Raw genomic sequence first — 144,179 nt, 5'->3', positions numbered from 1 at the left:
TAGTATTGTAGTACTGTAGTACAGAAGTACTGTAGTATTGTAGTACAGTAGTACTGTAGTATTGTAGTACTGTAGTATTGTAGTACTGTAGTACTGTAGTATTGTAGTACAGAAGTACTGTAGTATTGTAGTACTGTAGTACTGTAGTATTGTAGTACAGTAGTGCTGTAGTATTGTAGTACAGAAGTACTGTAGTATTGTAGTATTGTAGTACGGAAGTACTGTAGTATTGTAGTACTGTAGTACTGAAGTATTGTAGTACAATAGTACTGTAGTACAGAATTACTGTACTATTGTAGTACAGAATTACTGTAGTATTGTAGTACTGTAGTACAGTAGTGCTGTAGTATTGTAGTACAGAAGTACTGTAGTATTGTAGTATTGTATTACGGTAGTACTGTAGTATTGTAGTACAGAAGTACTGTAGTATTGTAGTACTGTAGTACAGTAGTACTGTAGTATTGTAGTACAGAGTACTGTAGTATTGTAGTACAGAAGTACTGTAGTATTGTAGTACTATAGTACTGCAGTACTGTAGTACAGTAGTACTGTAGTATTGTAGTACAGAGTACTGTAGTATTGTAGTACAGAAGTACTGTAGTATTGTAGTACTGTAGTACTGAAGTATTGTAGTACAATAGTACTGTAGTACAGAAGTACTGTACTATTGTAGTACAGAATTACTGTAGTATTTTAGTACTGTAGTACAGTAGTACTGTAGTATTGTAGTACAGAAGTACTGTAGTATTGTAGTATTGTAGTACTGTAGTACTGTAGTACAGTAGTACTGTAGTACAGTAGTACTGTAGTATTGTAGTACAGAAGTACTGTAGTAGTGTAGTACTGTAGTATTGTAGTATTGTAGTACTGTAGTACTGTAGTACTGTAGTACAGTAGTACTGTAGTATTGTAGTACTGTAGTACTGTAGTATTGTAGTACAGAAGTACTGTAGTATTGTAGTACTGTAGTACTGTAGTACTGTAGTACTGTAGTACAGTAGTACAGTAGTATTGTAGTACAGAAGTACTGTAGTAGTGTAGTACAGTAGTACTGTAGTATTGTAGTACAGAAGTACTGTAGTATTGTAGTACAGAAGTACTGTAGTATTGTAGTACTGTAGTACTGTAGTGCAGAAGTACTGTAGTATAGTAGTACTGTAGTATTGTAGTACAGAAGTACTGTAGTATTGTAGTACTGTAGTACAGTAGTACTGTAGTATTGTAGTACAGAAGTAGTAGTATTGTAGTACTGTAGTACTGTAGTATTGTAGTACTGTAGTACTGTAGTACTGTAGTACTGTAGTACTGTAGTACTGTAGTACAGTAGAACTGTAGTATTGTAGTACTCTAGTACTGTAGTACAGTAGTACTGTAGTGCAGAGGTCCTTAAGTATTGTAGTACAGTAGTACTGTAGTATTGTAGTACAGAAGTACTGTAGTATTGTAGTACAGAAGTACTGAAGTATTGTAGTACTGTAGTACTGTAGTACAGTAGTATTGTAGTATTGTAGTACTGTAGTACTGTAGTATTGTAGTACTGTAGTACTTTAGTACAGTAGTATTGTAGTACAGAAGTACTGTAGTATTGTAGTATTGTAGTATTGTAGTACTGTAGTACAGTAGTACTGTAGTATTGTAGTACAGAAGTACTGTAGTATTGTAGTACTGTAGTACAGTAGTACTGTAGTATTGTAGTACAGAAGTACTGTAGTATTGTAGTACTGTAGTACTGTAGTACTGTAGTACTGTAGTACTGTAGTATTGTAGTACAGAAGTACTGTAGTATTGTAGTACTGTAGTACAGTAGTACTGTAGTATTGTAGTACAGAAGTACTGTAGTATTGTAGTACTGTAGTACTGTAGTATTGTAGTACAGTAGTACTGTAGTATTATAGTACAGAAGTACTGTAGTATTGTAGTATTGTAGTACTGTAGTACTGTAGTACAGTAGTACTGTAGTATTGTAGTACAGAAGTACTGTAGTATTGTAGTATTGTAGTACTGTAGTACTGTAGTACTGTAGTAATGTAGTATTGTAGTACAGAAGTACTGTAGTATTGTAGTACAGAAGTACTGTAGTATTGTAGTACTGTAGTACAGAAGTACTGTAGTATTGTAGTATTGTAGTATTGTAGTACAGTAGTATTGTAGTATTGTAGTACTGTAGTATTGTATTACTGTAGTACAGTAGAACTGTAGTATTGTAGTACAGAAGTACTGTAGTATTGTAGTACAGTAGTACTGTAGTATTGTAGTACAGTAGTACAGTAGTACAGTAGTACTGTAGTACAGAAGTACTGTAGTATTGTAGTACATTAGTACTGTAGTATTGTAGTACTGTAGTACTGTAGTACTGTAGTACTGTAGTATTGTAGTACAGAAGTACTGTAGTATTGTAGTACAGAAGAACTGTAGTATTGTAGTACAGAAGTACTGTAGTATTGTAGTATTGTAGTATTGTAGTACTGTAGTACAGTAGTACTGTAGTATTGTAGTACAGAAGTACTGTAGTATTGTAGTACTGTAGTACAGTAGTACTGTAGTATTGTAGTACAGAAGTACTGTAGTATTGTAGTACTGTAGTACTGTAGTACTGTAGTACTGTAGTACTGTAGTATTGTAGTACAGAAGTACTGTAGTATTGTAGTACTGTAGTACAGTAGTACTGTAGTATTGTAGTACAGAAGTACTGTAGTATTGTAGTACTGTAGTACTGTAGTATTGTAGTACAGTAGTACTGTAGTATTATAGTACAGAAGTACTGTAGTATTGTAGTATTGTAGTACTGTAGTACTGTAGTACAGTAGTACTGTAGTATTGTAGTACAGAAGTACTGTAGTATTGTAGTATTTTAGTACTGTAGTACTGTAGTACTGTAGTACTGTAGTATTGTAGTACAGAAATACTGTAGTATTGTAGTACTGTAGTACAGAAGTACTGTAGTATTGTAGTATTGTAGTACAGTAGTATTGCAGTATTGTAGTACTGTAGTATTGTATTACTGTAGTACAGTAGAACTGTAGTATTGTAGTACAGAAGTACTGTAGTATTGTAGTATAGTAGTACTGTAGTATTGTAGTACAGTAGTACAGTAGTACAGTAGTACAGTAGTACTGTAGTACAGAAGTACTGTAGTATTGTAGTACATTAGTACTGTAGTATTGTAGTACTGTAGTACTGTAGTACTGTAGTACTGTAGTACTGTAGTATTGAAGTACAGAAGTACTGTAGTATTGTAGTACAGAAGAACTGTAGTATTGTAGTACAGAAGTACTGTAGTATTGTAGTACTGTAGTACTGTAGTACTGTAGTATTGTAGTACAGAAGTACTGTAGTATTGTAGTATTGTAGTACAGTAGTACTGCAGTATTGTAGTACAGAAGTACTGTAGTATTGTAGTACTGTAGTACTGTAGTACTGTAGTATTGTAGTACAGAGTACTGTAGTATTGTAGTACAGAAGTACTGTAGTATTGTAGTACTATAGTACTGCAGTACTCTAGTACAGTAGTACTGTAGTATGGTAGTACAGAGTACTGTAGTATTGTAGTACAGAAGTACTGTAGTATTGTAGTACTGTAGTACTGAAGTATTGTAGTACAATAGTACTGAAGTACAGAAGTACTGTACTATTGTAGTACAGAATTACTGTAGTATTGTAGTACTGTAGTACAGTAGTACTGTAGTATTGTAGTACAGAAGTACTGTAGTATTGTAGTATTGTAGTACTGTAGTACTGTAGTACAGTAGTACTGTAGTATTGTAGTACAGAAGTACTGTAGTATTGTAGTACAGAAGTACTGTAGTATTGTAGTACTGTAGTACAGAAGTATTGTAGTACTGTAGTATTGTAGTACTGTAGTATTGTAGTACTGTAGTATTGTAGTACAGAAGTACTGTAGTATTGTAGTACTGTAGTACTGTAGTACAGTAGTACTGTAGTATTGTAGTACAGAAGTACTGTAGTACTGTAGTACTGTAGTACAGTAGTACTGTAGTATTGTAGTACAGAAGTACTGTAGTATTGTAGTACTGTAGTACAGTAGTACTGTAGTATTGTAGTACTGTAGTACTGTAGTACAGTAGTACTGTAGTATTGTAGTATTGTAGTATTGTAGTACTGTAGTACAGTAGTACTGTAGTATTGTAGTACAGACGTACTGTAGTATTGTAGTACTGTAGTATTGTAGTACAGAAGTACTGTAGTATTGTAGTACTGTAGTACAGTAGTACTGTAGTATTGTAGTACTGTAGTACAGTAGTATTGTAGTACTGTAGTACTGTAGTACTGTAGTACAGTAGTACTGTAGTATTGTAGTACAGAAGTACTGTAGTATTGTAGTACAATAGTACTGTAGTATTGTAGTACAGAAGTACTGTAGTATTGTAGTACTGTAGTACAGTAGTACTGTAGTATTGTAGTACTGTAGTACTGCAGTACAGTAGTGCTGTAGTATTGTAGTACAGAAGTACTGTAGTATTGTAGTACAGAAGTACTGTAGTATTGTAGTACTGTAGTACTGTAGTACTGTAGTACAGTAGTACTGTAGTATTGTGATACAGTAGTACTGTAGTACAGTAGTACTGTAGTATTGTAGTACAGAAGTACTGTAGTATTGTAGTACTGTAGTACAGTAGTACTGTAGTATTGTAGTATAGAAGTACTGTAGTATTGTAGTACAGTAGTACTGTAGTATTGTAGTACTGTAGTACTGTAGTACTGTAGTATTGTAGTACTGTAGTACAGTAGTACTGTAGTATTGTAGTACAGAAGTACTGTAGTATTGTAGTACAGTAGTACTGTAGTATTGTAGTACAGAAGTACTGTAGTATTGTAGTACTGTAGTACTGTAGTACAGTAGTACTGTAGTATTGTAGTACAGAAGTACTGTAGTATTGTAGTACTGTAGTACTGTAGTACTGTAGTACTGTAGTACAGTAGTACTGTAGTATTGTAGTACAGAAGTACTGTAGTATTGTAGTACTGTAGTACAGTAGTACTGCAGTATTGTAGTACAGAAGTACTGTAGTATTGTAGTACTGTAGTACTGTAGTACTGTAGTATTGTAGTACAGAGTACTGTAGTATTGTAGTACAGAAGTACTGTAGTATTGTAGTACTATAGTACTGCAGTACTGTAGTACAGTAGTACTGTAGTATGGTAGTACAGAGTACTGTAGTATTGTAGTACAGAAGTACTGTAGTATTGTAGTACTGTAGTACTGAAGTATTGTAGTACAATAGTACTGTAGTACAGAAGTACTGTACTATTGTAGTACAGAATTACTGTAGTATTGTAGTACTGTAGTACAGTAGTACTGTAGTATTGTAGTACAGAAGTACTGTAGTATTGTAGTATTGTAGTACTGTAGTACTGTAGTACAGTAGTACTGTAGTATTGTAGTACAGAAGTACTGTAGTATTGTAGTACAGAAGTACTGTAGTATTGTAGTACTGTAGTACAGAAGTACTGTAGTATTGTAGTACAGTAGTACTGTAGTATTGTAGTACTGTAGTATTGTAGTACTGTAGTACTGTAGTATTGTAGTACAGAAGTACTGTAGTATTGTAGTACTGTAGTACTGTAGTATTGTAGTACAGTAGTGCTGTAGTATTGTAGTACAGAAGTACTGTAGTATTGTAGTATTGTAGTACGGAAGTACTGTAGTATTGTAGTACTGTAGTACTGAAGTATTGTAGTACAATAGTACTGTAGTACAGAATTACTGTACTATTGTAGTACAGAATTACTGTAGTATTGTAGTACTGTAGTACAGTAGTGCTGTAGTATTGTAGTACAGAAGTACTGTAGTATTGTAGTATTGTAGTACGGTAGTACTGTAGTATTGTAGTACAGAAGTACTGTAGTATTGTAGTACTGTAGTACAGTAGTACTGTAGTATTGTAGTACAGAGTACTGTAGTATTGTAGTACAGAAGTACTGTAGTATTGTAGTACTATAGTACTGCAGTACTGTAGTACAGTAGTACTGTAGTATTGTAGTACAGAGTACTGTAGTATTGTAGTACAGAAGTACTGTAGTATTGTAGTACTGTAGTACTGAAGTATTGTAGTACAATAGTACTGTAGTACAGAAGTACTGTACTATTGTAGTACAGAATTACTGTAGTATTTTAGTACTGTAGTACAGTAGTACTGTAGTATTGTAGTACAGAAGTACTGTAGTATTGTAGTATTGTAGTACTGTAGTACTGTAGTACAGTAGTACTGTAGTACAGTAGTACTGTAGTATTGTAGTACAGAAGTACTGTAGTAGTGTAGTACTGTAGTATTGTAGTATTGTAGTACTGTAGTACTGTAGTATTGTAGTACTGTAGTACTGTAGTATTGTAGTACAGAAGTACTGTAGTATTGTAGTACTGTAGTACTGTAGTACTGTAGTACTGTAGTACAGTAGTACAGTAGTATTGTAGTACAGAAGTACTGTAGTATTGTAGTACAGTAGTACTGTAGTATTGTAGTACAGAAGTACTGTAGTATTGTAGTACAGAAGTACTGTAGTATTGTAGTACTGTAGTACTGTAGTGCAGAAGTACTGTAGTATAGTAGTACTGTAGTATTGTAGTACAGAAGTACTGTAGTATTGTAGTACTGTAGTACAGTAGTACTGTAGTATTGTAGTACAGAAGTAGTAGTATTGTAGTACTGTAGTACTGTAGTATTGTAGTACTGTAGTACTGTAGTACTGTAGTACTGTAGTACAGTAGAACTGTAGTATTGTAGTACTCTAGTACTGTAGTACAGTAGTACTGTAGTGCAGAGGTCCTTAAGTATTGTAGTACAGTAGTACTGTAGTATTGTAGTACAGAAGTACTGTAGTATTGTAGTACAGAAGTACTGTAGTATTGTAGTACTGTAGTACTGTAGTACAGTAGTATTGTAGTATTGTAGTACTGTAGTACTGTAGTATTGTAGTACTGTAGTACTTTAGTACAGTAGTATTGTAGTACAGAAGTACTGTAGTATTGTAGTATTGTAGTATTGTAGTACTGTAGTACAGTAGTACTGTAGTATTGTAGTACAGAAGTACTGTAGTATTGTAGTACTGTAGTACAGTAGTACTGTAGTATTGTAGTACAGAAGTACTGTAGTATTGTAGTACTGTAGTACTGTAGTACTGTAGTACTGTAGTACTGTAGTATTGTAGTACAGAAGTACTGTAGTATTGTAGTACTGTAGTACAGTAGTACTGTAGTATTGTAGTACAGAAGTACTGTAGTATTGTAGTACTGTAGTACTGTAGTATTGTAGTACAGTAGTACTGTAGTATTATAGTACAGAAGTACTGTAGTATTGTAGTATTGTAGTACTGTAGTACTGTAGTACAGTAGTACTGTAGTATTGTAGTACAGAAGTACTGTAGTATTGTAGTATTGTAGTACTGTAGTACTGTAGTACTGTAGTAATGTAGTATTGTAGTACAGAAGTACTGTAGTATTGTAGTACAGAAGTACTGTAGTATTGTAGTACTGTAGTACAGAAGTACTGTAGTATTGTAGTATTGTAGTATTGTAGTACAGTAGTATTGTAGTATTGTAGTACTGTAGTATTGTATTACTGTAGTACAGTAGAACTGTAGTATTGTAGTACAGAAGTACTGTAGTATTGTAGTACAGTAGTACTGTAGTATTGTAGTACAGTAGTACAGTAGTACAGTAGTACTGTAGTACAGAAGTACTGTAGTATTGTAGTACATTAGTACTGTAGTATTGTAGTACTGTAGTACTGTAGTACTGTAGTACTGTAGTATTGTAGTACAGAAGTACTGTAGTATTGTAGTACAGAAGAACTGTAGTATTGTAGTACAGAAGTACTGTAGTATTGTAGTATTGTAGTATTGTAGTACTGTAGTACAGTAGTACTGTAGTATTGTAGTACAGAAGTACTGTAGTATTGTAGTACTGTAGTACAGTAGTACTGTAGTATTGTAGTACAGAAGTACTGTAGTATTGTAGTACTGTAGTACTGTAGTACTGTAGTACTGTAGTATTGTAGTACAGAAGTACTGTAGTATTGTAGTACTGTAGTACAGTAGTACTGTAGTATTGTAGTACAGAAGTACTGTAGTATTGTAGTACTGTAGTACTGTAGTATTGTAGTACAGTAGTACTGTAGTATTATAGTACAGAAGTACTGTAGTATTGTAGTATTGTAGTACTGTAGTACTGTAGTACAGTAGTACTGTAGTATTGTAGTACAGAAGTACTGTAGTATTGTAGTATTTTAGTACTGTAGTACTGTAGTACTGTAGTACTGTAGTATTGTAGTACAGAAGTACTGTAGTATTGTAGTACTGTAGTACAGAAGTACTGTAGTATTGTAGTATTGTAGTACAGTAGTATTGTAGTATTGTAGTACTGTAGTATTGTATTACTGTAGTACAGTAGAACTGTAGTATTGTAGTACAGAAGTACTGTAGTATTGTAGTACAGTAGTACTGTAGTATTGTAGTACAGTAGTACAGTAGTACAGTAGTACTGTAGTACAGAAGTACTGTAGTATTGTAGTACATTAGTACTGTAGTATTGTAGTACTGTAGTACTGTAGTACTGTAGTACTGTAGTACTGTAGTATTGTAGTACAGAAGTACTGTAGTATTGTAGTACAGAAGAACTGTAGTATTGTAGTACAGAAGTACTGTAGTATTGTAGTACTGTAGTACTGTAGTACTGTAGTATTGTAGTACAGAAGTACTGTAGTATTGTAGTATTGTAGTACAGTAGTACTGCAGTATTGTAGTACAGAAGTACTGTAGTATTGTAGTACTGTAGTACTGTAGTACTGTAGTATTGTAGTACAGAGTACTGTAGTATTGTAGTACAGAAGTACTGTAGTATTGTAGTACTATAGTACTGCAGTACTCTAGTACAGTAGTACTGTAGTATGGTAGTACAGAGTACTGTAGTATTGTAGTACAGAAGTACTGTAGTATTGTAGTACTGTAGTACTGAAGTATTGTAGTACAATAGTACTGAAGTACAGAAGTACTGTACTATTGTAGTACAGAATTACTGTAGTATTGTAGTACTGTAGTACAGTAGTACTGTAGTATTGTAGTACAGAAGTACTGTAGTATTGTAGTATTGTAGTACTGTAGTACTGTAGTACAGTAGTACTGTAGTATTGTAGTACAGAAGTACTGTAGTATTGTAGTACAGAAGTACTGTAGTATTGTAGTACTGTAGTACAGAAGTATTGTAGTACTGTAGTATTGTAGTACTGTAGTATTGTAGTACTGTAGTATTGTAGTACAGAAGTACTGTAGTATTGTAGTACTGTAGTACTGTAGTACAGTAGTACTGTAGTATTGTAGTACAGAAGTACTGTAGTACTGTAGTACTGTAGTACAGTAGTACTGTAGTATTGTAGTACAGAAGTACTGTAGTATTGTAGTACTGTAGTACAGTAGTACTGTAGTATTGTAGAACTGTAGTACTGTAGTACAGTAGTACTGTAGTATTGTAGTATTGTAGTATTGTAGTACTGTAGTACAGTAGTACTGTAGTATTGTAGTACAGACGTACTGTAGTATTGTAGTACTGTAGTATTGTAGTACAGAAGTACTGTAGTATTGTAGTACTGTAGTACAGTAGTACTGTAGTATTGTAGTACTGTAGTACAGTAGTATTGTAGTACTGTAGTACTGTAGTACTGTAGTACAGTAGTACTGTAGTATTGTAGTACAGAAGTACTGTAGTATTGTAGTACAATAGTACTGTAGTATTGTAGTACAGAAGTACTGTAGTATTGTAGTACTGTAGTACAGTAGTACTGTAGTATTGTAGTACTGTAGTACTGCAGTACAGTAGTGCTGTAGTATTGTAGTACAGAAGTACTGTAGTATTGTAGTACAGAAGTACTGTAGTATTGTAGTACTGTAGTACTGTAGTACTGTAGTACAGTAGTACTGTAGTATTGTGATACAGTAGTACTGTAGTACAGTAGTACTGTAGTATTGTAGTACAGAAGTACTGTAGTATTGTAGTACTGTAGTACAGTAGTACTGTAGTATTGTAGTATAGAAGTACTGTAGTATTGTAGTACAGTAGTACTGTAGTATTGTAGTACTGTAGTACTGTAGTACTGTAGTATTGTAGTACTGTAGTACAGTAGTACTGTAGTATTGTAGTACAGAAGTACTGTAGTATTGTAGTACAGTAGTACTGTAGTATTGTAGTACAGAAGTACTGTAGTATTGTAGTACTGTAGTACTGTAGTACAGTAGTACTGTAGTATTGTAGTACAGAAGTACTGTAGTATTGTAGTACTGTAGTACTGTAGTACTGTAGTACTGTAGTACAGTAGTACTGTAGTATTGTAGTACAGAAGTACTGTAGTATTGTAGTACTGTAGTACAGTAGTACTGTAGTATTGTAGTACAGAAGTACTATAGTATTGTAGTACTGTGGTACTGTAGTACTGTAGTACTGTAGTACAGAAGTACTGTAGTATTGTAGTACTGTAGTATTGTAGTATTGTAGTACTGTAGTATTGTAGTACTGTAGAACAGTAGTACTGTAGTATTGTAGTATTGTAGTACTGTAGTATTGTAGTACTGTAGTACTGTAGTATTGTAGTACAGAATTACTGTAGTAAGGCAAGGCAAGGCAAGGCAAGTTTATTTGTAGAGCACATTTCATACACAAGGCAATTCAAAGTGCTTCACAGCAGGAAAAATGCATTCAAATCACAAAGAAATTACAGAAATACAATAAAATTAACTAAATTAAAAATTATCAATCCAACTGATTTTCTAAACTAATAAAATCACAAACAAAAGAGAAGAGTGCAAAGAAAAAATCCTTTTAGTCATATGCGCAGCTAAACAAAACAGTTTTTAGCTTAGATTTGAACATTGTCAGAGTAGAAGCCTGTCTCACATCTTCAGGAAGACTGTTCCAGATTTTAGCTGCATAAAACTGAAACGCAGACTAGTACTGTAGTACAGTAGTACTGTAGTACAGAAGTACTGTAGTATTGTAGTACAGTAGTACTGTAGTATTGTAGTACAGAAGTACTGTAGTATTGTAGTACTGTAGTACTGTAGTACTGCAGTACTGTAGTACAGACGTACTGTAGTATTGTAGTATTGTAGTACTGTAGTACAGTAGTACTGTAGTATTGCAGTACAGACGTACTGTAGTATTGTAGTACAGTAGTACTGTAGTATTGTAGTACTGTAGTACTGTAGTACTGTAGTATTGTAGTACTGTAGTACAGTAGTACTGTAGTATTGTAGTACAGAAGTACTGTAGTATTGTAGTACTGTAGTACAGTAGTACTGTAGTATTGTAGTACAGTAGTACTGTAGTATTGTAGTACAGAAGTACTGTAGTATTGTAGTACTGTAGTACTGTAGTATTGTAGTACAGAAGTACTGTAGTATTGTAGTACTGTAGTACTGTAGTACAGTAGTACTGTAGTATTGTAGTACTGTAGTACTGTGGTACTGTAGTACAGAAGTACTGTAGTATTGTAGTACTGTAGTACAGTAGTACTGTAGTATTGTAGTACAGTAGTGCTGTAGTATTGTAGTACAGAAGTACTGTAGTATTGTAGTACAGTAGTACTGTAGTATTGTAGTACAGAAGTACTGTAGTATTGTAGTACTGTAGTACAGTAGTACTGTAGTATTGTAGTACAGAAGTACTGTAGTATTGTAGTACTGTAGTACTGTAGTACTGTAGTACAGTAGTACAGTAGTATTGTAGTACAGAAGTACTGTAGTATTGTAGTACAGTAGTACTGTAGTATTGTAGTACAGAAGTACTGTAGTATTGTAGTACAGAAGTACTGTAGTATTGTAGTACTGTAGTACTGTAGTGCAGAAGTACTGTAGTATAGTAGTACTGTAGTATTGTAGTACAGAAGTACTGTAGTATTGTAGTACTGTAGTACAGTAGTACTGTAGTATTGTAGTACAGAAGTAGTAGTATTGTAGTACTGTAGTACTGTAGTATTGTAGTACTGTAGTACTGTAGTACTGTAGTACAGTAGAACTGTAGTATTGTAGTACTCTAGTACTGTAGTACAGTAGTACTGTAGTGCAGAGGTCCTTAAGTATTGTAGTACAGTAGTACTGTAGTATTGTAGTACAGAAGTACTGTAGTATTGTAGTACAGAAGTACTGTAGTATTGTAGTACTGTAGTACTGTAGTACAGTAGTATTGTAGTATTGTAGTACTGTAGTACTGTAGTATTGTAGTACTGTAGTACTTTAGTACAGTAGTATTGTAGTACAGAAGTACTGTAGTATTGTAGTATTGTAGTATTGTAGTACTGTAGTACAGTAGTACTGTAGTATTGTAGTACAGAAGTACTGTAGTATTGTAGTACTGTAGTACAGTAGTACTGTAGTATTGTAGTACAGAAGTACTGTAGTATTGTAGTACTGTAGTACTGTAGTACTGTAGTACTGTAGTATTGTAGTACAGAAGTACTGTAGTATTGTAGTACTGTAGTACAGTAGTACTGTAGTATTGTAGTACAGAAGTACTGTAGTATTGTAGTACTGTAGTACTGTAGTATTGTAGTACAGTAGTACTGTAGTATTATAGTACAGAAGTACTGTAGTATTGTAGTATTGTAGTACTGTAGTACTGTAGTACAGTAGTACTGTAGTATTGTAGTACAGAAGTACTGTAGTATTGTAGTATTGTAGTACTGTAGTACTGTAGTACTGTAGTATTGTAGTACAGAAGTACTGTAGTATTGTAGTACAGAAGTACTGTAGTATTGTAGTACTGTAGTACAGAAGTACTGTAGTATTGTAGTATTGTAGTACAGTAGTATTGTAGTATTGTAGTACTGTAGTATTGTATTACTGTAGTACAGTAGAACTGTAGTATTGTAGTACAGAAGTACTGTAGTATTGTAGTACAGTAGTACTGTAGTATTGTAGTACAGAAGTACTGTAGTATTGTAGTACTGTAGTACTGTAGTACTGTAGTATTGTAGTACAGAAGTACTGTAGTATTGTAGTACTGTAGTACAGTAGTACAGTAGTACTGTAGTATTGTAGTACAGAAGTACTGTAGTATTGTAGTACATTAGTACTGTAGTATTGTAGTACTGTAGTACTGTAGTACTGTAGTATTGTAGTACAGAAGTACTGTAGTATTGTAGTACAGAAGAACTGTAGTATTGTAGTACTGTAGTACTGTAGTACTGTAGTACTGTAGTACTGTAGTACTGTAGTATTGTAGTACAGAAGTACTGTAGTATTGTAGTATTGTAGTACAGTAGTACTGCAGTATTGTAGTACAGAAGTACTGTAATATTGTAGTACTGTAGTACTGTAGTACTGTAGTATTGTAGTACAGAGTACTGTAGTATTGTAGTACAGAAGTACTGTAGTATTGTAGTACTATAGTACTGCAGTACTGTAGTACAGTAGTACTGTAGTATGGTAGTACAGAGTACTGTAGTATTGTAGTACAGAAGTACTGTAGTATTGTAGTACTGTAGTACTGAAGTATTGTAGTACAATAGTACTGTAGTACAGAAGTACTGTACTATTGTAGTACAGAATTACTGTAGTATTGTAGTACTGTAGTACAGTAGTACTGTAGTATTGTAGTACAGAAGTACTGTAGTATTGTAGTATTGTAGTACTGTAGTACTGTAGTACAGTAGTACTGTAGTATTGTAGTACAGAAGTACTGTAGTATTGTAGTACAGAAGTACTGTAGTATTGTAGTACTGTAGTACAGAAGTACTGTAGTATTGTAGTACAGTAGTACTGTAGTATTGTAGTACTGTAGTATTGTAGTACTGTAGTACTGTAGTATTGTAGTACAGAAGTACTGTAGTATTGTAGTACTGTAGTACTGTAGTATTGTAGTACAGTAGTGCTGTAGTATTGTAGTACAGAAGTACTGTAGTATTGTAGTATTGTAGTACGGAAGTACTGTAGTATTGTAGTACTGTAGTACTGAAGTATTGTAGTACAATAGTACTGTAGTACAGAAGTACTGTACTATTGTAGTACAGAATTACTGTAGTATTGTAGTACTGTAGTACAGTAGTACTGTAGTATTGTAGTACAGAAGTACTGTAGTATTGTAGTATTGTAGTACTGTAGTACTGTAGTACAGTAGTACTGTAGTATTGTAGTACAGTAGTGCTGTAGTATTGTAGTACAGAAGTACTGTAGTATTGTAGTATTGTAGTACGGTAGTACTGTAGTATTGTAGTACAGAAGTACTGTAGTATTGTAGTACTGTAGTACAGTAGTACTGTAGTATTGTAGTACAGAGTACTGTAGTATTGTAGTACAGAAGTACTGTAGTATTGTAGTACTATAGTACTGCAGTACTGTAGTACAGTAGTACTGTAGTATTGTAGTACAGAGTACTGTAGTATTGTAGTACAGAAGTACTGTAGTATTGTAGTACTGTAGTACTGAAGTATTGTAGTACAATAGTACTGTAGTACAGAAGTACTGTACTATTGTAGTACAGAATTACTGTAGTATTTTAGTACTGTAGTACAGTAGTACTGTAGTATTGTAGTACAGAAGTACTGTAGTATTGTAGTATTGTAGTACTGTAGTACTGTAGTACAGTAGTACTGTAGTACAGTAGTACTGTAGTATTGTAGTACAGAAGTACTGTAGTAGTGTAGTACTGTAGTATTGTAGTATTGTAGTACTGTAGTACTGTAGTACTGTAGTACAGTAGTACTGTAGTATTGTAGTACTGTAGTACTGTAGTATTGTAGTACAGAAGTACTGTAGTATTGTAGTACTGTAGTACTGTAGTATAGTAGTACTGTAGTATTGTAGTACAGTAGTGCTGTAGTATTGTAGTACAGAAGTACTGTAGTATTGTAGTATTGTAGTACAGTAGTACTGTAGTATTGCAGTACAGACGTACTGTAGTATTGTAGTACAGTAGTACTGTAGTATTGTAGTACTGTAGTACTGTAGTACTGTAGTATTGTAGTACTGTAGTACAGTAGTACTGTAGTATTGTAGTACAGAAGTACTGTAGTATTGTAGTACTGTAGTACAGTAGTACTGTAGTATTGTAGTACAGTAGTACTGTAGTATTGTAGTACAGAAGTACTGTAGTATTGTAGTACTGTAGTACTGTAGTACTGTAGTATTGTAGTACAGAAGTACTGTAGTATTGTAGTACTGTAGTACTGTAGTACAGTAGTACTGTAGTATTGTAGTACTGTAGTACTGTGGTACTGTAGTACAGAAGTACTGTAGTATTGTAGTACTGTAGTACAGTAGTACTGTAGTATTGTAGTACAGTAGTGCTGTAGTATTGTAGTACAGAAGTACTGTAGTATTGTAGTACAGTAGTACTGTAGTATTGTAGTACAGAAGTACTGTAGTATTGTAGTACTGTAGTACAGTAGTACTGTAGTATTGTAGTACAGAAGTACTGTAGTATTGTAGTACTGTAGTACTGTAGTACTGTAGTACAGTAGTACAGTAGTATTGTAGTACAGAAGTACTGTAGTATTGTAGTACAGTAGTACTGTAGTATTGTAGTACAGAAGTACTGTAGTATTGTAGTACAGAAGTACTGTAGTATTGTAGTACTGTAGTACTGTAGTGCAGAAGTACTGTAGTATAGTAGTACTGTAGTATTGTAGTACAGAAGTACTGTAGTATTGTAGTACTGTAGTACAGTAGTACTGTAGTATTGTAGTACAGAAGTAGTAGTATTGTAGTACTGTAGTACTGTAGTATTGTAGTACTGTAGTACTGTAGTACTGTAGTACAGTAGAACTGTAGTATTGTAGTACTCTAGTACTGTAGTACAGTAGTACTGTAGTGCAGAGGTCCTTAAGTATTGTAGTACAGTAGTACTGTAGTATTGTAGTACAGAAGTACTGTAGTATTGTAGTACAGAAGTACTGTAGTATTGTAGTACTGTAGTACTGTAGTACAGTAGTATTGTAGTATTGTAGTACTGTAGTACTGTAGTATTGTAGTACTGTAGTACTTTAGTACAGTAGTATTGTAGTACAGAAGTACTGTAGTATTGTAGTATTGTAGTATTGTAGTACTGTAGTACAGTAGTACTGTAGTATTGTAGTACAGAAGTACTGTAGTATTGTAGTACTGTAGTACAGTAGTACTGTAGTATTGTAGTACAGAAGTACTGTAGTATTGTAGTACTGTAGTACTGTAGTACTGTAGTACTGTAGTATTGTAGTACAGAAGTACTGTAGTATTGTAGTACTGTAGTACAGTAGTACTGTAGTATTGTAGTACAGAAGTACTGTAGTATTGTAGTACAGTAGTACTGTAGTATTATAGTACAGAAGTACTGTAGTATTGTAGTATTGTAGTACTGTAGTACTGTAGTACAGTAGTACTGTAGTATTGTAGTACAGAAGTACTGTAGTATTGTAGTATTGTAGTACTGTAGTACTGTAGTACTGTAGTACTGTAGTATTGTAGTACAGAAGTACTGTAGTATTGTAGTACAGAAGTACTGTAGTATTGTAGTACTGTAGTACAGAAGTACTGTAGTATTGTAGTATTGTAGTACAGTAGTATTGTAGTACTGTAGTATTGTATTACTGTAGTACAGTAGAACTGTAGTATTGTAGTACAGAAGTACTGTAGTATTGTAGTACAGTAGTACTGTAGTATTGTAGTACAGAAGTACTGTAGTATTGTAGTACTGTAGTACTGTAGTATTGTAGTACAGAAGTACTGTAGTATTGTAGTACTGTAGTACAGTAGTACAGTAGTACTGTAGTATTGTAGTACAGAAGTACTGTAGTATTGTAGTACATTAGTACTGTAGTATTGTAGTACTGTAGTACTGTAGTATTGTAGTACAGAAGTACTGTAGTATTGTAGTACAGAAGAACTGTAGTATTGTAGTACTGTAGTACTGTAGTACTGTAGTACTGTAGTATTGTAGTACAGAAGTACTGTAGTATTGTAGTATTGTAGTACAGTAGTACTGCAGTATTGTAGTACAGAAGTACTGTAGTATTGTAGTACTGTAGTACTGTAGTACTGTAGTATTGTAGTACAGAGTACTGTAGTATTGTAGTACAGAAGTACTGTAGTATTGTAGTACTATAGTACTGCAGTACTGTAGTACAGTAGTACTGTAGTATGGTAGTACAGAGTACTGTAGTATTGTAGTACAGAAGTACTGTAGTATTGTAGTACTGTAGTACTGAAGTATTGTAGTACAATAGTACTGTAGTACAGAAGTACTGTACTATTGTAGTACAGAATTACTGTAGTATTGTAGTACTGTAGTACAGTAGTACTGTAGTATTGTAGTACAGAAGTACTGTAGTATTGTAGTATTGTAGTACTGTAGTACTGTAGTACAGTAGTACTGTAGTATTGTAGTACAGAAGTACTGTAGTATTGTAGTACAGAAGTACTGTAGTATTGTAGTACTGTAGTACAGAAGTACTGTAGTATTGTAGTACAGTAGTACTGTAGTATTGTAGTACTGTAGTATTGTAGTACTGTAGTACTGTAGTATTGTAGTACAGAAGTACTGTAGTATTGTAGTACTGTAGTACTGTAGTATTGTAGTACAGTAGTGCTGTAGTATTGTAGTACAGAAGTACTGTAGTATTGTAGTATTGTAGTACGGAAGTACTGTAGTATTGTAGTACTGTAGTACTGAAGTATTGTAGTACAATAGTACTGTAGTACAGAATTACTGTACTATTGTAGTACAGAATTACTGTAGTATTGTAGTACTGTAGTACAGTAGTGCTGTAGTATTGTAGTACAGAAGTACTGTAGTATTGTAGTATTGTAGTACGGTAGTACTGTAGTATTGTAGTACAGAAGTACTGTAGTATTGTAGTACTGTAGTACAGTAGTACTGTAGTATTGTAGTACAGAGTACTGTAGTATTGTAGTACAGAAGTACTGTAGTATTGTAGTACTATAGTACTGCAGTACTGTAGTGCAGTAGTACTGTAGTATTGTAGTACAGAGTACTGTAGTATTGTAGTACAGAAGTACTGTAGTATTGTAGTACTGTAGTACTGAAGTATTGTAGTACAATAGTACTGTAGTACAGAAGTACTGTACTATTGTAGTACAGAATTACTGTAGTATTTTAGTACTGTAGTACAGTAGTACTGTAGTATTGTAGTACAGAAGTACTGTAGTATTGTAGTATTGTAGTACTGTAGTACTGTAGTACAGTAGTACTGTAGTACAGTAGTACTGTAGTATTGTAGTACAGAAGTACTGTAGTAGTGTAGTACTGTAGTATTGTAGTATTGTAGTACTGTAGTACTGTAGTACTGTAGTACAGTAGTACTGTAGTATTGTAGTACTGTAGTACTGTAGTATTGTAGTACAGAAGTACTGTAGTATTGTAGTACTGTAGTACTGTAGTACTGTAGTACTGTAGTACAGTAGTACAGTAGTATTGTAGTACAGAAGTACTGTAGTATTGTAGTACAGTAGTACTGTAGTATTGTAGTACAGAAGTACTGTAGTATTGTAGTACAGAAGTACTGTAGTATTGTAGTACTGTAGTACTGTAGTGCAGAAGTACTGTAGTATAGTAGTACTGTAGTATTGTAGTACAGAAGTACTGTAGTATTGTAGTACTGTAGTACAGTAGTACTGTAGTATTGTAGTACAGAAGTAGTAGTATTGTAGTACTGTAGTACTGTAGTATTGTAGTACTGTAGTACTGTAGTACTGTAGTACTGTAGTACTGTAGTACAGTAGAACTGTAGTATTGTAGTACTCTAGTACTGTAGTACAGTAGTACTGTAGTGCAGAGGTCCTTAAGTATTGTAGTACAGTAGTACTGTAGTATTGTAGTACAGAAGTACTGTAGTATTGTAGTACAGAAGTACTGTAGTATTGTAGTACTGTAGTACTGTAGTACAGTAGTATTGTAGTATTGTAGTACTGTAGTACTGTAGTATTGTAGTACTGTAGTACTTTAGTACAGTAGTATTGTAGTACAGAAGTACTGTAGTATTGTAGTATTGTAGTATTGTAGTACTGTAGTACAGTAGTACTGTAGTATTGTAGTACAGAAGTACTGTAGTATTGTAGTACTGTAGTACAGTAGTACTGTAGTATTGTAGTACAGAAGTACTGTAGTATTGTAGTACTGTAGTACTGTAGTACTGTAGTACTGTAGTACTGTAGTATTGTAGTACAGAAGTACTGTAGTATTGTAGTACTGTAGTACAGTAGTACTGTAGTATTGTAGTACAGAAGTACTGTAGTATTGTAGTACTGTAGTACTGTAGTATTGTAGTACAGTAGTACTGTAGTATTATAGTACAGAAGTACTGTAGTATTGTAGTATTGTAGTACTGTAGTACTGTAGTACAGTAGTACTGTAGTATTGTAGTACAGAAGTACTGTAGTATTGTAGTATTGTAGTACTGTAGTACTGTAGTACTGTAGTACTGTAGTATTGTAGTACAGAAGTACTGTAGTATTGTAGTACAGAAGTACTGTAGTATTGTAGTACTGTAGTACAGAAGTACTGTAGTATTGTAGTATTGTAGTATTGTAGTACAGTAGTATTGTAGTATTGTAGTACTGTAGTATTGTATTACTGTAGTACAGTAGAACTGTAGTATTGTAGTACAGAAGTACTGTAGTATTGTAGTACAGTAGTACTGTAGTATTGTAGTACAGTAGTACAGTAGTACAGTAGTACTGTAGTACAGAAGTACTGTAGTATTGTAGTACATTAGTACTGTAGTATTGTAGTACTGTAGTACTGTAGTACTGTAGTACTGTAGTATTGTAGTACAGAAGTACTGTAGTATTGTAGTACAGAAGAACTGTAGTATTGTAGTACAGAAGTACTGTAGTATTGTAGTATTGTAGTATTGTAGTACTGTAGTACAGTAGTACTGTAGTATTGTAGTACAGAAGTACTGTAGTATTGTAGTACTGTAGTACAGTAGTACTGTAGTATTGTAGTACAGAAGTACTGTAGTATTGTAGTACTGTAGTACTGTAGTACTGTAGTACTGTAGTACTGTAGTATTGTAGTACAGAAGTACTGTAGTATTGTAGTACTGTAGTACAGTAGTACTGTAGTATTGTAGTACAGAAGTACTGTAGTATTGTAGTACTGTAGTACTGTAGTATTGTAGTACAGTAGTACTGTAGTATTATAGTACAGAAGTACTGTAGTATTGTAGTATTGTAGTACTGTAGTACTGTAGTACAGTAGTACTGTAGTATTGTAGTACAGAAGTACTGTAGTATTGTAGTATTTTAGTACTGTAGTACTGTAGTACTGTAGTACTGTAGTATTGTAGTACAGAAGTACTGTAGTATTGTAGTACTGTAGTACAGAAGTACTGTAGTATTGTAGCATTGTAGTACAGTAGTATTGTAGTATTGTAGTACTGTAGTATTGTATTACTGTAGTACAGTAGAACTGTAGTATTGTAGTACAGAAGTACTGTAGTATTGTAGTACAGTAGTACTGTAGTATTGTAGTACAGTAGTACAGTAGTACAGTAGTACTGTAGTACAGAAGTACTGTAGTATTGTAGTACATTAGTACTGTAGTATTGTAGTACTGTAGTACTGTAGTACTGTAGTACTGTAGTATTGTAGTACAGAAGTACTGTAGTATTGTAGTACAGAAGAACTGTAGTATTGTAGTACAGAAGTACTGTAGTATTGTAGTACTGTAGTACTGTAGTACTGTAGTATTGTAGTACAGAAGTACTGTAGTATTGTAGTATTGTAGTACAGTAGTACTGCAGTATTGTAGTACAGAAGTACTGTAGTATTGTAGTACTGTAGTACTGTAGTACTGTAGTACTGTAGTACTGTAGTATTGTAGTACAGAGTACTGTAGTATTGTAGTACAGAAGTACTGTAGTATTGTAGTACTATAGTACTGCAGTACTCTAGTACAGTAGTACTGTAGTATGGTAGTACAGAGTACTGTAGTATTGTAGTACAGAAGTACTGTAGTATTGTAGTACTGTAGTACTGAAGTATTGTAGTACAATAGTACTGAAGTACAGAAGTACTGTACTATTGTAGTACAGAATTACTGTAGTATTGTAGTACTGTAGTACAGTAGTACTGTAGTATTGTAGTACAGAAGTACTGTAGTATTGTAGTATTGTAGTACTGTAGTACTGTAGTACAGTAGTACTGTAGTATTGTAGTACAGAAGTACTGTAGTATTGTAGTACAGAAGTACTGTAGTATTGTAGTACTGTAGTACAGAAGTATTGTAGTACTGTAGTATTGTAGTACTGTAGTATTGTAGTACTGTAGTATTGTAGTACAGAAGTACTGTAGTATTGTAGTACTGTAGTACTGTAGTACAGTAGTACTGTAGTATTGTAGTACAGAAGTACTGTAGTACTGTAGTACTGTAGTACAGTAGTACTGTAGTATTGTAGTACAGAAGTACTGTAGTATTGTAGTACTGTAGTACAGTAGTACTGTAGTATTGTAGTACTGTAGTACTGTAGTACAGTAGTACTGTAGTATTGTAGTATTGTAGTATTGTAGTACTGTAGTACAGTAGTACTGTAGTATTGTAGTACAGACGTACTGTAGTATTGTAGTACTGTAGTATTGTAGTACAGAAGTACTGTAGTATTGTAGTACTGTAGTACAGTAGTACTGTAGTATTGTAGTACTGTAGTACAGTAGTATTGTAGTACTGTAGTACTGTAGTACTGTAGTACAGTAGTACTGTAGTATTGTAGTACAGAAGTACTGTAGTATTGTAGTACAATAGTACTGTAGTATTGTAGTACAGAAGTACTGTAGTATTGTAGTACTGTAGTACAGTAGTACTGTAGTATTGTAGTACTGTAGTACTGCAGTACAGTAGTGCTGTAGTATTGTAGTACAGAAGTACTGTAGTATTGTAGTACAGAAGTACTGTAGTATTGTAGTACTGTAGTACTGTAGTACTGTAGTACAGTAGTACTGTAGTATTGTGATACAGTAGTACTGTAGTACAGTAGTACTGTAGTATTGTAGTACAGAAGTACTGTAGTATTGTAGTACTGTAGTACAGTAGTACTGTAGTATTGTAGTATAGAAGTACTGTAGTATTGTAGTACAGTAGTACTGTAGTATTGTAGTACTGTAGTACTGTAGTACTGTAGTATTGTAGTACTGTAGTACAGTAGTACTGTAGTATTGTAGTACAGAAGTACTGTAGTATTGTAGTACAGTAGTACTGTAGTATTGTAGTACAGAAGTACTGTAGTATTGTAGTACTGTAGTACTGTAGTACAGTAGTACTGTAGTATTGTAGTACAGAAGTACTGTAGTATTGTAGTACTGTAGTACTGTAGTACTGTAGTACTGTAGTACAGTAGTACTGTAGTATTGTAGTACAGAAGTACTGTAGTATTGTAGTACTGTAGTACAGTAGTACTGTAGTATTGTAGTACAGAAGTACTATAGTATTGTAGTACTGTGGTACTGTAGTACTGTAGTACTGTAGTACAGAAGTACTGTAGTATTGTAGTACTGTAGTATTGTAGTATTGTAGTACTGTAGTACTGTAGTATTGTAGTACTGTAGAACAGTAGTACTGTAGTATTGTAGTATTGTAGTACTGTAGTATTGTAGTACTGTAGTACTGTAGTATTGTAGTACAGAATTACTGTAGTAAGGCAAGGCAAGGCAAGGCAAGTTTATTTGTAGAGCACATTTCATACACAAGGCAATTCAAAGTGCTTCACAGCAGGAAAAATGCATTCAAATCACAAAGAAATTACAGAAATACAATAAAATTAACTAAATTAAAAATTATCAATCCAACTGATTTTCTAAACTAATAAAATCACAAACAAAAGAGAAGAGTGCAAAGAAAAAATCCTTTTAGTCATATGCGCAGCTAAACAAAACAGTTTTTAGCTTAGATTTGAACATTGTCAGAGTAGAAGCCTGTCTCACATCTTCAGGAAGACTGTTCCAGATTTTAGCTGCATAAAACTGAAACGCAGACTAGTACTGTAGTACAGTAGTACTGTAGTACAGAAGTACTGTAGTATTGTAGTACAGTAGTACTGTAGTATTGTAGTACAGAAGTACTGTAGTATTGTAGTACTGTAGTACTGTAGTACTGCAGTACTGTAGTACAGACGTACTGTAGTATTGTAGTATTGTAGTACTGTAGTACAGTAGTACTGTAGTATTGCAGTACAGACGTACTGTAGTATTGTAGTACAGTAGTACTGTAGTATTGTAGTACTGTAGTACTGTAGTACTGTAGTATTGTAGTACTGTAGTACAGTAGTACTGTAGTATTGTAGTACAGAAGTACTGTAGTATTGTAGTACTGTAGTACAGTAGTACTGTAGTATTGTAGTACAGTAGTACTGTAGTATTGTAGTACAGAAGTACTGTAGTATTGTAGTACTGTAGTACTGTAGTATTGTAGTACAGAAGTACTGTAGTATTGTAGTACTGTAGTACTGTAGTACAGTAGTACTGTAGTATTGTAGTACTGTAGTACTGTGGTACTGTAGTACAGAAGTACTGTAGTATTGTAGTACTGTAGTACAGTAGTACTGTAGTATTGTAGTACAGTAGTGCTGTAGTATTGTAGTACAGAAGTACTGTAGTATTGTAGTACAGTAGTACTGTAGTATTGTAGTACAGAAGTACTGTAGTATTGTAGTACTGTAGTACAGTAGTACTGTAGTATTGTAGTACAGAAGTACTGTAGTATTGTAGTACAGAAGTACTGTAGTATTGTAGTACTGTAGTACTGTAGTACTGTAGTACAGTAGTACAGTAGTATTGTAGTACAGAAGTACTGTAGTATTGTAGTACAGTAGTACTGTAGTATTGTAGTACAGAAGTACTGTAGTATTGTAGTACAGAAGTACTGTAGTATTGTAGTACTGTAGTACTGTAGTGCAGAAGTACTGTAGTATAGTAGTACTGTAGTATTGTAGTACAGAAGTACTGTAGTATTGTAGTACTGTAGTACAGTAGTACTGTAGTATTGTAGTACAGAAGTAGTAGTATTGTAGTACTGTAGTACTGTAGTATTGTAGTACTGTAGTACTGTAGTACTGTAGTACAGTAGAACTGTAGTATTGTAGTACTCTAGTACTGTAGTACAGTAGTACTGTAGTGCAGAGGTCCTTAAGTATTGTAGTACAGTAGTACTGTAGTATTGTAGTACAGAAGTACTGTAGTATTGTAGTACAGAAGTACTGTAGTATTGTAGTACTGTAGTACTGTAGTACAGTAGTATTGTAGTATTGTAGTACTGTAGTACTGTAGTATTGTAGTACTGTAGTACTTTAGTACAGTAGTATTGTAGTACAGAAGTACTGTAGTATTGTAGTATTGTAGTATTGTAGTACTGTAGTACAGTAGTACTGTAGTATTGTAGTACAGAAGTACTGTAGTATTGTAGTACTGTAGTACAGTAGTACTGTAGTATTGTAGTACAGAAGTACTGTAGTATTGTAGTACTGTAGTACTGTAGTACTGTAGTACTGTAGTACTGTAGTATTGTAGTACAGAAGTACTGTAGTATTGTAGTACTGTAGTACAGTAGTACTGTAGTATTGTAGTACAGAAGTACTGTAGTATTGTAGTACTGTAGTACTGTAGTATTGTAGTACAGTAGTACTGTAGTATTATAGTACAGAAGTACTGTAGTATTGTAGTAATGTAGTACTGTAGTACTGTAGTACAGTAGTACTGTAGTATTGTAGTACAGAAGTACTGTAGTATTGTAGTATTGTAGTACTGTAGTACTGTAGTACTGTAGTACTGTAGTATTGTAGTACAGAAGTACTGTAGTATTGTAGTACAGAAGTACTGTAGTATTGTAGTACTGTAGTACAGAAGTACTGTAGTATTGTAGTATTGTAGTACAGTAGTATTGTAGTATTGTAGTACTGTAGTATTGTATTACTGTAGTACAGTAGAACTGTAGTATTGTAGTACAGAAGTACTGTAGTATTGTAGTACAGTAGTACTGTAGTATTGTAGTACAGAAGTACTGTAGTATTGTAGTACTGTAGTACTGTAGTACTGTAGTATTGTAGTACAGAAGTACTGTAGTATTGTAGTACTGTAGTACAGTAGTACAGTAGTACTGTAGTATTGTAGTACAGAAGTACTGTAGTATTGTAGTACATTAGTACTGTAGTATTGTAGTACTGTAGTACTGTAGTACTGTAGTATTGTAGTACAGAAGTACTGTAGTATTGTAGTACAGAAGAACTGTAGTATTGTAGTACTGTAGTACTGTAGTACTGTAGTACTGTAGTACTGTAGTACTGTAGTATTGTAGTACAGAAGTACTGTAGTATTGTAGTATTGTAGTACAGTAGTACTGCAGTATTGTAGTACAGAAGTACTGTAGTATTGTAGTACTGTAGTACTGTAGTACTGTAGTATTGTAGTACAGAGTACTGTAGTATTGTAGTACAGAAGTACTGTAGTATTGTAGTACTATAGTACTGCAGTACTGTAGTACAGTAGTACTGTAGTATGGTAGTACAGAGTACTGTAGTATTGTAGTACAGAAGTACTGTAGTATTGTAGTACTGTAGTACTGAAGTATTGTAGTACAATAGTACTGTAGTACAGAAGTACTGTACTATTGTAGTACAGAATTACTGTAGTATTGTAGTACTGTAGTACAGTAGTACTGTAGTATTGTAGTACAGAAGTACTGTAGTATTGTAGTATTGTAGTACTGTAGTACTGTAGTACAGTAGTACTGTAGTATTGTAGTACAGAAGTACTGTAGTATTGTAGTACAGAAGTACTGTAGTATTGTAGTACTGTAGTACAGAAGTACTGTAGTATTGTAGTACAGTAGTACTGTAGTATTGTAGTACTGTAGTATTGTAGTACTGTAGTACTGTAGTATTGTAGTACAGAAGTACTGTAGTATTGTAGTACTGTAGTACTGTAGTATTGTAGTACAGTAGTGCTGTAGTATTGTAGTACAGAAGTACTGTAGTATTGTAGTATTGTAGTACGGAAGTACTGTAGTATTGTAGTACAGAAGTACTGTAGTATTGTAGTACTGTAGTACAGTAGTACTGTAGTATTGTAGTACTGTAGTACTGTAGTACAGTAGTACTGTAGTATTGTAGTATTGTAGTATTGTAGTACTGTAGTACAGTAGTACTGTAGTATTGTAGTACAGACGTACTGTAGTATTGTAGTACTGTAGTATTGTAGTACAGAAGTACTGTAGTATTGTAGTACTGTAGTACAGTAGTACTGTAGTATTGTAGTACTGTAGTACAGTAGTATTGTAGTACTGTAGTACTGTAGTACTGTAGTACAGTAGTACTGTAGTATTGTAGTACAGAAGTACTGTAGTATTGTAGTACAATAGTACTGTAGTATTGTAGTACAGAAGTACTGTAGTATTGTAGTACTGTAGTACAGTAGTACTGTAGTATTGTAGTACTGTAGTACTGCAGTACAGTAGTGCTGTAGTATTGTAGTACAGAAGTACTGTAGTATTGTAGTACAGAAGTACTGTAGTATTGTAGTACTGTAGTACTGTAGTACTGTAGTACAGTAGTACTGTAGTATTGTGATACAGTAGTACTGTAGTACAGTAGTACTGTAGTATTGTAGTACAGAAGTACTGTAGTATTGTAGTACTGTAGTACAGTAGTACTGTAGTATTGTAGTATAGAAGTACTGTAGTATTGTAGTACAGTAGTACTGTAGTATTGTAGTACTGTAGTACTGTAGTACTGTAGTATTGTAGTACTGTAGTACAGTAGTACTGTAGTATTGTAGTACAGAAGTACTGTAGTATTGTAGTACAGTAGTACTGTAGTATTGTAGTACAGAAGTACTGTAGTATTGTAGTACTGTAGTACTGTAGTACAGTAGTACTGTAGTATTGTAGTACAGAAGTACTGTAGTATTGTAGTACTGTAGTACTGTAGTACTGTAGTACTGTAGTACAGTAGTACTGTAGTATTGTAGTACAGAAGTACTGTAGTATTGTAGTACTGTAGTACAGTAGTACTGTAGTATTGTAGTACAGAAGTACTATAGTATTGTAGTACTGTGGTACTGTAGTACTGTAGTACTGTAGTACAGAAGTACTGTAGTATTGTAGTACTGTAGTATTGTAGTATTGTAGTACTGTAGTACTGTAGTATTGTAGTACTGTAGAACAGTAGTACTGTAGTATTGTAGTATTGTAGTACTGTAGTATTGTAGTACTGTAGTACTGTAGTATTGTAGTACAGAATTACTGTAGTAAGGCAAGGCAAGGCAAGGCAAGTTTATTTGTAGAGCACATTTCATACACAAGGCAATTCAAAGTGCTTCACAGCAGGAAAAATGCATTCAAATCACAAAGAAATTACAGAAATACAATAAAATTAACTAAATTAAAAATTATCAATCCAACTGATTTTCTAAACTAATAAAATCACAAACAAAAGAGAAGAGTGCAAAGAAAAAATCCTTTTAGTCATATGCGCAGCTAAACAAAACAGTTTTTAGCTTAGATTTGAACATTGTCAGAGTAGAAGCCTGTCTCACATCTTCAGGAAGACTGTTCCAGATTTTAGCTGCATAAAACTGAAACGCAGACTAGTACTGTAGTACAGTAGTACTGTAGTACAGAAGTACTGTAGTATTGTAGTACAGTAGTACTGTAGTATTGTAGTACAGAAGTACTGTAGTATTGTAGTACTGTAGTACTGTAGTACTGCAGTACTGTAGTACAGACGTACTGTAGTATTGTAGTATTGTAGTACTGTAGTACAGTAGTACTGTAGTATTGCAGTACAGACGTACTGTAGTATTGTAGTACAGTAGTACTGTAGTATTGTAGTACTGTAGTACTGTAGTACTGTAGTATTGTAGTACTGTAGTACAGTAGTACTGTAGTATTGTAGTACAGAAGTACTGTAGTATTGTAGTACTGTAGTACAGTAGTACTGTAGTATTGTAGTACAGTAGTACTGTAGTATTGTAGTACAGAAGTACTGTAGTATTGTAGTACTGTAGTACTGTAGTATTGTAGTACAGAAGTACTGTAGTATTGTAGTACTGTAGTACTGTAGTACAGTAGTACTGTAGTATTGTAGTACTGTAGTACTGTGGTACTGTAGTACAGAAGTACTGTAGTATTGTAGTACTGTAGTACAGTAGTACTGTAGTATTGTAGTACAGTAGTGCTGTAGTATTGTAGTACAGAAGTACTGTAGTATTGTAGTACAGTAGTACTGTAGTATTGTAGTACAGAAGTACTGTAGTATTGTAGTACTGTAGTACAGTAGTACTGTAGTATTGTAGTACAGAAGTACTGTAGTATTGTAGTACAGAAGTACTGTAGTATTGTAGTACTGTAGTACTGTAGTACTGTAGTACAGTAGTACAGTAGTATTGTAGTACAGAAGTACTGTAGTATTGTAGTACAGTAGTACTGTAGTATTGTAGTACAGAAGTACTGTAGTATTGTAGTACAGAAGTACTGTAGTATTGTAGTACTGTAGTACTGTAGTGCAGAAGTACTGTAGTATAGTAGTACTGTAGTATTGTAGTACAGAAGTACTGTAGTATTGTAGTACTGTAGTACAGTAGTACTGTAGTATTGTAGTACAGAAGTAGTAGTATTGTAGTACTGTAGTACTGTAGTATTGTAGTACTGTAGTACTGTAGTACTGTAGTACAGTAGAACTGTAGTATTGTAGTACTCTAGTACTGTAGTACAGTAGTACTGTAGTGCAGAGGTCCTTAAGTATTGTAGTACAGTAGTACTGTAGTATTGTAGTACAGAAGTACTGTAGTATTGTAGTACAGAAGTACTGTAGTATTGTAGTACTGTAGTACTGTAGTACAGTAGTATTGTAGTATTGTAGTACTGTAGTACTGTAGTATTGTAGTACTGTAGTACTTTAGTACAGTAGTATTGTAGTACAGAAGTACTGTAGTATTGTAGTATTGTAGTATTGTAGTACTGTAGTACAGTAGTACTGTAGTATTGTAGTACAGAAGTACTGTAGTATTGTAGTACTGTAGTACAGTAGTACTGTAGTATTGTAGTACAGAAGTACTGTAGTATTGTAGTACTGTAGTACTGTAGTACTGTAGTACTGTAGTACTGTAGTATTGTAGTACAGAAGTACTGTAGTATTGTAGTACTGTAGTACAGTAGTACTGTAGTATTGTAGTACAGAAGTACTGTAGTATTGTAGTACTGTAGTACTGTAGTATTGTAGTACAGTAGTACTGTAGTATTATAGTACAGAAGTACTGTAGTATTGTAGTAATGTAGTACTGTAGTACTGTAGTACAGTAGTACTGTAGTATTGTAGTACAGAAGTACTGTAGTATTGTAGTATTGTAGTACTGTAGTACTGTAGTACTGTAGTACTGTAGTATTGTAGTACAGAAGTACTGTAGTATTGTAGTACAGAAGTACTGTAGTATTGTAGTACTGTAGTACAGAAGTACTGTAGTATTGTAGTATTGTAGTACAGTAGTATTGTAGTATTGTAGTACTGTAGTATTGTATTACTGTAGTACAGTAGAACTGTAGTATTGTAGTACAGAAGTACTGTAGTATTGTAGTACAGTAGTACTGTAGTATTGTAGTACAGAAGTACTGTAGTATTGTAGTACTGTAGTACTGTAGTACTGTAGTATTGTAGTACAGAAGTACTGTAGTATTGTAGTACTGTAGTACAGTAGTACAGTAGTACTGTAGTATTGTAGTACAGAAGTACTGTAGTATTGTAGTACATTAGTACTGTAGTATTGTAGTACTGTAGTACTGTAGTACTGTAGTATTGTAGTACAGAAGTACTGTAGTATTGTAGTACAGAAGAACTGTAGTATTGTAGTACTGTAGTACTGTAGTACTGTAGTACTGTAGTATTGTAGTACAGAAGTACTGTAGTATTGTAGTATTGTAGTACAGTAGTACTGCAGTATTGTAGTACAGAAGTACTGTAGTATTGTAGTACTGTAGTACTGTAGTACTGTAGTATTGTAGTACAGAGTACTGTAGTATTGTAGTACAGAAGTACTGTAGTATTGTAGTACTATAGTACTGCAGTACTGTAGTACAGTAGTACTGTAGTATGGTAGTACAGAGTACTGTAGTATTGTAGTACAGAAGTACTGTAGTATTGTAGTACTGTAGTACTGAAGTATTGTAGTACAATAGTACTGTAGTACAGAAGTACTGTACTATTGTAGTACAGAATTACTGTAGTATTGTAGTACTGTAGTACAGTAGTACTGTAGTATTGTAGTACAGAAGTACTGTAGTATTGTAGTATTGTAGTACTGTAGTACTGTAGTACAGTAGTACTGTAGTATTGTAGTACAGAAGTACTGTAGTATTGTAGTACAGAAGTACTGTAGTATTGTAGTACTGTAGTACAGAAGTACTGTAGTATTGTAGTACAGTAGTACTGTAGTATTGTAGTACTGTAGTATTGTAGTACTGTAGTACTGTAGTATTGTAGTACAGAAGTACTGTAGTATTGTAGTACTGTAGTACTGTAGTATTGTAGTACAGTAGTGCTGTAGTATTGTAGTACAGAAGTACTGTAGTATTGTAGTATTGTAGTACGGAAGTACTGTAGTATTGTAGTACTGTAGTACTGAAGTATTGTAGTACAATAGTACTGTAGTACAGAAGTACTGTACTATTGTAGTACAGAATTACTGTAGTATTGTAGTACTGTAGTACAGTAGTACTGTAGTATTGTAGTACAGAAGTACTGTAGTATTGTAGTATTGTAGTACTGTAGTACTGTAGTACAGTAGTACTGTAGTATTGTAGTACAGTAGTGCTGTAGTATTGTAGTACAGAAGTACTGTAGTATTGTAGTATTGTAGTACGGTAGTACTGTAGTATTGTAGTACAGAAGTACTGTAGTATTGTAGTACTGTAGTACAGTAGTACTGTAGTATTGTAGTACAGAGTACTGTAGTATTGTAGTACAGAAGTACTGTAGTATTGTAGTACTATAGTACTGCAGTACTGTAGTACAGTAGTACTGTAGTATTGTAGTACAGAGTACTGTAGTATTGTAGTACAGAAGTACTGTAGTATTGTAGTACTGTAGTACTGAAGTATTGTAGTACAATAGTACTGTAGTACAGAAGTACTGTACTATTGTAGTACAGAATTACTGTAGTATTTTAGTACTGTAGTACAGTAGTACTGTAGTATTGTAGTACAGAAGTACTGTAGTATTGTAGTATTGTAGTACTGTAGTACTGTAGTACAGTAGTACTGTAGTACAGTAGTACTGTAGTATTGTAGTACAGAAGTACTGTAGTAGTGTAGTACTGTAGTATTGTAGTATTGTAGTACTGTAGTACTGTAGTACTGTAGTACAGTAGTACTGTAGTATTGTAGTACTGTAGTACTGTAGTATTGTAGTACAGAAGTACTGTAGTATTGTAGTACTGTAGTACTGTAGTACAGTAGTACTGTAGTATTGTAGTACAGTAGTGCTGTAGTATTGTAGTACAGAAGTACTGTAGTATTGTAGTATTGTAGTACAGTAGTACTGTAGTATTGTAGTACAGAAGTACTGTAGTATTGTAGTACTGTAGTACAGTAGTACTGTAGTATTGTAGTACAGAAGTACTGTAATACTGTAGTACTGTAGTACTGTAGTATTGTAGTACAGAAGTACTGTAGTATTGTAGTACTGTAGTACTGTAGTACAGAAGTACTGTAGTATTGTAGTACAGAAGTACTGTAGTATTGTAGTACTGTAGTACTGTAGTACAGAAGTACTGTAGTATTGTAGTACAGTAGTACTGTAGTATTGTAGTACAGAAGTACTGTAGTATTGTAGTACTGTAGTACAGTAGTACTGTAGTATTGTAGTACAGAAGTAGTAGTATTGTAGTATTGTAGTACTGTAGTACTGTAGTACTGTAGTACAGTAGTACTGTAGTATTGTAGTACTCTAGTACTGTAGTACAGCAGTACTGTAGTACAGAAGTCCTTAAGTATTGTAGTACTGTAGTACTGTAGTACAGTAGTACTGTAGTATTCTAGTACAGAAGTACTGTAGTATTGTAGTACAGAAGTACTGTAGTATTGTAGTACTGTAGTACTGTAGTACAGTAGTATTGTAGTACTGTAGTACTGTAGTACTGTAGTATTGTAGTACTGTAGTACTTTAGTACTTTAGTACAGTAGTATTGTAGTACAGAAGTACTGTAGTATTGTAGTATTGTAGTACTGTAGTACAGAAGTACTGTAGTATTGTAGTACAGAAGTACTGTAGTATTGTAGTACTGTAGTATTGTAGTACAGAAGTACTGTAGTATTGTAGTACTGTAGTACTGTAGTACTGTAGTACAGTAGTACTGTAGTATTGTAGTACAGAAGTACTGTAGTATTGTAGTACTGTAGTACAGTAGTACTGTAGTATTGTAGTACAGAAGTACTTTAGTATTGTAGTACAGACGTACTGTAGTATTGTAGTACTGTAGTATTGTAGTACAGAAGTACTGTAGTATTGTAGTACTGTAGTACAGTAATACTGTAGTACTGTAGTATTGTAGTATTGTAGTATTGTAGTACTGTAGTACAGTAGTATTGTAGTACTGTAGTACTGTAGTACTGTAGTACTGTAGTACAGTAGTATTGTAGTACATAAGTACTGTAGTATTGTAGTACTGTAGTACTGTAGTTTAGTAGTACTGTAGTATTGTAGTACAGAAGTACTGTAGTATTGTAGTACAATAGTACTGTAGTATTGTAGTACAGAAGTACTGTAGTATTGTAGTACTGTAGTACAGTAGTACTGTAGTATTGTAGTACTGTAGTACTGTAGTACAGTAGTGCTGTAGTATTGTAGTACAGAAGTACTGTAGTATTGTAGTACAGAAGTACTGTAGTATTGTAGTACTGTAGTACTGTAGTACAGTAGTACTGTACTATTGTAGTACAGTAGTACTGTAGTATTGTAGTATTGTATTACTGTAGTACTGTAGTACAGTAGTACTGTAGTATTGTAGTACAGAAGTACTGTAGTATTGTAGTACTGTAGTACAGTAGTACTGTAGTATTGTAGTACAGAAGTACTGTAGTATTGTAGTACTGTAGTACAGTAGTACTGTAGTACAGTAGTACTGTAGTATTGTAGTATTGTAGTACTGTACTACTGTAGTACTGTAGTATTGTAGTACAGAAGTACTGTAGTATTGTAGTACAGTAGTACTGTAGTATTATAGTACAGTAGTACTGTAGTATTGTAGTACAGAAGTACTGTAGTATTGTAGTACTGTAGTACTGGAGTACAGTAGTACTGTAGTATTGTAGTACAGAAGTACTGTAGTATTGTAGTACAGAAGTACTGTAGTATTGTAGTACCGTAGTACAGAAGTACTGTAGTATTGTAGTACAGTAGTACTGTAGTATTGTAGTACTGTAGTATTGTAGTACTGTAGTACTGTAGTATTGTAGTACAGAAGTACTGTAGTATTGTAGTACTGTAGTACTGTAGTACTGTAGTATTGTAGTACAGAAGTACTGTAGTATTGTAGTATTGTAGTACTGTAGTACTGTAGTACTGTAGTACAGTAGTACTGTAGTATTGTAGTACAGAAGTACTGTAGTATTGTAGTACATTAGTACTGTAGTATTGTAGTACTGTAGTACTGTAGTATTGTAGTACAGAAGTACTGTAGTATTGTAGTACAGAAGTACTGTAGTATTGTAGTACTGTAGTACAGTAGTACTGTAGTATTGTAGTACAGTAGTACTGTAGTATTGTAGTACAGAAGTACTGTAGTATTGTAGTATTGTAGTACAGTAGTACTGCAGTATTGTAGTACAGAAGTACTGTAGTACTGTAGTACAGTAGTACTGTAGTATTGTAGTACAGAAGTTCTGTAGTATTGTAGTACTGTAGTACTGTAGTACAGTAGTACTGTAGTATTGTAGTACAGAGTACTGTGGTACAGAAGTACTGTAGTATTGTAGTACTATAGTACTGCAGTACTGTAGTACAGTAGTACTGTAGTATTGTAGTACAGAGTACTGTAGTATTGTAGTACAGAAGTACTGCAGTACTGTAGTACTGTAGTACTGTAGTACTGTAGTACTGAAGTATTGTAGTACAGTAGTACTGTAGTACAGAAGTACTGTACTATTGTAGTACAGAATTACTGTAGTATTGTAGTACTGTAGTATTGTAGTACTGTAGTACTGTAGTACAGTAGTACTGTAGTATTGTAGTACAGAAGTACTGTAGTATTGTAGTATTGTAGTACTGTAGTACTGTAGTACAGTAGTACTGTAGTATTGTAGTACAGAAGTACTGTAGTAGTGTAGTACTGTAGTATTGTAGTACTGTAGTACTGTAGAACAGTAGTACTGTAGTATTGTAGTACTGTAGTATTGTAGTACAGAAGTACTGTAGTAGTGTAGTACTGTAGTACAGTAGTACTGTAGTATTGTAGTACAGTAGTGCTGTAGTATTGTAGTACAGAAGTACTGTAGTATTGTAGTATTGTAGTATTGTAGTACGGTAGTACTGTAGTATTGTAGTACAGAAGTACTGTAGTATTGTAGTACTGTAGTACAGTAGTACTGTAGTATTGTAGTACAGAAGTACTGTAGTATTGTAGTACTGTAGTACTGTAGTACAGTAGTATTGTAGTACAGAAATACTGTAGTATTGTAGTACAGTAGTACTGTAGTATTGTAGTACAGAAGTACTGTAGTATTGTAGTACTGTAGTACTGTAGTACAGAAGTACTGTAGTATTGTAGTACAGAAGTACTGTAGTATTTTAGTACTGTAGTACTGTAGTACAGAAGTACTGTAGTATTGTAGTACAGTAGTACTGTAGTATTGTAGTACAGAAGTACTGTAGTATTGTAGTACTGTAGTACTGTAGTACAGTAGTACTGTAGTATTGTAGTACAGAAGTAGTAGTATTGTAGTATTGTAGTACTGTAGTACTGTAGTACAGTAGTATTGTAGTACTCTAGTACTGTAGTACAGTAGTACTGTAGTACAGAAGTCCTTAAGTATTGTAGTACTGTAGTACTGCAGTACAGTAGTACTGTAGTATTGTAGTACAGAAGTACTGTAGTATTGTAGTACAGAAGTACTGTAGTATTGTAGTACTGTAGTACTGTAGTACAGTAGTATTGTAGTACTGTAGTACTGTAGTACTGTAGTACTGTAGTATTGTAGTACTGTAGTACTTTAGTACTTTAGTACAGTAGTATTGTAGTACAGAAGTACTGTAGTATTGTAGTATTGTAGTACTGTAGTACTGTAGTACAGTAGTACTGTAGTATTGTAGTACAGAAGTACTGTAGTATTGTAGTACTGTAGTACAGTAGTACTGTAGTATTGTAGTACAGAAGTACTGTAGTATTGTAGTACTGTAGTACTGTAGTACTGTAGTACAGTAGTACTGTAGTATTGTAGTACAGAAGTACTGTAGTATTGTAGTACTGTAGTACTGTAGTATTGTAGTACAGAAGTACTGTAGTATTGTAGTACTGTAGTACTGTAGTACAGTAGTACTGTAGTATTGTAGTACAGAAGTACTGTAGTATTGTAGTACAGTAGTACTTTAGTATTATAGTACAGAAGTACTGTAGTATTGTAGTATTGTAGTACTGTAGTACTGTAGTACAGTAGTACTGTAGTATTGTAGTACAGAAGTACTGTAGTATTGTAGTACTGTAGTACTGTAGTATTGTAGTACAGAAGTACTGTAGTATTGTAGTATTGTAGTACAGTAGTACTGTAGTATTGTAGTACAGAAGTACTGTAGTATTGTAGTACTGTAGTACAGTAGTACTGTAGTATTGTAGTACAGAAGTACTGTAGTATTGTAGTACTGTAGTATTGTAGTACTGTAGTATTGTAGTACAGAGTACTGTAGTATTGTAGTACAGAAGTACTGTAGTATTGTAGTACTATAGTACTGCAGTACTGTAGTACAGTAGCACTGTAGCATTGTAGTACAGAGTATTGTAGTATTGTAGTACAGAAGTACTGTAGTATTGTAGTACTGTAGTACTGTAGTACTGTAGTACTGAAGTATTGTAGTACAGTAGTACTGTAGTACAGAAGTACTGTACTATTGTAGTACAGAATTACTGTAGTATTGTAGTACTGTAGTATTGTAGTACAGTAGTACAGAAGTACTTTAGTATTGTAGTATTGTAGTACTGTAGTACTGTAGTACAGTAGTACTGTAGTATTGTAGTACAGAAGTACTGTAGTATTGTAGTACAGAAGTACTGTAGTATTGTAGTACTGTAGTACAGAAGTACTGTAGTACAGAAGTACTGTAGTATTGTAGTACTGTAGTACAGTAGTACATAAGTACTGTAGTATTGTAGTACTGTAGTATTGTAGTACTGTAGTATTGTAGTACAGAGTACTGTAGTATTGTAGTACAGAAGTACTGTAGTATTGTAGTACTATAGTACTGCAGTACTGTAGTACAGTAGCACTGTAGCATTGTAGTACAGAGTATTGTAGTATTGTAGTACAGAAGTACCGTAGTATTGTAGTACTGTAGTACTGTAGTACTGTAGTACTGAAGTATTGTAGTACAGTAGTACTGTAGTACAGAAGTACTGTACTATTGTAGTACAGAATTACTGTAGTATTGTAGTACTGTAGTATTGTAGTACAGTAGTACAGAAGTACTGTAGTATTGTAGTATTGTAGTATTGTAGTACTGTAGTACTGTAGTACAGTAGTACTGTAGTATTGTAGTACAGAAGTACTGTAGTATTGTAGTACAGAAGTACTGTAGTATTGTAGTACTGTAGTACAGAAGTACTGTAGTATTGTAGTACAGAAGTACTGTAGTATTGTAGTACAGAAGTACTGTAGTATTGTAGTACTGTAGTACAGAAGTACTGTAGTACAGAAGTACTGTAGTATTGTAGTACTGTAGTACAGTAGTACATAAGTACTGTAGTATTGTAGTACTGTAGTACATAAGTACTGTAGTATTGTAGTACAGTAGTACAGAAGTACTGTAGTATTGTAGTACTGTAGTACAGTAGTACAGAAGTACTGTAGTATTGTAGTACTGTAGTACATAAGTACTGTAGTATTGTAGTACAGTAGTACAGAAGTACTGTAGTATTGTAGTACTGTAGTACAGTATAGTATTGTAGTACAGTAATACTGTAGTACTACTGCTTCTCATCCTTTTCACATTTGTAAATATTTGTGTCATTTTAGATATAAAACTCTTATTTCCAGATCCTGTTCTGACCCGTCCAGCTCCGCTCGGCTCTTCTCTGTTTCCACTGCAACTCACGCCCACAACTCCAGCTTCACCACCGTCAAAATCACCTCCAAGATCCTTACTTTAATTTGTACTGCAAAAACTACTACTACTACTGCTACTGCTACTACTACTACAACTACTACTAGTGCTGCTGCTACTTCAACTGTGACTCAAGTTACTGCGTCAAAGTCTTCCAAGGCTTCAACTACAACTACAGATACTTCTGCCACTACTGCGGCTTCTACTACTGCAACAGTTTCTACTGGATTTACCAAAACGACTACTGCAACTACTTCAAAAGATACATCTAAGACTACTGCAACTTTACCAACTACTTCAAAAGATACATCTAAGACTACTGCAACTTTACCAACTACTTCAAAAGATACATCTAAGACTACTGCAACTTTACCAACTACTTCAAAAGATACATCTAAGACTACTGCAACTTTACCAACTACTTCAAAAGATACATCTAAGACTACTGCAACTTTACCAACTACTTCAAAAGATACATCTAAGACTACTGCAACTTTACCAACTACTTCAAAAGATACATCTAAGACTACTGCAACTTTACTAACTACTTCAAAAGATACATCTAAGACTACTGCAACTTTACCAACTACTTCAAAAGATACATCTAAGACTACTGCAACTTTACCAACTACTTCAAAAGATACATCTAAGACTACTGCAACTTTACCAACTACTTCAAAAGATACATCTAAGACTACTGCAACTTTACCAACTACTTCAAAAGATACATCTAAGACTACTGCAACTTTACCAACTACTTCAAAAGGCACATCTAAGACTACTGCAACTTTACTAACTACTTCAAAAGGCACATCTAAGACTACTGCGCATCCTGCAACTACTACTGATACTACAAATATCCCAAAGACTACTGCAACGATGGATGCTGGGAATAAGACCACAAACAAGACAAAGGTCCACAAAGATGACAAAACTACATCGAGTCCTACTAATACTACTAATACTACTACTTATACTACGAGTTCTGCTGCTTCTATATTCCACAAAGGAATCCTCGGACTCAAAGTGTTTTCCATTCTAATGTTTTGCTGGTTTTAGAGGTTTTTGTATTTTTCTTTACTTTCCAAAGTAAAAAAGTAAAAGTACTTTAAGTTTAAATGTTCAGGTATCTGTACTTTACCAAGTAGTTTTTGTACTGGATATATAGGATATATATTTTTCATAGCTGAGAGCAGGAACTGTATTTTTCTCATGTTTTATGTACATTTATTTAAGTCCAAGCTGTGAACAAAGATAAATATATACAATAAAATGATACTTATATGTGGTACTTTTACTTCAATGTTTTTTGTGCTCCTGTATCTGTATTTTACTTTACACATTTGAGATTCACCACAGCTGCCTGCAGTGATCAATTATTTTCAAGTATAAATTCTCATGCAAAAAAAACATAATAAAGTATAAGTATCAGTTGCGACCACAGTATAGCCTGTATACTAGTAGTACTCGGTGTAATACTTTACTGTCATGGCTACAGCCTGTATACTAGTAGTACTCGGTGTAATACTTTACTGACATGGCTACAGCCTGTATACTAGTAGTACTCGGTGTAATATTACTTTACTGACATGGCTACAGCCTGTATACTAGTAGTACTCGGTGTAATAATACTTTACTGACATGGCTACAGCCTGTATACTAGTAGTACTCGGTGTAATATTACTTTACTGACATGGCTACAGCCTGTATACTAGTAGTACTCGGTGTAATACTTTACTGACATGGCTACAGCCTGTATACTAGTAGTACTCGGTGTAATACTTTACTGTCATGGCTACAGCCTGTATACTAGTAGTACTCGGTGTAATATTACTTTACTGACATGGCTACAGCCTGTATACTAGTAGTACTCGGTGTAATATTACTTTACTGACATGGCTACAGCCTGTATACTAGTAGTACTCGGTGTAATACTTTACTGACATGGCTACAGCCTGTATACTAGTAGTACTCGGTGTAATACTTTACTGTCATGGCTACAGCCTGTATACTAGTAGTACTCGGTGTAATACTTTACTGACATGGCTACAGCCTGTATACTAGTAGTACTCGGTGTAATACTTTACTGTCATGGCTACAGCCTGTATACTAGTAGTACTCGGTGTAATAATACTTTACTGACATGGCTACAGCCTGTATACTAGTAGTACTCGGTGTAATACTTTACTGACATGGCTACAGCCTGTATACTAGTAGTACTCGGTGTAATACTTTACTGACATGGCTACAGCCTGTATACTAGTAGTACTCGGTGTAATAATACTTTACTGACATGGCTACAGCCTGTATACTAGTAGTACTCGGTGTAATACTTTACTGACATGGCTACAGCCTGTATACTAGTAGTACTCGGTGTAATACTTTACTGTCATGGCTACAGCCTGTATACTAGTAGTACTCGGTGTAATACTTTACTGACATGGCTACAGCCTGTATACTAGTAGTACTCGGTGTAATACTTTACTGACATGGCTACAGCCTGTATACTAGTAGTACTCGGTGTAATACTTTACTGACATGGCTACAGCCTGTATACTAGTAGTACTCGGTGTAATACTTTACTGACATGGCTACAGCCTGTATACTAGTAGTACTCGGTGTAATAATACTTTACTGACATGGCTACAGCCTGTATACTAGTAGTACTCGGTGTAATACTTTACTGACATGGCTACAGCCTGTATACTAGTAGTACTCGGTGTAATACTTTACTGTCATGGCTACAGCCTGTATACTAGTAGTACTCGGTGTAATACTTTACTGTCATGGCTACAGCCTGTATACTAGTAGTACTCGGTGTAATACTTTACTGTCATGGCTACAGCCTGTATACTAGTAGTACTCGGTGTAATACTTTACTGACATGGCTACAGCCTGTATACTAGTAGTACTCGGTGTAATACTTTACTGTCATGGCTACAGCCTGTATACTAGTAGTACTCGGTGTAATACTTTACTGACATGGCTACAGCCTGTATACTAGTAGTACTCGGTGTAATACTTTACTGACATGGCTACAGCCTGTATACTAGTAGTACTCGGTGTAATACTTTACTGACATGGCTACAGCCTGTATACTAATAGTACTCGGTGTAATAATACTTTACTGTCATGGCTACAGCCTGTATACTAGTAGTACTCGGTGTAATACTTTACTGACATGGCTACAGCCTGTATACTAGTAGTACTCGGTGTAATACTTTACTGACATGGCTACAGCCTGTATACTAGTAGTACTCGGTGTAATACTTTACTGACATGGCTACAGCCTGTATACTAGTAGTACTCGGTGTAATACTTTACTGTCATGGCTACAGCCTGTATACTAGTAGTACTCGGTGTAATACTTTACTGACATGGCTACAGCCTGTATACTAGTAGTACTCGGTGTAATACTTTACTGACATGGCTACAGCCTGTATACTAGTAGTACTCGGTGTAATACTTTACTGACATGATGGCTCATAGTTACAGTCTGTATCTCCCCCTCCTGGGGGAACGAGGGACTGCATCCACTTCATTATGTTAAGATTTATTTTCTATTTATTCATGATCCTCTCTTAAAGACTCTATTTTAGCTGATTTAAATCATTTACAGAAATATAAAGAGCTAGAATAGAACTAGAACTAGAACAAGAACTAGAACTAGAATAGAACTAGAACAAGAACTAGAACTAGAACTAGAAAATAACTAGAATAGAACTAGAACTAGAGCTAGAACTAGAACTAGAACTAGAAAATAACTAGAAGAGAACTAGAACTAGAGCTAGAACTAGAACTAGAATAGAACTAGAATAGAACTAGAACTAGAATAGAACTAGAACTAGAACTAGAATAGAACTAGAACTAGAACTAGAACTAGAACTAGAATAGAACTAGAATAGAACTAAAACTAGAGCTAGAACTAGAACTAGGGCTGTTCTGGAGGTTCCACGCTGGCATTAAGTTCCACACATTATGTATTTGTACTTTATGATACTTCAGCTGCTGAGACATTTACGCAGGATTCATCTTCTGCCACATTTGGAGTAAAAAGTGTTTAAATGTGTCTTTATCCATGAAGAAGAACAAATGACACCAAGTTACAGGTCTGGTCTGTGGAGAGGCGAGTCCGTCCACAGTAAGAGTCCCGCACTGCTCCTTTAACACAATGTCCTTCCAAGTTAATGTGGTTTCTATGTATTTGATGTTGTTTACTGCCTGAAACGTAGTGTATTTGTGTATTTTGCACATGAATATAATATGGTCCTCAAGCCTATTTCATCATATAAAACGTTTCAAAATACATTATAAAGCACGTGGTGTCACTGGTTGTTCTCATATGTGCGAAATAAACGTGTTGTGATTGTTTTGTGCTGTTGATGTGGTTCCGTTCTGTGGCTGTAGGTGGCGCTACACTGTCGTGTTCAGGCTTTACGTGGCTGAAGAAGAAGAGCGATGCCAGACTGTTGTTCCATGTTCATTTATTATCACAAGTTTACACCTAAATAATGCACTTCACCTATCATAAGCGTCACATATTTAACACTTTTCAGTCTTCCGAGCGGCAGATGTTGAGCAGAGCCGTGAGGTGGTCTCCTTTAAAGTGTTTCTGTTCAAAAACAAAGGACAAACTGTGTTCAATATGTATTTGTATCGAGGCAAAGTGCAAATTGTACACAATGTATTCAAGGTGTTACTTGTAGTGTTGTGTAGAGCGAGGCCCCTGTGAGTTTGAGAAAAGCTGCTCTGATGCACAGAAGATCCTCCTCACAGTGCGACAGCATCACCCGCTGAGTCTGAGGGCCCTAAAACACACAAGCACGTGTACTCTGTGTTTACGCTGCATAAACGTGTATTTATACTGCATAAACGTGTATTTATACTGCATAAATGTGTATTTAAGCTGCATAAACGTGTATTTAAGCTGCATAAACGTGTATTTACGCTGCATAAACGTGTATTTATACTGCATAAACGTGTATTGACGCTGCATAAACGTGTATTTATACTGCATAAACGTGTATTTACGCTGCATAAACGTGTATTTATACTGCATAAACGTGTATTTACGCTGCATAAATGTGTAATTTAGCTGCATAAACGTGTATTAAAGCTGCATAAACGTGTATTTACGCTGCATAAACGTGTATTTATACTGCATAAACGTGCATTAAAGCTGCATAAACGTGTATTTACGCTGCATGAACAGGTTAACATTTTTTACTCTTTCAGGTTTAAAGTTGTTTTTTCTCTATACAAAAGTCGGACTGCAGATGGCGCTGTTGCCTCTGGGAAAACCACACGTCGGGTATTATATTATTATATTTGCATTTTTACTTTATCATCGCTCTGTCACAAAAAGACTAAATCTAGACCAAGCCAAGAGTCAGATCCATGAGTATTCTTGTGTCTTTAGTTGCTTTTAAAGGCTTTTAGTCACTTTATTTCACATTTTCTGACTTGAAATACGACTAAAACTAAACTTCTTACAAACTGTGCAAGAGAAGTACGACTTTTGTTTTACCTGCGACACAACAATCGGAGGAAAGTTCAAAGTTATTACATATAGAGTTATTATGTAGAGTTATTCCTGAGTGTGAAGCAAGACACAACTCCAGGCAAGTTTTTGACCAGGGAACGATGTTATAACGAAAGGAAAAGCTAAGAAACAAAGACAATTCCACACACGTGTCCTTCGTTTAGGCCCTGTAGAGCTTTGGCGTCACTCACTGAACAGCTTTGGACCTTCGTCTGCTACTTTAAATCAACCTTAGGCTAATTTCCGATGCCACGAGAGGAAAGATCCAGTGAGGCTGGACGAGGCTGGTTTTTACCTTCATGACGTTGAGTCTTGAGGCGAGGTAGAGGTCCGGGTTCTGAATGCACTGCACTGGAAAAGAGAAAACACACACACCCCTTTGAGACTTACACACAACTGCCACACAATGTCCTTCCTGCGTCTGATATTTACCCAACACTCTGAGTCCCAGTCTGAGATCTCCAGAGAAGCGTTTCTCCAAAGCCTCGTCCAGCACCAGGTTTGTCTGAAACTCCACTTCGTCCAGCACTGAAGACAGATAAAAACACAACCTGTTTCACGTCTGAACACAGCGTTTGTTCAGGCCTTTGTCTCACCACTAGATCAGCATCAAATGTCAAACATGGTTCACCAAATGAACCGGGACAAGCAGGTCTCGTACCCTTCCTGAGGTGGTCCGGGTCCCTGGACGTCAGCGTGTCGATCCAAGGGGCCGCGTCACACTTTTTCCCCCTCAGAGTCGCAACCAGAGTCTGAAGAGGAAAAGGACGAGGCTGTGAGGACGTTTGGGCTTTCCAGATTCTACTGTGGCCTAAACCAGGTCTGGAACAGGTCTAGAACAGGTTCAAACCAGGTCTACAATAGGTCTAAACCAGGTCTAGAACAGGTCTGAACCAGGACCAAAACAGGTCTAGAACACGTCTAAACCAGGTCTAGAACAGGTCTGAACCAGGACCAAAACAGGTCTAGAACAGGTCCAAAACAGGTCTGGAAAAGGTTTCAAACTAGGTCTAGAACGGACGGTCTGAACAGGTCTAGAACAAGTCTAGAACAGGTTCAAAACGGGTCTAGAACAGGTTTAAAATGAGTTCAAAACAGGTCTAGAATAGGAGGTCTAGAACTGGTTTAAAACAGGTCTAGAACGAGAGGTCTGAAACAAGTCAAGAACAGGTTTAAAATGGGTTTAAAACAGGTCTAGAACAGGTCTAACAATGACATCACACGGTGTTTAGTTTTACCAATCGTAACTCACAGAGAGAGAATGGAACGAAGTAAAAACACACAAAAAGTCTTGAATTATTTGTAAGAAAAATATATATTACATATTATTCATACTTGAATGTAGAAGTCGGAACTTCAGTAAATAAGTGGCATTAGTTGCTAAATGAGGGAAAAAGAAAGGACTAGAACTGGCTCTAAATGAAACAAAGTTAGTCTTCTGCCTTTACCTCCACGTCCTGGTGAACCCGTCCGGCCACGTCACTTTTCTGTGAGAGACGAGAACCACAATCAGATGAGACGTTCCTACCACAGGTTCATGTTGAATGTGATCAGGTCAAACTCAGGTCAAACTCAGGTCAAACTCAGGTCAAACTCAGGTCAAACTCAGGTCAAACTCAGGTCAAACTCAGGTCAAACTCAGGTCAAACTCAGGTCAAACTCAGGTTCAGCTGATCCGTGATATTTATGAAATGTTAAAGGAATTTAGATCTAATCTCGACATTTTGATCTTTGTGGTTCAAATTCACTTCGTCCTTTGAAATGGAATAAAAGCACCAGTTTTTAGGAGTATATTTGTGCAAGTTTGGGTTTTGAATCAAGTCATTACAGCGATATCCACTTGAATCGTCTCTTGTGTGTTTTTCATCATGTTTTTATATCGAAATAAGGTTTTTTATTTGTAAAACGGCTAAAATTTCTTGGTTAATTTTGACATTTTGATTCTGAAACTGAAATTTGCCTAAAATCCTTTTCTAGACTTAAAACTTGAAAAAAAAAAGTTTTTTAAAAAAGTGATAAAGTGCGTCATTCGTTACGTTTAGCAAAGCCACGATCAGCTTGGCAAAGTCTCCGCTGGTTTCTCCCCTCAGCTCCTTCTCCAGGTCCTTCTTGTACACTGCGAACAAAGGCGATCGATCAGTGAAACCGACGATCGACGCGAACGGAACGGAACGACATCGACGGAATCGTGAACCGACTTTGTTTGTAGACGTTGCTGATCTCCCTGAGCTCAGGCCCGGTCCTGGTGCAGAGGGTCTCCAGAAGGCTTTCCTCGTCCGTGCCCACTCCCTGCAAACACACGCGGTCACACCAGAGGCCGTGAACCACCCTAAGACCCTAACCCCCTAATCCTCTAACCTTCACCCTAACCCCCTAACCCTAACCCCCTAACCCCCTAACCCTCTAACCTTCACCCTAACCCCCTAACCCTAACCCCCTAACCCTCTAACCTTCACCCTAACCCCCTAACCCTAACCCCCTAACCCTCTAACCTTCACCCTAACCCCCTAACCCCCTAACCCTCTAACCTTCACCCTAACCCCCTAACCCAAGCCCTAACCCCCTAACCCTAACCCCCTAACCCTCTAACCCTCTAACCTTCACCCTACCCCCCTAACCCAAGCCCTAACCCTCTAACCTTCACCCTAACCCCCTAACCCAAGCCCTAACTCCCTAACCCTCTAACCTTCACCCTAACCCCCTAACCTTCACCCTAACCCCCTAACCCCCTAACCCTCTAACCTTCACCCTAACCCCCTAACGCTAACCCCCTAACCCTCTAACCTTCACCCTAACCCCCTAACCCAAGCCCTAACCCCCTAACCCTCTAACCTTCACCCTCTAACCTTCACCCTAACCCCCAAGCCCTAACCCTCCAAAGGTTGGAGGGTTATATATGTGGCCCGAGGTCCGTAGTTTGCCATAACCCTCTAAATTTGCCGAATTTTTAAGCAAATGTGGGAGGGGCTTCAATATGTCATATGCACTTTTTAAAATATGCCATGAAATAGTTTCTTTGGATGTTATTTTTGTTTTATTTTTAATTTTCTGGTCGTGATCTGTTCTAAAAATAAAAATCTAAAAATGATGAAAAATAAAGGACCCAAAAATTGCTAAATTGAAAAAAAAAACTGGCAAATTGTTAAATAAAATGGTATATAATCTTTTCCGCTTCATGTAACTGAAGCGAGTGGTTTAACCTGTCGAACACGCTTGAAGTCAGACAGAGGAATATTATAGCCAAAGGAACTACATTTTTGTCACAGTCAGAACTGACGTTTGTCTACATTTTCATCCAAAATGAAAAAACAGGTTTTGAAGTTACGCACTTAAAAAACAATCACAACTTAAACTTGGATTTCAATTGTAGTGATTTAAATGTGATTATTTGATTTGAAGAGGCCTCACCGCCATGGCCATCTGCAGCCTGTGGGCCTCGAACTGCAGAGGAGGCATGAGAAGCTCCAGAAGAAGAGTCTCCAGGTCCCCAGACGAAGCCTTCTTCACCGCGGCAACAAGATCCTGCCACAAACACACAAACACACACCAAAACAGGTCAATACAACTCATAAAACCAACAAACACACACCAAAACAGGTCAATACAACTCTTAAAACCAACAATACACAACAAAACAGGTCAATACAACTTATAAAACCAACAAACACACACCAAAACAGGTCAATACAACTCATAAACCAACAAACACACACCAAAACAGGTCAATACAACTCTTTAACCAACAAACACACACCAAAACAGGTCAATATAACTCATAAAACGACAAACACACACCAAAACAGGTCAATACAACTCATAAAACCAACAAACACACACCAAAACAGGTCAATACAACTCATAAAACCAACAAACACACACCAAAACAGGTCAATACAACTCTTTAACCAACAAATACACACCAAAACAGGTCAATACAACTCTTAAAACCAACAAACACACACCAAAACAGGTCAATACAACTTATAAAACCAACAATACACAACAAAACAGGTCAATACAACTCTTAAAACCAACAAACACACACCAAAACAAGTCATTACAACTCATAAAACCAACAAACACACACCAAAACAGGTCAATACAACTTATAAAACCAACAATACACAACAAAACAGGTCAATACAACTTATAAAACTAACAATACACACCAAAACAGGTCAATACAACTCATAAAACGACAAACACACACCAAAACAGGTCGATTAAAATGTTTAATTTGCTATTTAAAGTTTTCTAAAGATAAATCAAATGTAAATTCCACTTTAATAAAACACTTTTTTTAAAATTAAACAACAACAAAAAATAACAATTCAGTCGCAAAACAAAAAAGACAACAACAAAAACAAAAACAACAAACTAAAAAACAAACGTAGTAACATTGACGTATCAAACATAAGAAGAAATAATAAATAAACTGAACAGCAGTATTTCAGTGTGTTTTAGTCGGCCATATTTCTTTCAAAAATGATTGTATTTATTTATGAAAACATGTTTTATTAGAATTTTTAATCATTATTTATTCAAGAAGTTGACTTTGAACAAACTGTATTTGCGTCCAAACAAAGGTGTGAGTTTAAAACCTGTTTCAAGTATATTTACTCAACAAATACTCTGCATCAGGAGGAGGCGGAGTTTAATCCACAAACAGAACAAAACTATCAAAATAATAAAAATGTCATTATTCTTTACCTTTTTTGTGACTTCTTCAAAAGTCTTGGCCAGGATTTGTCTCTGCTCGTTGTTTCGATTGGTCAGGATTCTCAACAGCGTTTTACAATCTAAAACAATCAAATACACGATATGTAAATCCTGTGAGGAATACTACATATCATTACCGTATATTCTGGACTATAAGTCGCACTGGAGTATAAGTCGCACCAGCCCAAAAATGCATAATAGAGAAGAAAAAACATATATAAGTTGCACTGGAGTATGAAATGCAGTTGCAAGTGTGAAAATAACAAATAATATCACATATAAGTCGCTCTGGAGTATAAGTATAAGTATATAAGTATAAATATCCCGGCCAAAACTGTGAAAAAAGAAAAAAGGTGCAACTTATAGTCCGGAAAATACGGTAATATGTTTGTCTTTTTCTTGATAATTGCAAATAATAAACCGCTTCAAACATTCTGTGACTAAACTCTGAACTCTGAACTCTGAACTCTGAACTCTGAACTCTGAACTCTGAACTCTGAACTCTGAACTCTGAACTCTGAACTCTGAACTCTGAACTCTGAACTCTGAACTCTGAACTCTGAACTCTATACTCTATACTCTATACTCTATACTCTATACTCTATACTCTATACTCTATACTCTATACTCTATACTCTGAACTCTGAACTCTGAACTCTGAACTCTGAACTCTGAACTCTAAATTCTAAACTCGACTCTTAAACGACTTAAAACAGCAAAATGTACTTTAACATTACTTCATGACGTTTGTTGTATTAAATCTCTTTTCTTTAGAGTCACTTTTACTTTTATCTTTTCTGTTATTGAACTTAATGATGATCCTCTCATTTTGACTTGATTTGGTGTTTTTATACTTGTGATAAATGAATGTTTTACACCAATCAAAATGTGGAGACGACAACAGGAAGTGACATCACAGCAGGGACACGAGGTCATGCAGAATTTACACAAAATAAACTCTCTAAACATGAATTCAACACAACAAAGTCGCTCTCATATATTTGTATTTGTCAAAGAGAAATAATTGTGACGTTAGACGAGTTTTGGCCCAGTGGTTGCTGGGTAATTAGTGTGATGTCATCCATTACAACCAGGAAGTGAGATTCTAAACCTAAAGAATGTGCTGTTCTGGGTTAAAACTGTAAATCTATATCGATCTCGACTTTGTTTCCGTTCAGTGAGGGATCGAACCCCGTCAGAACCCCGAGCCTAAGACCGGGCGGAGATAGGGGGGAGGTGAAAACCCACCTTTCCCCTCCAGAGCCGTGTGCAGCTCCATAACGTCTCTGTCCGGGTGGAAGTTGGAGTGAGGTCGGACCGTGCCCAGAGTTCCCCAGCACATCTCCTGAAGGACCAGGACACGATTCACACACTTATTATCATTATTTACAGAACGGAGCGAGGGCCAAACGAGGACCAAACCAGGTCTGAAATGTGGACTCGTCATTAGCTCTAAATGAGAAAATAAAGGAAACTAAAAACATACAATTATGCCATGCTTTTTCCTGTTTAACTACTTTGTGTTGCACATCATTTAGATATTCATTTAAAACATATATACTTTATTTTGATGAATGAGAAAAAATATTTTTATTTTATTTATTTTATTTATTTTATTTATTTTATTTATTTTATTTATTTTATTTATTTTATTTATTTATTTTTATTTCCAAAGCACATCATTCAGATATTCATTTAAATATATATACTTGGTAAAAGATTATACAATTTGATCATTTTTATTGTATTTATTGTATTTAATGTATTGATTGAATTTATTTCCAAAGTACATCATTTAAATATATATATGATGGAAAAAACATTATGTTATTTAACTAAAGTCACTGTTCATTTTCATTTAATTTTTTTATTTATTCATCTATTATTTTTCTTTCTCTTTTTTGGACTGAGCAGTGCCAGAAATAAAACAGATTCACATTAAACCTAAAGTATCTGCTCTTGGACTTGAACGCAGAGAACTCAAGGGTTCCGCCTAAAGAACTAGTTCCTGTCTGAGATTTGGACTCGTCGTTTGAGGTGAAGACGGATCAAAGCAAAGATTTCACCATCGACACGAGAATGTGAAGAATGTGAAGAATGTGAAGACGACGACAGACGAGAGGTCAGGCTTTAGGACCCAGCGGAACAGTGATCAGTGACAAGGATCAATAAAGTACAGTTATACACACTTTAGTAGAGTATTCAATATATAGAAAGTATCCACATATGGAAAAAGTGTGGTTGTGCGAGTAAATGTGGCAGATTTATTCTTATTTCTATTTGATCTGTGACTTTCATTCAGTAAATGAAGATTTAAAACATGAACATTCTTTAAGTGTTGGTTTCATATTTATTCAGAACTCTGTAGTAGTAGTAGTAGTAGAAGTAGTTTTAGTGTTTATTTTGTGTGTTACTGACCATGTACCAGGTCAGGCCCATGTGTGGACAATAAAGGAATATCTTAGCAGAAGCGACTGGAGTTTACACACTTGTACTTTGCAGTATTTGTTCAAGGCGCCTCAGGGACGGGCTGAGATAAGAGTACACACATGAATGAAGTATTTGTACTCACAGCTCTGAAGTAGTCCGGGTCCATGGCTCAGGGTTTGGTCCAAACTGTAACATGTGAACTACAAGTCAAAACGGCTCACGAAAAAACAAACTACTCATGTATTTCTACTACTACTGTGTACTAATTCAACTACTACTACTACAGCTACAGCAGCAGTATTATTACTACCAAAGTCCAGAGTGACATCACCTCTAAACGGGACCTGGGACTGGAGCCGCTTTTAAAGAAGGAGCGTGTAAATAAAGCTCTATTCTGGAATTTCTCTTAAAGTACTCAAAGAACTTCAACTCAAATCCTCGGATACTTGTATTTCTTCGATCAGAATAAAGTATTTGGTCTGTTTTAGTTTAAAAGAAGACCAAATCGACTTCGGGTCAAAGATTTGTGACTTGAAACTTGAAGTAACAGTTATCAGAATACTACTAAAACCACCGATACTTTTACTACTACTTCACTTCTAACCAGTTTTTATTCATAACTTTTTTTATCAGATTTAATTTAGTTTATTTGTCCATTTTGCTGTTTAAAACACACTGGAAAAACTACAAAAAAACCTCAGCAAAACAAAAAAACACACAAATAAACAAAAATACTACATACTTGAGTGTTAAAGTACTTTCACTCACTCTCATCATAAATACTCATTCAAAACAAAGTACTTTTCCTACCTGTGTCGTCCTCCGCTGTGCCTCCTGTACTTCTCGCTCCAGTGGCGTTTGCACAAGCCTCTAATCTCCTCTAAGCCCCGCCCCCACACCTGCATGAAACTCACCTGTCCGTCACGCCATCGGCCAATGGCAGCCCTCCGACGCGCGCGGAATGTCGAGGGGCGAGTTTCCCCCCGAGCGTTTGGCGATGAAACCAGCGGAAAAGTCCTGGAGTGTCCGGCTGTAGAAACGGGGAGGAGCCGCCACAGGAGATTACAGACAAAAGAAGGAGGTAACAAAGAGGTAACCGAGGTAACAAAGAGGTAACCGAGGTAACAAAGAGGTAACCGAGGTAACAAAGAGGTAACCGAGGTAACAATGCGCGAGATAATGATCGTAACGTTAGCCCGACGAGACAACAGGCCACGGGAACTTATACGTGATATTCAAGAAGAAAAGTACTTTTGACCCGATTTAACTGTGATAAAGAAATACGACTTTTTGTAAATGTTTTTAAAAAAATTGTACATTTTTTCAATTTTTGTAAAAAAAAAAAAAAATCACATTTTTTTTGTACATTTTTTAACAATATAAACTGAGGCAATAATATTTGATCTATGTGTTTTAGAAGGATGAGGAGGTAAAGTAGCCCAAAATGTGAAAAAAATATATAAAAAATTAATACTCAAGAAGTACAAAGTAGTGGTCCTGAGAAATGACTCAAGTAAAAGTACAAAAGTATTTGGAGAAACTTTGACTAAAGTAGGAGTAACGTGTGATTTATAATTGTACGAACAAAACTTTAATTAAATAAAGTGGAGGAAGGATGAAAATGAGAAACTTTTACTCGAGTAACTGTTACTTCAGTAAAAGTGAAAGTATCAGAAAGAAGCGACATGTCTTGAAAAGTTGATGGTACTCGAGTAAATGTAACTAAGTAAATGTGACTGAAAAAGGTATAAATAAATGTAAATAAATTGTATTAAATGTGACAAAATAACCTAAATAAATGTAATTAGGAAATGCAACTAAATAAATAAATGTGAGTAAAAATGTAACTAAAAAATTTAAATGAACATTCAGTAAATGTAAATAAAAAAAATATAATTAAATAAAAGTGACTGAATAAATTATTAGAACATAAAATAAATGTAATTCAGTCATGTAAATAAATAAATGTAATTCAATAAATGTGAGTACTGCACATCTCTGGCCATAGCAATAAACTAAATAAAAATATGTTAAGAATTTGTGTTCTATATTTTCTGTACTTCATCTCGTGGTAAATGAAGCTGTCGAGGCCGAAGAGGAAACACGAGGAGGAGACATGAGGCGTTTGTGTTTTTACCACAAACACAACAGAACGTGAGCTTCTCCGTCAGCGCAAAGATCAAGAGCATGAAAGAGTGAAGAGTGTGAAAGGAATGAAAGGAAAATATGTGAAATAAGAGAATAAAGAAGTGAGAAACGAGGAGGCGACACTGAGGTTTCCTGCCATCGAGGAACTGGCTTCAGCCGAAAGGTGCGACGTGAAACGAGGATGAAAAGGAATGATACAAATGGAAACAAATCATGTCAAATAAAAGCATAAAGACTGACTAAATGAAGTAAACAAGACTGAGTTTGTATTAAGTCCAGGCACCGCAAGTCACTCACTGCACTGTAAAACCATCCGCTTGAACAAAGTGCGACAATATTAAAAACACACGAGGTAAAACGATTCAAAAGAGTTTAAAACCCAATAAAAACTGAGTTAAAACTGTCAAAATGTGTTTAAAGACTGGATTTAAAGTGGCCCAATTAATGTTTAATTATAACACAAATAAACACCTAAAATACACAATAAAATACTGCACTCAAATGGGAATAAAATCACAAAATTAATCTTTCCTTGATTTATTATTAGTTTTTCTTAATATATATAAAGGGTATTGACCATTGTGTGTTTTTGTACTACACTGTCATTTATATTGTATGTCATAATTCACAATTAAATATGCAATAAAAACAAATAAAATTAAATAACACTTTGTCACTTTGTCGTCCAGGTCGTTTCAGTTTGTGATCTTGCAGGACTATTTTGACATCAATTAATTTCCAGTGTGTTAAACCAGGAATAGTTCAGGTTTAAGTTTTATTTAATATGTTCTAATGTTTTTAAGTGCAAAAAGAGTGAATATAAATAAAATGCTAAAGTTAGAGCTGCAAGAAACACAAAAAAATTAAGATTTAATGTAAGAAACCACGAGCCAAAACGTCAGATTTAACTTTAATGTTTATTTATCATTTGAAAACCTCTCCCTTCATATACAGACACATTTATGTATAAAATATATTAACATGACATCATCCGTACAACACTTGAGTAACATGTTTTTGATCCACTTAAAGCGAGTTTGGCCACGTTTTTCACACCTTTTTCACTCCCAATCCCAGATCAGACTCGTAACTCTGTCTTTCTACTTTGTAAACGAAACAAGCATCAATGAGAAGTGCGTCCGCCGGGTCGGGTCTGCGGAGGGGGGAGTGCAGTGTCGCTTCTCTACAAAAAGAGCTGCAATTCAAGCAAAGTCGAGCCGGAACTGAACATTTTCCTAATTTTTGTCGCACAATCTGACTTTTTAAAACACATTTTCCACCAAATAAAGGCTGAACTGAAGAATGAACTGTATTATTGAGAAAAAACAGATTTTTTTTCCATATTTTTGGACACGAAAATTTATTTTATTGTGCTCAAAATGTGACTAAGATGATTGGGGTTCGTCAAGATTCTTAGATTAATCGATAATTCTGGTTGTGGCTGTTAAATATATGAACGTGACAATTTTAGAAGCAAAAATAAGTCTTAAAATTCAATAAATTGTCCGAAAAAAATGCCTAAATTTAATGGACTTTTTAATCTGGCTGTTTTTAAATCACATTAACTTGATTTAATCATTCAGAAAGTTTGATTAGGAATTAATAAAGAATTCACTGAATAACTTAAATTGTTGCTCTTTTTCCCTCACAATTATGGTCAAACTCAACTCTGACACCATGACATCTCCACTGGAAAAGTTCCTTAGTGCGCCTTTAACACTCACACACACATTTAATAAAATACAAACTCTTTACCTGCAATAATCACATGACAAAACACACGTCAACTTCATAAAATTACAACATTTAAAACAATTTTGCATAAACGTGTCGGTTAAACGCGGCTAAAACGGGCTTAAAAACTAAAGGCACGAATATGTTACCGCGAAAGTCCCTGGAAACGTGGCATTTTATACACTTTTATAGTACTTTATATTTATACATTTATAGATATGTTCAGAGCGTTCGTTTTGCCAAAGCGGACAACGGGAAAATCCACTTTCAAATGTAAAAAAGGCGGCGGCGGAAGTTCGTTTGAATTGGGTGCTATGCAAAGAAATTAGTAAATGTTGGGTCCTGGTTGGGTCCTGGTTGGTTCTGTTGGGTTCCTGTTGGATTTTGTTTGGTTCTTCTTCGGGTTCTTGTGCAGATAAACCTCCATCAGAGCATCTCGATCTGCCACTGCTGACTGGGCCTCGTCTCGTCTTCGGGCATGAGCACCACAAAGTCTTTATCGTACGTTTTTCCTCCTGCACAGAAAACACAAACGTGAGCGGGGGAAACGGTCATTACGGTCAGTTTTGGCGAGATCGAGGAGTGACAATTATCAACAAAAGGATGAAAATATAGAGTGTTGAATGTGTTTTCTATCATTAAAACCATTAAAATTAGGCCTAAAAGAGACAAAAACTCCTTGATGTTTCCGCTCTTTTGGGGTCGATCTTACGCCGTCTTTACGTTCTGTGCAATACTTGAACCTCAAAAACATTTAAAGACGCATTTTTGTACATTTCTGATCAAATATTGTCAGGGTCTAAATAGGACTTCAAAATAAACTTTAGACTGTGTTTAACTCATTGTTCAGTGAAGATGGAAAAGTTCTTTAAGAGCCATATGATGGTTATTGCAGTACCTTTTCTGTCCACTAGTGGGTATGGTTGGTGTTATTCTGTCGTAATACAAGGTTTGAGTCCAAACAGAGGCCACATTTTCAAGCAGACGTGACGATAAAGTGATGAATTCATTGCAGATCCAGAACTTCTTTGGCTTCGAACATTCATATATGGTTTAATATTTGTTATTTAATTTATGAGCAGTGTTTCTCCAATTTTACTGTATAAAATTCTACTTTTATTATTATGATTTTTATATTTTTTTAAATTATTATTATTATTATTATTATTATTATTATTATTATTATTATTATTATTATTATTATTATTATTATTATTATTATTATTATTATTATTATTATTATTATTATTATTATTATTATTTGTATATTTTTTATCATTTATATTTTTGTGTGTGTAATTTTTATGTCGTCATCGTTTATCTCACTAAAAAACTAAATATAAATGCATAAATTTGCCAGGATTAACCAGATTCAGGATCATTGTGTCATTAGCATAAAGTAGTTATTATAATATATTCTTGAGTATTAAACATGTGATATTGATGACAGTAAATCACTTTAAGGCTGATTCAACTCTATTTCACAAAGACAAATGTCCCGTGTCCGGCACCTTTGACGTCCAGGACCATCCCGGGGAAGGTCAGGCTGGACACGAGGCCTCTGGTCTGGGCCGTCCAGGTCTGGATGGGCTGCCTCGTCTCCGTCCACAGCACCACCTTTGCTCCGGGCTCCACGTTCCCCATGACCTGCAGACTCATGACCAGCGACATCTGCCAGCACACACACGACAACAGGGCGTTACCGGGGCAACCACGGTCACAGCGGGACAACCACGGTTACAGCGGGACAACCACGGTCACAGCGGGACAACAGGGCGTTACCAGGGCAACCACGGTCACAGTGGGACAACCACGGTCACAGCGGGACAACCACGGTCACAGCGGGACAACAGGGCGTTACCAGGGCAACCACGGTCACAGCGGGACAACCACGGTCACAGCGGGACAACAGGGCGTTACCAGGGCAACCACGGTCACAGTGGGACAACCACGGTCACAGCGGGACAACCACGGTCACAGCGGGACAACAGGGCGTTACCAGGGCAACCACGGTTACAGCGGGACAACCACGGTCACAGCGGGACAACCACGGTCACAGCGGGACAACCACGGTCACAGCGGGACAACAGGGCGTTACCAGGGCAACCACGGTCACAGCGGGACAACCACGGTTACAGCGGGACAACCACGGTCACAGCGGGACAACAGGGCGTTACCAGGGCAACCACGGTCACAGCGGGACAACCACGGTCACAGCGGGACAACCACGGTCACAGCGGGACAACCACGGTCACAGCGGGACAACCACGGTCACAGCGGGACAACCACGGTCACAGCGGGACAACCACGGTCACAGCGGGACAACAGGGCGTTACCAGGGCAACCACGGTCACAGCGGGACAACCATGGTTACAGCGGGACAACCACGGTCACAGCGGGACAACAGGGCGTTACCAGGGCAACCACGGTCACAGCGGGACAACCACGGTCACAGCGGGACAACAGGGCGTTACCAGGGCAACCACGGTCACAGCGGGACAACCACGGTTACAGCGGGACAACCACGGTCACAGCGGGACAACAGGGCGTTACCAGGGCAACCACGGTCACAGCGGGACAACAGGAACGTAAACCGCGGCGCGCTTTTGGCCCGTTTCACTGGCGTTCCGAGCTCTTACGGGTGAAACCGTCACCGCTCTCGACTTGCACGCGGTTTAAACCACTCAAACGGTTCAATTCAGAATGTTGCCACATCGCCATGGCAACCTGTGCATCGATCTAACACGACTTGCATCAGTTTAAGAGAACTAAAGCATGAGATGGAAGTGGGAGATGTACCACTATGTATGTATTTTCCGGACTATAATTTGTACTTGTTTCATAGTTTTGTGCGAGGTGCGACTTATACTTATATTTATACTTATATACTTATACTCCGGAGCGACTATATGTGATATTATTTGTTATTTTCACAATTGCAACCGCATTTCATACTCCAGTGCAACATATATGTTTTTTTACTTCTCTATTATGCATTTTTTGGCTGGTGCAACTTATACTCTGGAAAATACGGTAAATAGCACAAAATAAAAAGAAAAAAGGTGGAATAATAGAACTGAAACCATCAGAACTACTTTAGCTTCTTCTTCTCGACAAATATGAGCCTCGTGTAATGATCATGTGACGCTCTTTTCAGGTGTGAAGTTGCATCTGAAACGACTGGAAATAAAACCGCACAAAAGAAATAAAATAAGGTAGAATGCTCTTGTTTTTCCAGGTGTTTGACATTGTTTTTGTCCAAACTAAACGTTCAACGTCGTTACACGTCTTTAAGTTCTACAGCGACGGCAAAAATATGAAAGAAATGAATTAAAATGATGCGCAGCCTTTATTTATGAGTTAATGCTGCAACAAACAACGGTTTTAGTCCTTATTTCAAAACCAAACCATTATTTCTATTGTACACAGACTTTTTAAATACATTACCAGATAAAGCTTAAAATATGGAGACTGGAGGGTTTTTTAAAAATTAACATTTACCAATGTTATTTATGTGTTGTGTGTGTTACGTCATATTGTGCCATTATTATTAGTCAGTATTTCTATTATTTTTTCTTTGCTCTGGGCGTGTTTCTCATGTTTCTTTTTTTATTTTGTGTATTTATTAAATTGAAAATAAATTCCAAAAAAAGGAAAGAATAAACTTACTCATTTTCATCAATAATACACTATACACGTAAATATTCTTATGTATAAAGTGTACAATTGATGAAAATGAGTAACAGTTTATTATTGTTTGGACATTTCGCTTGAATTATCCCACAGTTTTGTTTTAAAGTCTGTTTAGACTCTTTAGTCTGCTCTGTCGGACCTTGTTCTTGATGAGGCCGTCCTGGTAGAACCACACGTCGCTCATTGGCTCCGCCTCCTCCGTTACCACGATGCGGCCCGACTTCATCTCCTCGACTCCGCCCTGCACCGACAGGTAGTGGCCTCGCTCCGTGTTCTTCATGCGGAACAGGCTGCGCTTCTGCAAAACAACAACAACCATCACCATGAAAGCCCGTCTCCCGCGGTGACGGCTTCTGGGGGCGGGGCATAGTGCGAGCGCGGGGAGGGACTTACCTGTCGCACCGGGTACATGGAGCCGATGGTCTGCATGGAGCTGAACTTGGGCCAGTTTGTGATTTCTATGGGATCGAGGAGGAACTGGCGCCCCCTGTAGTTCCCGTGCTCACATATCACCCAACTGCAACAACAACACATCGTTATGTTCTCACGCAGGCGTCGTTTGTGTGATTTCTGTTTTACTGCCTTTTTTCCATGATAAAAATAATAAGTTACATCATCTTATAAACCAGAGGAGCTCGTGAACGCAGCATTAGCCCAGGTCAGGTTACACTCGACTGGGAGGAGGAGTCTGACCAATCAAAGCTCCTGGTTCAGTGAATGGGAGGAGCTTGACCAATGGGAGGAGGAAGGGTTGACCAATGGCTACTCCTCGTTCAGTGATTGGAGGAGGAGTTTGACAAATGGCAGGAGCAGTTTGACCAATGGCAGGAGCAGTTTGACGAATGGGGGGAGGAGGAGTTTAACCAATGCGGGGAGGAGGGGTTTTACCAATGGGAGGAGTTTGACCAATCACAGCGCCTCAGTCAGTGATTGGAGGCGGAGCTCGAGGCGCCTCGGTCAGTGATTGGAGGCGGAGTTGGGGGTCAGTCTCACCTTCCGCTGTTGACGCGCACAGACAGGATGTGGTTGTTGTAGCCTTCTTCCACTAAACTGAAGATCTCCGTCTCCGTGGTGATCTCTCGGCCCTCCAGACACTCCAGACCGAACAGCGAGATGGACGGGACAGATAACGTCTGCGGAGGGACGGACACGGAGGAGTTACAAGGACGACGAGAACGCGAGACCAACATGACGGATCGTTTAAACGTTCAGTTCAGTTTAACCCTCGAAAATGTGAGCAAAGATTTTTAGTTTTTTTTGCATTTTTGTTACTTAAAATCTAAAGGTTGACTAGGACTATGCGCGTACGACTATGACTACGGTAAAGCAGCGTATGACTACGGTAAAGTGGCGTGCGTACGACTGCGGTAAAGCGGCGTGCGTACGACTGCGGTAAAGCGGCGTGCGTACGACTGCGGTAAAGCGGCGTGCGTATGACTGCGGTAAAGCGGCGTGCGTACGACTGCGGTAAAGCGGCGCACTGACCATGGGCACGGCCTTGACCGAGCGCAGGTAGCTGGAGGCGGGGCATCCCATACTGTTCAGGTTGGGGTAGTCGCCCTCGGACAACACGTAGAGGTTTCCCTGGAACTGCTTGTTCTCGTACAGCACCCAGCTGAAAACACAAGACACGATACGTCATGAGGGAGCGTTAGCGTAAAACTGTCGATTGAAGCGTCCCCTACAGGCCGGATGGCTAATTTAACTAAAATGCAGTTCAGATTTAGAATTTTGCAAAAAATTATAAAAATGTCATCACAGAATAGCAAATTTTTTGGGTTTATAATTTCCCTTCCTGTTTGTAATCGATGACATCACACTAGGAAATTACCCAGCAAACACCGGGAAACTCATTTAAGGTCACAATTTTTTTTTAATTTGATAAATAAAAATAATTAGTGACTTTATGTTGAATTAATGTTTAGTGTTTAATGTTTCTTTTGTGTACATTCTGCATAAACTTTGACTGGAACGAGTGTCCCTGGTGTGATGTCACTTCCTGTATGAGTGTCCCCTGGCGTGATGTCACTTCCTGTATGAGTGTCCCTGGCGTGATGTCACTTCCTGTATGAGTGTCCCTGGCGTGATGTCACTTCCTGTACTAGTGTCCCCTGGCGTGATGTCACTTCCTGTACGAGTGTCCCCTGGCGTGATGTCACTTCCTGTATGAGTGTCCCCTGGCGTGATGTCACTTCCTGTATGAGTGTCCCCTGGTGTGATGTCACTTCCTGTATGAGTGTCCCCTGGTGTGATGTCACTTCCTGTATGAGTGTCCCCTGGTGTGATGTCACTTCCTTTTTTTCTACAGATTTTTTCAACATTTTCTCCACAAATACCTGCTCGATTGGTGTAAAACTCATTTCTATGTACAACAGGTATAAATACATTAAATAAAATACATACAACAAAAAAATAGTAAAAATCTGTCAGAGGCACTTTAATATAGAAATTAAGGTTTGAAGAATAAAACGAGGAAAAGAAACATGTTGACAACACGATATAGAAACTTATTCCACTTCCATTGAAAAAACTTTCCGTTCATTCTTAAAAACCCTTTAAAAATGATACGAGCCCTAAATGTTAATGACGCGTCTTCATGAAACAAAAACAAGAAACTATTTTGAATTTCCAGGGTTGAAATGTCAGTTTGTCAATCGTCTTTCCAACTCCTTTTGACAAATAACATAAAATACAAGAGTAAATTAGTTTAAACAGTCGTTTTCTTTGGCCAAAACCACCAGGATTTTGTCATATTCTAAAAGTAAATCCCAGTTTCATCTCGTCAAAATCAGATTGTTGTTGAAAGTTCCCGCTTCACTTTCGCCTCCATTTCATGAATCTGGAGCGTTTTCGTTCTCAAACTCCTTTAAAAATGAACTTTTTAAACACATTTCTGTGACAATTCTAAACAACTTAAGGTCTCAGCAGAAACCACGCCTGGATTAAAGCCGGACTGAAGTAGAAGGGTTACTTCCTCACCTGCCGCCCACCACCCGGCACGACTTGGGCAACAGTTTGTCCGACAGCGCCTCCTGGTTGCGGTCGACGCTAAAGCACTGGCCTTGGAACTCGGGCTCGGTGTAAAAGCAGATCTGTGGAGAAAGAGCACCTGGATCAGCCCTGAAAACACGGCAGGAGTCAGAGAAATGCCACGCACACACGCACCTGACTCCTGTTCTGCGTGTTGTCCCGGGAAACCTGCCAAAAACACAAATATCAGAGTATTAGTACTACACAAGACGAGAGTGTTTGTACATGGGCGTGTTCTCAGGGGCCTCACGGCGAGAATGGGCTGAACGGAGCAGATGCGGTTGTCCAACGAGCCCCAGTCGGCAGAGTTGTTGTAGAAGCCTTTCTCCAGGATGTACTGGCTCCCAGAGAAGTCCACGTGGGAATACGCCACCCATCTGCGGGGAGGAGTCACAACAGGGGACATGAGGGGCCGATATGAGGACTTAAGGGCCCGGGACGGGTTTAAGAGTCACTCATTCTGACTTTATTTGGTGTGTTTATAATGTGGAAGGATGTGTAGCGGCCCCAGGAGAAGGACGTTTAGGGGCCCCAGGAGAAGGACGTTTAGGGGCCCCAGGAGAAGGATGTTTAGGGGCCTCAGGAGAAGGACGTTTGGGAACCACAGGAGAAGGACGACTAGGGGCCCCAGGAGAAGGACGTTTGGGGGCCCCAGGAGAAGGAGGTTTGGGGGCCACACGAGAAGAACGTTTAGGAACCCCAGGAGAAGGACGTTTAGGGGCCCCAGGAGAAGGATGTTTAGGGACCACAGCAGGAGGACGTTTAAGAGCACAAGGAAAAAGACGTTTAGAAGCACAAGGAAAAGGATGTTTAGGGGCCACAGGAGAAGAACATTTTGGGGCCCCAGGAGAAGGACGTTTAGGAACCACAGGAGAAGGACGTTTAGGGGCCCCTCGGAGCTGAAATGTTTGAGCATCTCTGTGCCGGACTCACGCTCCGCTGAAGACTTGGATGGAGCGGGTGGAGGTTTTGACCCCGAACAGCTCCACGTCGGGCGTGGCTTCTGTCACTTCAAACGTGTTCTCCTCCTGCTCCTCCTGCTCCTCATTGGGCTGCTCGAACATCACCATCAGGGGGTCCGTCAGCTCCTGCGGCGGGACGAGGGGGGGGGGTCAAGCACGAGACATTCCACTCCCGCGGGACGAGGAGACGGGCCCCGTGCTGGCACTCACCGCTCGGATGACGCGCACGGACCTCAGCTCGGCGTCGCAGCCTCCCCAGACTCTCCAGTCCTGGTACTCGCCCTCCTCCAGAAGGTACTGGTGGCCCCGGAAGCCCTCCTTCTCGTAGCCCACCCAGCTGTGACCCAGAGACACATTTACAGGACGATGCTTTCACGCATTTATGCCGTTTGTCATCATTTGAGACATTATTAGTCAGTAAAAGCTGCGTTTATAAGAAAGACCATGGCATTACTGAATCAGAATGGCGAGCTCTTTTTGCAAAACTAATACAAGAATCACATGTGTTTAGGACGTGTTTGTAAAGGTCTAAATTACAGAGTTGGCGAGCTCTTGGTTGGTTTTGGAGCACTCACATTCCGCCCAGGACCTTGAGCGAGCCCACGTTGTGCATGAACGCCTGCTGCGCTCGCTCGGTGCGCGTCATGAAGTCCCGGGCGTTGGTGCAGACGGTCCTGGATTTACCGCAGAAATACGGCTTCTCGTACACCACCATCTGCACACGCACACGAGGGCAGACAGGGGGCAGTGTCAGGCGCAGGCAGACAGGGGGCAGTGTCAGGCGCAGACAAACACACTGGCACAGGGCTGAATCGGGACGCTGTTACTCACCTTTGGTTCTCCCATGTTTTCAACCCGAGGCTCGCCCTGAGGACAGAATTATGATTAGAACAGATCACATTACATTATTCATTATTATTCATTCATTACAGGTTTTAAAAGTGGACAGTAAATAAACAAAACATCTTGTTATTTGGTCTAGTTTATCAAGTTTACTGGGAGTGTAATCGGGCCATATTCTCTGTCCCACTAAATCCCACAAGTGACGGCGACAACGACCAATCAGGGACTGACAGAAACTAGTTATTATCGAGTTATAATATTATGTTTAGAATCTTATGTCTCAGTTTAGTCTTGATTTGAAAGGACGATATACAAAGTGTGACATCAGTTTGTTCCACCAACACAAAAGGGCAAACTTTATCTCTAGAGGTAAAGTAGACTTATCACTTTTGTGCCATTTTAAATTTGAAAACTACATTTTACAAAGCTCTGGATCAGGTTCAAATCACCAAAAAGACACTTAATGCCACTTTACATCAGACCAAGAAATGGCTAGAAACTACTTTTGCTTGTGGTTTTGCCCCATGTCCCACTCTTACTATTTTGAGCGGGTGCAGCGAGGCGATATACGGCTGCTCCACGCCCCAGGCCGCAGGGGTCGGGTACCCCCCCACCTCCAGGACCTTTGGGTCGCCCTGGAAGAACGGCTGAGCGTAAACCAGCCACCTGCGGGTCAGAGCACGGGTCAGAACACGGGTCAGGGCACGGGTCAGAACACGGGTCAGGGCACGGGTCAGGGCACGGGTCAGAGCACGGGTCAGAACACGGGTCAGAGCACGGGTCAGAACACGGGTCAGAGTGAGTAAGAGCACGGGTCAGAGCGCGGGTCAGAGTGAGTAAGAGCACGGGTCAGAACACGGGTCAGAGCACGGGTCAGAGCACGGGTCAGGGCACAGGTCAGAGCACGGGTCAGAACACGGGTCAGAGTGAGTAAGAGCACGGGTCAGAGCGCGGGTCAGAGTGAGTAAGAGCACGGGTCAGAACACGGGTCAGAGCACGGGTCAGAGCACGGGTCAGGGCACAGGTCAGAGCACGGGTCAGAACACGGGTCAGAGTGAGTAAGAGCACGGGTCAGAGCGCGGGTCAGAGTGAGTAAGAGCACGGGTCAGAACACGGGTCAGAGCACGGGTCAGAGCACGGGTCAGAACACGGGTCAGAGTGAGTAAGAGCACGGGTCAGAGCGCGGGTCAGAGTGAGTAAGAGCACGGGTCAGAACACGGGTCAGAACACGGGTCAGGGCACGGGTCAGAGTGAGTAAGAGCACGGGTCAGAACACGGGTCAGAACACGGGTCAGAGTGAGTAAGAGCACGGGTCAGAACACGGGTCAGAGCCTGTCCACTCACAGGCCGGCGTTGATGACGATGGACGTGGCTTTGATGGGGAAACCGAAGATCCGGGCGTCCTCTGAAGTGTCTCTGAAGACCACCTTCTTCCCCTCGGCGTTCTCCTCTGGGAACAGGCTAATCTCTGGAACGCTGTAGTCCTGGAGGGGCAGAAACAATAAAGCCTCTGAAATACCTCGGTTTAATATCATAAGCGTGTAGTTTCCTGCTTGAACACCAGGTGGAGCCATTACACAGGTCAAATGCAGTTGGAGCTCAGCTGATCAGAAAAGGGGCGTGTGCAATTCATGGGTTTCAGATTCCATTTTATGCAACATTTTGAAGACTTTTTCCCGTTGAAATGACAGTTTAAAATTGTTGAACGTCATGGAAACAGACCAATGGACAGGTTTAAAGTGTAATATATATCAACTCACATATTGTGGTGGATAATGATATTGAAGTTAAAACATTGTGTTGTCACGATTAAACATCAAACTCTTATTTCTATATAAGATTTCAATAAAAAAAAGTGAAGATGAGCAGCAAGAAAAAGATACACAAAAAAGACACAAAACCCTTTTTAATATATTTGTAAATGACAAAAAAGCTGCAATAAATAAACTGCACACGGAAAAAGGATTTACCAAACTAAATAATGGAATTGTTTAAGTGAGATTGAAGAAGACACTGGTATTTGTTTCACTGTAAATACTGTAAAAGCCGCGGTGCACTTCACTTACTCTGACGGTGCGTCGAACTGACCCGATGACGCACCTCCGCACGGGCGCCGCCTCCTTCGCCGACGCATCGCCCGTTTCTCCTTCCTGCTCGCCGTTTGCGTGCGCTCCGTCCGTCTGTCCCCCGTTCATCTGCCCGTTCACCAGGGGCGTGTCCTCCTCCATCGGGCCGAAGGGATTGGTCAGCTCGATCTCGCCCTCGTCCAGAGCGACCTTCTCTCCTTTAAAGTTGGGCTTCTCGTACAGTATCCATCTGAGCAATGGAAGGAGTACTTTTACGGACTACGACAGTCTGAGGACTACGACAAGTCTGAGGAATAAAGTCTGGCGGTAATGCAACAATTGGATGCCAACCGCCATAAAAACAACAACAACAACAGTATCCATCTGTGAACACAAGGGGGCAGCGCTGTCAGACGCACGCGTGAATCTGGAGCCAGTGCAATGTTCAAAATGAAAAACTATATTGATATTCTATGATTTTAGATACAAATATAGGCATTTTTAACATTGAAAGGTCCAAAACAAGTGATTTACTCTCTTATCGACTTAAACATATCAGAAATGACCAATTATTTCCATAAATTGTGTGTATTATTGCATTAAACACCTCTGAGTCATATTTGCTGATAAAGTTATGGATATAGACAGTGCTTATATTTAGTTTTTACTGGATATTTCTGAGAACAGAAAAGAAAAAACAAAGTTGAACCTTGGTGACACTTGATATTTCTAAATTGTCAGTTTTTTGCCATTTTGTACACACTTTTGCCTCTTGTATTCTGAGTGTCTTTTCATTGGATGTGTGTATTTTATGGTTGGTGAAATCTCACTTTTTTGTTAATAACATGCGTTTTTAGTCATTTGTTAGTCTTAATTAGCCCTTTTGCAACATTTTTCATGATAAAACTACACACTTGATTCATTGGTTCGAATACAGTAGAAGTCGAAGATGTGTCAATTGTTTCTTTGGAAATACAGTTAAAAAAAACAACGCTCAGTTTGTGTTTGAGCTTTTCGCTTGATCACATTCCTTCTGCGTCTCTCGCGTGTTTCGTTCGGTCTTTGGGTGTGTCGACCATTCCAAACATTCGTCGGAAACGCAGCCGATCAATAGGAGTTTTGTTTTGAGCGGCCGGAAATGCCTGGTATAATTACTGCGGTGGCTCGGCTTTCTGAAGAAGCCGGGGGCGGGGCGAGCGGTCCGACGAGAACTGGGGCGGTTTGAGCGGGAGGCGGAGTCAAGACGACGATGCGCCTACGTCGTTCTGCGCGAGTTTCGCCGTTAAAGCGCGACAATGCGAAATGCTCTTTGTCGACCCGCGATCGAGAACGGGGCTGCGCGGTTCAGGAAATGCATCGAATCGCAACATTCGACACGTTTTGCGATAACGTGAGCGTTGTGGCGCCAAACTTGAATATTGAGCACATTTTACGCAAAGAGACGATTAAACGTGATCGTTTTGACTGATGAGCTTAAATATATTACACACACACACAACCCGCTCTTCGTCGCCCTGAACTCTATTGCACTACATATTTTATTACATAAAAATGCCTATTTCTAACCTTATTTTAACTTTACTTATTTTTTATATATCTGGTAGCTGTTCATTGTTTTGTATTCATTGTTCAATGTTTTGTAGTTTGTGTTGCATGAATCACCAGAACAAGTTCCTATGTTTGTGAATTTTGTTCATTGACAAATGGCAATAAACCGGATTCTGACTCTGATTCTTCCTCTTCCTCGCACACACGACTCGCTCTTCCTCGCACACACGACCCGCTCTTCCTCGCACACACGACTCGCTCTTCCTCGCACACACGACTCGCTCTTCCTCGCACACACGACTCGCTCTTCCTCGCACACACGACCCGCTCTTCCTCGCACACACGACTCGCTCTTCCTCGCACACACGACTCGCTCTTCCTCGCACACACGACCCGCTCTTCCTCGCACACACGACTCGCTCTTCCTCGCCCCTAACTCGCTCTTCCTCGCCCCTAACTCGCTCTTCCTCGCCCCTAACTCGCTCTTCATCACCCCGAACTCGCTCTTCCTCACCCCGAACTCGCTCTTCCTCACCCCGAACTCGCTCTTCCTCGCCCCGAACTCGCTCTTCCTCGCCCCGAACTCGCTCTTCCTCGCCCCGCACTCGCTCTTCCTCGCACACACGACTCGCTCTTCCTCGCACACACGACTCGCTCTTCCTCGCACACACGACTCGCTCTTCCTCGCACACACGACTCGCTCTTCCTCGCACACACGACTCGCTCTTCCTCGCACACACGACTCGCTCTTCCTCGCCCCTAACTCGCTCTTCCTCACCCCGAACTCGCTCTTCCTCACCCCGAACTCGCTCTTCCTCGCCCCGAACTCGCTCTTCCTCGCCCCGAACTCGCTCTTCCTCGCCCCGAACTCGCTCTTCCTCGCCCCGAACTCGCTCTTCCTCGCCCCGAACTCGCTCTTCCTCGCCCCGCACTCGCTCTTCCTCGCCCCGCACTCGCTCTTCCTCGCACACACGACTCGCTCTTCCTCGCACACACGACCCGCTCTTCCTCGCACACACGACTCGCTCTTCCTCGCACACACGACTCGCTCTTCCTCGCCTCGAACTCGCTCTTCCTCGCCCCGAACTCGCTCTTCCTCGCCCCGAACTCGCTCTTCCTCGCCCCTAACTCGCTCTTCCTCACCCCGAACTCGCTCTTCCTCACCCCGAACTCGCTCTTCCTCGCCCCGAACTCGCTCTTCCTCGCCCCGAACTCGCTCTTCCTCGCCCCGAACTCGCTCTTCCTCGCCCCGCACTCGCTCTTCCTCGCACACACGACTCGCTCTTCCTCGCACACACGACTCGCTCTTCCTCGCACACACGACTCGCTCTTCCTCGCCTCGAACTCGCTCTTCCTCGCCCCGAACTCGCTCTTCCTCGCCCCGAACTCGCTCTTCCTCGCCCCGAACTCGCTCTTCCTCGCCCCGAACTCGCTCTTCCTCGCCCCGAACTCGCTCTTCCTCGCCCCGAACTCGCTCTTCCTCGCCCCGAACTCGCTCTTCCTCGCCCCGAACTCGCTCTTCCTCGCCCCGAACTCGCTCTTCCTCGCCCCGCACTCGCTCTTCCTCGCACACACGACCCGCTCTTCCTCGCACACACGACCCGCTCTTCCTCGCACACACGACCCGCTCTTCCTCGCACACACGACCCGCTCTTCCTCGCACACACGACCCGCTCTTCCTCGCACACACGACCCGCTCTTCCTCGCACACACGACCCGCTCTTCCTCGCACACACGACCCGCTCTTCCTCGCACACACGACCCGCTCTTCCTCGCACACACGACCCGCTCTTCTTCCTCGCCCTGAACTCACCCTCCTCGCACCACCCGGATGGAGATAGTTTCCTCCAGCTCCCACGCCGTCGCGTCCACCACGTCGCCGCGGACCTCGATCCGCTGCCCGCACATTCCGGCCCGATCGAAAATGTACATCTGAAAAAGGAAACGCACGGGAAAGAGTCGTTAGAAACAGCTCGGGCGAATTAGAAGGAAAACGCAACGGAGAGCGATAAAAGCCATTTGTGTGAGCGACGGCGTGGAGAAGATACATCTGTGGCAAAAAGATCACATGCAATTTAAATTATTATTCTTTATCATTTCATCTTAAAAGTAAAAACATAATCATACGTGCATAAATCTGGACTGCAGATATTTGGTCTGACAATCCCAATGATGACACTACGCTATATTATATTTTATTCATTAATAGGGGAAGGTGATGTCAATATTTAGACATTCATATCTTGCAGAAATGTGCTAACTTGCTTCTAATTATTGCAAATGTGGTTCAGCTAAGTCAGGGAAAGGGAAAAATCTGTAAAAGTTCATCCATAAATGTAAAACTTAATCCATAAATGTAAAAATTCAGTGTTTGTAGGTTTATTCAAACTCAGCCGTTTTCGCACAGTTTAAAATTGTAATGTTTTATATCAGATTTTTATAGCAGTTTGTCTTATTTCGAAGTGCAATACTAACCATGGGCCATACTAACCATAAGATTGAAGTCAGTAAAACATGGCCGATAAATTTTAAATAACTAGAATAATCAGATAAAAACGCCATCATTCATCTGATTGTGTGTTTTTAACGGAAATCTGGTAATGAAAAACACTGGAAGACGAAGTATAATTAAGTTTAAAATAACATTTTTTCTTTGGGTTTGGTCTTTGCCACATTAGTTTGACCTTTTGTGCATCATTTCTCTTGTCAAAACCTGCACGTGTGAACAAGACAGAGAAACTAAGGCTCATTATAGTCAGTGTTTGTTTCATCCGCCTCGATTCAGAGTGTAAAAAAAAAAAAGTTAAAACGTATAAATCTTGCTTAAAATAAGTCTTCCAGAACAAATACATAATTCAACTCAGATCCATTTTTTATTTAACTTATAAATCCTTAAATTACAATATTAATGTCCGAAATACGATTTTTACAATTTAAATATTGAAAGTCCAGTCGCTCCTGAAGAGGCCCCGGAGGCTCCTGAAGAGGCCGCGGAGGCTCCTGAAGAGGCCCCGGAGGCTCCTGAAGAGGCCCCGGAGGCTCCTGAAGAGGCCCCGGAGGCTCCTGAAGAGGCCCTGGAGGCTCAGCCAAAATGTCAGCTCTCCCTCCCGTCCCGGATCAGAGAGGAAAAAGCTTAATCTATAAAAAAACAGGCCGCGGCAGGTTTGACATTTAAACTCGATGAATCAACGAGTTTAAGTGAAATGTTAAAGATAGAACTGAACGAAAAGGAGAAAGACACTCATTTTAAACAAATATATAACGTAAAGTGGATTTTAAACTCCATTTTCGTTTGCGTGCGTTGTGTGGCGCCCCCTGCAGCGCACAGGAGGATCACGCTTTGAGAACCGCTGCTCTAGGGATTCAGAGTGATTTAAAACATGTCGACACAGCAATTAACAGTTTAAAACTTAACAGTATGTACGTCCCGTGAATGGTGAAATGTCCCTAAAATGTCACCTACAAAAAAAGCTTAAGGTGGAATGGACGATTTGGACACCTGCCGCTCTCCTGCAGCGGCTCGTCCCCATGAGAGCAGCACGTTTCCCTGTGTCTAAGCGCATGGATCTATCATAATATAGTTCCCTCAGTGTACAGGACAAAATTAAGACAGAAAAAGACTGTTCGAGCTCAGAAGAGACGTAAATCTACAGGAGACGAGAGATGCGATGCAATACGTCGGGCTAATAAACAAAAAAACGAAACGAAAAATCGTCCATTACGCCTTTAAACTTATGAAATGTTTATTAATTTCAGGTACAACAAACTGCAGTACAATTATACTTAAATCCAAATTGAGTAACATTTCACCTTCTTAAACGTCTTTGTAAGTCCCTGTGATGGTTAAGTATGTATTTTGGGGGCGTTTTAAGAGTCTCTGGACGAAACATTTTTCATCATTACAACGACATACTATAGAACACCATACGCCAACATATAGTTCGCCTTTATATACTTTTAGCTTCACTCCTGCCCTTTCTCTGACATCCATTTAAAGAAAAACAACAAGCTTTAAAAACACTATTCCAATATTTAAAAGACACGTGTTTAAGTTGTTTGTGTGTGAAGTAAGAGTAAAGTCACTGGCATTTAAAAACACTAAATCTACACATCTTTTTGTCGTCTTTCGTCTGGGACATAACTCACTTTGGCACATTCCCACGTTTGACACTTCGGACGTCCACACTCCGGGGCCCCCGCGCGCCGGGCCCCGTGCTCCTGTTTATTCGGTCACATACCGGTGTCATTGGGAGATGCGGTCGAGCAGGTCGCGCTTCATGCTTAAACTTTACCCACAGTAGCACTAGACGTGTAACTCGGTCTTTAAAGTCGCATTATCACAGTCGTCCGGCTTTAAAAACTGTCAGAACTCAAATGAAATGAACTGATCGTTACCTTTCCAGGTCGAGGGTTGAGCTTCCCGTGTTCCTTCTCTTTTGTGAGCTGTGAGGAGGAAGAGAAAACACAATAAAAAACAAAATATTAAGACTTTTCAGGCGGTGTAATGGATGGAGAGTGAAATATTCAAACGTTTTGCTGTTCCAGGTTCAGTTCTGCCTTAGTTTTCCACTCGTAGTTTTTTTTAAAAGTCCTGGTTTAGTCTCGGTTCAGTCCATCTTTAGTTCGGATACAAAGTCCAGGCCCAGTTTAGGACCTTTTTATTCCGGTAAGTTTATCCATCATTTGTTTTGCACTCGGCTTGTCAAACAAATAAATACAAGATAATAATCACATACAAAACTACAACAGAAACTCATCTGAACAGGGATTAAAACTGACTAAATCACATGCATAGAATAGTTAATTTTACATGTGAACCAATCTATTATTATCTTGTGTTGGAAATAACATTCTATTGTTTTATGATGAAATTGGTATCGAGTAAAAAGCCATTGAATGTTTGAAATGTTCGGATTGTGACCAGACTTATTTGCAAATTAATTGTGCCTCTCACATTATTCTCTCCTTGCATCAATAGTTGGCGTCAGCCCAGCAGCTCTTTATGCAAATCTGCTCCAAACATCGATGTGGCTCGAGTCCAAGACATGTCAAAGTTTATGAACACAACCAGTTTTACTTTATTATACTAAACTGTCTCATGTTTTGTAATATGTAATATGAGGATTATATTTACTGCAAACTGAAGCAAAACACAGTTCATTCACTTTTATGAGTCTTGTCCCCGCGCGCGCGCACACACACAGTCTGGTGTCCCCGCGCGCACACACAGTCTGGTGTCCCCGCGCGCACACACAGTCTGGTGTCCCCGCGCGCACACACAGTCTGGTGTCCCCGCGCGCGCACGCGCACACACAGTCTGGTGTCCCCGCGCGCGCACACACACACACACACACACACAGTCTGGTGTCCCCGCGCGCGCGCGCGCGGGGGGACACCAGACTGGACGACAGCTTTATTATTTTCTGCTTGGTTCTGGGAGAAAATATATAGTAAAAGTTTGCTCTGGGTTAAACGTCTCTCTGTGGTAGTGAACATGTAAACACCTCAGGATCTTTCATTTTGTGTTTTTTGGGACAGAAAACACCTGCTGTGGACATCATTTACCACACAGCTGCTTAGACTCATTAATAACTCTTTATATTTGAATTCTGTAAAGTCTGGAGGGAAAATTAATGCGAGTTCCCCTTTACTCTCCAGACATTAACATTACACTTGACTGAACTTACAGTGTCCAAAACTACACCACAATATGACATTTACTTTGCCATTACAATTCAATGTCCACCTCAAACTTTAAAATGAGCAAAACGCCAAAGCGACACCGTCTTGTTTTGGTTATGATTTCGTTTTAAAATGACTTTGTCGGTTTCAGAGACATTCCAAACAGATTCCACACGTTTTTCTTGTCGGACTCAGAGTGAAAAGAACAATGGAGCTCAGTGACGCGAGGATTAAAGCACTAAAGAGCCTAAAACGACACCAGCTCCAAGCAGCAGAGGAGTGAGAGGTCCTGTTAACGTCGAGGATCTTTGGCATGTGCAACAAAAGGCGTCTGCAGCGACACGCAACACGCAATGCTATACGTATCGCAACGCTATACGCAACGCTACGCGACGCTAACCTGTCGAATAATGAATAATAAAACCTACATTAGTCTCGATTTTGTCTCCAAGTTTTTATTTTGACAGTCTTAAGTTTGACGAATACATTAAGGCAACGTTACACAACACACTTGCAGTTAGAATGAACATTTTTTCTTGTCTATAATTTTACTTCCTGGTTGTAATTGATGACATCACATTGAACTTACCCAGCAACCACTTTATTTTGACGAATACATTAAGGCATGAACATAAAATACAATGCTACACTATTAAACACTGGCAGTAACAAACATTTTAAATGTTTTTTTGTTTATAATTTTACTTCCTGGCAGGACATCACATGGAAATTACCCAGCAAACACTGGGCAAAAACTTACCTAATGTCACAATGTTTTTTTATATGACAAATAGAAATATGAATGACTTTATTTTGATGAATTAATGTTGAGTCAAAAAAGTGGTTTATTTTGTGTAAATTCTGCATAAACTTTGGATGGAGTGTTTTTGGTGTGATGTCACTTCCTGTCATTTTCAACAAAGAAAAAGTTGCCTTTTTTTAAAATCAGACCGTAAGAAAACAAAAAAGCAACAAAACAACAAAAGAAAGACACAAAAAACCCCACAAAGAACGCGCTGGACCAGGTAGAACATAAAGTAAAGTAAACTTTTCTCCACAAACTGCTGTTGGATCGGCGTAAAACGATCATTTATCTTTACGACAGACTTACAGAATAAAGTCAAAATTAGACCGTCACAAAAACCCCATCGTTCGAGCGCGCAGACGGTTCGACTAAAGCGCTACAGCGGGTTTAAGCGGTGCAAGTGCGATTCCCGCTGGCACAGGCCGGTCTCCGGTGACCGCGGCGTCGTGGTGAAACTGGGTCATGGTCAGGCGGATCGCGTTTCGCTCTGAACAAGCGTCTACTGTTACGGCGTTCAGTCCCACGTTCACCTTTGCTGCGCCCCGTGGGACAGAGCGAGCGCTAAATATAGAAAATAAAGCCTTTGCCATTTATTCTGTTGCAGTCGCGCGAATTGCCGCTCGAGGCGAAACGCTGCGCTGAACGGGAAACCATCTGCAATTCAGAGCGATCGAGTCCTGTACGTGCTAGTTTTCCCTTCATGTGATGTTGTCTTGAGGCATTTTATGTGATAAAATGGCCATAAATCGCATATTTCTGACGTATAAATCTGAAAAATGGATAAAGCGAGGTTTAGAGTTCTCGCTTCATGAACTTGGCATAAAAACTAATTTTTCCAACAAATCTGTCCATGATCTGTCAAAGTTTATGACATTCGGTGTGTTAAGGCGCTACTTTAAGAGTGTTATCCTTTTTTAAGAGTAGAAGAGTTTTTTAATCAGAGTTTTTCTACAAGAAACAGTTTTTTATTATTATACTTCTGTACCTACTTTGTGTTGCAACACGGAAATGTCCCCATTGTGGGAAGGCTCGTCTCATCTGAACGTAAATGCATTTGGAGAAAACGTCCTTTAAACTTACAATATTTGAAGTGGATTAAATGAAAGGATAAAACATATTTTTCATGCAAATTGGACCGTTTCCGTCGTTTTCAGGTGAACGCCAATATTGAGCGCTCAAACTGGCCAAAAAACTAAACTTTTCTTACTTTTTATTGTCTTTAACGATTAAACACCTGAAATGTGTGTTTTACAAGCTGGGGAACACGTCCAGACGACAAACCGGACGTTTTGTTTTTTTTTCTTCTTGAATATTGTCACAGGACTTCCTCGATGCCTTCTACGCACGCACTTTATCACCGCCATCAAAATAAAAAAACTGAAATCTTTCTACCGTGTAAACCAAAACAAAAGGCCGTCGATTCAAACCTGGTCGTTATTATCCGCCGTCAGCTCGAGTTTGATCAGATAAATGTCAGAGCGAGGCGTGTCTGAACCACAGCGGCGCGCGGATAGCTCCGAAGGGCGTGGCGCGCTGCAGAAATGTTCAAAAGAAGTGCAAATGAGAGCGTCAAAGCGGGTAAAATACAGAGACGCATGCCCACTGCAAGCAAAAACCTGATCACGATCCTGCGTGTTACGACTAATTATAAGATCTCATTGGAATTCCTGACTTTGGCCCTTTATTTGAAGGTTGTGTACGAGAACGGCTGGCGCTGCGGGCCATGATTGCAGGTGTTAACGGCGCGCTGGGGGAGGGTGACACACTTTGGACCGACGGGAGCGACGTTTACGGCGGACGGCGCGATTAAGACGCTCTCTGCGATGTTTGTACGTCGTTTTGCGATGAAAAGTTCAATAAAGTCAGTTAAAAAAGGAGCACGATATCAACGTTTTGTGGTGGAGGTCAACCAGGCCGGGTTACAGGCGTGATCCGTGGAGTGGCGAACAGGAAAATATCTTGCATTTAAAACATCAATCTGAAACTTCTTTGGTAGCCTACGCACTTAAAGGTCGTACGACGCAGTTGAGATAAATATATTTTGAATTTGGCTAAAAATTCTAAAAAAAAAAATCACAGAAAAGCATTTTTTTAAGTTTATAAATTCACTTCCTGTTTGCAGTTGATGACATCACACTATGAAATTACCATACCAACCTCTAATTTCATTTTTTTCTTTCATTTGACAAATAAAATTATGAGAGTGACTTTATTTTGTGGAATTAATGTTTAGTCAGAAAAGTTGTAAAAATTCTGCATAAACTCAAATGAGTGGTGTTCCTGGTGTGATGTCACTTCCTGTCATTTTCTACACATTTTTCAATGTTTTCTCCTCAAATACCTGCTCGATCGGTGTAAAACTATAATCTACGTGTACAACAGATATAAATACACCAAATAAAGTCAGAATTAGAACATCGAAAAAACCTGTCAGGCATTTTGTTTGTGAAAATGTCCAAAAATGTCACATATTTGGTACATTTAAACGTGGCATTTGACTTCTTTTGCTCCGTGTCCGTCTCCTCAGTCCAATTCCCTAAAAGCCTTTGACCGTGTTGTGTGTTTGAAGGTTTTGGGTCAGTGACTGAGGCCGTAACATGAGCCCAGAGAGTCAAACGTGTGAACATGAATATCCTCTCGCGCTGCTTCAGTCGTCCAGAGTTCTGAAATAACGGTTGCAAATAACCATCGTTTCGCCAATTCATTATTCTACCGATTATTCTTTCAATGCATAGATTAGTTGTTTAGAGAGTTGAGAGTAAATCTGACAAAGCTGAACTGATATTTACAGATTAAAACAGTTCTTTCAGTAAAAACATAACTTTGACTTGTTTCACGTGTCATTTTGGTGCATTTCTTGCTTTTTCATAAACCTCTTCTCTCAGAAAACGGACATAAAAACGTGTTAAGCTGAAAATAAAATACATACTGTTCCATCAATAAACTCTGAAAACATTTTGATTAAACTTAAAGATTTAGGTTTATCCAATTCAAAATACCGGTACTAAACTTTCTCCTCCATGAACCGCAACGTCGAACGGAAGAACGTACGACCATGACACAAGTTTGATCTGAGATTTGCAGGTTCTCTCTTTTTAAAAACACTTTTTACACTTTCAGGCGCTTTAACACTGCTTGGATTTCATGTGGCGGAAATAATGACTAAATAAAGTTGCCATAAAGAATCAGATTGTTACGAAAAATAAGTGTAGCTGTGATGATCCTGCTTTATTATAATTGTAAGTAAATGCGTAAATCAGATTAACATCCCATTCGCGCCGCTGCTGATCAGACAAACCACAAAACGAGGAAAAGGAAAAGACGTAGAAAATATGAAAAATGTCAAAAGAACCAGGTAAGTTAGTGAACGCAACGCAAAGAATGGAGTTAAAATGTCTTAAAATCAGGATATTTTTCTTCATTTTTGTAGTTTTTACTGTTTAAAATGTATTTACTTGATGGTACTACAGGTTATTACTTCAGTAAAGGTTATTTATATAAAAACTACTTCAAAATAGACCATCAAATACAACAAGTGACAGTAATTAGTGAAGTGAAGTCACAATATTGTCATTTGAATTATGCAGAAGGTAAAAGTACGACTTGCGACTGCTAATACTACTACTACTTCCACTACTATTACTACAACTCCTACTCCCAACAGAATTATTTGATCTCCTGTAAACCTGAGTAAGAGCCTTCCAAGTACATCTAAGTTTATTTTCTCACAATTAAAGCCAATTACCAAAGTGAATCTGAACAAAGGCCGTTCACAGTTTACTCAGGGTCAGCGCTCGCCGTCGCCGGCTTAAACGATTAAAAGACTCTTAAATGAACAACGACGCAAACAAAGAAGGTGAGGAGCCACGCCCTTTTTAATCCAGGTGAGCGGCGTGTATTGTCCGAGGAGCTTTCAGATCAAACAAAGATGAGTTTAAGAACGGGAAAAAGAGTCTGCACTGAACCAACAACGTTCAGACGCCGTCTGAGGCATGAAGTCGCCGGTTTGAGCGTTCATTAGGAAGAAGGTGGGAAATGACGCATAATTTGTGTCGCAAAAGCAGAAACAGAACAGATTTCAGCCATTTGGGTCAAAATGAGGCAGCTGTGTTGTGTCTGCATCTGATTACAACGTGATTTTATCCTCTGCGAACCAGTAAGTGCGCCGTTTGGATTGATGATGGAACGTTTGGACCAGTTTATTAGGTTTTTTTTTAAAGACAGTGCCTTTAATGGAAATATTTGGCATTTAAGATTAACAAGTGTATTTTTTTTATTTTTGGATAATTATTTTCTAAATGTATTTATTTATTTTATCATTTATTTTTATCATTATTTTTTAAATGTATTCATTTCATTTATTTCTTTTATTTCATTTGTTTCTTTTATTTATTTTGTTTCATTTGTTTCTTTTATTTCATCCATTTAATCCATTTCATCCATTTTATTTGTCTCGTGTTTTATTTGTTTTATTTAACATATATATTCTATTTTTGAAATATAAAAAACACACAAAACATCAGAGCTACGGAGAGAAGAAATAACAGCAACACAAAAGGCACAAACTAATAATTAAGATGAACTCGTTTATCAACTTAACTGACCTCTCGCCTCGATCCTGTCATTTTATTATTTTAGTGTAAAATGTGCTACATAAATAAAGATGCCCTTCCTCGTCCTGCAGTGTCAACAGATCAGACCTGAACACGGATGCACCAGGAAGTCCTTTTATAGCAACGACAGAGAGCAAGGACCCGAAACGACAGAGCGCAAGGACCCGAAACGACAGAGCGCAAGGACCCGAAACGACAGAGCGCAAGGACCCGAAACGACAGAGCGCAAGGACCCGAAACGACAGAGCGCAAGGACCCGAAACGACAGAGCGCAAGGACCCGAAACGACAGAGCGCAAGGACCCGAAACGACAGAGCGCAAGGACCCGAAACGACAGAGCGCAAGGACCCGAAACGACAGAGCGCAAGGACCCGAAACGACAGAGCGCAAGGACCCGAAACGACAGAGCGCAAGGACCCGAAACGACAGAGCGCAAGGACCCGAAACGACAGAGCGCAAGGACCCGAAACGACAGAGCGCAAGGACCCGAAACGACACAGCGCAAGGACCCGAAACGACAGAGCGCAAGGACCCGAAACGACAGAGCGCAAGGACCCGAAACGACAGAGCGCAAGGACCCGAAACGACAGAGCGCAAGGACCCGAAACGACAGAGCGCAAGGACCCGAAACGACAGAGCGCAAGGACCCGAAACGACACAGCGCAAGGACCCGAAACGACAGAGCGCAAGGACCCGAAACGACACAGCGCAAGGACCCGAAACGACAGAGCGCAAGGACCCGAAACGACAGAGCGCAAGGACCCGAAACGACAGAGCGCAAGGACCCGAAACGACAGAGCGCAAGGACCCGAAACGACAGAGCGCAAGGACCCGAAACGACAGAGCGCAAGGACCCGAAACGACAGAGCGCAAGGACCCGAAACGACAGAGCGCAAGGACCCGAAACGACAGAGCGCAAGGACCCGAAACGACAGAGCGCAAGGACCCGAAACGACAGAGCGCAAGGACCCGAAACGACAGAGCGCAAGGACCCGAAACGACAGAGCGCAAGGACCCGAAACGACAGAGCGCAAGGACCCGAAACGACAGAGCGCAAGGACCCGAAACGACAGAGCGCAAGGACCCGAAACGACAGAGCGCAAGGACCCGAAACGACAGAGCGCAAGGACCCGAAACGACAGAGCGCAAGGACCCGAAACGACAGAGCGCAAGGACCCGAAACGACAGAGCGCAAGGACCCGAAACGACAGAGCGCAAGGACCCGAAACGACAGAGCGCAAGGACCCGAAACGACAGAGCGCAAGGACCCGAAACGACAGAGCGCAAGGACCCGAAACGACAGAGCGCAAGGACCCGAAACGACAGAGCGCAAGGACCCGAAACGACAGAGCGCAAGGACCCGAAACGACAGAGCGCAAGGACCCGAAACGACAGAGCGCAAGGACCCGAAACGACAGAGCGCAAGGACCCGAAACGACACAGCGCAAGGACCCGAAACGACAGAGCGCAAGGACCCGAAACGACAGAGCGCAAGGACCCGAAACGACAGAGCGCAAGGACCCGAAACGACAGAGCGCAAGGACCCGAAACGACAGAGCGCAAGGACCCGAAACGACAGAGCGCAAGGACCCGAAACGACAGAGCGCAAGGACCCGAAACGACGTCCACAAAAGCCAAGATCGCATGTAAAAACATTCCAAAATAAACAGCACAAACTGCAGTCGACTCGAGCGGATGAAAAACACAATTTCAGATTTTCATTGTGAATTATTTCAAGTACAATATGAATAGGAAGATGCTATAAAAGTATAAATACTGGAAGAAATTCAAAAAGGATCATCACAGAATAGCACATTTTTTTAGGTTTATAATTTCACTTCCTGTTTGAAATCGATGACATCACACTAGGAAATTACCCAGAAAACACTGGGCAAAAACTCATCTAATGTCACAATTATTTCATTTGACGAATCAAATATATAAGAGCGACTTTATTTTTGTTGAATTAATGTTTAGAGTAAAAAAAAAGTTTAATTGTGTAAATTCTGCATAAACTTTGACGAGTGTCCCTGGTGTGATGTCACTTCCTTTCATTATCTACAGATTTTTCAAAGTTTTCTCCACAAATACCTAATTGATCGGTGTAAAACTATCATTTTTAAGTACGACAGGTATAAATACACCAAATAAAGTCACAATTAGAACATCGTAAAAACCTGTCATGGGCACTTTAAGTTTGGACAGTTTTCGAATAGTCTTGATCTTTAACAGAATATAAAACCACATTATATTATTGTTGTATAAAGAAATGCATCAAGCCTTTGTTTTCCTTAGTTCAAAAGAGTTTAACATTTTAGTTTAGCGACTGAAGGCGGGACACATGTCAAAAAGGTGATAATATTGCAATGATTAAAGTCAAAGTATAGAATATTGAGCACATCTTCTATAATTAAACAGTTAAAATGACCTCAAATAGACAAACGTCAGGTGGAGGAGTATAAAGTCATACTTCTGCTCCTTGTGGTTCATTTTATGGTCCGTTGTGCAAAACTTGAACCTCAACAAAGACATTGACACATTTTTGCACATTATTGACGCAATTTCGTCTTTCGATATTAATATAAGATTTTTCGAGTCCTGTAATGGGACTGGGGACCAAAACAAGATGGTCCCCAGTCCCATTCCAAGCGTAGTTTTAGTTCGATTTCCCAACTGTTCACACAAACTGGACTGAGATTACTGAAGCAAATCATTTACAACTCTAGCGTTTTACTTGACGTTAACACTACGCATCTGGGACGTGAAACTCCTGCGCTGGAAACGGAGACTTTGTGCAGAAGGAAAAACGGATGTCACAAAGAAACAAAAAATAATCAACCGTCATGGAAAACCAATCACTGTTATACTTTACTACCATAACCAACTTCCACTTCAGCAGCTGCTGATTTTAGCCTGATTTATACGTCCTCTCGATGTTTTTCCAACAGATGCGTTAGCTAAATGTACTTACTTTTTTCTATACTATCCGTTGAAGTGAAAAGACCAAAGTTAAAGGTGTTCGAAAGCTGTTTAAAGAAACCCTTAATCGTGGACGTTTTCTTGGTAAAAGTCAGATTAACAGCGTTTACCGTAACTCTCTCTCATCGACCGCCATGTTTCCCGCTCTATTTTTAAATCCATCTGGTTCTAAAGTGAGGTCTACATCGGACCGGAGACCTAGAAAGAACTTGGATCGGTTCAGGATCCGGCCTCGGACTAAACTGGACTCTCAAACGTGACGGAAAGTTGAAGAAATGTTCAAACTTCTACATCTAAAACAACTCAAATATATCAAAATACACATGTCAGACCGTTTCTAGAGGATTCATTCTTACTCTGCGTCTTGCTTTTGCTCGATATCGTACGGAAACACCAAAGTACACTCACGTAAGCGTCGGGGAAGGCCCTGTACTTGGACAGCAGGTTCTTCTCCGGCTCCGGCTCGAGGATCTGGAGGTGCGTGTTGGCGTTGAACATCTGCTGAAGCCCAACGCCGCTGTCCCCGCTGAAGCTCCTCTGCAGCAGCAGCGGCGGCCCCGCCCTGATCGGGGAGTCCGCCGCCGACGTCGCGAACGGCCGGTTTAGCTCCAGGGACCCGGTCGGACTGAGCGTCGTCGTCGGGCTGTTGGCGGACGGCGGCGAGCCGATGGAGAGCGACGGCGCCCGGCTCGTCCGCGACCCGTAGTCCTCCGCGCCCGTCAGCGACCCCATCGAGGGCGACGTGTTGAGCAGGGCGGAGAACCTCTCGTAGCGCGACGCCGCCGAGTCGGGTTCGGCGGGCTCTTTGGGCGGCAGGCTCATGCGACCGCTCGACTGTCCGATGTCGGGGAGCGAGGAGGCGCGGAAGAGCGTGCGGTGCGACCTGACGCCGTTCTCGAGGTTCTGGTCCGAGGACGCGGAGAAGGAGGAGGAGCGGAAACTGGAGAAGATGATGCTGCTGTCGAGGCGAGAGCCCGTGGAGCCGTTCAGGGAGCCGGCGGAGGGGGCGTCGTCCGGGGCGTCGCCGGAGCTCTTCATCACGATGCTGTTCGCGGCCGAAGCGCGCAAAGGCCTCGAGCCAATGGTCTGGTCCTGGAACGCAAGGAGGGCAAAAGTTAAAAATAATGTATCCACTTTTTCTTTTCCAGCTCGGTAACGATATTATTTCAGTCAAACAGAAACTCGTTTAAACAAGTCTTTGAAATGCAGTAGTTGAGGTTTAAGCATTGGACAAACGTGAGATGTCTGCAAAATTATCACAAAAGTGCAGAAATATGACCTAGAACCTTTATTTGAAAGATTCCAACACAACCTTTCACTTTTATCGGCTCTTTTTGTACATTTTTCACCATGAATTATACACTTTATATTCAAACCTTCAAAACAACATTTCACACTTTTCCAGCTGAACTATTGCAGCTACAGTTTATGAAAATATTCAAATTACTATACAAAATGACATTTCTGCACTTTTGCGACACACACACACACACACACACAAAGTCGAGCGTGAACACGAGACGGGGTCGGATTACACTTTTACGTAACATCGATCGTCCTTTGACTGCCTCAGATCCGCTGCTCCATGAACGATACAATCAAACGTGTTTTTAGTCATAAGTATAGACGTTTCACATGTTTCATAGACAAGGATCAGCTCTGTCACGGTGGAGCGCGATTTCTGAAAGATAATGCACACGTTTGATCTGAAATGCCAAAAAAGCCAATGATTTGAACTTCACTGTGGTTTAAAAAAATGAGGGAAAAACTTTGGGGGGGATTTAAAAAAAAAATAAAAAATAAACAAAAATTGAAAATCACTAAAATAATCGTACTAAATTATAAACTGTGGCCTGTACATTAAGAGGATTCGTTTTCACATGCATGTTGTTGTAGTTATTTGCCTGAAATATTCCACACTATGGCATTAGACACATGCAACTATTTTCACAGTAATAATAGAAATTAAAATTATATATATATATATATATATATATATATATATATATATATATATATATATATATATATATATTTTGTAACTGAATTAATGTAAGATAGAGTTGAATGCCATACTGGAGAACATTTAAAGCAAAACATATTCAAATAAAAAAAATGAATTAAAAAAAAATTAATACAATTTAAATAAAACTATAAAAATTAAAAAATAAATGAAAAAAATAAAACTGAAAACAAAATTTAAATTAAATGTATTATTATTATTTATTATTATTAAAATAAATTAAAATAAAAAAACAATAATGAAAAAAATAAAAATTATGATCATCATGATAAAGTTGCATAGTGCACCTTTAGTCTGCAGTGTTGTAAACAGTTGTCATTGTGGACATCGTCTTGTCACTAATAAATATCCGGTTCAGCATTTGGACAGTTGGATATTTCAAATTTTTCAGAAAATCTCTTCAGAAAAGGCTCTAATTTTCATGTTTTTGAAGAATGTAACTCTTGACAGTTTTTGGGTCCTTTAAACACAGAACCTTTGATCATTCTTTGGAGTCTTTCGAAAACTATTTAGCTTCTAGTTTGGTCAACAACATCAAAGCGTTTTTACAGTTTTACACGTTAAAACTCCCCAAAAATGCAAACTCTTCCACAACACCACGCATATTACACAACTACACAGTCATATTTCACTACAATCTCAATATCTGTCTGGTAAAAAATGCATCACTATAATATATTGCAGCACATTTTGTAGAGCTTTTGTTCGTAAACTTATGATAAAATTCACTTTTCACAATTTGAATTTAACAATTTTCATCAATGACTCTTAAGGAAAAGATAAATTGCTCAAAATGTTCTTTCCAACTAATGCTAATTACTATTATTGACATATTGAAATAAATACAAGTACTAAAGTAGAACTATTAAACAGACATTAAAGCAACAATAAAGACAAAAAAACAGATCATCATTTACACCAAGCAATAAAATATGAATGAGCCAGTTCAGGAGGAGACTCTAATGTTTAACAAAAGCAAACTGCACCGACTCGTCTATAATTAACCGTTTCCATAGCGATCATCAGCCGGGACAGAAGCACACTTGTCGTACCTGTAGCGTCTTCAGTTTGAGGAGTTCCAGCGGCGACATCATGTCCCTCAGGCTGCTCTTCTTCAGCCCGATGTCCGGCGGCAGGGTGTACAAGTTCCCGTTGGCTCCGTCCGTCGTCGTCCTGTTGCTGGCGAGACCGGGCGGGTCCTCCACGATCGGGGGCAGCGAGGACAGGAGCCCAGACGGCACCCCCCTGGCCGACAGGCTCCTCATCCTCATGGACGCCGGGCCCATGTTCTTCAGCGTGTCCACCAGGCTGTCCATGTCGAACTGGCTCGGCGACTCTCCCTCGGGGGAGCCGGGCGGCGAGGGCGGCGAGAGCGGGAGCGGCTCGCCTTCTCGGGTTGCGACCGGCGAGTCCGGCTCCAAATCCACTAGCGTGGCCTTGAACACCCCGCTGAACGCCGCGTCCTCCTGCTCTGACGAGTAGCGGCTCGCGTCTGGCCCGTCTCGCGCTCCCCCGCTCCTCTCGAAGGCAGGTGCGAGGCTGGAGGGCGCCGCCTTTTCCTCCACCTCCTCCTCTGCCGGGACACGCCTGCTCCCCGCACCTGCCCCGCCCGCCCCGTCAGTCAGCGCTCGGCGAAAGGAGCTGCTGGTGAAGGAAATGCTTTTGTTGTAATCTGTAGCCTCTGGGAAAGTAGAAGCGGCTGAAGCGTTTGCAGTAGCAGAAGCTGTCGAGTCAGAAGTACTAGTAATAGTAGAAGTAGTAGTAGAGAGTGTGTAGTCGGGCACGTCTAAAGTACTAGATAAAGGCTTGAATTGATAAGCTCCGTCGAATCTACTCTTCCATGTGTAATCAGAGTCTATGCCATTTGACGTCACGGCGGTTGTGGGTTTGTTTTGGTCGGTGGCCCCGTTGCCCCCGGACACGAGCGAGACCTTTCGGACCCTGTACTTGGCGGCGGCGGCGGCGCTCTGGGGCGCCGGCCCGGTCCTGGCGGACAGCGTGGTGCTCAGGCTGCTGTAGCTCGAGCTCATGGCGACGGCGGGCGCGACGGCGGGCGCCGGGGCGGTGGGCAGCGTGCGCGAGGCGGCGAGCGACCTGGAAAACACCAAACGGAAAAGACCAATGAAACGACACATTTGAATGACGTTTACACGTGTTTGAAAAAAGTGGAAATGTATTCATGTATTTGTGTTAAATGCACTGGAAGCTGATGAAGATGAAAACAGTGGTGGAAAAAGAGAGTACTAAACATGTAATTAAGTACATTCTAGACCATGTAACTGTACTTTTACACAAGGACAGCTGACAGATTTGTGCCAAAGTTTAGTCACATCTTAGACAAAACTTGACTTAATTCAGTGTTAAACCGTTACATTAAGTCATTTTGGACTCATTTGAACACTTTACAACATCTGTCACTTTAAATAATATGTTATTTTAGCATAGTGTATACTTTTTACTGCTATTATTCATCGTTTCATGTCATGTTGAACCTCACAGCCGAAGCAAGTTCTCAGTTTGTTGACGTTTTCAACCCCAATGGCAATAAAACCGTTCATATTCTGACACTTTAAAGCACAAGCCACATATTCTGAGCTCTGGCCAATCAGAGCGGACGATGTTGAGACGTTTGTGTTTTCAGGTGCAAAAAGACGCTGCTACAGAAGTGAAACGACTAGATTTACCTCAATTACAAGTAAAAATGTCAATTAACAAACAAATACTACATTTCAGAAACTTGAGTATTTATATCAAGTTACTTTGGTTATTAAGATTTTAAGTGGATTATATCCGCGTATCATCTCATGTCTCATCTAGAATAAATACCATCATTGCCAAAACGGAAGGTGAAGTTAAAAACAACAAAGTCGTGTATTGTTAATCATCTCAACTGTCACTCATGCGCCGATAAGTTCCACGCCAACACGGAAACCTCGCGCCAACACGGAAACATCGCGCCAACACGGAAACATCGCGCCAACACGGAAACATCGCGCCAACACGGAAACATCGCGCCAACACGGAAACATCGCGCCAACACGGAAACATCGCGCCAACACGGAAACATCGCGCCAACACGGAAACATCGCGCCAACACGGAAACATCGCGCCAACACGGAAACATCGCGCCAACACGGAAACATCGCGCCAACACGGAAACATCGCGCCAACACGGAAACATCGCGCCAACACGGAAACATCGCGCCAACACGGAAACATCGCGGCAACACGGAAACATCGCGCCAACACGGAAACATCACGCCAACACGGAAACATCGCGCCAACACGGAAACATCGCGCCAACACGGAAACATCGCGCCAACACGGAAACATCGCGCCAACACGGAAACATCGCGCCAACACGGAAACATCGCGCCAACACGGAAACATCGCGCCAACACGGAAACATCGCGCCAACACGGAAACATCGCGGCAACACGGAAACATCGCGGCAACACGGAAACATCGCGGCAACACGGAAACATCGCGCCAACACGGAAACATCGCGCCAACACGGAAACATCGCGCCAACACGGAAACATCGCGCCAACACGGAAACAAAGTCAGTGAGACCCATGTCGTAACAATTATGACATGGGTCTCATTTCAACCTCCCATGTTATTCCAATGGGGAAATCGCCAGATCTCTGAAATGTGAACATGCTTATACTTAATACTTTTACGAACTCCTCCAATGGCATTAGCCCAATTAACATTAGTGCCCCCTCCTCTTGCAGCGGCGGCGTGGCGAGGGCCGATCATTGCCGCTTGCGGCTATAGTCATTATTTTTCGATCATTATAACCACCACCTCAAATCATTTATTTGTATTGTTTGTCTCGCTCTCTGGTCCAGTTTCTTGTTTTTATTGTATAAATGTTCAAAAAATGAAAGACAAAAAATATATATAGATAAAGTAACAAGTAAGGTGATATTTCTGCTCTTTTGTGATTTATTTTAGAGACATATACCATTTGTCTGACATGAACTAATGCGTTTGAACCTGTTTCAAGAGTTTTAAACGTCGTCCTGTGCCTCGCTGCAGGGCTCAGGATCTGATTCAACAGGTAGAACACACACTTTATGCAAATGAAGCGGATATGAAAACGAATACACTGTGTCCTTCTACAGAGGAGCTGCTCTGATATGAGAACATGCTGTGATATTTATGTTTTAATTCAATTCTGAACTCGCGAGTAACTGGAACGACGACTACAAGAACCATGTACTGCATATAGTACATGAACATATATCCTTAGTCAGGACCGAACATGGACCAGCCTCTGACAGAAAATACAAACGCCAGGGACCGAACCGGAGAGTTAAACTGTTTGAGGATTGATTTAAAAATGTCAAAAAAAATAAATATTCTCCATCTAGAAGTGTTCAGTCGATGCATTTAAACTTTGATTTGCTTAAAAATGTATGTAATAAATCAATGTTAGAGATCATCGTTCGACTTCACTACTAAAATATTCATTGGCTGCAGCTCTTTTCACTCATTAAAATCAGTTTTCCCGGAGAAAACCAGACAACGTGCTTTGCCCAAGGGCAAAACGATAACGCAAACATAGAATAAAAACACGATCCGGTCCGACTCGTGTGCGTCGCCTTTAAACGAATAGAAACGACAACACGAACCTGTTCAAACGCTTATGTGGAGTTATGTAACGTTAGAGCGATTTATGTCACATTCGGTTTATCGTTCCTGCAGTTTACCCACGATTCAGTCTGGATTTGAACTCTTCTAGTACACGCTTAAGCACGTTTCAGTGGTTGTATCGTTTATGACCACTTACTCCGTCATTATTCACTCCAGACCATGACGTGACATATTTTATACTTGTAAATACTTGTAAATAATATTTACAAGTATGTAAATAACTGATGGACACGCGCAGACGTCCCAGCAAACACCAGGAGGATCGACTTCAAATGTGACTCTACTGCAGGCATCAAACATCAGAAACGAGCTTTATACGAGCTTTAAATATAATCTGCCGTTCCTTTTGCACAAACACAAAGACATAAATATAGCCGCAAGCGGCAAAGATCGGCCCTCGCCACGCCGCCGCCACGCCGCAAGAGGGGGCGCTAACACGCCCCAATTGTCCTTTTATTACATCTACTGCTGAATCTGTGACGCTGTCACATCTTCTCCCCTTTGTTTTACCATCAAAAAGCAATTCTATTTTGAATTCTTGGCAAAATGTGCGGCTTTGCCGCACAGACACCGTGACTCTTAGAATAAAAATGTGGATAACTTTTGATGGTCCACCCCTGAAGATGAGTCTCACCAAATTTCAGGTTAATAGGGCTGACGCCCTAAGAGGAGTTTGTGAAAGTCTAAAATGTAAACATGTTCTGGCGATTTCCCCATTGGAATAACATGGAAGGTTTCGGTCATCGTTACGGCAACGCCATAACAATTATGACATGGGTCTCATTGACTTTTTTGATGGGGATGCCAAAATTGAGTTGTGTCAAATTTCATATAATTTCACAAAATTAAATATTTAACCTCCATATAAAATCTGTAGGGGGCGCTGTGGCTCCAAATTAATTTATTTCACTTAAAGTAGGTTTAGGGCAAAGAGTTTAACAACTGATTCTAATTTGACGCAATTTGGACTTTATCTGCGCAAACGGCAGAAATTTTAAATTTGGGAGATTTCTGAAATTCTAGCTAAAGTTTGCGGCTTCGCCGCACAGAGACCGTGACAGGTATCAATGTAATTTGGATAACTTTTGACGTCCCACTCCTCAGTAGCATTTTCACCAAATTTCAGCTTTTTAGGGCCAACGCCCTGGGAGGAGTTCGTAAAAGTACGACGTTTGGAAAAACTCCCAAGTTATAATTAGCCATTTTAGAAGTAATATGGCCGACGGCGTTGCCGTAATAATATTTTTTACTTCTCTTGTCACCATCTACCTCTGCGCCAAATTTGATTCTACAATCATATTTTTTTTGGGTCATTTCCCATCTCAATGCATTTTTGGTACATTTGGGGGCGCTGACGCGCCAATTTTTTTAATTTTAGAAAAAGGAAATAGCCAGAATGTAGAGAGGCACGATTTTTAGAGGTGTGCTAATTTTTGTGAAAAATAGGGGGGTTGGTCCCGAGAAGAAAGAAATAATGCGAAAACAATGCGCGCACACACACACACACACACACACACACACACACACACACACACACACACACACACACACACACACACACACACACACACACACACACACACACACACACACACACACACACACACACACACACACACACACACACACACACACACACACACACACACACACACACACACACACACACACACACACACACACACACACACACACACACACACACACACACACACACACACACACACACACACACACACACACACACACACACACACACACACACACACACACACACACACTCCATCTAAAAAATGTCTCTTTAAAATACATAAAGACATTTCATCAGAGGAATGCAGAGGTTTGATTTTTTTTAATAGTTTAATACGACTAAAAAAAACTGTTTTGCTGCGTTTCATGTCAGACGTCTCATGCATTGACTGCCCTCTAGTGGTGTGGGATGGAACTGACGGTGCGTTAACATCATGAAAAGTATTCAGTGTAGTTTAGAGACGTAAAGTATTCAGTGTAGTTTGGAGACAAAGTATTCAGTGTAGTTTAGAGACGTAAAGTATTCAGTGTAGTTTAGAGACAAAGTATTCAGTGTAGTTTAGAGACAAAGTATTCAGTGTAGTTCAGAGACGTAAAGTATTCAGTGTAGTTTAGAGACCTAAAGTATTCAGTGTAGTTTAGAGATGTAAAGTATTCAGTGTAGTTTAGAGATGTAAAGTATTCAGTGTAGTTTAGAGACGTGAAAATAACAAATATCACATATAAGTCGCTCCGGAGTATAAATATATAAGTCCCACCTCGGCCAAAACTATGAAAAAAGGTGCGACTTATAGTCCAGAAAATACGGTAGTTTATTGATTTGTGGGCCGTCTTTTGATTTACGTCTGCTTTTCATACTCTGGTCGTGTTTTGTTTGATTTTTCATGTTTGTATATTTTGGTTCTTTAAAAATAAAAATCTTCATATATATATATATATATATATATATATATATATATACACACAAAACAAAAAAGTGAAATCACAATGGAAAGTACTGCATTTTGTTACTTTCTTAGTGAATATTTGCTCATGTATCTGTACTTTTTCTCGATTAAAAATGAAATAACCTGACTCAAGTAGAGATGTCAAAGTACCCGTTTTAAAATGTACTTTTAGGGTCAAATGTAAAAGTATTTCAAAGGGATTAAAGCGGGAAAAGTAATGATCTGGTAAAAAAAAAAAAAATGTAGAATAGATTTTTTGATAATTCACGCCGGTTTGATTTAAATATTTAGATTTGTTCAAAGTCTGAACTCAAACTACTGAAAATAACCCTTCAGATGGTCTAAAATGGTCAAGAAAAGTACTTCTAAAAACAGGAATTAACATTTATTTAGTACAGATACTTGGTCTCAAATGTAGTGAAGTAAAAGTACAAAGCATCCCATGTAAAAGTTAAAGTTAAAGTACTTTTACAGTTTGAAGAGTTTATTTTTATTTACTCCGTTTTAAATGATGTTATTTGTGTCTTTGTTCAGTTTGTTTTTAAAGTGCAATATAAATATAGTTGGTTGAAATATCGATAAAAACAAATCACAAAATCAGGACTTTTTCAGCTTCATCAGAACCACGTGAAAAAAAACATTTGTTGAAATTTTTCTTTTTTGTCATGGTGTTATAAAAATGTGTCATATCAAACCAATTTCTTAACATCAACATTTACTACATTTTAACGCTAAACATCTTGAGTTTTAAATGTTTGTACAACTACATTTCAAATAGAAATAAAGACATTGACACATTTCCATTGCCATAATATTGTCATGAGGAGAATAATAAACGGGTGTAAGATGCATAAAACACACAAAAGGACTGATTATTTACACTTACGCTCGAGCACAGAATAATTCAATGATAAAAACCTAAAGAATGTTTGAGTTCCACATTTGTGAATCATCTTTTTGTTCTTTGATGAATAAACTCTGTACATTAGTCACGGTTTGTGTTGTAAATAAAGCTGCTCCAGGCTCAGTTTTACAGTGCGCGTGATCAGATAACGCCAGCACCGGTTAGCCTTTCACACCGGTTAGCCTTTCACACCGGTTAGCCTTTCACACCGGTTAGCCTTTCACACCGGTTAGCCTTTCACACCGGTTAGCCTTTCACACCGGTTAGCCTTTCACACCGGTTAGCCTTTCACACCGGTTAGCCTTTCACACCGGTTAGCCTTTCACACCGGTTAGCCTTTCACACCGGTTAGCCTTTCACACCGGGTAGCCTTTCACACCGGGTAGCCTTTCACACCGGTTAGCCTTTCACACCGGGTAGCCTTTCACACCGGGTTTGTCATTGTCCAGAGATACTTTTACATATGCCTGAAGTGAGGTTAGCAACAAGTCTCATAGCAACAAGAACAGGCTTAGGTTTAGCCCCGCGCTTAGCTTGTGGGCCCCCCCCGCACGCTTAGCTTGTGGGCCCCCCCCCGCACGCTTAGCTTGTGGGCCCCCCCCCCGCACGCTTAGCTTGTGGGCCCCCCCCGCACGCTTAGCTTGTGGGCCCCCCCCGCACGCTTAGCTTGTGGGCCCCCCCGCACGCTTAGCTTGTGGGCCCCCCCGCACGCTTAGCTTGTGGCCCCCCCGCACGCTTAGCTTTTGGGCCTCCCCCGCACGCTCAGCTTGTGGGCCCCCCCGCACGCTCAGCTTGTGGGGCCCCCCGCACGCTCAGCTTGTGGGGCCCCCCGCACGCTCAGCTTGTGGGGCCCCCCGCACGCTCAGCTTGTGGGGCCCCCCGCACGCTCAGCTTGTGGGCCCCCTCCGCACGCTTAGCTTTTTGTCATTCAGAAATTCAGTTTCATAAAGCTGGTCACAAACTTGAAGAAAAATGTGTCAGACGAGATTTCACAGTAATAATTATGGATAATCATGAAATCAAGGTTTTTTTCCCACAATAATCGTAACACTAAAATTTGACATTGTGACATCCCTCGTTTGGGCCAAAGTTTACTTGAAGTGGACTCGACGGACCCAGTGGATTTTTTGTGTGTAAATGTATGTATTGTATTAATGAAATGTATTGTTTTTATTGTTTTTTTAATTTGATAGATTTTTAATGTTTTTAAATTATTTATAAAATGTTTATATAATATTCTTAATTTTTACTTCAAATCATTTATTTTCTTTTTTTTTTCATTTCATTTATTTTTATTTGATTTCTTTTATCAATTTAAAACAGGTTTTAAAGTGACAGTGCACACGGAAACTGCCTGACACAAGTAATGACATAAATAATACAAGTAGGTCAAGAAAAGCAACTCATCACATTTAATTATAGTGTGAAACTATTGTCAGTTCAAGTGTTTGTTTTGTCCATTTAAAATACAGAAACTGATCTGTAAATAACTAATGATTGACATTTACGATGTTATAACTCAAGACTGTTCGGGTCAAATTATCATCGTAACGACTAAAAACATTATAATTGTGATGATTTTAGAAGCAAATTTAAGTCTTTTCAATTCAATCCAAGGTGCGTCGTTTATGTCACATTAACTTTATCGTTCAGAAGGTTTGATTTGATAACGGGAAAGTTGACTGAAAGAAAAGTCAGATTATAAAGTAATTGTCGAGGTGCCGATATTCAGAAACTATTGTTAAGGTTTATTGTAATATTTGTAACACTAAAAATGTATATGACGACATGTTTTAGCTAGAGTTTTGTGAGTTTTATCAGATTTTTTACATTCAAACACAGTGTCAAGGGACTTTTCATAATAAATACTTGTTTTTACATGAACTTCTGTGCAGTTTTTCTGAGATAAACAGAGTTACTTCATATTTTTGAGACTTATACATGACATTTTGTGTAATCTTTGTTGAGGTTATAGTACTAGTTTTACAAAAGGAAAAAAATACCTTGTTGTTAGCGTGCAATCAGAGTTATGGCCCCTTTACGTTGACTGACGTTTTTGTATTTTTGTGTCCCCGAGCGACGCATTTTAGATGAAATTCAAGAAGCAAATGTAATAAATACATCCATTTCAAACATGGCACAAAGTTACATGTACTGTTCAGATTCAAGTACAAGTTCTGCCAAGCCGTTAGTTAAAATGTTGTGACAGTTGTTTTGCAAAATTTGAATATCGAGTTTAGAGCTAAGGTATAAAAAAAATTTTTACAGACATTTCACATTTGTCTGACATTTAAACCTCAACAAATACGTTTAAAGACTTGTTTTAACACTTTCTACTGTCACGTAATATTGTAGGACTATCATTATGAAGGAAACTCCAAAACATTCGAGATATTCATCTACAAATGCAGCACACAAAAGGTTTCACACTCACCGCTGCCTCAGATCCGTGTCGACCTGGTCCAACCCTTCGCCTGGCTCCTGGTTCTGCGCCTGGTCCGGCCCCTGGTCCGGCCCCTGGTCCGGCCCCTGGTCCGGCCCCTGGTCCGGCCCCTGGTCCGGCCCCTGGTCCGGCCCCTGGTTCGGCCCCTGGTTCAGTCCCTGGTTCAGTCCCTGGTCTGGCTCCTGGTTCCTTTCCTCTCTCACTTGTACAACCCTGGTGTAGCTTCTGTGGCCCTGCGTCGCCGCACTCGCCACCTGCGTCTCCGGGCTCCTCCCTGCACCTCCCGTAACCCAATCCGCTCCTGCGCTGCTCACCGCAGCTCTATTGTTTCCTTTGCCATCCGATATCTCCTCGAGCATACCTTCTTTATCATGTCCACCCGTTAAAACCCGTTCCGCCACTGCATCAGACCCGGGCGTGATTTGCCTTTTGTCGATTGTGCTTGGACTTGGTCGCGAGTCGGACGCAGTGACATCGCCCGTGCGCAAGTTTTCTGCAATCTCAGCGTCTTGCGCGGAGCCGGCATCGTTCACTTTGCCTTGGGATATCCCTGGCCCCTCCTTTCGCACACTCTCTCCTGTCGAGGGTGTAATAGCCTCGTAAAATTCCTTCACCTGCTCGACCGGCGTGGCGAGAACAACCTCCTCCTCCCTCTCATTCCTGTCTTTCATCACTTGCATCGCAGCCAACATACCGTTTCCATCTCGCGCATCAACCGGTTTAGGCAGTCGGCATCCTTCGTTTTTGGCATCCTTCGCGCCCAGGCTGCCGTCCTCCGTCGAAACTAGGGTCCTGTTCGCCATGGGATCCTCCGAAGAGCTCGTCTCCCTCAACGTGTCGATGACCGTCGCTTCGATCGTGAACAAATCGTCCAGGTTGTCCTCCTCGGCGCTGTAGTAGACCTCAGTCGCGCTGCCGTCGTCCGAGCAGACGCTCAAATAGGCCGGGCTGCTGATCCCCTCGTGCGAGTTAGTTGAGGTGATGGACGACACTACGGTCTCGTCGCTTCTGATGGTTGTTGACATTCTTTCCGTGACGGGAGGCGGAGTGGGACAGCCGGAATCTCTGCTGCTGCTGCCGGCGCCCTCGTTTGCGACTGACTCTCTGACAAACACCACTTTTCTTTTAGAGTCTGTTGAAACTTGAGCACTCGTCTCCTGGGAGGGCGCGTAGCGGCGCAGAGGAGGGTCCTCCACCACAGAGGATGCCGTCGTTATCCCCGTATCATAGGCCGCTTCCCTTTTGAACTCTGAATACGCGAACTTGCCCTCTTGCGTCAAAGGTTTGGCGTCGTCCGTTGAAGTTGCGTCGTAGGTGGTGCGGATGTACACCGTTTTAGTCGGCGATTTTGGTTCAGTTTGCGTTGTAAGGAATTCAGTGGCGCTACTGAACGAACTCAAGCTATCGTCAATTTTTCCCGGGGAGGAAGTAGACAACGGAGGGCTGATTATTTCACTTTCGTCATAACGCTTGAGCAGAACGGTTTTCGATATTGTTTCGACTCTTTCGTGCTCGGCGAATTCAGCTGGTGTAAGTGACGGGACGACGGCGCCTTGGCTGAAGGTGTCGGGCAAGAGCGAGTCAGACAGAGTTCTGAACATTTTATCTTGGTCGACTAAGTTGTACCGACTCGACAAGGTTTTTAAAACGTTGCCGTGATTTTGGGGGACTTTTGGACTCATGGCAATTGGGTCGGAGTTCGACGTGCTGGACATCATAGGCGTATCGGCGATGTTTGCGTACGCTTTAGCCGCTTTGGTTGCGCTAGCCGTGTCGCCAACTACGCCAGATGAGTAGATATGCTTGTCCAAATTGGAAGTAGCCATTTTGGGGTTTAATGCAGAACTGGTATCGGTAGTAGGTTCCTTTACGGTTGTTGCAGTACTGACTGAAGGTTCCTTTACGGTTGTTGCAATACTGACTGAAGGTTCCTTTACGGTTGTTGCAGTACTGACTGAAGGTTCCTTTACGGTTGTTGCAGTACTGACTGAAGGTTCCTTTACGGTTGTTGCAGTACTGACTGAAGGTTCTTTTACGGTTGTTGTAGTACTGACTGAAGGTTTTTTTACGTTTTTTGTAGTACCGAGTGAAGGTTCTTTTACAGTTGTAGTACTGACTGAAGGTTCTTTTATAGCTGTAGTACTGACTGAAGGTTCTTTTATAGCTGTAGTACTGACTGAAGGTGCTTTTACAGTTGTAGTACTGACTGAAGGTTCTTTTACAGTTGAAGTACTGACTGAAGGTTCTTTTACAGTTGAAGTACTGACTGAAGGTTCTTTTATAGGTGTAGTACTGACTGAAGGTGCTTTTATAGTTGTAGTACTGACTGAAGGTTCTGCAACAGTCATTTTGGATCCGGTTGTGTCAATCTCCGGTTGAGCCGTTTGGCCGATTAGCATCTCAGCTTTAGCATTGGGCACTTGGACGTCGCTAGCATTGAACGTAGCGCTGTTGGACGTCGGCGCCGTGACGTTGGACAGTGCCTTTCTCACTTTGCTCGAGGCCACAGTGGCTTCTTTGTAAGACAATACATTTGCGTTCGCTTGCTCAAAACCCGCCTTCATCTCGTCATCGTACAGTTGTAACGCTGGGATGGTTGCTATGGGAACTTTTGGCGTTTCCGCGGTTGGATTCCGGATGTTACTTAACTCCGGGACTGTTGCGTTAGGAGCTTTGGGCGTTTCCGCGGTTGGATTTCCGATGTCATTTCGGACGTTGCCGGGCTGCGTTTTGGCCGGTTGAGTGTGGACGGTGACCGGGGCTTTCGATTGGCCCGGGAGCAGGAAGTCTGGTTTTTTCACGGCGACGGGAGGCGGGGACGGGATGTCGAAGATCTCGCTCGTGTCCAGTTCCGGTTGGGACATGCTCATGGGTTTGGTGTCGCTTTGGGCCAGACGCATTTGACTGAGGTCTGAGCAAGTCTGGAACAAGATGGAGACACATTCGTTTAGACTCGTCGCTATGGAAACATGACTGCTACCTGCTCGTCTCCATGGAGATTCCACAGAAGGACATTAAACTTATCCATCCTGCATTTATCAAATTACAGCTGCCTTGAAAAACAGGGGAAAAACAGAACCCCTTGGTTTTAGAGTGGGCTCACCTTTCCACAGATCTGACCTGTAACTTGGCCCGGCGGCCTTTCCTTCACAGACAATGGTAATAAAACTGATTCTTTACGATGCCTTAATGTGGATTATTCAAGGCAAAGCAAACCTCTTCACGGAGACGAGGGGACCTCAGCAGAAAGGTTCCACGCTGCGTCTTTGAAAAGCGTAATAGTCCTAAAACGCTCGACTAAAATGAGCCTCGATTCAAACTGAAAACGTTACTGAACCTGAACAAATAAACGCACAAACGTCTGGACTCTTTGTGAAGCCGAGACGCTGTAGTTTTCTTCTTTGGCGTTTTATGGCGAATGGTATCCAAGTGTTACCGTATTTTCCGCACTATAAGGCGCACTTAAAAGCCTTTAATTTTCTCAAAAAAAAACAACAGTGCGCCTTATAATCCACTGCGCCTTATATATGGATTAATTCTGGTTGTGCTTACTGACCTAGAAGCGATTTTGTGTGGTACACGTTTTGTTTCGCTTAATGCGGGCGCCTTATAATCAGGTGCGCCTTATAGTGCGGAAAATACGGTACATTACCGCCACCTACTGTAGTTGTACATCTTAGACTTTAGACTTTAGACTTTATTTAGTGAAGCTGTGGTTTGATTCCGATTTACTCCGATTATAGATCTGCTCAGAGCAACATCAGAGTTTGAAAACTGTTCAGATTTTTCTTTACTAAATATCAAAAGTAAAGCTGGAGTCTGGTCTGACTGACTCGTTTGGCCAATTATATTTGTTGTTTTGACAGTTCCTCTGAAGCTAATTTAACCAAAAAATATGTTTATGGACTTATGCAGGGGAAAAATGAATGTTCAAGTGGAAAACGCCGATTTCATTTGTGAATTTGTGGCTATTTTTTCATTTATTTGTGGATTTAGAAAACTAAGCGAGTCCGTTTGCTTTGACTGGACATAAGAGGGTTTTTACCGCTTTAGTTTCACGTTTACAATGTCCAGCAGCTTCACAAACGGGAATGAATCAAGAAAAAGTCAGGAGTGCCCAATTTCATGAGGTTAATAAAGAACAGTTAAAAATACATTAAGTGACCGAAAAGTCTTTCTCTCACTAAATCCTGAAACGTCTCGATCCTGAACATTCTGGGCAGTAAACGGTTTGCAGATCAGATTCCTCATGAAGGCGTTACCTCGTGCGGCGGTTCGATTCCCGAGCGGTCGATGCCGTAGACGCTCTTGGACAGAACGCCGCCGTCGTCCTTCCTCTTCTTCCTCCTCAGGCCCAGAGAAAACGTGGGGAAACGTTTGGGCTTCGACCTCAGGTCCATCTCCGACATACTCAGCTTCTTCCCCTGAACACACCAGCAGAACATCAAGCCGCTTTGCGTTTAGTCTCAGGACGTGCGTTTTGTGTTGTAGTTTGGAAGAAAAACGAGAACACAGAATTTGGATTTTTTGTGGTTGACGAGGAAATAAAAGGGTCACGTTTTCCTCGTATCGTTCAATCCCACACTTTATTATAATTCAAAGCAGATTTAAAAAAAGAAATCTAAAATGTATTTCTTAGACATAAAATGACAACAAATTAAAATCTTTTGATGTTCAACACTAAAAAATGTCAAAATTCTTCTCAAATCCGAGTTCTGCTCCAAACTCTAACCCAATAAAAGAAAATGCATGAAAAATCAACACAAAATTTGGATTTTTTTGGTTGACGAGGAAATAAAAGGGTCACGTTTTCCTCGCATCGTTCAATCCCACACTTTTATTAAATTTGTATCTAATTGAAAACAAATAACCCACTTTCAAATGTATTTCTTAAACAGATTCTTTTATTGCCGTTTTATGTCTATGTTCAACATTAAAAATTGTCAAAATTCTTCTGAAGTCCGAATTATGCTCCACACCACATGTTTTAGAATAAAAGGAAAATGTAATGATTAAACGCGATAAAACGACTTTTTTTAAAATTAGGGAATAAAGGGTCACGTTTTCCTCGTAATGTCCAATCACACGCTTTTAATTAATTAGATCTAATTGGGGGGGGGAATCTGAAAAAAAAAATGAAATTGTTAAATTTTTTTTTTTAATTCTTCCTCTAAAGTCTGAGTTCTGCTCCAAACCACAAGTTTTAGAATAAAAAGACCAAAAGATGATCATTGATTTTTAGACATTTACTGATTAAACTTTAATTAAATGTAAACTTATTTTGGTATTAATAATGACTTGATAATCTAGGAAGTATTCAGCGGTAAAACTGTCTTTATAAATCATTATCTTGTGTTTTAACTCACTTAAAATGACCCTTTACAGTAGATCTTATGTATTCATTTTGAAACCACTTGATTTTTCAGACTCTGAAATCTTATCATTTTAAATATTAAAACGTGAATGTGATTTTAAGATCAAGTTACGATTGTTTTAAATGAGACCATTTGTTCAATTAATACTTTTCCTCCTTTACTTCTCTTGTGTTAAGCTCAGACACAGCTAAATGTAAAGTATGATAAAAGCAGGTTGAAGTTATGCACCGGAAACATCTACAATCTCAAATTAAATAGATTAATGATTTTGACAATTATCTAGAAAATGTACTTATTCTAATTACAAGTTGGAAAATGCTTGTTTATCGTTTATTTAGCGTAAAACGAGGTATTTTGTGCTCGTTCCATTGGCGATCTTCCTTTCAGTCAAAACATCCTCAAAATAAGACAAATACCACTTAAAACCAACTTATTTTAAGACAATCCACATTCATTAAGTCTGTTCCTCCGTCACTAACAAGAGACGTTTGTGAAAATGCCTCAGAAACGTTTAAAAAGTGACAAATATTCAATCTCAGAGTATATAAAAAAACTGAATTACTGTAAAATACACAGTGAATGAGATAGTTAAACATTTCTAGGACATACTTTATTCAATGTGACTATTTTTTTGGGGGGGGGGCGCAAAGAGTGTGTATTTATTTTCATGGTCAAAAAGTAACAATTGACCAGTTAATCGTGACAAAGACTGTAAAACAATAATCTCAGTCGCATTTGATGATCGCAATCTTGATCTAGACTGAGACAAGTGAAAAATACCTTTTTATGAACAAAACGGCAGTAATATGAAATCAAAATGTCCTATAACACACTTTAGTCAACCTTTTACTGTATTTAAAATGTCTTAAAGTACAAGAGGAATAATCAAGTCCACTGATACAATATTGAGAGTATAGAGCGTTACATAATATGAATACAAAAACTACTACTGTCGTTTTCGGACTTTAAGCCGCTACTTTTTCCCCACGCTGTGAACCCATCAGTCATAACGATGAGTCTTATAGATTTTTACTGGCAAACGGCCACCGGGGGGCGCTCTAGCAGGAAGCGCAAGCGTTCACACTGTAGAAGACGACTTCAGAGGAAGCACTGTCCAAGCGTGCAGTGCTTTACGCATATTTTAAGCTTCAAAACGCTGTGTGTTTTATCACAATCACACTCATATTCAGATAAATGAGTCTCATGAGGAAGTGACTCTAGACGCGGTGAAACGTAAAGACACACGAGGGGCGCGGACATGTGATGTACAGCGTTCTGCAGTTTAGAACCTGACGGTGAAATTACTTTCTTGACCAGACATGACTCACGGGTCAAAAGTGCATCACGAACATGGAACATATCTGTAAATATCGCTCTAAACACGAGCTCAGGATCAGATGAACCAGAAGAAGACGGAGACGCAGGTAAAGCTAGTTCCTTTGTAAGTTTCATTGGTGGAGTTTTAATTCAGGAGCTGCACAGCAAGAGTACGGCAAGCTAACAGTTTGTGTCAGTTCATATTTTAAAATGCACTAATTTAGACCGTTCAAATATTATTGTAACGATTATTGTGAGAACATCGAGATTTAACCATTATTCGCAGTTCTAAGTATCACGACCAACACAATAAAATCCTAAATAGTCTTTCCTCCATGTGTGAACCGCTTTATCACATCAAACTTTCTGAACTACAAATTTGACACAAACCGCAAGATTAAAAAAGCACATTTAGTTTTTTTCTTCTGTAAATGTCACGATTATAATTGAGTCCACATTTCTTCTGACCTGAGGATCGACTGTGAATATTATTTGTGTTAAACGGTCAAAAGTGTGAGTAGTTCATGAAATCATTACAAAAGGACATTTTTACATCAAGATGGTTTAATCAAACACTGAGCTGGTGTTTGTTCAGGCGGCGCAGGACAAAAGGCCGAGCCGTCACTTTGACAGAGCGAGGCGGGCGTGGCCACTCGCATAACTCTCATACACAACAACAGAACTCTGGCCTCACTTTTAAAACTCTTCCAGTTTTATTTATGTATTATCATTTTGTGCCATTATTTTTATTTATTTTTTTGGACTCGTATTTTTTTAATTGTGTGTATTAAATTGAAAAACATTTTTATGAATCATGTGTCTTCCAATATTTTTTTTTGCATCATCATATTGTGTAATTATTATTATTATGATTAGTCATCATTTGTATTTTATTCTTTTGTATTTACCCTGGTCATGTTTCTTTATTTTGTGCATTATTAAATTTATTTTTTTTAAACTAAAACATAAATAAATCATGCCTTATTTTTATTAATATTTATTGTATCCATTTGCTCTGGTCTTTTTTTTTTATTTAGTTATTAAATTGAAAAAAATTATGATGCATAAACTTTTTTGGTAGAGGGATGATTTATCATATTGTGCCATTATTATGATGATTTGTCATTATTTGTATTATATTCTTTTTTATTTACTCTCTGGTCGTGTCTTTATTTTTTGCATTATTAAACTGGAAAAAAAAAATTCTAATATAAATAAATCATGCCTCTTCAATTTGATTCATGCATTATCATATTGTGCCATTATTTTTATTTGCTCTGGTCATGTTTTTATTTAGTATATTATTGAATTGGAAAAAAAAAAGCAAATGCAAATAAAAAATGAATAAATCTAGACGGAGCGACAAACGACTATAATGATGAAAAATAAGTGCATTTTCCTCCACGCTGATGGTTTATGACCTGCCCCGCCCCCTCGTGACATCATCATGTGGAGGTGGAGTCACATTAAGGTCGTTAACGAGTCTGAATCTAAAGAATGTTTAGTAAAAGCTGCGTTCAAACTGTTTTCGGTGACAGAAGTGAACCTGAAGCTCAAAGACGTTCTTAATTCGAACTCACAACCTCGACGTGGACTCATGAAGCTACAGCGCCCTCTCCTGGAGGCGGCTGCACTCGCGCCTCAGAAGAAAGCGCTGTATGAAACATCACTGAAAATATCATTTGTTTCAGGTTAATTCAGGTTAATTAAGATAAGAGATTTGTCTTCTACATGTTTTTAATCGGGGGAAAAAACAATTTTAGGATTTAAATGCACAGATCTACATAAAAAGTATAATTTATACTAATATTACAATGTTTTTTACACCTTAGTGAGTCCTACAAACCAAGAGCTTCATCTTCTGCACAAGTGTTCAAAACGAGCTTCAATAAAACGATGACGAAGATGAATCCTTCACACTTTGTCACATATAACCCTCATATCTTCATTATAACGCGAGTGTTCTGGGTGAATCTTTGAGAAAACCGAGTGATATTTCCTCATGTTTAATTATATCAAGATCAAAAATGTTTAAATAAAAAAATAAAGTAAATTAACACAACAGTCATATTTCTTCTGACTCACACAGACTCAAACTGATCAGTGTCGATTCAAAATGACTTAAAATTAAATTCCTCAAAGCTAAAGTGCCCCCTACAGGTCGACGCATTGAACTAAACTGCAGTAGAGATAAATGTGTTTAGAATTTTGCTAAAAATTATAAAAAACGCCATCAGAGAATAGCAAATTTTTATGGTTTATAATTTTACTTACTGTTTGTAATCGACGACATCACAGTAAGAAATTACCCAGAAAACACTGGGCCAAAACTCATCTAATGTCACAATGTTTAAAAATATATGAGAGTGACTTTATTTTGTTGAATTGATGTTTAGAGTCCAAAAAGTTGTTTCTTTATGTAATTTATGCATAAACTTTGACTGGAATGAGTGTCCCTGGTGTGATGTCACTTCCTGTTATTTTCACCTGTTATTTTCTACAGATTTTTCAACGTTTTCTCCACAAATACCTGCTCGATTTGTGTAAAACTATAATCTACATGTACAACAGGTATAAATACATTAAATAAAGTCAACATTAGAACATTGTAAAAGCCTGTCATGGGCACTTTAACTTTATTACACATTAAATGAAGTGAATCCAGGTTTAAACCAGTAAAAACACATCTCTAAAATACTTAAACTGAACTTTGACAATTAGATTTCACAAAGTGTTTTAAAATGAAAATTCAGTTTGAAATTTAGTTTAAGAACATTAACATTTGAGAGAAAACTGAAATAAAAGAACATGTGGATAATAGAGAGATGTTTCGTTTTAAGCTTTTACCCCAAAAACATGTGGATTATTTTGTTTTGAACTGCATTAAAGTCATAATGTTCCGACTGTGAACTCTGTACATGAAGTGCAAATATGTGCGAGAGCCTGAAGGAAACGTCTGGGAATGTTCTGGATGTAAATGAAGATTAAAAGAGTCGAGTGGAGACAAGATCCAGGTTTTATTAAGTCTTTCTAAAGGTCAAAGAGTGAAACGTGTCGAGTCGCATCAGGAACAGACGAAGAAGTTAGATTTATGAAGAAACATTATGAAGTCCTGAACGAGGAAAACACCAAATGGAAATGAATTAAAACGGAAAAAAAATTAAAAAATCAAAGTGTTTTGGGCAAATCAAAAACACTGCCACATCCGTGTGATTTACAAAAGGTATTTTACAATTCATTTAATGGGAATATTTTAATTTGAAATCTTTTACGCTTTAATATCGTTACATTTTATGAATCTTAAGTACATTTGCTACATTTTCTACCGCGGAAATTCAAAACATTTACTTCTTTTTTTGTTTTTATGATTTAAAAACAGAGCATTTCGATTTTTAAAGACTTAAAACCAGAGCATTTAGATTAATAGTAGAAAATGTGTCGTGTTTTATTCATTTTGCCTCCACTTTTTGCAAACTTTTTTTTTTTTTTTTTTTTAAACAGTTGGAGAAATTGTAAATAAATGTGAAAAATCCAAATATTTCCACAAAATAAATTACTGTCAAAGTCGAGTTTAGTTTTAGTCCAGGTTCAGTCCCTTTGGCTTCAACATTTCACTATAGAGTTATTTATTTATTAGAACGTTAATCGGGATTATTCGAGTCACATCATAAGAACCAAAAATAATAATAATAATAATAATAATAATAATAATAATAATAATAATAATAATAATAATAATAATAATAATAATAATAATAATAATAATAATAATAATAATAATAATAATAATAATAATAATAATAATAATAATAATAATAATAATAATAATAATAATAATAATAATAATAATAATAATAATAATAATAATAATAATAATAATAATAATAATAATAATAATAATAATAATAATAATAATAATAATAATAATAATAATAATAATAATAATAATAATAATAATAATAATAATAATAATAATAATAATAATAATAATAATAATAATAATAATAATAATAATAATAATAATAATAGGGACAAATTAAGAAAAACTTTATGTTCAGTCCATAGTCTAAAAAAAGGTAAATAACTATTTTGATCTGGCAGTTTTTGTCATAAGTTTAGTCTTTCAGAAGCTTCAGTTTCATAAAGTCGCTCATAAACTCGAACAGTCAAATGTCAGAGCGCGTGATTACCGTATTATCTGGACTATAATTCGTACCTTTTTTCATATTTTAGCCGGGGTGAAACTTGTACTTATATTTACTCTTATAAGTCGTTCCGGAGTATAAGTATATGTGATATTATTTGTTATTTTCCACACTTGCAACCGCTTTTCACACTCCAGTGAGACTTATATATGCGTTTTTCTTCTCTATAATGCTTTTTTTGGCTGGTGCGACTTATACTCCGGATAATACGGTAACTACGGTATAACTAAAGCCGTCAGTTATTATCAAAATACTCATTAGACATAATTATAGTCATAGAAAGAGGATTAAGCCATTATCGTCCTTCGTTATTGAAAGAGCCATGATTAAACAGTAAATACGCCTCATTATGGCATTAAAGTCATTACAAATATGATTAAAATGTCAGTTTGTTCAGTCAGAACCAAGTTTTAAGTTGAGATTAATTAAAAAAGATGAAGATTTAAATCATGAGTGTAGATTATGTCTGTTTTGTGACATTTTTTAACCCCTTGTGACTCGAAGGCTTTTATAATTAAATACAAGAATGTGGGCGGGGATAGGGGGTAGGGGGGATTCTCTGAGCAGGACCGAGTTATTCAAACCTGCAGGAAATAAAAATACAACCAAGTAAATGATGGAAAACAAGTTGATAAAAGTTGATTTGGCACGATACGTCTCCTTTAAATATGAATACTACTGTTGTGAGTTTGGACGCTGCAAAAATAAATATAATTGAAATGAAATATTACACTTAAAATGTGACTAGACATTAGTTTACATTTGCTGCACATTATAAGTGCATTAAAACCGTTTAAGGGAACAAGCGGTAGAAAATGGATGGATCTGAACAATGCTCTGTCGCTTTAAGACAAACAATGTCAATTAAACAACAAAATAACGTTTAGAGCCGTTATTATCGAATGTTACTCAGTGAAGCTTTAAAAAGGTGCAGTTTTATGTTTTTTTCAGTATAAGTGGAATTCAAAAGGTTTATTTTTGCCTCTAAAACGTCTGACGGTTAAAAAAGCTCCAAAAGAGTCTGAAAAACGTTGTATTTTATTGTCATTTTTACAGATTCTTTGGAGGCCTCGGTCCGTCCTAAAATAACTCTCGTGGTTACGGTCGTCAGGTGGATCCAAAACAACAGGAATAAGGCAAATGTGGAGGGCAAGTGCAAAGAGAACGTTCACTTTTATGACTTTGAGCAGCTTCTCTTTTAAAAAACGTTGTAATTCACGCGTCAAGTCGTGTTTTTACTGGAAAAATTTTGCATTATTTGACATGAAACAGAAACGGCAGTGAACACTGAACTAAACGTTGTGTAAACGTGTCGTGAAGGGGCGGGGCTGACCTTTGACCTCGGGGCCGTGGCGTACAGCGAGGACCGCTCCGTATCCGTGGAGACGTTATCGGCCGAAGAGTCGCCGCCGCCGGCTCCTCCGGGTTTTTCAAGTCTGAGGAGAAACAGGAAGTGAGTTTGAAACAGCGCAAAGTGTGAAACGTCTCTGAAAGTTCAAGACAAAAAAACATGAACGGAACAAAGTTAAAATATCACTTTAAATGTGTTTTATTTTTCTGCCAAATGTGGCACTGTCACAAACTGAGACTCAGAGAAAAAACTAAAATAAAACAAGAATTGAAGCCGAACTTCAAAGTCCTGCAATTTATAGAAACTTATTTAGTGAAATTAGATTAAATAATTAAGATCTTAAATTTGTCTTTAAAACACAATGAGAAAAACTAAACTGTCGACTCATTCCAACAGTAATGTTTAGATTAAACTCCGCGCAGGACTCGTGCATTATTGTATTGTGCAACACATTAGAACGTTCCTCGTGCATCTACAATTGGAAAACTGTTACAAAAAAGGAAGAATAGATTTGAATAGAATTGAAATGTGTCTAAACAAAAAAAATCTAAAATTTATACGAAAATAAACCATCTCATTTTGTAAACGAGCCCAAGGGTCCGGCCTCCAGACATTTTTCATATTTTATGATAATTGCCCTTGATATTCTCATTTTGCATTTCTCCAAAAACAACGTTTGAAACATCTCCAGCTCTTTTTGACAAAGTCTGAATTAAACCTATAAAACCTGCTCAGGTCTGTGTTCTTCATGAGAGAAGAACACGAGTGTTACAACACACACGAGTCGAGGGCGGAGCCACAGCGGGAACTTATGAACTTATGAACTTATGAACTATTGAACTATTGAACTCGAGAGTTGAGCTCAGATCTTCTACAAACCAAACACCATTTTCTGCTCAAAGCGACAACACAAAACACAAGTTATCTAATCAGCAAAAGCGTCACAACATCAAAGTTTAGAGCTTCACGTCTCTGCACATGCTCAGTTAGAGCTTCACTTCTCTGCACATGCTCAGTTAGAGCTTCACGTCTCTGCACATGCTCAGTTAGAGCTTCACGTCTCTGCACATGCTCAGTTAGAGCTTCACGTCTCTGCACATGCTCAGTTAGAGCTTCACGTCTCTGCACATGCTCAGTTAGAGCTTCACGTCTCTGCACATGCTCAGTTAGAGCTTCACGTCTCTGCACATGCTCAGTTAGAGCTTCACTTCTCTGCACATGCTCAGTTAGAGCTTCACTTCTCTGCACATGCTCAGTTAGAGCTTCACTTCTCTGCACATGCTCAGTTAGAGCTTCACTTCTCTGCACATGCTCAGTTAGAGCTTCACTTCTCTGCACATGCTCAGTTAGAGCTTCACTTCTCTGCACATGCTCAGTTAGAGCTTCACTTCTCTGCACATGCTCAGTTAGGGCTTCACTTCTCTGCACATGCTCAGTTAGAGCTCATGTTAGAGGGCGGATCATGAGCGGGCCTCTGAACACGCCCACAGACTGAGCAGCTGCAGAAGAACAGAGCTTCCTGCAGTCCTGCTCAGCGGCCTGTAGAGGGCACTAAAAGACTCCAGCAGCAGAAGTGACGGGAAAACTGCTTTTTTGGATACATTTTAGAACAATTTGGATATAATAGGATAATTATACAAATTTTAGATGTTACTGGTCGATCACTGCTCGTCTCGATTGTCCTGAACACGCCCACTTATTTAAATGAAGCGTTTCAGCACCACATAGTTGAAACGTCTGAGGACGATAAACGACAATGAGCGACGTGGAACTGGGAGTGTCGCGGATTCCATTCAAATGAGCAAATATCCACTCCAGAAATGTATTTGCAAGTACTTCAAATGTACTTCATCTCTTCTGTGAACTTCCTGTTAAAGTCTGAACGCGTCGCCAATGAACACAAGACGTCCCTCGATCCGTGAGAAGCAAACGCAGTGACAATATCAAAGTTTAGCGTTCAAACGATTGTGAGAAAACGTTTAACCATTTCACAATTAATCACCATCGAGTCTGTGATCGAACTGTTCAAATCGCACATTTTATTTCATTCCCGTTGTCCAAAACGTCACGTTTGAGACGTGAACCTGACAAAGCCGGACAGATTAAAAAGCGCTTTATATTTTTATCAGTTTTCTGAATAAATTGAGCAAAGAAAAAATGAATTAAAATTTTGCATCAGAAAGTGAAGATTTGGTTCTTATTAATATAATTTTACCATCTGAAAAATATATTCTAAACACGTCTTTATTTCTAATGGAGTTTTCATAAATTATGTTGTGGATTTACATTTTGAAACTTGAATTTTTTTTAAATGGCAGTTTTTGCACAAATGAACTTCAAATACCACAAAAAGCAGATTAAAAACACAAATCAGGACGAAGTTTTTGCACTTTTGTCACGGACGATCAGACGATCAGAAACGTCACAATATCTATATTTAACAGAATTATGACAAACAAACATGGACCGTGGACACCAAACAGTAAAATGAAGTTTAATTCAACGTCTTATTCTTCCATTGTTCAGAAAGATGTAAAGAAAAAAGTAAATCAGTGAGTTGTTGATGCAGTTAATTGTGCAAGTGCAACAAACGAACAGATACAAGTGTTTTGTTTACATACAGACTTAATGTATAATATAATATATATTTCAGTTTAATACATATTATATGTTTTGAACTGAAATGATACATTTTTGCTTCTAAAATAGTCACAATTATCATTTTTAGTTGGCTCGATCATATTGTGACCTGAATAATCACGATTATCCCACGACTCATTTAAAGACACGTTTTAACACAATTCTGATGGATTCACAAGATATCCACAGACTATCGTGATCAGAACACTCAAATAAAATAAATATATATTCATTTTTGTCAATGTCGCAGACTGAAACGCATTTAAAACATTGTTAGTTACTAAAAAAAAGTACATTTCATAACTTTTATTGCCGTTAAGCATGTAACGAGAGAGATGCTTCTGAATAAACCGCGTCACAGTCTCGCGGCGGCCGAACGTCGCCGACTCGCCCGTCGCCGTGGTTTCCGAGGTCGCTCTCTTACATAATCCCGCACAGCTCAGTCAAGTCGGTGAATCAGAGTTTGTGAATGGGACAGAACCGGCTCGGCAGAGACTTAAGACGACGGGAGGGTTTAAAACAGTCAAACAAATCCAGATTCATCACCAGAGAGAGAAGGACACGTACAACGGGTCAATCTTGTGCTGTACCTGATGATCGATAAAGTTCTGGACATTCACAACACACACACGTACCAGAAACGTTAAAAGTTCTACTGCTGACACAAAAATGCTACCAAAAACTAGACAAAAGTACAGCAAACTGACAGGCAAAAATAAATAAAAGTGCTCCATTAGGGCGGAAACTAGATTAAATGTATTCTTCATGATTTTCCAATTTTATTTAACTTTTTCCTGCATAAAAATGGCTTCAAAATATGAATTAAATGAACATTGAACATCACGTTTTGACCTTTACTCATCGTCGCACGTTCATACACTTACCTGCGATCCCACAATGCAAAGGGGCGTACGTGGGGCGGGGCTTCAGTGCGTTTTCGCCCCGCTCCAGTTTGAGGTTCAGCGTTTGTATTATTTGGGAGGTCAGTTAAAAGTGTTTGGTTGGTTGGTGTTTGTGCGTGTGTTTGTGCGCGTGTTTGTGCGCGTGTTTGTGCGCGTGTTTGTGCGCGTGTTTGTGCGCGTGTTTGTGCGCGTGTTTATGAGTGTGTTTTTGAGTGTTTGTTTGTGTGTTTGTGTGTTTGTTTGCAGATGACGCACGTTCAGTTGGTTTTAGGGGTTTGTCACAGTCAAAATAAAGTATAATCTGTACAAAACTGTATTAATCGTTTATTTACCGTTAAAGTTTAAAGTAATTTTTCCGTCATAAGAGCGAGATAAACCAGGACCTTCTCGCTGTGAGGCAGGGGCACTAACCACTGTGCCACCGTGTCCGTATAAAAGCTTCCACCTAATGACTAAAATGCACATACAATTGCACAAGTTTTATCTTTTAAAAACATTCAATGAAATATCAAACCTTAAACTTTTCAAATGTGAAAAGTGACAATTTACAGCCTCTAAATCAGACAAAACTGAGCTCTTGACACATCCAGAAACACTTTGCACACTTCTTTTTGCACAACAATTGACTTTCCTTATATCTTTATCTATATTTCTATCAATATATCAAGAGAATTGTCATTTTGTCCCTGCTCAGAGTCATGTAAACACAGAGCGACACATGTAATTATGTCTGTCAGAGCTTGTAAATAACGCAGCACAAAGAAGCTTTTGTCACGGTGTTTGACTACAGAGGAAGGGGCGGAGCCAGGACAGAGGCCTTCACCTGCTCAGGTAAACACGGCTCACCGGGACGTCCCAGAGGCCTTCACCTGCTCAGGTAAACACGGCTCACCGGGACGTCCCAGAGGCCTTCACCTGCTCAGGTAAACACGGCTCACCGGGACGTCCCAGAGGCCTTCACCTGCTCAGGTAAACACGGCTCACCGGGACGTCCCAGAGGCCTTCACCTGCTCAGGTAAACACGGCTCACCGGGACGTCCCAGAGGCCTTCACCTGCTCAGGTAAACACGGCTCACCGGGACGTCCCAGAGGCCTTCACCTGCTCAGGTAAACACGGTCACATTGGACACGCGCCGCTAAAGGAAAAGTCCTCACACGTTCAACGCATCGTCATTATTCACCGTGACGAGTTCATAAAGCACGTTTCACACCGTTCTGAGGCCCGAGCAGAGTAAAGCAACAACATGACGGAGACGAGCCACATCCTGCCAGAAAAGTTACACAGTGCAGCTTTAAACACCACAAAACTAAATCTGAGTCACTTCACATGTCCAAGAGTATCAACTACAACAACATGCAGTCATTCAAGTATTTATTTATTTTTATATCTATTTTCATCTATTTTTATTATTTTTTATTATTAATTATTTAAATCATGTTTATGTTTTTATTTTATATTATTAGTATTTCCTTAATTGTTTTTATTTATTTGAATTTTTATGTATTTATTCATTTTTTATGCATTAATTTTATTTGTATGCATCAATTTAAATGTTTTACTGATTCATTTGATTCATTTTTCCAGGGTCAGTGCATATTAATAATCACTTCTGTAAATATTCCAGAATTAGCCAAAACATTTTACACAGACGCTAGAAATACATTTCATATGTATATTATAAGAGGTGTGAATGGAACAACTGCAGCCTGTGATTGGCTAATTATTTGCGTTAAACGGTGACGTCGCTTTAATGTATTCACGTTTGCTAAAGCTCGTCATGTCCCGGGACAAACCGCTCCCACGTGAGGACTTTCCTTTATCTTATCCAAACGTCCCACTCAGTCCAAAGTTGAGAACAAACATGGATTATTTTCTTTTTTCATTTTTCTAATGTCCATCACGGTCTAGTCTGTGTCATAGTCTGTAAGCTCCAAACAGGTATCCATTTACTGTGTCCACGGCAGGATGAGAGGCCCAAATCCAAACATTTGATTTATTTATTTTTCTAATTGTTCTAATGTCCATCACGGTCAGTCCAGTCTGTTATTTTCCTTGTTCTGCAGACTCAAGTGTGCTCTGAAAGTATCCATTTACTGTGTCCACGGCAGGAGTTTAGAGGCCCATCACCACAGTTCTGAATCCGGAGTGCTTTGTTAATCTAGTCCAATATTCAGACATAGTTTGAACAGATTTATAGTTTATAATTTGTAAGGATGTGTTTTTCCTAGTCAGGACTCAGGTTTGCAGGTCTTTAAAGGTCTGTCCACTTGTAAAGCTCTAAACAACGCACCGGCAGAAGTAAAAACTGCAGATACCAGAGAAAAACTGTACAAAAGTGTAGCACGTTATTTAAAAAATCTACTTAAAAGTATTTACGTACAACTGTAAAAATGTAAATAATAAAAGTACTTTACACGGATGAGAGAAGGATTAAAACGTCAAATCAGGAGCAATTTTCCTTTTTCTTGTTTGTGTTAGTTTGCTCAAAGCTTGGACTACCGTATTTTTCGGAGTATAAGTCGCACTGGACTATAAGTCACACCAGCCAAAAAATGCATAATAGAGAAGAAAAAAAACATATTTAAGTTGCACTTGAGTATGAAATGCAGTTGCAAGTGTGAAAATAACAAATAATATCACATATAAGTCGCTCCGGAGTATAAGTATACAAGTATAAATATAAGTCGCACCCCGGCCAAAACTATGAAAAAAGGTGCAACTTATCGTCTGGAAAATATGGTAGTTCTAGTTCTCCCAAACTTGTGTTGAACGATGTGAACGTGTCGCTGTACGTTGGCTTAAATAACACGTCCTGATGGTTTGACCTCCAGGTTGTATTTTGTACACGGCGTTATCAGAAACATCTTCCCAAAAACAAGAATCGTCTGTGACAAGTTTACACAGCGACAGAAGCCGACGTGACACTTTCCTTTTCTGAACTCGGCTTAAAGATCATTACCTTTAAATTACAGTCAAACAGGAACACGCAGAGTCTTTGTAATGACGCACATGAATTACATTTACAAGGACATTTGTTTAGTTATACGACATATTTCGAGTTGAAGTCATATTTCAAATCATTCCTTCTGACTGTAATATTTTATTCAAGCATTAGAAATGTTCTAAAATGTGTGTAAAAGTCTCTGTCGAGCCTCAAAGCGTAAAACGAACCGGAAAAGTGCAGAAATATCACTTTACACGGGACGTTTGTCTTTTTTTGAGGTCAACAGTTTTAAATTACAGACGACACACTCGATATTCTAATTTTGCTACAACTGTGATATTATCCATTTGAGTCGTTATTTGTGACTATGTGACAATAAGTACCGTATTTTCCGGATCATAAGTCACACCAGCCAAAAAATGCATAATAGAGAAGCACTGGAGTATGAAATGCAGAGGCAAGTGTGAAAATTAGTCGCTCCGGAGTATAACTATATAAGTATAGATATAAGTGTGAGTTGCACCCCGGCCAAAACTATTTAAAAAAAAAAAAAAAAAAAAAGGGTGCAACTTATAGTCCAGAAAATACGGTAAAATTATCACTATTTAATTTTGTCTCCTTAAACAAAATTGCTTTCAAAATGAATTTCCTGAACATAAAGACGTGTTAAGAATTGTCAATTAACACGCGACATTTGAGCCGCAACTAACGATTATTTCAACAGTGGCTGAGGCAATCATTTCTATTGCACATCAATATATTTATTCTTAGTGAAAAACAAACTGTGGCAATTCTGTGTTCTGATCAAATATGGTTTAGCCCCAATTTACACCTGAAATAGAAGAAAAGGTTCTCGAGCCGGCCTACATCTGGTGGTACTTTTGAGTAAAACATTAGAGAATCACTGCTCTAGAACACAAACAAGACCTTTTTATAACAAAGATAAAACACTTTACTCTAAACTTGTTTTACTTTGACCTTAAATTCAACATAAACCAGATCGTCTTGTCTTTTATCTTTGCGTCTTTTATCTCATTAAACCTGTATTTTGAAAGGTTTCCTACACCGCCTGTGCACCGCTTTGGCCACCGGCCGGTTTTAAATGTGCTTTAAAAATAAGTGTCTAGAAGCAGTCTTTATTTGGTTGAAAACTGAAAAAAAATAAAAATAAAATAAATTTAACTAAATTCTTTTTATCCTATATCAAATTTAAATTGTTTTTCTGCATGCGCTTGATTTTACACAAAAAACAAACACCATACAAATTAGTTGGTTTATTTCATGTAAAACTATCATCTCTATTGGTTTTAGTTGGTTTATTTCATGTAAAACTCATCTTCACTAGTTTTAGTTGGTTTATTTCATGAAAAACCATCATCTTCACTAGTTTTAGTTGGTTTATTTCATGAAAAACCATCATCTTCACTAGTTTTAGTTGGTTTATTTCATGAAAAACTATCTTCACTAGTTTTAGTTGGTTTATTTCATGTAAAACCATCATCTTCACTAGTTTTAGTTGGTTTATTTCATGTAAAACTCATCTTCACTAGTTTTAGTTGGTTTATTTCATGTAAAACCATCATCTTCACTAGTTTTAGTTGGTTTATTTCATGTAAAACTCATCTTCACTAGTTTTAGTTGGTTTATTTCATGTAAAACTCATCTTCACTAGTTTTAGTTGGTTTATTTCATGAAAAACCATCATCTTCACTAGTTTTAGTTGGTTTATATTATGTAAAACTATCATCTTCATTGGTTTAGTTGGTTTATTTCATGTAAAACTCATCTTCACTAGTTTTAGTTGGTTTATTTCATGAAAAACCATCATCTTAACTAGTTTTAGTTGGTTTATTTCATGTAAAACTATCATCTTCATTGGTTTTAGTTGGTTTATTTCATGTAAAACTATCATCTTCATTGGTTTTAGTTGGTTTATTTCATGTAAAACTATCATCTTCATTGGTTTAGTTGGTTTATTTCATGTAAAACTATCTTCATCAGATCGGATCTCTGCCATTCTGTTGCTACGCCGCCATAATCTGTGCTTTACTGCTCTAAAAATCCGCCATACGAACTCGTTGGCACGTCGTCAACGCCGGCGATTAGTCATTGGCATCGCACGCATACCTTCTCCGCAATAAAAAAAAGTGTAACATTATCATCTGCGAAAGCAAACGGCCAACGATCGCAGTAACGAATAAAAGTTTGCGGACTATTTTCTTCATGGGCAGTCATCTCGGCGCTAATCGGATCGATCGCGTCACGACCCAAATCGCCGAACGCGTCCTTGCGATCGACCTCCAATCAAAGACGGCCCGACGCTCAAGTGACTGTGGCATTGTCGCAGTTTACGTAAGCCGACACCTCGCGGGGACAAAGCAGACGTGTTCCTGACTCACAGGAACATCATCTTTTCACTGTGTCAAACGTGTATCCTTTCTCGTCGGGAGGGTTTATAGTCCCGGAAAACAATGGGCGGAAAATATGCCGACGGTCCAGTTTATAAGCCTATTTATAATCAGCCAGCAGGGCTTCAGCTGTTTGAAGGAAAAGGGCGTGGCCAGAGTCAATGTTGAAACAGTTGCTTGAGATGCAAACAGGATGTCAACAAAAAGGTGTGATTTGGCTTTGTAACAACTCTGAGCTCTAAGAAGAAACCAACTAAAACTAGTGAAGATGATGGTTTTACATGAAATAAACCAACTAAAACTAGTGAACGTGAGTTTTACATGAAATAAACCAACTAAAACTAGTGAAGATGATGGTTTTACATGAAATAAACCAACTAAAACTAGTGAACGTGAGTTTTACATGAAATAAACCAACTAAAACTAGTGAAGATGATGGTTTTACATGAAATAAACCAACTAAAACTAGTGAAGATGATAGTTTTACATGAAATAAACTAACTAAAACTAGTGAAGATGATAGTTTTACATGAAATAAACCAACTAAAACTAGTGAAGATGATGGTTTTACATGAAATAAACCAACTAAAACTAGTGAACGTGAGTTTTACATGAAATAAACCAACTAAAACTAGTGAAGATGATGGTTTTACATGAAATAAACCAACTAAAACTAGTGAACGTGAGTTTTACATGAAATAAACCAACTAAAACTAGTGAAGGTGATGGTTTTACATGAAATAAACCAACTAAAACTAGTGAACGTGAGTTTTACATGAAATAAACCAACTAAAACTAGTGAAGATGAGTTTTACATGAAATAAACCAACTAAAACTAGTGAAGGTGATAGTTTTACATGAAATAAACCAACTAAAACTAGTGAAGATGATGGTTTTACATGAAATAAACCAACTAAAACTAGTGAAGATGATGGTTTTACATGAAATAAACCCACGGAGAGTGACATAAAAGCTTCGGAAAACAGCGTTCTAAAGCCGTGCGCGTAAGACAGTGATTAAACACTATAACGAAGATTTATTTACATTTTGCAGTCAATGATGAGCTCAGGGTTTTTTAATCCAAAGGTCTACAGTCCATCCTGACTTTAGGGAAGAAGAAATGTCTATTTTTTGTGCTACATTATTAAAAGTCTATGGTTTATGTTCATGAAATCAGTACAGAAGGCAAATGTTACTTTGTTTTTTAAAGAAAAGCCTGAATCCAAAAAACTTCCACTATAATCCACTGGAAAAGTTACACAGTGCAATGTTAAAGGGCCAGTACATGCTGGTTTATACAGAGTTAAAATAACAAGCTCTAACTGCATTTGTACAAAACACACGTCGAGTCGAACCCGACACAACGACGGACGAATAAAAGCTCCAGATTGTGAAAACAGATTAAAACAATAAGATAAGATAAGATATTCCTTTATTGTCCCACATGGGGAAATTTCATTGGTGCAACGCAGGTAGATACAGAGGTAGATACAGAAGAACAGATCACTTATAGGAAGTCTGAAAAACAAGTGTCGAGTATCAACAAGACACGGTTCAGCTGCATTAAGACCGCGAAGAATCCAAAATAAAAGAAAGACGGGACGGACTGAAGTCTCTTGTCAGGTGTCGCTGAGGGAAGTGTCTGGGGAGAGGGCAGTCTGAGCTCAGATGTACCAGTAAACAAGCAGGTTTGAATAGAGGACCACCACGTTTGCCCCGAAGTCTCACGTTAACCGCAGTTTTCCTGTCGAACGTTCATTAGATTGTGTAAAAGTAACGGTTGAGGAGGATGTTACGGAGCGCGTCTGTGGAACGTACGAACGAGCCTGAATCCTGTGGAACGTACGAACCTGAATCACAGAATGTCTTTTTTAAAAGCAAATTCCAGGTGATTTTTGGGTTGAGCGAATGCAGCAGCCCTGGGCCAGTTTCACATGTTACTGCACGGAGTTCCTGTCTGTGTGTGTCTGTGTGTGTCTGTCTGTCTGTCTGTGTGTGTCTGTCTGTGTGTGTCTGTGTGTGTCTGTCTGTGTGTCTGTGTGTCTGTGTCTGTGTGTCTGTCTGTGTCTGTGTGTGTGTGTGTGTGTCTGTGTGTGTCTGTGTGTGTGTGTGTGTGTGTGTGTCTGTGTGTGTCTGTGTGTGTGTGTCTGTGTGTGTCTGTCTGTCTGTCTGTCTGTCTGTCTGTCTGTGTGTCTGTGTGTCTGTGTGTCTGTGTGTCTGTGTGTCTGTGTGTCTGTGTGTCTGTGTGTCTGTGTGTCTGTGTGTCTGTGTGTCTGTGTGTGTGTCTGTCTCTGTGTGTCTGTCTCTGTGTGTGTGTCTCTGTGTGTCTGTCTGTGTGTCTGTGTGTCTGTGTGTCTGTGTGTCTGTCTGTGTGTGTGTCTGTGTGTCTGTGTGTGTGTCTGTGTGTGTGTCTGTGTGTCTGTCTGTGTGTCTGTGTGTCTGTCTCTGTGTGTCTGTCTCTGTGTGTGTCTCTGTGTGTGTCTGTGTCTCTGTGTGTGTGTCTCTGTGTGTGTCTCTGTCTGTCTGTCTGTCTGTGTCTGTGTGTCTGTGTGTCTGTGTGTCTGTGTGTCTGTCTGTCTGTCTGTCTGTCTGTCTGTCTGTCTGTCTGTCTGTCTGTGTGTCTGTCTGTCTGTCTGTCTGTCTGTCTGTCTCTGTGTGTGTGTGTGTGTCTCTGTGTGTGTGTCTCTGTGTGTGTCTCTGTGTGTCTGTCTGTGTGTCTGTGTGTCTGTGTGTCTGTCTGTGTGTGTGTCTGTGTGTCTGTCTGTGTGTCTGTGTGTCTGTCTCTGTGTGTGTGTCTCTGTGTGTGTCTCTGTGTGTCTGTGTGTCTGTCTCTGTGTGTGTGTCTCTGTGTGTGTCTCTGTGTGTCTGTGTGTCTGTGTGTTCCCCTAAACCATGTCCGGCTGTAGCTCCATTATCTCAAATGCAATGTCAATGTACAGACGGTATCATGGAAATCGGAAATGCTGAGACGAGTCTGTAAATGTCCTTGTTTAGGTTCAAGCACAAGGCCGGAGTTAAGAGTAGGATTCACCTTAAAAAGTACAACAAAATCATTTCACTTATTCCATTATTGTATTTTTATGTCTTTAACGCAAAATCTTTGGGGCCAGATGTGACCTTTTCATCCCATGTAACATTGACTCAAGTACACACACCCAAATGCAGTACTTTTACTTTTGTACTTGGTTACATTCCTCCACTGACAGAGGCAAGTTTGAGAATGTTTTCAGCCGTTTTCGTGCAGTTGAAAGAGTATTTCCTGTATTTCCTAAGACCAACGATATTCCCTGTGGCGCTGGTGAATTCACTTTTGGTGCGTTTTCTATTGAACAGCTTCAAAAACTGACCGGCTCGTCTTTGTGTTCATGAAGATTCTGTGAAAGACAATGACCAAAGCAAAGACCAAAGAGAACGGGGACATTCAATAAAGACGACTTCATTCTCCGGATGCGTCGCGTTGTAAAAGTGCACAAGTGTAAGAGAAGGAAATCTGTGCGAGTGGTGCGGAAATTACAGCTTTAAACTTTGTAAAACTCTGTCTTTTCACGTTTACACGGACAAAGTGAAGACGTTCTGCGGCCGGCGATCGAGCAGACTTTTTGGCGCGTCGGCGATCGAGCAGACATTTTGGCGCGCCTGCGATCGAGCAGACATTTTGGCGCGCCTGCGATCGAGCAGACATTTTGGCGCGCCTGCGATCGAGCAGACATTTTGGCGCGTCTGCGATCGAGCAGACATTTTGGCGCGTCGGCGATCGAGCAGACATTTTGGCGCGTCGGCGATCGAGCAGACATTTTGGCGCGTCTGCGATCGAGCAGACATTTTGGCGCGTCTGCGATCGAGCAGACATTTTGGCGCGTCTGCGATCGAGCAGACATTTTGGCGCGTCTGCGATCGAGCAGACATTTTGGCGCGTCTGCGATCGAGCAGACTTTTTGGCAATCGAGCAGATTTTTTGGCGCGTCGGCAATCGAGCAGACTTTTTGGCGCGTCGGCGATCGAGCGGACTTTTTGGCGATCGAGCAGACTTTTTGGCGCGTCGGCAATCGAGCAGACATTTTGGCGCGTCGGCGATCGAGCGGACTTTTTGCCGCTAGCGATCGAACGGACTTTTTGGCATCGAGACCAACTGTGCGACTCCGATATCCGATTCCTCAAAATCTAAGGCATTTTATCGCTTTGCGGTCGCGCCGTTGGCCTGAACCATTGACGAGATGGAAAAAGGTGTGAATTTTGTGAAAACGTGGAAGACTCCGGAGTGGATCACGCAGAGAAAAAAACCAAGGACTCCTCGATCGAGACCTTGGTTTTCCTTGACGAAAGCGGACGGACGCTCTCGGGCTAGCAGTGGACGTTTGCGTTTTGCCCGTACGTAAAGCGGTATAAACGTTGCACTCTCAGTTAAAGACAAAACGCTGAAATGCATTTGTATCTCGACCGATCGCTCGTCCGTCTCCTCCCGAGCGCAGAAGGCGAGTGACAGCGCATCACCGCGGCACGCTGAACTCCGCCTTGCACGCTTCGCCCGCCCGAGCCGGAGATGCCAGAGCAGTGTAAATATTTTTGAACCGTGCCCTGGCGTCACCGCCGCGTTTGTCTTTCACCTCGAGACGCCCTGAGCTCAGCGTAATCCTGCGCTCTCGGCCCGACCCCGACAACCAACCCCGACAACCGACCGACAACGGCGTGAAATCTGCTGCGTCGTCTGCTCTTTAGCTTTCGAACGACGCCGTGCCCCTCGAATCGAACGGAAGGCTAGTCCAGAAGCTCGTGTTTAGCGTCTGGACCAACAGCACGAACCCAACAGTAACTTTAATGTCACGGTCTGCGGTCCTGAAGTCGTTTAAGTCGAGTCACAGGTCGATTGAGTCTTAAAAATCGACCAACATTTGTAGAAGTCGACCGTTTTATTTAGATTACAACAGTGAAGTGGAGTGAGTTAAGCTGAAGATTTGTTTATGCATTTATTAAGGCCAAAAAGAAAGTGTTTCCGGTAAGGCCGCAGTTATTTTATTACTTGGTTTAAGGATGTTTAAATGAAATATATTGCACAGGCGGACGGAATATAAATATAATTTCATTTTGAAAAGATGTTTTCTTCCGGGTTTGCCCAAAACGCACCACGGGAGGAGAGGGGGGGACAGAACTGACGCTTAAGTGTGCACCCTCCCCCACCCACCCAGTCACGGCAAAACACGCTGAAGAAAATGTGGTAAACGGGTTTGAAATGTGTATTTGCGATATAAAAAGGCGCGCAGCAGACAGACGGGGGGGGGGCACGCGCTCTCCCCGGGGCCGCGCGCAGGGACAGACCCGCTCCGTCACAGACCCGCTCCGTCACAGACCCGCTCCGTCACAGACCCGCTCCGTCACAGACCCGCTCCGTCACAGACCCGCTCCGTCACAGACCCGCTCCGTCACAGACTTCCGCAGGAGTTTGGCAAGAAATTGCTTCACGCGCTCTTGTCTTTTGACATAATACCGTGTTTTACATTTAACTTAATGCTATTTTGCTTTGTCGGCGGTACTTTATAAAAAAAAATAAAAATTGATACATTTATTTTATCCAGGGTGTACTCCAGCGACCCTGAAAGGGAACAAGCGGTAGAAAATGGATGGATGGATGGATATTGTATCAAATCAATCATCTAAGTGCGGCGGATCCGTAAACCAAGTAATAAAATAACTAAGGCCTTACATTGAAAAAAGAAAATCCAGGTAGGTCGGATTTAAAAAAATTTTTTAATACATTTTAAAATCCTTGCACAGGTTTTGCAGACAGTTTTCTCAGAAGTGAGCGCTTCACATTGAAGTGGCCTTATTGGTGCTAATATTGAATAAAATAGTTCTCTACATCTCTACTAGTCCAACCACAGGAAAAGAGCTATTAGCAGACGACTTTTAAGTAATTACCGCAATGTAGGTAAAACGAAACCGATCAAAAGTGCAGCAATTTTCATTTCTTACCTTACGATCCCACAGATGATTTTTTTGCGCAGCTTTTGGATTCGCTCACACAATTTGACATTCTCGAAACGTACGACCAGTAAATATGCGATAAAATGTTCAAGGAAACACACCATTTTTTCTAATTTTTCTCATTTATTCCTACGTATAAATATGTATAAAGACAGCATAAACTCATGAAAGTTTAAAGGCTTTTGCTACGCTCCCCGTTAGCGGCTAACGCCCTGTATCTCGCTGCGACTGAACTAAAGTTGCACATTACGTCTCAAAAGTATCGATATCGCAATATTTTCAAACGCAATTAACGATACCCCAGCTTCGATTATTCTTTCGAGCGCAAACTTTGACCCAGATGATGCTGAAGTGAAGGTGTTTTGAGGATCCTGGGGGACTAAAGAGTGTTTTCATCGACGTGACTTTCATGGAATTATCGCTCAATTTCAGTCACAAAACATGTTTTCTCAGCTCGTGGCGTGTTTTGGCTCGTGTATTGACCAGTGAACCACAATTCAAACACTGGATTGGTTGACGATTATGCCAAGAATCGATTAACTTGTTGCAGTCCGAGACAACAGACGATACTCAAGACAAAACAACTGTAGTTTTGAAATATTTCCATGTGATCTGATGCTAGTTCTGATGAAGCTCAGTGGGATTTTAAAAAACTGTTCACAATGTTCTACCGTTGATGTCATTTTGTTGAGTACTAATACTTCAAATCTAGTTTCGACAGTTTTAGCATCATTAGCATCTGATTTTCAATATTTTTCACAACCAAAGCCTTTTCTGGTCGGGATAATTCACGTTTTTCAAGGCAAACCTGGCGCACCAGCTAAAAACTTGCAATATACGACTTAATTCTGACCCTAAAATCGTAAAATAGAAGCTAGAAAGGTTCACGTCCAGGGCTCAAACGTGACATTAACTGCGCGACGGTGTTGAATTTAGACGACTCTGTTTACATTTGCGCTCCAGTGCACAGCTGTCGCTCGCTCACGTGCACAAAGATGATAAGGGCCACGGCCGCACCTCGCACAGGTTTATGTCGTGACGATTACTCTCGATCAGGTCGCTCGTTATATAAACACACAACGTCCGTTAGTTAAACGTTTGACAAAGGCGTAGGTGCCACTCCAGCCAAACGTTGTACTCGAGTAAAAAGGAAACGTTACTTCAAAAACAACATTACGCTCAAGTACAAGTACAACGTAATGCTCAGAGAAACTGCTCAAGTTCAAGTACAAAATCTGCACACGAGTACACTTTGTAATATGATGGAGTTGTGCACGAACACATTTTTAACATTTTTAAAAAAGGATAAAACTACAAAATGAGACGCTCGTCTGAAGAAGCGGAGCCGAGCCCGGGGGTGGGTCATATGGAGCAGAGCCCGGGGCCGGTGGTGATGGTCATATGGAGCCCGGGTCGTGGAGCCCGGGGTCAGCGGCGGGTCATATGGAGCCCGGGGCCGGCGGGTCACAGAGTCCGGCGGGTCACGGAGCCCGGGGGTCAAAAGTGCCGCTGCATCTCGGGTTGACCATGTGTTCATTAGTGAATTAGAAACATTAGACCTCAGTCCAGAGAGTCTGGAGAAGGGGCCCCTATAGGCCCCTACACTGAACTTTGGAGTAAAACAAGCGCCGGAGTGTAAACATAAAGGCCCCTTGACCCCATCTGAAGGTTTATTTTAGCAAACACCCGACAAAAGAGCCACAAAAGTGATCAAACGGCTCTTTAGCAGCCAAAGTACATCGTATATTCCCACTGAAGTAATACTGCAAGTTTCTTGTACTTTTGTAGTGATTGTGTTTTATTCTATCGTTTTGTGCCATTTGGCCTCATTTGTGGCGTTAATCCTGGAGAATTCGAAGTCGCTCATTACTTTCGTGTAGTTTTACCCTTCAAAAACACAGTCTGCCGTTGCCATGGGCGACGTGACGTAGGAGCCGTTTAGTGCCACAGGAAGAGGCCATTTGTCACCTTTGAGGTTTTAAAAACCTTTTAACAATTAGAAATAAAATAGTTTTGCTACACATTTCAAGCTTTCATTCATCACATGGATGAGTTTGTGGATTAGTTTAACCCCGGCTCCTCTACGGCTACTTCAAAATATGACTCGAGTAGTAAAAGTATGGAGGTCCAAAAACTACTTCAAGAACAACACAATCTAAAAATATCACTGGTACGTGAAGTATTTCCATCCGACAGTGAGGAACAGGACTTCATCTGACCCCGGACTTCATCTGACCATCACTTCATCTCCTCGTGACACATTGGACAGTCCCCGTGTGGATCTGTCACTCAAACATTACCGGAGCTCCAGAGCTTTACCCGCGGTGTGTGTGCGGCTCTTACCCGGGCCCCTGCGCCTTCTCCCCGGGGACAGTCTTCTCCGACGCGCCGCCGCCGCTGTTTTTGGACTTTATCCTTAGAGAAGGAAATTTAAACTTCTTCTTGTCCGCGCCAGGAGCCACCGGAGCCGCACCGGACTCCGCCAGGTTCCCGTCGCTTCTCGAGAACAGACTCTTAAAGGTCTTCTTGCCGGTGGGCTGCTTTTTGGTTGCCATGGTCGCGGTTCAGAGACGTGCGCAAGTCCCGGTGTCCGCGTGGCACTGGTCCTCCTTCCTCCTTCCTCCGTCGTCCTCCGTCGTCCTCCGTGTGTCCCGGGACGCGTGTTGTGGACAGGAGCGCGTGTTGACAGGTGCGTAGAGCGCGCGCGGCAGATGAACCAGGTGCGTAAAAGCGCACGGGGACACGCCCCCTTTAGCAGGTAATTAGCAGCGCGAGGCTTTAATGGTTCATTATGAAACAAATACAGTTCAAAGGAGGTGAAAAGTGGAACAAAAGGTGTTTTTAATGACATAATTGACAATATCTAGAAATATAACTTGATTTTGTCCATGAGTGACGTCAGAGCCTGGATTAAACACGTGTTTTACTTTATTTGTTTATTTAAAAGGAGATTATGATGACGTGTGACATTATTGATGAAGGAAGAATGCAGATGTTTAGTTTTACTGGACAAATATTCACAGAAATGTTGAACCCACATTTTACCTCGCGATATATTACACTCTTTACCACAAATTAAACACTCAAATACAATGTTGGGGCATGAAAAAATATCTTTTTGTTCCGTTTTAATGAGATAAGCAAACTAACTGACATTTCTATTCTGTAAATTTAAAATTGTTGCTTGTTTGTTGGTAAAATAGATTTAAACTCGTTTACATTGAGTATTTTAAAGACTTTATATCGTCCCAATTGTATCTGATGCAGGATAAAGTCAGTGTCAGTTCTCATTCTACTACAACGCATGAGGTCATTCTATTTATTTTGACTTCCTGATTGTAAATAGTAAATATAAACGTCCATAATTGTTACCTAGCAACCATGCCGTACACTGAAATATGTGACAACACCTGTTTAAAAGGTCAGATACTTGTGTTTAAATGGTGCCAAACTCAGCTCTATTTCATTTCATCTGAACAGAATTGTTTTTTATGTGTGACAAAGACTAAATATTCACTTTTGCCTGTTCAAGACAAAATAGTCACAATTTATTTGTAGTGGGGGGGAATTAGGTTTTCAACTTTTCAGAATCAAAATCAGAAAGTTTATTATTATCATTTGTCATTATAATAATTGTCATTACTTTTAAATGTATAATCTGTTTTTCTTAAATGTCTTTTAAATGTGTAATGTTTAATTAATGCGCGCTGTTATGTCTTATTGTGTTCTTATCTCATTAAATAAAGGTTCATCAAAACTTTTTTTAAAAGTCAAATTGAACTGAAGCTCAAAATGAAGAGGATTTATGAAAATGGTGTGAAGTAAAGCAGCTTTTTAGTCTTTATATTGTCAAAACTAAAGCCTGGCCTTTTCAATAAATGACTCAACACCGCCGCCTCCTGGACACTGTGCAAACTGCAGCCACGTGCATGTCTTTACACTCTTTTTCCTGTAGGCGGCGCCATCGACTCGAGCACGAACTGTCACGCGTGGATTCAAACGTCACTAGGACTAAACCAGACCAGAAACTTTACTTCAGTTAGATTAATTCAGTATTTAGGGGAATTATTACTCAAATAAGAGAAACTGATATCAAACTTGATTTCGATACTGATCAAACGCGCTCGGTTCTTGATACCGATATCGATACCGCAACGTTTTAGACAATTCATGCTTTCTTTATTAAACCCTGTGGTCAAATACTCTTTTTACGATTTGTTGGATTTTTTTTTATTTTCTTTACGTCTGTTCTCTCTCTGGTCATGTTCTGCCTTTACTGTTTTTTGTTTTCTATGTAAGATAAGATAAGATAAGATATTCCTTTATTGTCCCACATGGGGAAATTTCATTGGTGCAACGCAGGTAGATACAGAGGTAGATACAGAAGAACAGATCACTTATAGGAAGTCTGAAAAACACTTTCAGTAGAAGATCTCCTATAAATAAACAAACATGTGTCTTTAAATGTAAAAAATAAAAACATTGTGTTGGACAAAAAGAACGAAATGAGAGCTTATTTATGGCATTTATTTGGACGGTTCTAATTGCTTAAAATAAAACAATTGGAAATATTTTGTCATTGCGTTTGTGGTGAGCAAAGCCTGTTTTATTGTTCTTTTATTGTTTTATTTTATTATCATTACTTTTTTAAATGAATATTGTTGCGATTTGATTCTATCTTTTTCATTTTGTTTAATTTTATTGTATTATTTATTTATTAAATTTTCTAGCATTTTATTTTATTTGATCTATTTTATTATCTATTTATTTTATCTCCATTCAAACACCACTTCACATTTTACGTTTAAGTGAGATTTGAAGAGCAAAGTCCGGCCTGTTTTATCCGTGTAAATGTGTGCGTTTGCAGCTTTATTGCATTTGAAAACGTGTCATGTCTTTACACGACGACAACAATTCTGACTGACAGGTTTGTAAAATGCAGTTATTCCACTCAAACATGACACGTGATAATTACGATAACGTAAAAATAACGAGCCTGAAATGTCACTGTTGGAGTTTAACTTTGAAGTGATTTGTTTTACGTGTCACGGGCGTTTGAAAGACTCTAGATTGTGTACGTTTCACTCTAAATCTGTGCGTCTGATTCACTTTCCATGTGTGTTTCTGGAGACGTCTAAACTTTATTATAAAATGCGTTACGTTTAGTGTTAATGTTAAATAAAGTGTGACGTTGTTGGTACAAGGCTAATTCACTCGCGCCGTAAACCAACGTGTTATTCACCATTTCCCCATCTGCTGATGCATGGAAGGACTGTACAGACCTGCTTTACATTTCTCACTCTTTGTTTCATTGAAGCCATTAGAAAAGGACAAAGTGAAGTATCACATGGTCATAAGTATTCAGACCCTTTGCTCAGCGGTGAGTAGAAGCCCCTTTGAGCTGGTACAGCCTTTTTGGGGATCCTCTGCCATTCTTCTTGCAGATCGTCTCCAGTTCCATTACGTTGGCTAGTGAACGTTGGTGGAACATTTTCAGGACTTCAGAGATGCTCAGTTGGGTTTAGGTCAGGGCTCTGGCTGGGCCGGTCAAGAATGGTCACAGAGTTGTTCTGAAGCCACTGTTTTGTTATTTGACCCAGGTGCTTAGGGTCACTGTCTTGTTGGCCTCTCAGCCCAGCCTGAGGTCCTGAGCGTCTGGAGGAGGGTTTCCTCCAGGATCGCTCTGTACGTGATCGTATTCATCTTTCCTTCAGTTGCAGCAGGTGGTCGTGTCTCTGCAGCTGAAGAACCCCCCACAGCACCACCACCACCACGCTGCCGCCACCACCACCACGCTGCTGCCACCACCACCACACTGCTGCCACCACCACGCTGCTGCCACCACCACCACGCTGCTGCCACCACCACCACACTGCTGCCACCACCACCACGCTGCTGCCACCACCACCACACTGCTGCCACCACCACCACACTGCTGCCACCACCACACTGCTGCCACCACCACCACGCTGCTGCCGCCACCACCACACTGCTGCCACCACCACCACACTGCTGCCACCACCACACTGCTGCCACCACCACCACACTGCTGCCACCACCACACTGCTGCCACCACCACCACACTGCTGCCACCACCACACTGCTGCCACCACCACCACACTGCTGCCACCACCACGCTGCTGCCACCACCACCACGCTGCTGCCACCACCACCACACTGCTGCCACCACCACCACCACGCTGCTGCCACCACCACGCTGCTGCCACCACCACCACACTGCTGCCACCACCACACTGCTGCCACCACCACCACACTGCTGCCACCACCACGCTGCTGCCACCACCACCACGCTGCTGCCACCACCACCACACTGCTGCCACCACCACCACCACGCTGCTGCCACCACCACGCTGCTGCCACCACCACCACACTGCTGCCACCACCACACTGCTGCCACCACCACACTGCTGCCACCACCACCACACTGCTGCCACCACCACGCTGCTGCCACCACCACGCTGCTGCCGCCACCACCACCACGCTGCCGCCACCACCACCACGCTGCTGCCACCACCACACTGCTGCCGCCACCACCACCACACTGCTGCCACCACCACCACGCTGCTGCCACCACCACACTGCTGCCGCCACCACCACCACACTGCTGCCACCACCACCACGCTGCTGCCACCACCACGCTGCTGCCGCCACCACCACCACACTGCCGCCACCACCACCACGCTGCTGCCACCACCACACTGCTGCCACCACCACCACGCTGCTGCCACCACCACGCTGCTGCCGCCACCACCACCACGCTGCTGCCACCACCACCACACTGCTGCCACCACCACGCTGCTGCCACCACCACCACGCTGCTGCCACCACCACCACACTGCTGCCACCACCACCACGCTGCTGCCACCACCACCACACTGCTGCCACCACCACCACACTGCTGCCACCACCACACTGCTGCCACCACCACCACACTGCTGCCACCACCACACTGCTGCCACCACCACCACACTGCTGCCACCACCACACTGCTGCCACCACCACCACACTGCTGCCACCACCACGCTGCTGCCACCACCACCACGCTGCTGCCACCACCACCACACTGCTGCCACCACCACCACCACGCTGCTGCCACCACCACGCTGCTGCCACCACCACCACACTGCTGCCACCACCACACTGCTGCCACCACCACACTGCTGCCACCACCACCACACTGCTGCCACCACCACGCTGCTGCCACCACCACGCTGCTGCCGCCACCACCACCACGCTGCCGCCACCACCACCACGCTGCTGCCACCACCACACTGCTGCCGCCACCACCACCACACTGCTGCCACCACCACCACGCTGCTGCCACCACCACACTGCTGCCGCCACCACCACCACACTGCTGCCACCACCACCACGCTGCTGCCACCACCACGCTGCTGCCGCCACCACCACCACGCTGCCGCCACCACCACCACGCTGCCGCCACCACCACCACGCTGCTGCCACCACCACACTGCTGCCACCACCACCACGCTGCTGCCACCACCACGCTGCTGCCGCCACCACCACCACGCTGCTGCCACCACCACGCTGCTGCCACCACCACCACACTGCTGCCACCACCACACTGCTGCCACCACCACCACACTGCTGCCACCACCACGCTGCTGCCGCCACCACCACACTGCTGCCACCACCACCACGCTGCTGCCACCACCACCACGCTGCTGCCACCACCACGCTGCTGCCACCACCACGCTGCTGCCACCACCACGCTGCTGCCACCACCACCACGCTGCTGCCACCACCACCACACTGCTGCCACCACCACGCTGCTGCCGCCACCACCACACTGCTGCCACCACCACCACGCTGCTGCCACCACCACCACGCTGCTGCCACCACCACGCTGCTGCCGCCACCACCACACTGCTGCCACCACCACCACGCTGCTGCCACCACCACCACGCTGCTGCCACCACCACGCTGCTGCCACCACCACGCTGCTGCCACCACCACGCTGCTGCCACCACCACCACGCTGCTGCCACCACCACCACACTGCTGCCACCACCACGCTGCTGCCGCCACCACCACCACGCTGCCGCCACCACCACCACGCTGCTGCCACCACCACCACGCTGCTGCCACCACCACCACGCTGCTGCCACCACCACCACGCTGCCGCCACCACCACACTGCTGCCACCACCACCACACTGCTGCCACCACCACGCTGCTGCCACCACCACCACGCTGCTGCCACCACCACCACACTGCTGCCACCACCACGCTGCTGCCACCACCACCACACTGCTGCCGCCACCACCACCACGCTGCTGCCACCACCACCACGCTGCTGCCACCACCACCACACTGCTGCCGCCACCACCACCACGCTGCCGCCACCACCACCACGCTGCTGCCACCACCACCACGCTGCTGCCACCACCACCACGCTGCTGCCACCACCACCACACTGCTGCCACCACCACCACACTGCTGCCACCACCACGCTGCTGCCGCCACCACCACCACGCTGCCGCCACCACCACCACACTGCTGCCACCACCACCACACTGCTGCCACCACCACGCTGCTGCCACCACCACGCTGCTGCCGCCACCACCACCACGCTGCCGCCACCACCACCACGCTGCTGCCACCACCACCACGCTGCTGACACCACCACCACGCTGCTGCCACCACCACCACACTGCTGCCACCACCACCACACTGCTGCCACCACCACGCTGCTGCCGCCACCACCACCACGCTGCCGCCACCACCACCACACTGCTGCCACCACCACCACACTGCTGCCACCACCACGCTGCTGCCACCACCACGCTGCTGCCACCACCACCACGCTGCCGCCACCACCACCACGCTGCCGCCACCACCACCACACCACGCTGCTGCCACCACCACCACGCTGCTGCCACCACCACCACGCTGCTGCCACCACCACGCTGCTGCTGCCACCACCACGCTGCTGCCACCACCACGCTGCTGCCACCACCACGCTGCCGCCACCACCACCACGCTGCCGCCACCACCACCACGCGGCCGCCACCACCACCACGCTGCCGCCACCACCACCACGCTGCTGCCACCACCACGCTGCCGCCACCACCACGCTGCTGCCACCACCACGCTGCTGCCACCACCACGCTGCTGCCACCACCACGCTGCTGCCACCACCACCACGCTGCTGCCACCACCACACTGCTGCCACCACCACGCTGCTGCCACCACCACGCTGCTGCCACCACCACGCTGCTGCCACCACCACCACGCTGCTGCCACCACCACGCTGCTGCCACCACCACGCTGCTGCCACCACCACCACGCTGCTGCCACCATTTATCACAGGTCCAAGGTGTGAGCTGGTTTATCTGCTTCCTGCACGTCTGACCCCAACGTGGGAGGAGGAGGTGTCCAGCGCGGGAGGAGGAGGTGTCCAACACGGGAGGAGGAGGGGTCCAACACGTGAGGAGGAGGGGTCCAACACGGGAGGAGGAGGGGTCCAACACGTGAGGAGGAGGGGTCCAACACGTGAGGAGGATGGGTCCAACACGTGAGGAGGAGGTGTCCAGCGCGGGAGGAGGAGGTGTCCAACACGGGAGGAGGAGGGGTCCAACACGTGAGGAGGAGGGGTCCAACACGGGAGGAGGAGGGGTCCAACACGGGAGGAGGAGGGGTCCAACACGTGAGGAGGAGGTGTCCAACACGTGAGGAGGAGGGGTCCAACACGGGAGGAGGAGGGGTCCAACACGTGAGGAGGAGGTGTCCAACACGTGAGGAGGAGGGGTCCAACACGGGAGGAGGAGGGGTCCAACACGTGAGGAGGAGGTGTCCAACACGTGAGGAGGAGGGGTCCAACACGTGAGGAGGAGGTGTCCAACACGTGAGGAGGAGGGGTCCAACACGTGAGGAGGAGGTGTCCAACACGTGAGGAGGAGGGGTCCAACACGTGAGGAGGAGGTGTCCAACACGTGAGGAGGAGGGGTCCAACACGTGAGGAGGAGGGGTCCAACACGTGAGGAGGAGGTGTCCAACACGTGAGGAGGAGGGGTCCAACACGGGAGGAGGAGGAGGTGTCCAACACGTGAGGAGGAGGTGTCCAACACGTGAGGAGGAGGTGTCCAACACGTGAGGAGGAGGGGTCCAACACGTGAAGAGGAGGTGTCCAACACGTGAGGAGGAGGTGTCCAACACGTGAGGAGGAGGGGTCCAACACGTGAGGAGGAGGTGTCCAACACGTGAGTAGGAGGTGTCCAACACGTGAGGAGGAGGTGTCCAACACGTGAGGAGGAGGTGTCCAACACGTAAGGAGGAGGCGCACTCGTTTATTCGGTACGGTTCTGGCCATTCACAGAATGCACCAGGCCACGCCCTCTGCTTTACTCCACCTCATATTTTGGCATGATCACGCCTCTTGTCTAGAACTCCACCCCCTGCGCTGTCATCACATGCACAGACACTACCCCCGGGGGCCTCCGGGGGGCCTCCGGGGGCCTCCGGGGGCCTCCGGGGTCGCCTCTAGTGCATTTTACAAACCTGTCGGACAGGCCCCGCCCTAAACCTTCAACATAAATTCTGCAGCAGAGAAACACATCATCAGTTCTGGCGACAAATCTCTGAAACCAACACAAGGACAACACAGGGACAACACAAGGACAACACAAGGACAACACAAGGACAACACAGGGACAACACAGGGACAACACAAGGACAACACAGGGACAACACAGGGACAACACAAGGACAACACAGGGACAACACAAGGACAACACAGGGACAACACAAGGACAACACAAGGACAACACAGGGACAACACAGGGACAACACAGGGACAACACAAGGACAACACAGGGACAACACAGGGACAACACAAGGACAACACAAGGACAACACAGGGACAACACAGGGACAACACAAGGACAACACAAGGACAACACAGGGACAACACAAGGACAACACAAGGACAACACAGGGACAACACAGGGACAACACAGGGACAACACAAGGACAACACAGGGACAACACAGGGACAACACAAGGACAACACAAGGACAACACAGGGACAACACAGGGACAACACAAGGACAACACAGGGACAACACAAGGACAGGACAACACAGGGACAACACAAGGACAACACAGGGACAACACAGGGACAACACAAGGACAACACAAGGACAACACAGGGACAACACAAGGACAACACAGGGACAACACAAGGACAGGACAACACAGGGACAACACAAGGACAACACAGGGACAACACAAGGACAACACAGGGACAACACAAGGACAGGACAACACAGGGACAACACAAGGACAACACAGGGACAACACGGACAACACAGGGACAACACAAGGACAACACAGGGACAACACAGGGACAACACAAGGACAACACAAGGACAACACAGGGACAACACAGGGACAACACAAGGACAACACAAGGACAACACAGGGACAACACAAGGACAACACAAGGACAACACAGGGACAACACAGGGACAACACAGGGACAACACAAGGACAACACAGGGACAACACAGGGACAACACAAGGACAACACAAGGACAACACAGGGACAACACAGGGACAACACAAGGACAACACAGGGACAACACAAGGACAGGACAACACAGGGACAACACAAGGACAACACAGGGACAACACAGGGACAACACAAGGACAACACAAGGACAACACAGGGACAACACAAGGACAACACAGGGACAACACAAGGACAGGACAACACAGGGACAACACAAGGACAACACAGGGACAACACAAGGACAACACAGGGACAACACAAGGACAGGACAACACAGGGACAACACAAGGACAACACAGGGACAACACGGACAACACAGGGACAACACAAGGACAACACAAGGACAACACAAGGACAACACAGGGACAACACAAGGACAACACAAGGACAACACAAGGACAACACAGGGACAACACAAGGACAACACAAGGACAACACAAGGACAACACAGGGACAACACAGGGACAACACAAGGACAACACAGGGACAACACAAGGACAACACAGGGACAACACAAGGACAACACAAGGACAACACAGGGACAACACAGGGACAACACAGGGACAACACAAAGACAACACAGGGACAACACAAGGACAACGCAGGGACAGCACAAGGACAACACAAGGACAACACAAGGACAACACAAGGACAACACAGGGACAACACAAGGACAACACAAGGACAACACAGGGACAACACAAGGACAACACAAGGACAACACAGGGACAACACAGGGACAACACAGGGACAACACAAGGACAACACAAGGACAACACAAGGAAAACACAAGGACAACGCAAGGACAACGCAGGGACAACACAAGGACAACGCAGGGACAACACAAGGACAACACAAGGACAACACAAGGACAACGCAGGGACAACACAAGGACAACACAAGGACAACACAAGGACAACACAGGGACAACACAAGGACAACAAAAGGACAACACAAGGACAACACAGGGACAACACAAGGACAACAAAAGGACAACACAAGGACAACACAAGGACAACACAAGGACAACACAGGGACAACACAAGGACAACACAAGGACAACACAGGGACAACACAGGGACAACACAAGGACAACACAGGGACAACACAAGGACAACACAGGGACAACACAAGGACAACACAAGGACAACACAGGGACAACACAGGGACAACACAGGGACAACACAAGGACAACACAGGGACAACACAGGGACAACACAAGGACAACACAAGGACAACACAGGGACAACACAGGGACAACACAAGGACAACACAAGGACAACACAAGGACAACACAGGGACAACACAAGGACAACACAAGGACAACACAGGGACAACACAGGGACAACACAGGGACAACACAAGGACAACACAGGGACAACACAGGGACAACACAAGGACAACACAAGGACAACACAGGGACAACACAGGGACAACACAAGGACAACACAGGGACAACACAAGGACAGGACAACACAGGGACAACACAAGGACAACACAGGGACAACACAGGGACAACACAAGGACAACACAAGGACAACACAGGGACAACACAAGGACAACACAGGGACAACACAAGGACAGGACAACACAGGGACAACACAAGGACAACACAGGGACAACACGGACAACACAGGGACAACACAAGGACAACACAAGGACAACACAAGGAAAACACAGGGACAACACAAGGACAACACAAGGACAACACAAGGACAACACAGGGACAACACAGGGACAACACAAGGACAACACAAGGACAACACAGGGACAACACAAGGACAACACAGGGACAACACAAGGACAACACAAGGACAACACAGGGACAACACAGGGACAACACAGGGACAACACAAAGACAACACAGGGACAACACAAGGACAACGCAGGGACAGCACAAGAACAACACAAGGACAACACAAGGACAACACAAGGACAACACAGGGACAACACAAGGACAACACAAGGACAACACAGGGACAACACAAGGACAACACAAGGACAACACAGGGACAACACAGGGACAACACAGGGACAACACAAGGACAACACAAGGACAACACAAGGAAAACACAAGGACAACGCAAGGACAACGCAGGGACAACACAAGGACAACGCAGGGACAACACAAGGACAACACAAGGACAACACAAGGACAACGCAGGGACAACACAAGGACAACACAAGGACAACACAAGGACAACACAGGGACAACACAAGGACAACAAAAGGACAACACAAGGACAACACAGGGACAACACAAGGACAACAAAAGGACAACAAAAGGACAACACAAGGACAACACAAGGACAACACAAGGACAACACAGGGACAACACAAGGACAACACAAGGACAACACAGGGACAACACAGGGACAACACAAGGACAACACAAGGACAACACAAGGAAAACACAAGGACAACGCAGGGACAACACAAGGACAACGCAAGGACAACGCAGGGACAACACAAGGACAACGCAGGGACAACACAAGGACAACACAAGGACAACACAGGGACAACAAAAGGACAACACAAGGACAACACAGGGACAACACAAGGACAACGCAGGGACAACAAAAGGACAACACAAGGACAACACAAGGACAACGCAGGGACAACACAAGGACAACACAAGGACAACACAAGGACAACACAGGGACAACGCAGGGACAACACAAGGACAACACAAGGACAACACAAGGACAACACAAGGACAACACAGGGACAACACAAGGACAACGCAGGGACAACAAAAGGACAACACAAGGACAACACAAGGACAACGCAGGGACAACACAAGGACAACACAGGGACAACACAGGGACAACACAAGGACAACACAGGGACAACAAAAGGACAACACAAGGACAACACAGGGACAACACAAGGACAACGCAGGGACAACAAAAGGACAACACAAGGACAACGCAGGGACAACACAAGGACAACACAAGGACAACACAAGGACAACACAGGGACAACGCAGGGACAACACAAGGACAACACAAGGACAACACAAGGACAACACAAGGACAACACAGGGACAACACAAGGACAACGCAGGGACAACACAAGGACAACACAAGGACAACACAAGGACAACACAGGGACAACGCAGGGACAACACAAGGACAACACAAGGACAACACAAGGACAACACAAGGACAACACAGGGACAACACAAGGACAACAAAAGGACAACACAAGGACAACACAGGGACAACACAGGGACAACACAGGGACAACACAAGGACAACACAGGGACAACACAAAGACAACACAGGGACAACACAAGGACAACGCAGGGACAACACAAGGACAACACAAGGACAACACAAGGACAACACTAGGACAACACAGGGACAACACAAGGACAACACAAGGACAACACAGGGACAACACAGGGACAACACAGGGACAACACAAGGACAACACAAGGACAACACAAGGAAAACACAAGGACAACGCAGGGACAACACAAGGACAACGCAAGGACAACGCAGGGACAACACAAGGACAACGCAGGGACAACACAAGGACAACACAAGGACAACACAAGGACAACACAAGGACAACACAGGGACAACACAAGGACAACACAAGGACAACACAGGGACAACACAAGGACAACACAAGGACAACACAGGGACAACACAGGGACAACACAGGGACAACACAAGGACAACACAAGGACAACACAAGGAAAACACAAGGACAACGCAGGGACAACACAGGGACAACGCAGGGACAACACAAGGACAACACAAGGACAACACAAGGAAAACACAAGGACAACACAAGGACAACACAAGAACAACACAAGGACAACGCAGGGACAACACAAGGACAACACAAGGACAACACAAGGACAACGCAGGGACAACACAAGGACAACACAAGGACAACACGAGGACAACACAGGGACAACACAAGGACAACAAAAGGACAACACAAGGACAACACAAGGACAACACAGGGACAACACAAGGACAACACAGGGACAACACAGGGACAACACAGGGACAACACAAGGACAACACAGGGACAACACAAAGACAACACAGGGACAACACAAGGACAACGCAGGGACAACACAAGGACAACACAAGGACAACACAAGGACAACACAAGGACAACACAGGGACAACACAAGGACAACACAAGGACAACACAGGGACAACACAAGGACAACACAAGGACAACACAGGGACAACACAGGGACAACACAGGGACAACACAAGGACAACACAAGGACAACACAGGGACAACACAAGGACAACGCAGGGACAACACAAGGACAACACAAGGACAACGCAGGGACAACACAAGGACAACACAAGGACAACACAAGGACAACACAGGGACAACACAAGGACAACAAAAGGACAACACAAGGACAACACAAGGACAACACAAGGACAACGCAGGGACAACACAAGGACAACACAGGGACAACACAAGGACAACGCAGGGACAACACAAGGACAACACAAGGACAACACAAGGACAACACAGGGACAACGCAGGGACAACACAAGGACAACACAAGGACAACACAAGGACAACACAAGGACAACACAGGGACAACACAAGGACAACAAAAGGACAACACAAGGACAACACAGGGACAACACAGGGACAACACAGGGACAACACAAGGACAACACAGGGACAACACAAAGACAACACAGGGACAACACAAGGACAACGCAGGGACAACACAAGGACAACACAAGGACAACACAAGGACAACACAGGGACAACACAAGGACAACACAAGGACAACACAGGGACAACACAGGGACAACACAGGGACAACACAAGGACAACACAAGGACAACACAAGGAAAACACAAGGACAACGCAGGGACAACACAAGGACAACGCAAGGACAACGCAGGGACAACACAAGGACAACGCAGGGACAACACAAGGACAACACAAGGACAACACAAGGACAACACAAGGACAACACAGGGACAACACAAGGACAACACAAGGACAACACAGGGACAACACAAGGACAACACAAGGACAACACAGGGACAACACAGGGACAACACAGGGACAACACAAGGACAACACAAGGACAACACAAGGAAAACACAAGGACAACGCAGGGACAACACAAGGACAACGCAGGGACAACACAAGGACAACACAAGGACAACACAAGGAAAACACAAGGACAACACAAGGACAACACAAGAACAACACAAGGACAACGCAGGGACAACACAAGGACAACACAAGGACAACACAAGGACAACGCAGGGACAACACAAGGACAACACAAGGACAACACGAGGACAACACAGGGACAACACAAGGACAACAAAAGGACAACACAAGGACAACACAAGGACAACACAGGGACAACACAAGGACAACACAGGGACAACACAGGGACAACACAAGGACAACACAGGGACAACACAAAGACAACACAGGGACAACACAAGGACAACGCAGGGACAACACAAGGACAACACAAGGACAACACAAGGACAACACAAGGACAACACAGGGACAACACAAGGACAACACAAGGACAACACAGGGACAACACAAGGACAACACAAGGACAACACAGGGACAACACAGGGACAACACAGGGACAACACAAGGACAACACAAGGACAACACAGGGACAACACAAGGACAACGCAGGGACAACACAAGGACAACACAAGGACAACGCAGGGACAACACAAGGACAACACAAGGACAACACAAGGACAACACAGGGACAACACAAGGACAACAAAAGGACAACACAAGGACAACACAAGGACAAGACAGGGACAACACAAGGTAAGTCTTCAACCCGTTCATTCTGTGGGAAATTAGCAAAATCTCGCTAAAAACAAATGAAAATGTAAAGATCACACTGCACAGAGCTGAAGGCAGCATCACGGGACGGTGTCGCGGCGTTTACACGGTTACACTGTCTTTCATGGTTGTGGCAGCAGACGGCGGCAAACTAAGGTCCGTGGGCCACATCCGGTCCGATTAACGCTTCGATTGGGCCCGCGGGTCCATGCCAGCTGTTGATAAAACAGTATTAAGACTGAAGCAGAGGGCGGCAGAGGACAGCAGAGGACAGCAGAGGGAGGCAGAGGACAGCAGAGGACAGCAGAGGGAGGCAGAGGACAGCAGAGGGCGGCAGAGGACAGCAGAGGACAGCAGAGGGCGGCAGAGGACAGCAGAGGGAGGCAGAGGACAGCAGAGGACAGCAGAGGGCGGCAGAGGACAGCAGAGGACAGCAGAGGGCGGCAGAGGACAGCAGAGGACAGCAGAGGGAGGCAGAGAACAGCAGAGGACAGCAGAGGGCGGCAGAGGACAGCAGAGGGAGGCAGAGGACCGCAGAGGACAGCAGAGGGAGGCAGAGGACCGCAGAGGACAGCAGAGGGAGGCAGAGGACGGCAGAGGACAGCAGAGGGCGGCAGAGGACAGCAGAGGGAGGCAGAGGACAGCAGAGGGCGGCAGAGGACAGCAGAGGGAGGCAGAGGACCGCAGAGGACAGCAGAGGGCGGCAGAGGACGGCAGAGGACAGCAGAGGGAGGCAGAGGACGGCAGAGGACAGCAGAGGGAGGCAGAGGACAGCAGAGGGAGGCAGAGGGCGGCAGATTGGCTGGTTTAGCGGTTCTGAACATCTCACTAAATGTTTCTACTGCTTTCCTCTGCTCTTCCTCCGCTCTTCCTCTGCTCTTCCTCTGCTCTCCTCTGCTCTTCCTCTGCTCTCCCTCTGCTTTTCCTCTGCTCTTCCTCTACTCTTCCTCTGCTCTCCTCTACTCTCCTCTACTCTCCTCCGCTCTTCCTCCGCTCTCCTCTACTCTTCCTCTACTCTTCCTCTGCTCTCCTCTACTCTTCCTCTGCTCTCCTCTGCTCTCCTCTACTCTCCTCTGCACTTCCTCTGCTCTCCCTCTGCTCTTCCTCTGCTCTTCCTCTGCTCTTCCTCTACTCTTCCTCTGCTCTCCTCTGCTCTTCCTCTGCTCTTCCTCTGCTCTTCCTCTGCTCTTCCTCTGCTCTTCCTCTACTCTTCCTCTGCTCTCCTCTGCTCTTCCTCTGCTCTCCCTCTGCTCTTCCTCTGTTGTAACTATTTATGTGTCTATGCATTAATTTGTGAGTTCCGAAAATGGCATAGTGCAATTTATTATTTATGTTACATTTATTTTGAAATACCGCTACATCTTATTTGAAGAGTAAAAACCCGGATATGAAATGTGTGTCGTCCGCCATCTTGACTAATAAAAAAAAGGGTACGAAAATAAGTTCGGTGCTGCGTTGCAGCCGTTCAATAATAAACGGTAACCCGCAGGTTACAACAAAGACGATCGCCTCTGTCATCATTGGGAAGACGTTCACTCCACTATATCCTCTACTCTTCCTCTGCTCTTCCTCTACTCTTCCTCTGCTCTTCCTCTGCTCTCCCTCTGCTCTTCCTCTGCTCTTCCTCTACTCTTCCTCTGCTCTCCTCTACTCTTCCTCTGCTCTCCTCTGCTCTCCCTCTGCTCTTCCTCTGCTCTCTTCTACTTTTCCTCTGCTCTTCCTCTGCTCTTCCTCTGCTCTTCCTCCGCTCTTCCTCTGCTCTTCCTCTGCTCTCCTCTGCTCTTCCTCTGCTCTTCCTCTGCCCTTCCTCTGCTCTCCCTCTGCTCTTCCTCTGCTCTCTTCTACTTTTCCTCTGCTCTTCCTCTGCTCTTCCTCTGCTCTTCCTCTGCTCTTCCTCCGCTCTTCCTCTGCTCTTCCTCTGCTCTCCTCTGCTCTTCCTCTGCCCTTCCTCTGCTCTCCCTCTGCTTTTCCTCTGCTCTTCCTCTACTCTTCCTCTGCTCTCCTCTACTCTTCCTCTGCTCTCCTCTACTCTTCCTCTGCTCTCCCTCTGCTCTTCCTCTGCTCTCTTCTACTCTTCCTCTGCTCTTCCTCTGCTCTCCTCCGCTCTTCCTCTGCTCTTCCTCCGCTCTTCCTCTGCTCTCCTCTGCTCTTCCTCTGCTCTTCCTCTGCTCTTCCTCTACTCTTCCTCTGCTCTCCTCTGCTCTTCCTCTGCTCTCCCTCTGCTCTCCCTCTACTCTTCCTCTGCTCTCCCTCTGCTCTTCCTCTGCTCTCCCTCTGCTCTTCCTCTGCTCTTCCTCTACTCTTCCTCTGCTCTCCTCTACTCTTCCTCTGCTCTCCTCTGCTCTTCCTCTACTCTTCCTCTGCTCTCCCTCTGCTCTTCCTCTGCTCTCTTCTACTCTTCCTCTGCTCTTCCTCTGCTCTTCCTCTGCTCTTCCTCTACTCTTCCTCTGCTCTTCCTCTGCTCTTCCTCTGCTCTCCTCCGCTCTTCCTCTGCTCTTCCTCCGCTCTTCCTCTGCTCTCCTCTGCTCTTCCTCTGCTCTTCCTCTGCTCTCCCTCTGCTCTTCCTCTGCTCTCTTCTACTTTTCCTCTGCTCTTCCTCTGCTCTTCCTCTGCTCTCCTCTACTCTTCCTCTGCTCTTCCTCTGCTCTTCCTCTGCTCTCCCTCTGCTCTTCCTCTACTCTTCCTCTGCTCTTCCTCTACTCTTCCTCTGCTCTCCCTCTGCTCTTCCTCTGCTCTTCCTCTACTCTTCCTCTGCTCTCCTCTACCCTTCCTCTGCTCTCCTCTGCTCTTCCTCTACTCTTCCTCTGCTCTCCCTCTGCTCTTCCTCTGCTCTCTTCTACTCTTCCTCTGCACTTCCTCTGCTCTCCTCTGCTCTTCCTCTACTCTTCCTCTGCTCTCCCTCTGCTCTTCCTCTGCTCTCTTCTACTCTTCCTCTGCTCTTCCTCTGCTCTTCCTCTGCTCTTCCTCTGCTCTCCTCTGCTCTTCCTCTACTCTTCCTCTGCTCTTCCTCTGCTCTTCCTCTACTCTTCCTCTGCTCTTCCTCTACTCTTCCTCTGCTCTTCCTCTACTCTTCCTCTGCTCTCCTCTGCTCTTCCTCTACTCTTCCTCTGCTCTTCCTCTACTCTTCCTCTACTCTTCCTCTGCTCTCCTCTGCTCTCCTCTACTCTTCCTCTGCTCTTCCTCTGCTCTTCCTCTGCTCTCCTCTGCTCTTCCTCTGCTCTTCCTCTACTCTTCCTCTGCTCTCCTCTGCTCTTCCTCTACTCTTCCTCTGCTCTCCTCTGCTCTTCCTCTACTTCAGGAGAATCATGGCCGTTGTGAATCCCTTGTTTCTGAAAGAAGGTGACTATGTTTACTTAGAGAATCAGCCGTGTTTGATCAAGAGTGTGGAGCAGATTCTCCCTGGGAAGCACGGCTCAGTCAAGGTGGGTCTCCATGTGAAATAATGACAAGTGATTTCAAACTTGATTGTGTGTATATGTGTGTATATGTGTATAATGTATGTATAAATGTGTGTATATTTGTGTGTATATGTGTATATGTGTGTGTATGTGCGTATATGTGTGTATATGTGTATATGTGTGTATATGTGTGTATATGTGTATATATGTATGTATATGTGTATATATATATGTGTGTATATTTGTGTGTATATGTGTATATATGTGTGTGTATGTGCGTATATGTGTGTATATGTGTGTATATGTGTGTATATGTGTGTATATGTGTGTATATGTGTATATATGTGTATATGTGTGTATATGTGTATATATGTATGTATATGTGTATATATATATGTGTGTATGTGTATATGTGTATATGTGTGTGTATATGTGTGTATATGTGTATATGTGTGTATATGTGTATATTTATATGTGTATATATGTGTATGTGTGTATAAATGTGCATATGTGTGTATATGTGTGTATATGTGTGTATATGTATATATATGTATATATATATATATATACATATATATATATATATATATATATATATATATATTTATATATATGTGTGTGTATATATTTGTATATGTGTGTATATGTGTGTATATGCATATATATATATATGTGTGTGTGTCTGTGTGTGTGTATATGTGTGTATATGTGTATATATGTGTGTATATGTATATATATATATATATATATATATATATATATATATATATATATATATATATATATGTATGTGTGTGTGTGTGTGTGTATATGCTTCATGTCAGCAGTTCTCTCTGACCTGTAACTCTCCACTAAGTTTAATGTCCAAGTGTGAGTTTCCAAAGCCATGACGTATCCATGACGACCAGCAGGTGGCACTCCCCCGAGCAGAGTAGTTGTAGTACTCCTTTAAATATACCAGTTTTTGTCCTTCTTCCAGTGGAATATTCATAGTCACAGTTTCAGCTGAAACCAAATCTAGGGATCAGTTTAGAGAAAAAACAACATCTATCCATATGGCAACAAACACACACACCCTGGTATGATCATTAGAGTCATTAGAACGCACATTTCCCCCGTCATTGCGCTCATGTACCACTAGGGGTCCTTACACAGCAGTTTATGACACATTTGGCATGTAGTTGAACATATGATCAAACCTTCTCATTTCTCTGTAGGTTCATATTCACGGGACGTCTGTCATAGATGAGACGTAGCACGGGGAATCCTTCACCCGCGAGGACCACGCCCCAGTATCACAACCATCGACGCGCCGGTATGTGCTCTTCTCATGGGACAAAGCACATTCAATAACGTCTGCCGCCTGTACAAATGTAAATATGCTAAATGAACCATGTTGGAACATTGAAGGCGCTTCTTTCACTTTGATGAATCCTCGTTAGAAAACCTTCTCCTCTTCTACCGTCCAGTCTGAATTTCCCTGATGAGAGACGTTTTCTCGACGTGTGACGTGGCTCTGAGAATCTTCTGTTTTTAAGTCAGTCAATCCTCTCCAGACTCATTCTGTGAGATTCTCCAGACTCTTTGCCGCTGTGTGTGTGGGAGTGTAATTCCCTCTGCTGCCAGTAGATGGAGCCCTTGGGTCAGATCCTGGGATAAGCCAGAAATTTGGACTGAGCCGAGGATGAAAAGCAAGAGGATGTTCTAACGGGCTTTGAACTCATGGGTTTAGACACACTACAGTTGTTGTTGTTGTTGTTGTTGTTGTTTTATGGCGGTTGGCATCCAATTGTTGCATTACCGCCAGACTTTATTCCTCAGACTTTTCGTAGTCCTCAGACTGACACACTACAGTGATGGAAGAAGTGCTAAAGGATACAACAACAAAGACATCTCATGACCTCATGGGCTTTGTAACACCTAAGCAATGCAAGAAGAACTTTTAAGAACTTTTACTGTTGTTGTTGTTGTTGTTGTTGTTGTTGTTGTTGTTGTTGTTGTTGTTGTTGTTGTTTTATGGCGGTTGGCATCCAAGTGTTGCATTACCGCCAGACTTTATTCCTCAGACTTTTCGTAGTCCTCAGACTCTGTTGTTTAAGACTTCGTTCCTTACCCACAGACGTCTTAGACTTTAGTCTTTAAACTTTAATCTTCTTCTCTATTCCAGGGCTGACTCTTCTTCAAGCGTTGTTGTTGTTGTTGTTGTTTTATGGCGGTTGGCATCCGAGTGTTGCATTACCGCCAGACTTTATTCCTCAGACGTTTCGTAGTCCTCAGACTCTGTCGTAGTCCGTAAAAGTACTCCTTCCATTGCTTTGGCGTTACAAAGCCCATGAGGTCATGATGTGTTTTTGTGACTAGAATAGTTGTTGTGTCAGAGACCAACCGGCTTTATTCCAGGGAGACTCTTCTTCACCTTCCTCGCCCTCTTTGACGTTCGGTGCTTTGGAAGTACAAAGCCCATGAGATCATGGGACGTCTTTGTTGTTTTACAAAGCCCATGAGGTCATGGGACGTCTTTGTTGTTTTATCCTTTAGAAGTCCTTCTTCCATCACTTTGGCGTTTCTAGGCCCATGAAGTCCAAGCGCGTTAGAACATCCTCTTCAAGCGTTGTTGTTGTTGTTGTTGTTGTTGTTGTTGTTTTATGGCGGTTGGCATCCAAGTGTTGCATTACCGCCAGACTTTATTCCTCAGACTTTGTCGTAGTCCTCAGACTCTGTCGTAGTCCGTAAAAGTACTCCTTCCATTGCTTTGGTGTTACAAAGCCCATGAGGTCATGATATGTCTTTGTGACAAGAATAGTTGTTGTTGTATCAGAGACCAACCGGCTTTATTCCAGGGAGACTCTTCTTCATCTTCCTCTCCTTCTTTGACGTTCGGTGCTTCCACCGTACAGCTTTATTCTTTAGGCTTCATTCTATAGGCTTTAATATTTCCACTGATGTCGCCGCTTGGTAGCCGTGCGTCTACGAGACTGGGCGAGGACAGGAGACCACCCCCACCCCCATCTCGTCACTCTGATCACTCTGACTCCCCACAAGCAGACCCCCATCACTCCGACTCCCATTTAGCGCCTTTAGCCTGTTTTCTATATCTGCCCAATCAAGCTCCTTTGTTCCAAGGAATCTCCCTGCAGCTTTAGCAATGATCCTGATCCTTTCAGTTCTGCTTTGAGTCTGAGCAGCACAGTTTACAACATCCACCATGAAGAGTACAAAATCCTCTCTATCCACAACCAGGGTATTCTCATTAATTCTGGAACCTGCACACTTGGGACCTCCACTCTTGAAACCTTCACACTTCTTGGGAGCCACGCTGGCCTCTCTCATTTCGCCCTGGCTGGGAGCAGCGCTGGCTCCTCTCTCTGTATTTACTCTAAACTCGTTACTTGAAACTTTCTTGACTGCATCTGCATAGGATATACCTTGAGAGACCTTTATTTTCTGCACCTCAGCAGCTCTTTTGCTAAACCTGCATCCCCCGTAGGCAGAGCTATGTTCTTCCCCACAGTTACAGCACTTCAGTTTTGCACCCACGTCACACTTCCCATACTCGTGGTCTCCTGCACATTTACCACACCTTTGCCTCCCTCTACAGACCGCTGCAATATGCCCAAAGCGCTGGCACTTAAAGCAACGCAGGGGCGGCGGAACATATGGCCTGACGCTATAGCACATGTACCCAATGA

At 40.9% G+C, this 144,179-nt stretch overlaps 2 protein-coding genes across 2 annotated transcripts; both read right to left on the bottom strand.

The window, feature by feature from the left end:
- Window positions 1-41,815: 41,815 nt before the first annotated feature.
- anxa14 (annexin A14) lies at window positions 41,816-50,161 on the bottom strand. Its single transcript, XM_072448278.1, has 12 exons — window positions 50,114-50,161; window positions 48,790-48,886; window positions 47,533-47,621; window positions 46,231-46,344; window positions 45,021-45,111; window positions 44,859-44,938; window positions 44,271-44,309; window positions 43,484-43,574; window positions 43,255-43,350; window positions 43,118-43,173; window positions 41,981-42,088; window positions 41,816-41,892 (listed from the first exon to the last, which is right to left on the bottom strand). Exons 1-12 carry the CDS (start codon window positions 50,135-50,137, stop codon window positions 41,833-41,835), a joined length of 945 nt encoding a protein of 314 aa, XP_072304379.1. The 5' UTR covers window positions 50,138-50,161; the 3' UTR covers window positions 41,816-41,832.
- Window positions 50,162-53,060: 2,899 nt separating this feature from the next.
- Window positions 53,061-122,260, bottom strand: crybg2 (crystallin beta-gamma domain containing 2). Its single transcript, XM_072447248.1, has 25 exons — window positions 122,049-122,260; window positions 104,814-104,916; window positions 96,846-97,007; window positions 94,634-95,504; window positions 92,575-94,363; window positions 83,150-84,191; window positions 80,483-81,166; window positions 70,391-70,438; window positions 67,809-67,927; window positions 64,448-64,697; window positions 63,726-63,865; window positions 62,921-63,047; window positions 62,370-62,405; window positions 62,114-62,253; window positions 61,749-61,875; window positions 61,510-61,664; window positions 60,827-60,953; window positions 60,712-60,744; window positions 60,526-60,638; window positions 59,032-59,161; window positions 58,540-58,679; window positions 57,940-58,063; window positions 57,686-57,844; window positions 55,365-55,524; window positions 53,061-54,368 (listed from the first exon to the last, which is right to left on the bottom strand). Exons 1-25 carry the CDS (start codon window positions 122,258-122,260, stop codon window positions 54,280-54,282), a joined length of 7,080 nt encoding a protein of 2,359 aa, XP_072303349.1. The 3' UTR covers window positions 53,061-54,279.
- Between the last annotated feature and the right edge of the window lie 21,919 nt (window positions 122,261-144,179).

The sequence above is a fragment of the Eucyclogobius newberryi genome, unplaced genomic scaffold (genome assembly GCF_026437365.1).
Source record: "Eucyclogobius newberryi isolate DKJ021-1_F unplaced genomic scaffold, fEucNew1.0.hap1 SCAF_16, whole genome shotgun sequence".
Classification (NCBI taxonomy): Eukaryota; Metazoa; Chordata; class Actinopteri; order Gobiiformes; family Gobiidae; genus Eucyclogobius; species Eucyclogobius newberryi.
This window is presented reverse-complemented; position numbering and strand designations above follow the sequence as displayed.

Excerpts from the sequence above, each read along its gene's own strand:
- crybg2 (XM_072447248.1), bottom strand. The coding sequence starts at position 122,260 with ATGGCAACCAAAAAGCAGCCCACCGGCAAGAAGACCTTTAAGAGTCTG. Across the intron at positions 70,439-80,482 it reads GGGCCTTCCCCGACGCTTAC|CTCACAAAAGAGAAGGAACA; the intron begins GTGAGTGTACTT and ends TCCTCCTCACAG. Across the intron at positions 63,866-64,447 it reads CAGTTCGACGCACCGTCAGA|GACTACAGCGTTCCAGAGAT; the intron begins GTAAGTGAAGTG and ends CTGCCCCTCCAG.
- anxa14 (XM_072448278.1), bottom strand. The coding sequence starts at position 50,137 with ATGGACCCGGACTACTTCAGAGCT. Across the intron at positions 46,345-47,532 it reads TTGAAGAAGTCACAAAAAAG|GATCTTGTTGCCGCGGTGAA; the intron begins GTAAAGAATAAT and ends TGTTTGTGGCAG. Across the intron at positions 42,089-43,117 it reads CAAGACTCAACGTCATGAAG|GGCCCTCAGACTCAGCGGGT; the intron begins GTAAAAACCAGC and ends TGTGTGTTTTAG.